Here is a 121,896-nt window from a genome sequence, read left to right as displayed (position 1 = left end):
AATCCACTCTCAAAGAATGACCACCCTGTTTTGAGGAAGTTCCTCAAAGAGAAGGTTGTCAATGGTGGAGCGATTCCTGGGAGCCACCAGCTCCAAGAGAAATACTTTGGTGATGTCTACCTGCAGGAGAAAGAAACTCTCAAGACTAATTTAACCAAAAAGCCTGTTGCAGTCATTTGTGACGAAACTCCAGATGTAGAGGGCAGATGTGTACTGAACATTCTAATTGCACCACTAGAGAAGGATGAGTCTGGAAGAATTTTGGCGTACCTTGCAGACACAGTGTTCCTTGAGCAGTGTAACCACTCCACTGTGTCAATGGCTGTTGTAAAGTGTCTTCAAGAATACAGCATTGATAATGATGATGTTATTGTGTTTAACACGGATAATGCAGCCTATATGAAGAAGGCCTATACTGCTGCGCTGAAGTCCTTATTCCCAAATTCAGTGCTCGTAACATGCATGGCTCATATTATGAACCTTGTCGGAAGTGCTTTTCGGAGACCTTTTGATCAATTGAATTCATTCATGCTGAGTTTCTCGCAAATGTTCTACCATGCTGGCTCACGCAAAAGAAGATATCTTCAATTCATGCCAAAAAATCTACCACCAGGAAGGAAAGCAACCATGGCTCCAAATCCATGTGCAACTCGATGGAACTCATGGTTCACTGCTGTACAGTACCATTCAGAGCACTTCGGACTGTACAAGGAATTTATTGAGAAGGAAATTGATGTAAGTGGCATTCTCTTTGCTCATAATACAGTATTACAAATATATTCAATTCAATTCAGTTTTATTTATACAGCGCCATATTACAAATAAAAAATTCCTCAATTGCGCCTTACAGGCAAATATACATTTCAGTTCCACCAAAGACATACATACCAACACATACACAGAGAAATACACAAAATGTCCAAAATGATGAATTAAATACTATGTATTTTTGTGATTGATTGCCTGAACATAATTTTGACTCATTTGTTTTTTTCTATTCAAAGACCTGTGGAAAAACCACACCCCAGTCAGTGGAGAGATATTTGGAGCTCCAGGATCCAAATATGGCTGAAAGTCTACAGGTCCAGATCAGCATCATGGCAGATAAGTGCAGAGTGTTAATTGGACTTCTGGACATCTTCCAGAGCAGACGTCCTATAGTCACCAAAGCTTTTGACTACCTGGAGGATCTGCATATGAAGTTAGAGGCCAACAAAGATCTCAGCTATGAAACATGCGCAGAATACTTTGAGGGACTTGATCTATCTTTTGCTATCAAAATGCAGATCCTGAACAGAGTGGAACAGGCATACATCAATGCAGAGGACAAACTGAGCAAGTACATTTCTGATGGGCAACCTGCCATTAGTTTCCTGAAAGAGGTCAGGGTCTTTGATCCTCGTCACATTGCATTTATGAGTGATAGCGTGTCCAGCTACGAATCCATCCCAGGCTTCAGTGATGTGCCTAAAAATGAACTGGATGCCTACTTCACACGCCTTGGTCCAGCTGCAGTCCATGCTGCAGCATGTGGAGTTGTAGATCTAGATATATTCTGGAATGGACTTAAAGAGAGACTGCCTATACTCAGTGGCCTGGCCATAAGATACAAATCTGTCATTGTGAACTCAGCAGATGCTGAGCGGAGTAACAGCATCTACAAGCTGGTGTTGTCAAGCCGAAGGAGATCGGTCACAAATGACAACCTCAAAGCCTTGGTCTTTCTGTACCATAACCAGAGGCTTGCCAGTGGAGCGTTTGAGGACAAAGACTTTGAGGAGGACTTTGATGAGTCTTTTGATGAGGCCTAGGTGTTTAACCTTGTCATCTTTGTATGTTGTATTGTGTTGTGTTGTGCTGACACCAGGAATGTATCGACACCTTTTGAATTTGGAGTCAGTGTTTATATACCCTTAAGTTCTCCACAGTGTTACTGAAAGTGTGTTATGTTTACAGTGAAGGACTGTGTGCACTTTACATTGTTTTTTAGATAATTCAAGAAATTAATGGATGCCAAAATTTTATTTTATTTTCCATTGTTTAGGCATCTTCAGCATTAAGCTGTGAGGTTCTGTTCAAATTTTGAACAGAGATTGTTTTTTATTTCTGATATGAATACTGATCCATTTATATTATTAGTTTATTATTATTTTATGTAGTCTTCAGGAGAGACTGCCTGCACACAGTACTAGTACTAATGTTTGTTTTGTTTTACTTATATGAAGGCTGAGACATTCATGTTTTACTTCATGTAGTGCTGTTCTGTGCACTTTAACTTTTGAACCACATTTGGATAAGTAAAGCCTATTTTGCTGCATTTTTGTAATCCTGGTAATCTTTTATTTGCCATATTGGTAAGATTGTTTATAGGTCTTTCTCAGTTCTTTTTCTTTTAATTAATGTTTTTTTCATAATTAATGTTTTTAATAATTTAATATTTAACATATTACTCATTATAATTACAAAAATGGAAAATCGCAACTATCGCTCAACTTCCACTACCTAGGGTTCATTTCCTTCCGCAGTATAATCACAACAAAAACCTAAAAAGCACCGCAACTTTCATCGCAATTTTTTGGAAAAGCTCACGCAACATCAGGCATTTTAGGCCGCAACAATCACAAAAAAGGCCCGCGAAAGGTAAATTGTGACTTTTTATCTCACAATTCTATTTTTTTTTTTTTTTCTTGTAATTGTGAGTTTACATCTTGTTGAATTGTGATATATAGTAAACTATAGGAATTGAGAGAAAAAAAGTAATTGTGAGATAAAAAGTAAGAATTACTTTTTTTTTTTTTTTTCCTTTTCTTTTTTTTTTTAATTCATGGCAGAAATAAGCTTTCATAGGTTCCACATGTGTAAGGGGAAAAAAACATAGAGATGCACAATCCAGCACACAATCTTACTCCTCTCCCATACCTCTTCTCCCTTGTCCTGATCCAACTACTCCTCTCCTCCTTCATCTATTCCTCTCCCTTACATTTTTTTCTCTCTGCTACTCTGTGTTGTTCTGCATCCACATTGAACAAATTTAAAGTGTGGAACATTAGGTCTTCATTTCTGACTTGCTGTGTTTAATTTGTAAATAAGATCAGAATGATCCATGATTTTGGTATGGGGTAAGCTTGTGTGAAAAGAACATTTAAGCATTTTAGAAACATGTTAATTGACTGCATTTTGTATGAAAACAACATGAATTGGTTTAATGGTATGGCCACAACAGACAGATGTTGTGCTAATTGTGTTTAGAGTTTTGAAAATGTGACTACAGATTGAACAAAGGGATGTTAGCAATTGAAAAAAAACTGTAATATACTTTGAGCAATAAACCGTGTTAAGACAGTTGCTTAAAGGGATAGTTCTCCCTATCATCATTTACTGTCCCGCATGTTGTTCCAAACCAGTATGATTTTCTTTCCTCTCTGCAGTGTTGTTCTTGTTAACTGAAACTAAAGCAATTGGAAATCATTTTTGGGAATTGAAATAAAGCTGAAATAAAATAAAATATAAATATTAGATCAGATGGAAAACCTCAATACATAAATAAATAAATAAATAGATAAATAAATGTAACTACCTGAAATAAATAAGCTGAGGTACTAAATTCCTGAAATTGAAAGTAAATAAATGCTAAAAAGACATAAAAAATATAAAAATGTCAAAAGCACATAGAAAATGACTAAATTTAAAATTACAATGAAAACTGAAAAATATACAATGAAAACCTAATTCAAAATATTAATAAATACTATAAAAGTTTATGGTTTATAATGAAGTTTTCACTTTAGTTGACTTTTATCATGTGGGCAAAAAGAGTACACCTTTTTTCTAAATATCTTCTTTTGTGTTCCACAAAAGAAAGAGGTTTGGAATGACATGAGGGTGAATTTTTTGGGTAAATTATCCCTTTAAGCCGACGATGAATGTCCTAAAGCCTGTTTCACATTTGAATTGCATCTAATTAATGGGGGACATAATACCTGTCAAAGAGCTCTCCACCTGTGACCAGCTCTAGGATGAGAAAGATCTCTGTCTCTGTCTCAAAAATTTCCTTCAGACGAATCTGAATCAAAACAAAGTGAGAACAGTCACATCAGAACAAGCCCATCCATATTCTCATGGAAAACAATGAACGGGGAACATAAATATCTTACAATATTTGGATGAGACAGACGCAGCAGGACTCCAATCTCAGTCCTCACAATTTTCTTGTCAATCTGAGTTGATGACACAATGAAAATAACCTCAAACAGTCATTCTGGGATTTCAGGAAATGAAAATGAAAATGAAAATATGCTCCTATAAAATCACCAATCAACTTACAGTTTTCTTCAAGACCTTCACAGCATAAGGTTTCTCAGTCTGCTTCTCTTCACAGCGAAACACAACAGATGTGGCACCCCTGTTGGTTAACACAAAGCAGTATACTTATGTATACTTATATATATATATATATATATATATATATATATACTATATATAATATACTCATAATTTAATAAGGATCTTAAATTTGATAAATGTACATCACAGAAATTACCATACATAAACAAATAGCACAAAGTGACAGATAGGAAGATGCTAATAAAATCCAAATGTGGCCTTCCACTGCTCACCTGATCATGAAGGTTCCTACCTACATTCTACCTCCCCCATCACCACTATATGTCTGTGCATTTCCATGACAACTGAGTCTAAACTGTCAGTCTCCATGAGGACATGAAATCTTAAAGAAGGGAATACACATTTAATGACATCATACTAAACTAAACTGGACCAAAAATTAAATTTGCCTGTACTTCAGACAAGGCTCTTAAAATGCTCACATATACAAATATTCTCCACACTGTATTCTGCCTGATGTACTAGCCTGAACATAATATGTAATGTATTAAATAAATCACCTTCCTTCTCTAGTACATAAGCCCTTACATGGCTGTGTTATGTTATACAATATTTGTGTTATATATAACCATATATGGTCCTCATGTTGCCTCTCAGATCTTGTCTTTGCTTTTCATGGTCATTGAATGACTCAATCAGACGAAGCACTCAAAGAGAAGGCCATAATTTCTCCATCTGCTGCCTTGTTATCCAGCACTTCAATGCATCAGTGTCTGACAAACAATTCCATATAATCAGCAATAGACATCAATCTACTGACGGTAATACAATGTGCAGGAATTGGCGTACATTAAAAACAATTCATTCTTTGAAAACGAGCCCCATAGAAGTCATTCTCTGTGCTGAATTTCATACCATGCCACACGGCTATAATGACAAACTGAAATCAGGTGACAGCATGAGCTGCTCAACATTTTGCATCCCACATCCTGGGAGGTAATGATAACATTTTAAAATACTTGGTGACATTTGCAAAGATTGGGTGTTTGTTTACAACAGGGAGATAAAATTTTAGCTCAATTAGTTTAGAAATAACCTATCACACTCATTAGCAGGACAAAATAAACTTTATTACAACACAAAACCACCTGCTCATATATAGACATAGGTAACACAAATATTAACACTTACATTGCACATATAAATATAACCAACTGCAGTAATAACACTATTATAACAGCTCCACATAGTAAATACATATTAAGTATAATGAAAGACCATTAATTGGTTTGACCAATATTATTTTACCGATATTTTAATCGGCTTATCTTTACTTAAATAGCTGCCATTTATACTAATTTATTCTTTATTCATATTTTTATGTTAGTGGCAGTTTGCCACAATGATAACTTTACAAAAAAAAAAAAAAAAAAAAAAAAAAAATGATCGGTTTCAACATCTAACAATGATACTTACAAATATGTTATAGGTTTTTTGTTGTTGTTGTTGCAGTCTGATGATTACGTATGGTAAAAAGCAGAAATAAAATAAAATAATTAAATATTGGTTCTGCATATGATTACATAATTTGTATCACTATGGTCATAAAAACAATATAGGTCGACAAGTAATATGAACGTATAGGCCTATGTATTTACAATATAATATCAAAATAAATGTAAATTGGATGCAGTAATGTACTTACCTGCCTAATTCTGGGCCCATGTTATAGAAATCCTCCACTGTCGCATCTCGGCGCGATCCATCGACCCAGTATTCCACCGTGCACGCGCCGGACCGAGAGGTGGGCATGATGGACTCTCCGAAGACTGTTCTTCCGTTATAATGAATACAACTAATCCCTAGATCAGGGAAGCCCAGGAAACCTCGATCACTTTTACATCTGAGTGTCAGATTAAGCTATGCTATGGTTGCTAGTCTATGTTTATGAATCTGCTCTTCAAAGTGATCAATGATTTAAAATGTCCAGGTTTCCATTTCCGTCTGAGTGCGCGTATTAAAAGTCAGTCCAGACACTGAGCATCACTGCGGGCTGGAGTTGATCTCCAAATCCGGTCTATTTTAAATGTATCTATATCTATATCCTACGTTAACAAGAAGACATATCTCATAAATTATGTTTTTTTACTCGGTTACTCAAAACAATACAAAGGCTGTTTTCAAAGTGGGTCTTCAGCTTCCAAATGGCCTCATAGATCCCAACCCTTAAATCTCCCACGACACACAACATTCAGGAAAATATCATAATCCTGCGATTCCCGATGTCACAAGCGACAGGATGATGAAATATTCCTTGCTTTGGTCCTCGCCAGAATGAAAAACAACAGATCAGCGTCTTATTTCTTAGATGCTTCTCAAAAAGCTGATGAATATTGTGAATTAGAAGGGTGAAGATGAAGTAAAGTCGTTTCTAATGTAAATATCACACTGCTGTTTGTGCTGGTAAGGGGTGGAGAAAGGGAGGGGGTCTGTCACACGGTAAACCACACACACACACACACAGTCACACAGTCACATACACACGCCCTCTCAGCCTCTCTTCCAATCCCTGGCTTTCACTGTGGGCTGCAAATACCCAGCTAACAAAATTACGTAACTGTTACGTAACTGCAACGTAATTTGGTGACCAAACTTTCGTCGTGGCGACGTAACTAGTTACGTCGTGGCAACCGGAAAAGTGAAAGGTGCCTATACGTCGCCTCAACGTAACTTTGTGACGTTGCCAGTAAGTAACTGCGACGTCGTGGCAACGTCATGGCGACTTCGTGGATCTATAGTCGTGTGTTGGTAACCAGTTAACGTCGTGGCAACCGGAAAAGTGAAAGGTGCCTATACGTCGCCACAACGTAACTTTGTGACGTTGCCAGTAAGTAACTGCGACGTCGTGGCAACCTTATGGCGACCTCGTGGATCTATAATCGTGTGTTGGTAAGCAGTTCGTTATTTTAATTATTTAATCATACTATGGGTTGACGTCCCTATTTAACTTGTCCTCATTTTCCCAAAACTCTTTTAGAGGCATTTTCAAAGACATGAAAGACTCGAATTTGATTAATTCAGTTTGTTTATATATCAGATAAAGCATATAACAAAAACTGTAAACAGGTATAAACATGTAAATGAACAAAGTTTTTTTTTTTTCATTGAACTGATCACTCCACCACATCTACTCCTCCGTCGTCTCCTCCTCCACGACGTGTCCCTAAAACAAGAAAAATGAAAAAGAAAGAACAGGTGAGTGTTTTCACATTTTAACATTAAAATACACAAGGCAGTTATCACTGAAAGAAGCAGCAATTTCTATTCATAGTTCATAGATGTTTGATGGAGAAATTCTCTTTTCATTCACGTGTTCGTGCACGTGTTATGGGCCATTTTCGTTAGGATTTTATTTTATTGATACACTGCTTCTGTTTGGCTTTGCTGCACGATAAATCGCATGTGATTGTCATGCGCATCTTGTCAGTATAAACGGTTCCGTGATTAAATCTCCATCACCACTTTTATCCCTGGTATAAATCTGTTTTACCCATGTACATGCACTTGTTTTTTGTTGTTGTTTTCCCACTGTATACCCTGTTCTATTTCTTCTATTACTGTTGTGAGATGTATATGTACATAATTGCAAATAATTAAAAAAAATGTAAATTTCCATCACGTGCATTCAGAGCGGCAATTAATACGCAGAGCCGTAGATCGCTAGCAATATCCCGTTCATGATCGAATGCGATTCATCTGCGATTATGAACGCGATATTTCGTAGCTTGTCAGCGATCTACGGCTCTGCGTATTAAATGCCGCTCATCTGAATGCACGTGATGGAGATTTAATACGGAACCGGCTTTAATGACGAGATACGCATGACAATCACATGTGCATTAATTACAGAACAGTCTCTGCTTTTCATACCTCAGCACTTTTATTAATGTGCGCCGGCGCATGTTTAAGAGTCTCTGCCATTAAACTTTCGATCTCCTTCTCTCCAAGACCAGCTTTATATTTCATGACGGCATCTGGAATTAAACAGAAGTGACAGCCGTTACAGTATGTAAGTACCAGAACGTTGTTCATGCTTGTTTTCATCAGTGTGTTTAATCATATGTTCATTCGTCTATAAATTATATATAAATGTCAAGTGTATAATTGAAATACAATGTATACACTTATAAATTATTTAATCATACCATTTTGTCATAGAAAATCATACTAATTAAAGTATCTTTATAGAAATCTTTCCTCTGTCAAAAATGTAATGTTTAATTTTAGTAAAAAAAAAGTGTGCCAGAAAATGCAGAAAGGAGAAAGTCAAAACTGTCACGGTTCACTAATCCGCTGTCTCATACTGTTGTCTGTGTGTAGGTTTTGGGATGTGTCACTTGATTGTTCTGTGTGGGCGTCGCCGCTGATTGCTGATCAGCGGCAGCTGTGGATCATTACACCTGCCTATATAACGCCTTGTCTTTCGTCTCATGTTTGTCAGATCGTTTGATGAAGTCCTGGTGTTGTCCCGTTGTTTCTCGTGTTTCTTGTTCCTGGACTGGATTCTCGTCGCTGTTTCCTGTTACCTGTCTGTCTCGTTGGATTACTCGTTCTGGATTTCATTCACGGATACTCACACGGACACACGGACTCACCATTCAGGACCATCATTCATCACGGACACTTCATCGCCCATCGAAGTCCCTGTGTTACCCCTCTCCTGCTGTCTGTGTTGCTGCTGTGTGTTTTGTGGTCTACTTACCTGGCGTGAAGCTCTATTAAAGAGATATTAACTTGCAATTGTATCCAGTCTTCTTTTCCGTGACAGAACGATCTGACCCACCATGGATGCAGCAAGTTCAGCAGCTATCACGGAGTTCATTAACCACAGTATTTCTCGCATGGATCAGCAGCAGGAGAGCATCTCTTCCACCGGACGCGCTGTTCAGGCATTGGTAACACAGGTGTCCGAGCTCTCCCAGCAGCTGCAACAACTTCGCGCTCCCACTGCGCCAGCCCCGCCGCCTGTTCCCCCACCATCACCGGAGCAGAGAGACCTGCCTGAGCCCCGCCTTCCCGTCCCACAGAGCTATGCTGGTGAGCCAGATTTTTGTCGAGCGTTTCTTAACAAGTGTTCTCTTCACTTTGCTCTGCAGCCACGCACCTTCGAGAAGGAAGAATCTAAGGTAGCGTTTGTTCTAACCCTCCTGACCGGAAAGGCGGCACTCTGGGGAACGGCGGTGTGGGAAAATCAAGATCAATGCTGCTCCTCGTTCCCGGCACTCTCCGCCGAGATGAGGAGGGTGTTCGACCGTGCGGTGGCAGGAAAGGAGGCCGCCCGTCAACTCACCGCCCTGAAACAGGGCAACCGCACGGTCGCCGACTATACCATTCAGTTCCGCACCCTCGCGGCGGAGTGCCGGTGGAACGAGGAGGCGCAGTGGGATGTGTTCCTGCATGGGCTGGCCGATCGTATCCACCGTGAAATCTACACACTGGACCTACCTAAGACCTTCAATGGACTGGTTGAACTCGCTCTACGTGTGGACTCTCGTTTAAAGAGGTTAGAGCTTTTAGAAGAATCTGGAGAGAAACACAGCGGAGGCGGCAGTCGTTTTTCCTCCGTGGTGGATACGGTCGGTCCTGTTTCCGATCCTGAGCCCATGCAGGTGGGGAGAGCTCGGCTTTCCCGGGAGGAGAGAGAGAGGCGGAGGTCCCAGGGTCTCTGTCTGTACTGCGGGGCGTCAGGACATATCATCAGGACCTGCCCGGTAAAAGACCAAGCCCGATAGTAAATTCGAGGCTACTATCGGGCGGGATCTCCGCCGAGAAGTCCTCGCCAGCCACCCTCCTCCCGGTAAGACTGAGATGGGCAACGCATAACATCACCTGCGACGCACTTCTGGACTCTGGGGCGGAGGGCAACTTCATGGACATTTCTTTCGCACGACAACACGGTTTACCCACATCACCTCTGACGCACTCCATATCAGTCAACGCTCTCAATGGACAGTCTCTTCCCAGTGTTTCCCATACTACGGACTTCATCACCCTCGTCACATCTGGTAATCACACTGACAAGTCCCAATTTCTGCTCATGGACTCACCTCATGCACCTGTTGTTCTTGGACATCCCTGGCTCACTAAACACAATCCCCGCATCGACTGGCAACAAGGAACCATCACTGAGTGGAGCACCCAGTGTCACAAGTCTTGTCTTTTGTCTGCTTGTCCCACGGTGTCTGTTTCTGTTTTGCAGGAGGAGGCGGAGGATTTGTCTAACGTGCCCATGGAGTACATCGATCTGAAGGAAGTGTTCAGTAAGTCCCGGGCTGCTTCTCTTCCTCCTCATCGTCCCTATGACTGTGCGATAGATTTAGTTCCCGGTAAGTCTCCGCCTAAAGGCAAACTTTACTCTCTGTCTGTTCCCGAGAGGGAGGCCATGGAGAAATATATTTCTGATTCTCTAGCGGCTAAGTTCATCCGCCCTTCCTCATCTCCAGCGGGGGCGGGGTTCTTTTTTGTGGGGAAGAAGGACGGATCTTTGCGACCTTGTATTGATTACCGAGGGCTGAACAACATCACGGTAAAGAATACCTACCCTTTGCCGTTGATGTCTTCAGCCTTCGAGAGGTTGCAAGGAGCGTCCGTTTTCACTAAATTGGACTTAAGGAACGCTTATCATTTGGTCCGCATCAGGAAGGGGGATGAGTGGAAGACCGCTTTTAACACCCCCAGAGGGCACTTTGAATACTTGGTCATGCCCTTCGGGCTGTCCAACTCGCCTGCGGTCTTCCAGGCACTCGTCAATGACGTGTTGAGAGACATGGTTGACCAGTTCATATATGTCTACCTGGACGACATATTGATTTTTTCGTCGTCTCTCCAGGAGCACGTTCAACACGTCAGACGAGTGCTTCAGCGGCTGCTAGAGAATGGGCTTTTTGTCAAGGCGGAGAAATGCGAATTTCATGCACAGTCTGTTTCTTTTCTAGGGTACATCGTCTCGTCTGAGGGAATTCGCATGGATCCTGACAAGGTTAAGGCTGTGGTGGATTGGCCAAACCCAGATTCCCGTAAGGCCCTACAGCGGTTTCTGGGTTTCGCTAATTTTTACCGGCGTTTTATTCGCAATTTCAGCCAACTAGCCGCGCCTCTGACCGCCTTGACCTCCCCCAGAACGACCTTCAGGTGGTCAGATGCAGCCCACGCTGCATTTGCCAAACTGAAGAGCCGCTTCGTTTCGGCTCCCATTTTGATTGCCCCTGATCCTTCGCGTCAGTTCGTGGTGGAGGTCGATGCGTCAGAGGTGGGGGTAGGTGCAGTTCTTTCCCAGCGATCTCCCTCAGACGACAAGATGCATCCATGCGCGTATTTTTCGCATCGTTTATCTCCCGCCGAACGCAATTACGACATTGGTAACAGAGAGTTGTTGGCAGTCAAATTAGCGTTGGAAGAATGGCGTCACTGGTTAGAGGGATCGGGGGTTCCCTTTATTGTTTGGACTGATCACAAGAATTTAGAGTATATACGATCGGCTAAAAGGCTCAACTCTAGGCAGGCTCGGTGGGCACTTTTTTTCGGACGTTTTGACTTTACTCTATCGTACCGCCCGGGCTCCAAAAACATCAAGCCCGATTCTCTTTCTCGTATTTTTGACCCTTCCGAACGCCCGTCCACTCCCGAGTGTATTCTTCCCGAGACGTTAGTGGTCTCCACTCTTACATGGGAGGTCGAATCGAAGGTCCTAGCGGCCTTAGAAGGGGTAACGCCTCCGCCCGTATGCCCACCGAACCGTTTGTTTGTGCCGGAGGGGCTAAGGTCCTGCGTTATCAAGTGGGGTCATTGTTCCAACGTGGCTTGCCATCCAGGGGTTAATCGAACTAGATTTTTGGTCAAGCAACGATTCTGGTGGCCAGCTATGGCTCGTGATATTCGCAGTTTTGTTTTGGCTTGTTCAGTTTGTGCCACTGGTAAGACTTCCAACCGACCTCCAGATGGGTTACTCCAACCTCTGTCTGTCCCTTCGAGACCCTGGTCCCATATCGCACTAGATTTTGTTACCGCCCTCCCACCCTCCCAAGGGTATACGGTTGTTTTGACCGTGGTGGACCGATTCTCGAAGGCGACCCATTTTATACCCTTAGCCAAATTACCCTCTGCTAAGGAGACAGCGGTTGCGGTCATTGATCACATCTTCCGGTTACATGGCCTCCCGGTGGATGTGGTTTCTGACAGGGGTCCCCAATTTGTGTCCAAATTCTGGCAGGAGTTTTGTAAGTTACTGGGGGCGACGGCTAGTCTTTCCTCTGGGTTCCATCCCCAGACCAATGGTCAGACTGAGAGGGCCAACCAAGATTTAGAGCGAATGTTGCGATGTTTGGCGTCCAAGAATCCTTCCTCCTGGAGTCAACAACTCTCTATGATTGAGTATGCTCACAATTCATTGCCAGTGTCTTCTACGGGCCTTTCTCCATTTGAATGTAGTCTAGGTTACCAGCCACCTGTGTTTCCCAGTCTGGAGTCCGAGGTCGCGGTCCCCTCCGCTCACGCCTTCGTCCAGAGGTGCCGCCACACTTGGAACAGAGCCCGCGAGACTCTGCTGCAAGTGAGGGCGCGTACCAAGGCTAAGACCGACCGCCACCGGTCGGAGCCTCCCGTATACGTCGTGGGTCAAAAAGTGTGGCTTTCTACTAAGAACATTCCGCTCCGCTCCGTTGCCAATAAGCTTGCTCCCAAATTCATTGGCCCGTTTACTGTCACTAAAATTATTAGTCCAGTGGCAGTCCGCCTCAAATTGCCTCCGGCGTACAGGAGGATTCATCCCGCCTTTCATGTGTCCAAAATTAAACCTGTTTACCGTTCTCATCTTAATCCGCCTACTCCGGTTCCTCCTCCGCCGCGACTCGTAGACGGGGAACCAACCTATTCGGTTAATCGTATTCTGGACTCTAGGCGGAGGGGACGTGGATTCCAGTACTTGGTGGACTGGGAAGGTTACGGTCCGGAGGAGAGAAGTTGGGTTCCTGCTAGGGACATTCTGGATCACTCCCTTATTGATGATTACAATCAACAGGTAAGGAGTTCTGGGAACGCCGTGAGGCGTTCCTAGGAGGGAGGGTACTGTCACGGTTCACTAATCCGCTGTCTCATACTGTTGTCTGTGTGTAGGTTTTGGGATGTGTCACTTGATTGTTCTGTGTGGGCGTCGCCGCTGATTGCTGATCAGCGGCAGCTGTGGATCATTACACCTGCCTATATAACGCCTTGTCTTTCGTCTCATGTTTGTCAGATCGTTTGTTGAAGTCCTGGTGTTGTCCCGTTGTTTCTCGTGTTTCTTGTTCCTGGACTGGATTCTCGTCGCTGTTTCCTGTTACCTGTCTGTCTCGTTGGATTACTCGTTCTGGATTTCATTCACGGATACTCACACGGACACACGGACTCACCATTCAGGACCATCATTCATCACGGACACTTCATCGCCCATCGAAGTCCCTGTGTTACCCCTCTCCTGCTGTCTGTGTTGCTGCTGTGTGTTTTGTGGTCTACTTACCTGGCGTGAAGCTCTATTAAAGAGATATTAACTTGCAATTGTATCCAGTCTTCTTTTCCGTGACAAAAACAATCTGATGTAATGGCAGCTTTAATATTTCAGTGTCAAATTTGTAGCAAATTTGTCTCTAACTAATCTTTGTGACTCACGTGTGATAACTTTGCATGTTGTTGTTTTAATCAGAGCCAGCTTCTTTCGCTTCCCATGCAGGCTGTAGTGGCACCATACGTTGTTGGTGGCTACTGCCCGCATTACCCTCCTTACACACTCTCCTGGATTGGCCCCACCGATAAGGCTGAGATGGTGTGTCTGGAAGAAAATGTCATTTGTTGACATGCTAGTAACCAAAGGTAATAGTATACTCATTATGCCATAAAATGTTACAACAGTTTAATTATCTGTTATAACATCAATGATGACAGAATTTTCATTTTGGGGTGAACTAACACTTTAAGAGGTAAGATGTAAAATAAATGTATTTCAAACTAGTTTACCTAATGCTAAAAAAAATGAAATTGGTGTTGAAATAAAATCTGCAAAAAGAATGTATAATGATGTTGGAACATTTAGTTTTTTGTTCTCTGAATTAAAGGATTAGTCCACTTTTAAATACACTTTTCCTGATCATTTACTCACCCCCATGTCATCCAAGATGTTCATGTCTTTCTTTCTTCAGTCGAAAAGAAATGAAGGTTTTTGATGAAAACATTCCAGGATTTTTCTCCTTATAGTGCATTTCAATGGCTACCAACAGATTGAAGGTCCAAACTGCAGTTTCAGTGCAGCTTCAAGGGCTTTAAACGATACCATATGAGGAATAAGGGTCTTATCTAGCGAATCGATCGGTCATTTTCGAATAAAATACAACCGTTTATGATTTATAAACAAAATATCGCCTTGAACGTACTTTCCACTTCCGCGTTCTTCATAACGCTTACGCTGAATGTCCTACACCTTCCCTATTCTACTTACGGAAAAAAAAAAAAAAAAACTGGCGCCGCGTTCGTTCCGTAAGTAGAATAGGGAAGGCGTTATGAAGAATGCGGAAGCGGAAAGGTGATATTTTGTTTATAAATCATAAACGGTTGTATTTTTTTGTCTGGTATCGTTTAAAGCCCTTGAAGCTGCACTGAAACTGCAGTTTGGACCTTCAATCTGTTGGTAGCCATTGAAATGCACTATAAGGAGAAAATCCTGGAATGTTTTCATCAAAAACCTTCATTTCTTTTCGACTGAAGAAAGAAAGACATGAACATCTTGGATGACATGGGGGCGAGTAAATGATCAGGAAAAGTGTATTTAAAAGTGAACTAATCCTTTAAGTTGGCACCCACCACTTTCTTTCTAAATTCAGGGTCCTTAAGGTGGTTCTCAAGCTCCTCCAACTCCTCCTTGCACTGAGCTGTCTTGAGATCCAAGATATCGTCCTCCCTTTGACGACCCTGGTTCCTCCGCAGTAGAAGTAAAATTTCTCTCTGGGAGGCTGCCAGGCTGTCTACTTTCTGCAGCAGCGACTGCAGTGTTTCTGCAATAAAGGTTTTTTTTATTTTTATTTTTTTTTTATAATTCAAGTATTAAAAAATGTAACTTTTATGTTATATATGAACAGAATAATAAAAAAAAAAAAAAATAAATAAATAATTTAACCATGTAGGTAAACGCATTTGTTGTACACCTATTTAATCGTATTTAAACACATCTTGTATCTTTTACCTTTGAGGTTGTTCGGCATTGAAACATCTCTAGGAGGCCTTGTCCATGGTTGTCTCTCCACTGAAAAGGTAACATCACAATTCTGTTAGACCATTATGCAGACAATTTAATTCTTGAAGTACAGAATAGGTGAAAAACAGTAAGTTTGGGGGTTAAAAAGCGACAGTTACATTTTGTCCATTGTTGTTACTTAGGGTATGACTCTTTGTACAAAATAAGTTATTTTGGGTATTTTTGGCTTCTAAATAAGCTGTTCTGCATTACAGATGTTTTCATGTAGTCAATACAAAATAATGTTTAAAAAATGACTTGTGTTAAAAGTTCATGAGTTCCTTGTTTTTTTTTCTGAGCGGTCAAACAGAACAGAATAGTCCTGCACCTGCTTTTTTGCTTTTTTGTTTTGTTTTTCAGCATCTTCTGCAAGTTTGAACCCTTTCCAATAGTGATGATACATTAAACTTATGTTTTCTGGGAAGCTTGCATTTTATGTAGCTTAAGAATAACATAACTAATTGAACAAATGAGATTTAAAATGATAGTTCACCTAAAATGAAAATTCTTATTTACTTACTCTTTAGCCATCCTAGGTGTATATGACTTGGCTTTCAGAAAAACACAGTCGTAGTTATATTAAAAAAATAATGTATATAATGGTAGTGAATGGGTGTTGGATGGGCTTCAAAATCCATCACTCCACATGACTCCAGGGGAGTTAATTCAGTTGTTACGTCTGACGTCACGCGGCAGCGCTTCCGGGTCCAAACGCTCTATCTCATACCACAAGAAAACAACAAATGGTGCTAATATACACACGTAATACTACAAAAAAATATACAATTATAACCTTTATCTCCATACCAATATTCCAGATGCCCAGACAATTCATCTTTTATAATTCGTTAAAATATTAATAGCTCTGACGCTGTGAGCATGGAGACTGTTGTGTAGACTGTAAGTATTTAAAATGATTAACTTTTTAAAATGATTGATGTTTAATATGAATAAATAGCGCTCATAAACAGCCGTCGATGGCATTTGCCAGGGAAACGAGTCGAGGCTAGGACCCGGAAACGGCATTCCTTACGTCACGACTTAACAAGTGGATAAAGGCCTTCTGAAGTGAAGTGATGGGTTTTTGTAAGAAATTATCCATATTTAAAACTTTGTAAAACCTTATAAATTAGCTTCCAGCAAACCACTACACAAAGTGAGTTACTGTGGAAGAGTAAACTTTGACCCGATGTATGAAGAAGTAAGTTCCGGTTGGATTTGTCTAAAAATGTTAAAGTTGTATTCACCTAGGATCACATGAGGGTGAGGAAATCATGGGGTAAATTTAATGTTTGAGTGAACTATCCCTTTAAACATAATTTACATATACTGTTCAAGTGTATACACACTCTGACTCTTAATGCATTCAGGTTGCCTTCTAACCCTAAACGTTCTGGATTAGAGATCACAAACCAAAAATTTACCAATCAGCTGTGAGCAAAGTGACAAATCTCTGATGTTAAAATGACACCCCTCCAGTTTCTCTTGTTCCAAATTGAAGGTCACTATACAGTAGCGATCCATTCCAAATTTGTATTCCGTTCACTTGCTAACTTCCCTACACATTGTGGACTGAGGTGTATGTCCTGATTGCACTGCAAAGGTTTAAATGGAATTGCACTAAGCCTCATTAAAAATGCAACATAAAATCAATGGCTGTTAATGGTCAGCATAAGATAGCTACAGATATTATGTGATTATATTTTAAAATAATACACACATTCGTTTGGGGTGGGGGGTAAATTAAGCATGATCTGTTGTGATGTCACAACAAAGGTTATTGAAATTATGAAATTACCTAAATGCTTTTTTGAATACATGTGTCATCACAGATTTAAAGTATGTAATTTATAGATTATTTTGGACAGCACTGTAGGAGCTTGCAGCTATGGACGGGACACTCTTAGCACCTTTTTTGAAATCTTGGCATCTTAACTAAAGTTCAAATAACCAAATGTTAGTTAAAAGTGGGCATTGAAATGGTGCTACTTGACTTGAATTGTAAATAAAATGTAAAAAACAACAACAACCCTCTTATTTTGTTAAAATTAACATCTTGCATGTTCTGCCACTGCTTGAATGAACTACACAATGCACTTGATCTGTAACAAGTTGTGTGTACGTTACAGTAGTGAACTTGCATGTCTTATATGTAGTATAAAAATAACTTTAATACATATGCTACTCTGTTGTTTGCTCTGAACTGATTCTTGACAAATTTATCTACAGATTTCTTTACCATTTGCATGTTCTGTTGCTGCCACTGAGGATCGTCTGGGAGGCTCTTCAACATCTGCAAGCAAGATGAATACACAGTTGTTAAGCTTAAGTTGGAGACCACATATTCTTCAGTCACATTGATTGAAATTCTACCTTCAGGTAAATCTTGTGATGTGGGAACTGAAGGGTCACAGGTGGGATGGTGGGAAGGTTCTGTGAGGGTTTTAGATATTTCAGTTTGTAGAGTAAATTACTAGTATTTGCATACAGTTAGGGGTGTGTGATTGTGTTGTCTATGACAATACTATTATTGTTGTTTTTAACCATGTGTGAGCTTGGATATATTTCAAAAAGCAAGGTGAACTTACCATCAAGAAGAGAGATGTTTTAGTATATGCAATAGTTAGTTAAATGCAAGAAGGGATATGCATGTGTTTGGTGCAGCCTGTCATGATGTTATTAACCGGTATGTTTGTTGTAAATGTTGTCTTGTATGCGTTTTCTTTCTGCAAAACAATTTTACCTGCGGGTACGAAATGAAGATACCTTGACCTAAATTTATTTTGGTTTTATGGGAATTACATGTGTTTTGAACCAAGCTGTGTAAATGAATTAAAGTAAGTTTAAAAAAAAAAAAAAAAAAAAAAAAATTGGTTCCCTGCGCATGCGCAGTTGCGCACACAGTTGGTTTGGCGCCTTTCCAGTCAGCTTACTCGGTATGAGACAAGTTGAACTTGAAGGGTTTCATCTGTTTCATCATTCGACCAATTTGCACAGTAAGTAATATTTCATCTTATGCATTACTATTTATCACAATAACTAGTTTGTTGACTGACTCAAAAGAATATAAAATGCTCGGGTTTAGAACGCATCTATTGGACAAATTTCAGCGACTAATCATACTTGGCGCGACTGCACTAAGGCCTAATTTTACAGATTTTATGTCACGCAACGGAATGTACTTTTAAGATATTTTTTGGAAAGAATGTTGCTTTATAAACGCCAATATGCTGCTTGTTCATAAAGAAAGCTCCTATTTAAAAATTGCTTCAACGGTTCTGAGCTCCAGCCGTCATCGGCCGTTTCCGCCGAGAACAGCTTTAACGTTACCCCCGTTAGTACCAGTAACGTTACAGCTGGGCGTTATTAGCCGAGCGCCTGCCGTATTTAGTGGCTGAAAAACACTGGTGACACACGGCCTACATAAACACGCCAGTTTAGCGTGTGTTTATATAGAAAAACAATTGAATGGACAACGCGTTCTGTGTGAAAGGCCTCTAATCGTTACATCTGCATGTTACCAAAAAAATAAAACTTTAGTTGCGATTTATGGGTTTGAGTGAGGGGGAGATTGAGCTTTCTTTTTTTTGTCAGTCAACGACTGATTATGTGTTTTTGCTCTGTGATATTGTATAAATTGTGGGTAATTTCCACAGATTTCCTATTCACAACACGTTGAAATTCTGAATGTTTTTAGTGATACACGTCAGGGATCCTGTAATTATGATCCTGCAAATATCTTTACTACTGAAACTCTTCATTTTGCTAGCTTTAATAGTGTGGTAAATGTATCCAGAACGAACAATAATCATTGTGTGCTTGCTTTCATTTGAGGTGTTCTCTCTACATGCATGTGACTACAGACAGAGTTCCCAGGTTCACATTTGTAGCCCAGACCCAGAGTTTTGTTCCAACAATTTGCACTGTAAGTAATATTTCAATGTGGAGCATCATTTAATACAGTAAACAATCTATTGACTCAAAATAGTGGTTATGAAGCATATGTTCAATGCTAGGCAAGGGTTGGAGTTAAAATCATCATTTGTGTTTAGGGCTGTGACGGTAGGCATGACAACCGCGCCACCGCGGTGGTGAAGTTGCCACAGCGGTCGTGGAGTGTCACCGGCGGTAGTGTGACGTCATATATAATATAATATAATATATGATATATATTTCAGAGATCGCGATAACTGAAAATTTTCTGTCTTTAATGGAATTTGTTTAGCAGTGACAGGAAAAAATCTGCAGCCCGTCTGTCATTTTGACAGATTATGTAGTTTGTAAGTAAGCTTGTTGTAATTCCCACCCCTGTCCAGTAGGTGGTGTGCGCGCTCCAGTGTGGCAGCAGAGCGCGAGTTCAGTCTCCAGAATAAAATGAAAACGATGTGCTTGATTACACACAGACCAGTTTAAGTAAATTGTATAATGATTGAGGCCCCGTTTACACGTACATGGTTATTTTGAAAAACGGAGACATTTCCCTTCGTTTGCGCCCTTCATTTACACGCAAACGGAGAATTCACCTCTGAAAACGAGTCTTTTTAAAAACTCCGGCCAGAGTGGAGATTTTGAAATTCTTCGTTTGCACGTTTGCATGTAAACTGAGACAAACGGGTGTTTAGGCAGCCAACGTCACAGTATACGATAGAGCTCGCACATATGTCAAAAGTGCGACTTATGTTTACATGTGATCATGGAAGCGTTTAGAGTAGCAGTCGCATTTATGTTGGTGCAAACTCTTCTCGTGTGTTTGCATTCGCAAATACAGCTGCTCTATTATGTCGAGGAGCAGAGACGAACGAGTGCTCGGAAATCAGCATTTTTGCAACAACTTCAAATCACTTCAAGAGGAATTCTGGATTTTTTTCGGGATTCTGATTGGCTTACGTGGGCTTGAACTGCTCGTTACACTCTTGACGTCATACATACACGGGTACGTGTAAATCAAAACTTTTCTGAAAACTGACATGTGTGCACGATGTTATTTTTGAAACCGGAGAGGTTGACGTTTATGAAAATAGCCGCCCATGTGTAAACGTAGCCAAAGTTACTTATGCATTCTTAAGTTTTTTTATTTTTCTTGCTGACTAAGTTTATGGTCAACGAATGGCTTTTCTGATGTATAATGGTACGTGACATTGGCTTAATTGATGTGATACAGATTTCGGTAAGCTACTGTATCTTTCAACATTTTTTTTTTATTTTCATTCATGTTTATTTCATTCTGTACAGGAGAGGAAAGGATGATCGCATTCATTTACAATCTGTAACGAGTTCAATATGAAAACTGAAAGTGACGCAGCTTGTCTTTGATCAACTTTCTTTTCATAGTATAAATAAATGCAAGCCTATGCCTATTTGCTTACCCTGTAAGTTCGTAAGGTCTTATCATTAAAATATAAATTATGATGGATTTTTTTTTTTACGATCCTGTCCATCAAAATGATGGCTAAACGCAAGTCTAACACAACCTCTAATTAATATATATATATATATATATATATATATAACAAACCCGCCCGCCCTTCGGACCCCACCACCGCAACACCGGCGGTTGTTGGCGATTTACCACCGCGGTAGTAAAAATTTGCCACCGTCACAGCCTTATTTGTGTTCTACTGAAGAAACAAAGTCACCTATATCTTGGATGCCCTGGGGGTAAGCAGATAAACATCAAATTTTCATTTTTGGGTGACCCCTTTAATGATGTGTGATCTGACATTATCGAGTTTGTCTCTCACAGCCAGAGAGTAAACGGATACACTACGAGATGTAGTCTAAAAGGTTAGACTAGTGCTCATATGCATTTATAGTGCTCATTTTCACTTTGTGATTTAATAATAATCAAATTTATAATATTTACAGACAAGTGATGTCCATATAAAGAGAGAGGCTATCCTCAGAGCTCAAACTGAAATTTGCTACACGTATGCTTCCATAGAAAACTAGCATGTTAGTTACTTATGCATTTAAAAGTGCCGGTTGTCTCAGTGCTGCACGAGCTCTCTCTCATCTTCACGAACGCGCGCGCGCACATGATCATTGTAAAATGAAAATTGTCGTGCTTGGTTTAAAATTTGTTCTTGCTTGTGTTATTTTTTTTGTCAGAAAACATTTTTAATTATCCACCCGTGTTTTTAAGATTCGGTAAATGACGTACGCTTTAGTTAACACAACCCCTCGTTATATGTCGGACTAACTTCTTGATATTCTTGAATACTCGATTCGTTTTGCTCTTATTGGTCCTTTCTATTAATTGTCAACTGTTTTCTATAAATATGTTTGGCAAACCTTTAGTCAGCGAATGTTTGTCTTGTTTATAATTCAAAGACAGCATGTTACAAATAGAAACCCCTTTTTTTTTCTTTGGGATTTAAAAAAAATTCTCATAATATGACTATGCAATGTTTTTTGATTACTTTATACATTTTATGTAGTATTTCTTGTGCTTGAAGTTTTTAGGTAGGTCTTTCGTCTGTCTTTGTTCTTTTGTGGTTTGTTTTCTTTACTCTTTTTTGGTTTGTTTTCTTTGCTCTTTTTTTATCAATGTTTATATGTCTTCAGTTTGAGGGTTTAAGCCTAGTATTAGTTTTTTTTTTTTTTATCTGTATAATATTGAATATTGAAATTGGTGATAAGAATTATGAAATGTAAATGGAAATAAAAATATATATCAATCTTATTTAAAGCAAAAATAACTATATCATTATCATGATATAAAATTACTCATATCGTGATAAAAGATTTTGGTCATCGCCCACCCCTACTTGTCAAACAGTTATGAATCACAAACAATGTTTAATAACAATGTCTAATAACAGTTTCTTTTTATCTAAATATAGGACAGTCAAAGAGAAGACTTCTTGAGAGACACGACAAACATTGCTATGGGCACGTGCGTGATTAAAAATGATTAAAAACGGACATTATGAAGATTTTGGAATTGTTGTTCGAGTAATTCTTTAGCAGATCAAATCTGTTGCACAGGCCTGTGTATTGATGCTGGGTGTAATATATGTTCTTAAAGGATTAGTTCACTTTCAAATAAAATTTGGTTGAATTTCGGTTGAAGGTCAAAATGATAGTTTTAGTGCAGCTTCAAAGAGCTTTAAGCAATACCTTACGCTGGTATGTCCTACACCTTCCCTATTGTACTTGTGGAACAACCGCCGCCAGTTCTGTTTTTTCTGTAGGTAGAATAGGGAAGGAGTAGGACATATAACGTAAGCTTTTTGAAGAATGCAGAAATTCGGTTTTGGCGGAAGCATGTGCAAGGCGTTCATTTGTTTATATAAATCATATACAGTTGTTTTTTTTTTTTTTTTTTTAGAAAATGACCGCTTGTTTTTTCTAGATAAGACCTTTATTCCTTGTCTGATATCGTATCGTACACTTTGAAGCTGCACTGAAACTGTAATTTTGACCTTCAACTGTTTGGAGGCCATTGAAGTCCACTATATGGAGAAAAATCCTGTAATGTTTTCTTCAAAAACCTTAATTTCTTTTCGACTGAAGAAAGAAAGACATGGACATCTTGGATGACATGGGGGTGAGTAAATTATCAGGAAAATTTTATTTGAAAGTGAACTAATCCTTTAATTTGGCATACCCAAAAGAACTCAAATCCTGGATCATCAGAAAATCTTAGATTTGTAAAGTACCGCAGCAGTCTCTGAGGGGTTAAATATTTTTTACTAGCTGAAATGAATTAAATTAAATTTCTGATATCAAGAATTTGATTTCTTTGAGTAATGATGTCATTGTAAGTCGCTTTGAATAAAAATGTCTGCTAAATGAGTAAATGTAATTAGTATGTTATGATGAAACCTCATAACAAATCAGAGATGCTGGATGCTAGTTTATTTATTTATATGCTCATTTACTTAAAAATAAATAAATATATTAATAAGAACCAACCCCCTTAATGTCTTAAGATATTACTAACATGCTGCATGATGTTGCTTTAATTGATCTAAACTCAAATACTGAGTTATTTGACAGTCAGTCAAAATGTGTACTTACAAAGCCAAAGACGCTCTCGTGATGTGGCTCTTAAAAGAGCCTTTGGGTCTATGTAGCTGCTGAAGACACAAGCGAAAGAAAAAGAAAAGAAAGAGGACTGAATATGAGTCTTATGTCTGTACAAATGAAAATGTTTTCAGTTTCATTGGTGATTATTGAGAAATTAGTATGTTATGATGAAACTGGCAAATCAGAGATGCTGGATGCTAGTTTATTTATTTATATGCTCATTTACTTAAAAATAAATAAATATATTAATAAGAACCAACCCCCTTAATGTCTTAAGATATTACTAACATGCTGCATGATGTTGCTTTAATTGATCTAAGCTCAAATACTGAGTTATTTGACAGTCAGTCAAAATGTATACTTACAAAGCCAAAGACGCTCTCGTAATGTGGCTCTTAAAAGAGCCTTTGGGTCTATGTAGCTGCTGAAGACACAAGCGAAAGAAAAAAGAAAGAGGACTGAATATGAGTCTTATGTCTGTACAAATTAAAATGTTTTCAGTTTCATCGGTGATTATTGAGGAATTAGTATGTTATGATGAAACTGGCAAATCAGAGATGCTGGATGCTAGTTTATTTATTTATATGCTCATTTACTTAAAAATAAATAAATATATTAATAAGAACCAACCCCCTTAATGTCTTAAGATATTACTAACATGCTGCATGATGTTGCTTTAATTGATCTAAGCTCAAATACTGAGTTATTTGACAGTCAGTCAAAATGTATACTTACAAAGCCAAAGACGCTCTCGTGATGTGGCTCTTAAAAGAGCCTTTGGGTCTATGTAGCTGCTGAAGACACAAGCGAAAGAAAGAAAAAGAAAAGAAAGAGGACTGAATATGAGTCTTATGTCTTTAAAAATAAAAATGTTTTCGGTGATTATTGAGGAATTAGTATGTTATGATGAAACTGGCAAATCAGAGATGTAGGTTGGCTTCTACTATTTTCACTTACAACAATCAGAGGGCAATCAACACTGAAAAAAAAGAGAGAAGAGAATAATTATTTTCATTGTATAAATTCCCAACGTTTTTAAAGGCTCTGATGAATTGTGTAAAATCTGATAATATCAAAATGAGCAGAATACAGAGCAATGTATTTGATGAGACCTTACAGCCCACTACAAATAAGCCACATTAAAATGCTTTTTCATTTTTGAGAATAACATTATTATCATTATTAATAATAATATGTTCTATTATATTTTTTGTTGTTACAAAATGAGGAATAAAAGATTTCACACAGGTGTAAAGGCTTATGAGTCTCTTATGTCTCTTCCCTCTTTAGGTGCACGCGCCAGCTTGTGAGAGAGAGAGAGAGAGAGAGAGACGGAGCTCACGCGCTCGCTGTCAAACCTGTGACAACGCACTACTTTCCATACAAATATGAATAACGAAGACATTATTAAGAATAATTGGTTAAAAAAAATACTCTTATACTCTTTTTAAGTAACGTTAACAGTAGATAACTGAAACGAAAGAGCGTCTCTCAAACGGAGCGGATTGGCTCCATAAGCGGTGACGTCACCTTGCTGTAACGGCATTTAACGGCGAAAGTCGTTGTCTGTGTGTCTTTTTCGGTAAATATACTACACATTTTCCCAAAAAGACAGTCCCTTTTTTATTACAATTTAATGGGTTTCATGAATGAAAACGGCCGCTATTTATTTTAGTGAAGGTTTCCCTCAGAAAAACGAACTATTCCCTCAGACTGTTTATTATAATAACTTATTATAATTACATTTTATTACTTTTTTTCTGAATAGTTTTAAATATCATTTACTTTTATTGTCGGCCTTATACAAAGTAATTTAACTAAATTGGTTAAGTAATAAAGTAATTTACCTCAGTAAAACGCACTGATGGTGATGTCCACTCAAAGGGCAGTCAGGCTGTGCGCGCGGTGGGCACAGACCCCGGCTTATATATGCCCGCTGCCCGGTTTCGCGGGCTTAGCACGCGAGTAAGAATTTAAGTATTAAGAGAAAAGTTTATATATTTTCATTTTTAAAAAAAATTATATACATTTATATAATGACTCATTGCATTAACTTAGCAATAAACGTCAAAAAAGATGTTTTTTTATATAATGCCGGGTTTGTATTTTACTATACTATATTTAAAGCAATGGTGTTATCAAAAATATAACAGTCATATATATATATATAAAAATATATACTATGTTTTCTTCCCAGTTTGAGAGTCCCCCTTTGTTAAATATAACTGAGCAACCCTATAGGTGGCGATGTACGCCCGCGAGTCGCCAATAAGCCAATGGATGAAGAAGAGCCAGTCACGCTGACCGTGAGTCTCTTGTATGCTTGAGAGGTAAGCATAGTATAATATGTGGAAATGTAGGCCTATGGTTTTATGATAGTATGTTTTTCATTGGTGGGATTGTAACATTTTTAAAAGTGAACTAATTTTGATCAGTTCTACCCGACCATATGTTGTAGCTCAGTTTACCAACCAACCGCGGTGCATAGCCTACAGTTAGCAACAGATACATTTTAAAAAATATATATATATAAAAAAAAAAAAAAAATATATATATATATATATATATATATATATATATATATGCAGATGCAGAATATGCAATTTATTTCGTTTTATAATAAATTTATAATTCTTATAAAGAAATTTAAATGTATGCAATTAAATTCATTAGATTACAAACTCATGTGCAATATAGAGAATATTATTCAGAATAATGCCTTTTGATATAATAAGGATATTTTCTTGAATATTTCACTATTAGTGCGTCATAATGTCATATTAAATTGCTTTGATTTATAGGGATTACACTAATAAATAATTATTATTAATTTTACCATTTGTTTTATTAATGTTTATTTACAGTGCAATTTATTCTGCTTACCTGACTCATGCAGAATTTGTCCTGATGTTTGGCTGTGGTCCCTCCATCATCCAGACACTTTTTGGCAACTGGTCTGTGTATGGAGGCCCCCATGATCTATATAGATCCAGTGTTCTTTTCTCCCACAAACTCCACTTTCAGGTATGTTTTTTGCTCTTTCTCCTCTGTTAAAACGTACTGAACTGTCATATCTCATAGCTGATGTTGTGTTGTTCCGCCATACAGTTAACCAGATTAACCTTACCAATATTACTTCTCTGTCATGTAAATGTTGATTTTAGGAGCTCCTGTAAGCTGGTGGCCATATTGGTGAATGAGAATAGAGGGGATTTGCAGACCACCATTGAGATGTTTCTCTTCTTTCGTAGGTATAAAAAGGTATAACTGTATTAGGGGTGTAATGGTTTGAATTATGGTTTGGTTTGTATCATGTTTTTAGGGTTGCAATTTCGGCACAGTTTGATATGTGCTATTCTCAGGGAAAAAGGACTAATGTCAAATAAAAATAAAGAAAAAAAGAACAAATATACAAACTACAAGCAATAGCACACATAAACATTCGAGCAAGGATGGAAATTAAACAGTGCGTTTAGGTATTTCAGGTAATCAAATGTAAAATAACACTGCATATAATCTTCACCTAATAAATTAAATAAAAAGTAATCCTTAAGTTACAAATGTTATTCAGTTTATAGCAGCTTCTTTTTTGTTTAACATTAAAAACAGACAGAAGTCTAATATCCATGCTACTGTCATTTTAAGACCTAATTCATAGACTCAGTATACTAATATTTCAAATAAATTCAGTGATGCTCGACTCTGTATTAAGCTACAAATAAATTACAAAGTTTCAAAGAATGCCTAAAAAAGTAGTGTTTATATACACATAATGGCTAGCCAGGGAAACAAATACATTTATGCTCTTCCAAAGAATCATCTACTGTCAGAGATTGAAACTGAATTTTCATTAGCACATCTTTTTTTTTTTTTTTCTTTTTTTTTTTCTGACCATTATATATCATAATGTGATATACATTTGCAAATTTAATTTAATAAATTTAATATAATTTATTTATTTGTTGGCCATGAAAATAGCCACAGAAGCTGATATGGCATTAAACACAAATAAACAAACAAACCATCATTTTATAGTTTAGGATGTTGATATAAACACTGATCTACCCCCACTGTTATATTAATTATATTTGTGCAGGTTGTAAAAATTAAAATTCTGTCATTTGCACACCTCAAAAGTTGTTTTAAACAATACTCTTGTATTTTCAGAGCAAAGTTTCTTTGCTCTGTTGACTTCCATAGTATGAAAAAAGAGAGAGCCATGCTAAACTGTAGCACACCAACAGGAAATGTGATGTCAACACATTTATAAACTAACATTTGTTCATGTGAAATGAATGTGGAGCACATACATTGACAGAAACGTACATTAGTGAAACTGCTTTGCTGAACAGTGGTTGGGGATTTATTTTTTATTTATTTATTTTTTAACGGAGAACTATTACACCTCTAATGTGTACAATGACATTAAAAACAAAAGTGTGCAGTGACTGAAATATATAATTGTGTAAAAGTAAGGGATTATCCATGGCTAGCTGTGCATAAATGATTTTTAATGCATGACATGAAGGCAAAGAACCAACCAACATGAAAAAGAGGCTGGTTCCCTCTGCAGAGTGCATCCAAATCATTAAAGGGATAGATCACCCAAAAATAATAAAGCAAGTCATCATTTACTCACCCTGGTGTTATAACAGTTATCTTATGGACCATGACCAAAGGCCAATATCAGGACTTTCATTAAATGCATAAAATTTCATATCCAGCAGATTTTTTTTTTAATTCTCTTTTTGTGGTCCATAAAAGAAAGAAAGGGATAGGGGATTTAAACAGTATATTAAATTGCTTTTCATTTTAAGATAGATTTCCTTTAATGCACAGCTAGCCATGGATTATTCCTGCTTACGCCTTGGTCAGTTGTCAGCAATGACAACTTAAAGCTATTATTGATGTTTGCAGCACCATTTTTATTTATTTAGTCAATTATGGCTCATTAGATCTACATTTCTGTCTACTTTGAATGAGACAGAGAATACAGTAGTGTGTATTATTATTATTATTTTAATGAATAAATGAATTATAACATTTATTTGAAATAATTATCGAGTGAGAAAAAGATATAAATAAATAAACTTACTTTAAGATGTGCTTAAATGGTACAGTGTCACAAAATGCATGCAAACTAGTCAACACAAGCTAACCCTGAATGGAAAAAACAAATTACACACTGTGTAGCACCATTATATAATGGGTGTCTGCTGATGTTTGATAAAAAAAAAATTGTAGAGGCATGTCACCTTTACCATGAGGGCACAGTAAAAAAAAAAAAAAACTCATCAGGGATGGGAGACCATTAAAGGTGCCATCGAACGTTTTTTTACAAGATGTAATATAAGTCTAAGGTGTCCCCTGAATGTGTCTGTGAAGTTTCAGCTCAAAATACCCTATAGATTTTTTTAAATTAATTTTTTTAACTGTCTATTTTGGGGCATCATTAACTGTGCACCGATTCAGGGGCTACTGGCCCTTTAAATCTTGTGCTCCCTGCCCATCGAGCTCGCAACTCTATAATACAGTGCATTTACAAAGTTCACACAGCTAATATAACCCTCAAATGGATCTTTACAAGATGTTTGTCATGCATACTGCATGCATGCTTCGGGTCATGTGAGTATAGTATTTATTTGGGTGTTTATATTTGATTCTGAATGAGTTTGATAGTGCTCCGTGGCTAAAGCTAAAATTACACACTGTTGGAGAGATTTATAAAGAATGAAGTTTTTTATGAATTATACAGACTGCAAGTGTTTAAAATGAAAATAGCGACGGCTCTTGTCTCCGTGAATACAGTAATAAACGATGGTAACTTTAACCACATTTAACAGTACATTAGCAACATGCTAACGAAACATTTAGAAAGACAATTCACAAATATCACTAAAAATATCATGTTATCATGGATCATGTCAGTTATTATCGCTCCATCTGCCATTTTTCGCTGTTGTTCTTGCTTGCTTACCTAGTCTAATGATTCAGCTGTGCACAGATCCAGACGTTAATACTGGCTGCCCTTGTGTAATGCCTTGAACATGGGCTGGCATATGCAAATATTGGGGTGTACACCCCGACTGTTACGTAACAGTCGGTGTTATGTTGAGATTCGCCTGTTCTTTGGAGGTCTTTTAAACAAATGAGATTTATATAAGGAGGAGGAAGCAATGGAGTTTGAGACTCACTGTATGTCATTTCCATGTACTGAACTCTTGTTATTCAACTATGTCCAGGTAAATTCAGTTTTTAATTCTAGGTCACCTTTAAGAATTTTAAAACACTTCTTTGTATAAATATTTATGTTTTACTTCTTTAAAAAAAAAAAAAAAAAAAAAAATATATATATATATATATATATATATATATATATATATATATATATATATATATATTCCATGGAATGTCTGGATATTGAATTCTGATTGGCTGGCAGGTATGCAGTAAAACCGTTTAATGCACAAGTAGTTCCAATTCAGTTTAATCACCGTTCTATATTAATACGCTGCTTTAATTGATGCACACTAGAGAGAGAGAGAGGTCGGAGATCGCATTGCGCTGTACACATACATAATCTTGTTGTCAGCGCTTCCGTGATTCTTATTAATAAAATAACCATGCAGGTCCTAAAGTTGAGTAGCAAATATGGTAAAGTCAACAGAGCTCTCACAAAAGTTATAGAGAAGAAATAGTTTCATTATATTAGAAAGTTTAAGGTTACATTTTAAGGCTTCTAAGCACTTCCAAGCAACGTTTATTGGTGGCTTTAAAGAATAAAAGCTTCTGCACCAAATTTTACTTTTAGGGGTTGAATAATTTTGAACATGAACATTTAGAGCCATTTTGATTTCATTATTCATCAACTGCGTTCTCAAAATTACTCAAATGTGTATTAGAAATGTGTACTGATGCCTTTGTTGGATTGGTTTCACAAAATTTTGTTCTCTGCAGCAAAATATCTTGCAGGTCAAGGAGGTTGAATAATTTTGATTGCAACTGTATGAAAAACACAAACTTAGATTTTTCCAAACCCCCACCATCTAATATACATGTTAATTAAAGAAGAAATTTGTTAAGAGAGCAATCCTGTATATTTCTTTTTTTTTTTCTAAATAAGAAATAAAATTGAACTCAATATTGAAATGCATCAAGATCAACACGAAAGTCATTTAAACATACACAGTCTTATTTCTGTGCATTAAACTGAGTAACTAAACTAAATATTCCAGCCTGTCAAGCAAAACATACTTACTTGTCTCCTTTTTTCTTTTTCAGTGCTCTGATTACAGATGTTTCACTGCTGTCATTGGCATGCTTGTCATCTGACAAGGATTTTGTGAATAATTGAATAATAATAAATGGATAATTTCTATTCTTGTGCCATGATTGTCCTTTAAATATTTGTATTCATTTGTTCTAGTTGTGTTTTTCACCAGTGTCCTTTTTTAATACATATTAGTTAATAATTTTCTATACTGCTGTAGTATTTAGACATTTTGAGCATTGCATATCACAAATCAGTGACTTTGTTTTGTTTTGTTTAAATGTTTAATGGGTTTGAAACCATAGATATAATTATGTGATTACTTGTAGATAATACATAAGGACAGTTATGCACTTGTTTTGTCTTAATTGTAATTTATGATACTGCATTTTACAAATGGGAGAAAACTCTTTGTTCTTTGACCAGCAGTGCTTGGACACTTACCTGTGATTATCATAAATAACTTAAAAATAATATAGATAATAAGGGATTGAGTAAGTCTGAGCTTTTTTGCAAAGCACAACACAACTGTTGCAGGTGGGTTAAGAATATAGTGAAAGCTTGGATGTCTGATACATAAAAGTGTGTTTTGTCTTTATCCTATTTTGCACATAGCAAATTTATGGAATTAACGGAGATGTCTCCCTCTTAGGGAGGATTTTTGTCTCCCAGAAATGAATTTTATTAAAAGTCAAAATAATTAATTGTTTATAGCAAACGGATGAATTTTTGTTCCTTTTTGTAAAATTATATTTTCTCACAAACGTACCACGAAGCAATAACATCTTTTAAAGAAATGCAGTTTGTTAATTAAATTATGAGGTATGACGTCGCAGACTAAAAACGCACGGAACACACTAGGACATGTAGCCTACTGGTAATGAAATTACGGGCCAGTGACGTTGTAGCTACGTTGCCAGTAAGTCATGAAATTACCAAGTTATTACGAATAGAGTACCTATCTGGGACGTTGTTGGTTATCTTGTTACGTTAGGAGGACGTACTGACGACGTTGTGAGTTGGTGATGGGATGGTAATGGAATTACGAGCACATGACGTCGTGGTTACGTTGTCTGTTGGTAAGTCACGAAATTACCAAAAAGTACGAATACGTTACGTAACGGTTACGTCGTGTGTTAGCAGGGAAGTGGAGCCCTTTTTCCTAAACCGAAACTAATAAAAACCTGCCCGAGAAGGACAGACTTTCCTAACTTATGATTCTCAGTAGCCTATTGAGAGCAAGCGAGCACGACAGATGGACATTGTGCGCACAAAAATGCTAGGAGAAAGGGGCGTTTGGGTATTTGTTAAAGGCAAAATGCTTCATTGCATTCCTTCTCAAGAGAATACTTATCTTCCTCCTCCTACTTCTCCGCCTCAAAAACATTAAAGAAGTCTTATTTCAAACTTTTGATCGCCAGTCTGTAAAATAATGCGTGTGAACTATTAGAAAATTATATGTTTTACACTTTACGGGACATAGGTTATATGAAAGCTGCTGGTTTTGCCATGCAGTTTAAGTTTGAGAATATTTCGAGTTTTATGATTGTGAAATTACTGAAGAAATCCTGACAACAGACACACATTCACTTTTATCTGACATGCTGAACACTATAGGTTACGTTAATGTTTCTATATCCAATGTGTGAAGAATAACAATCCGAAAAGGTCAGAAGTGCGTCCTAGAAATGAATCCCCGTCGTTTAACAGTTTATTATTATTATTTATCGTAAACAGTTGGCAAACATTGCTGTAGGCTATATTGTTTTGTTCAGCTGCTTATGTTATCTCGGCTCGCATTCTACAAGCATTAAATAGTGCAGCGCTGTTCGGTTTCCGTGGACAGTAAATCCCGCCTCCTTTGATTTGATTGGTTATCTCAAACATTTTGACATTGATAAGCGCTTTTATACAGACTGAGCACACTGATTAGTGTCTTTGTGGGCCGCGCCCGCGCGAACAATTCGTCTGTGCTGACGGAAAGATGGGCCTATGGACTATTTACTACAATTCATTCATACATTTACATTGCAAAGGGCCGGCCCACAGGGAAAACTCCCGGTACTGCCGATAGCCTTGTCCGCCCCTGGGGGAAATAATGGGCGTCCAGTGCCACAAAACAAGATCACTTACCTTGTAATTATTATTGCTATAGCATCCCGATCGTCTGTTTGAGCCAATCGAGTACACTCCCGAAATGCCCTATTGCAGTCTGTAAGAAACTCTCTCCGCGCCATGTCCTGCTGCTGATGATACTACTACTACTACTTTCTTCCTCGCCGCCAAAAGTTTTTGGTTAAAAGGAAGTTGCGCCAGACTTGAGCACATCGTAACCATTACGTAAGTGCTAGTTCACAATCTCATTAATAATAAAACGATCTGAATCGTGCGTATCACCATATTAATTAGTCATGAGAAGGATTACAAACAGTTACGACAGGCAATGTCAACGTGACACAACACCTTTATTTATTTAAATTATTCATGATATAGTGACCCAAGCACTACACTGAGCTTACCTCATCAATCATCAAAAGTCAACAACATTGACGAAAGGGTGACGCACACACACGGAAGAGCCACTTTTGCAGGAAACCGAATAGATAAATTTGGAATTAGGTGAACATTATGTTTTGTTGACAGCACTGGGCGTAATGACAGAAATCAGAGTTGACAATTAAATGGTACTTTCGATGAAAGGAGATAATTACTGAAATGTAATTTCTTACAGATGAGGGAATCGTGAATTGCTGGACAGACGGATGGCTGAAGCACACTGGCTGACTATAGAGATACACACAGGAAAACAATGGGGAACAGACTATGGAGAATATCGTTGGAATACATTCTTGAGTTGTTTCCTATACATACATGCTTATTCCGTCTTCTATTTGTTTATATTATTGTAAATAATTTTGTTTTACATTTGTAAATACATTTGTAATACATTTTATTTATCTACACACCACACGTTGTATGTGTTTATTACAAATTCAAACAGTAAAACTGTCACAAAACTAACAGATCTATAAGAACCAATTCTTTTCTTGTATACACACACACCAGCACATGAAAGCAGTATTAAAAATCAGGTAAACAAGAGCAAACCTTTACCAGAAACATGAATATAGTTTACTACAAAAAAAGAGTAAAAAAAAAACAACAACAATGAAGGAGGCCTGCAGATGTTGAGAAGAACCATGGATTCAACATTCATAATGATTTTTCCCTCCATAATGCATAAGAATGTTCTATGATGTAGATGAAATTCTCTAGGCAGATTTAAATTCGTGAGTAAACATTTGTGATTGCAGTACTGTACAACATTTGCTGGATGTTTGTGTAGGCTATGTAATTTTTGGGGGAAGTGGGAAAAGATTATAACAAAACCACTCATTAAAAAACAATAATAAGCATGTACTTTCATTAGTGTATGTCTATAGATGAATATGTTATAAAATCAATAGTGAACACACCTGTAGTTATGATGATATAATTTAGTTTTTAATAAACGTATTACTAGAATAAACTGCAGTGCAGTGAATAATGAAATTTCATCAACATAAGAGTGTTTACTGTGCTGTGTTAATTGTTTTGAGAGCAACAACATTCATTCATTTGAAGACATGTGTTAGGATTAAAATAAATACAAATAAAAAATGTATGCTATAATTATTATGTGTAGCCATAGTTGTAGCCTATTTATGCTCACTGTTCATTTTTAAAGATTTATTTTAGACAAAATCCTGCCATTTGCAATCCTAATCTGCTTGTGCAAGTACACCACACCACCAGGTGGTGGTAAAGTCCCACGTTTTTTATTTCGCAAATGACGTGTTAACACGTAATTACGCGTTAACACGTCATTTGCGCGTTAACACGTAATTACGCGTTAACACGTCATTTGCGCGTTAACACGTAATTACGTGTTAAGACGTCGGTTTCACACGTTTTGGCCCTTTTGGCCTTCCATATGCATGTTGCAACGTTATGAGGGGTGAATTCAACAAAATTTGATGATTGCTTATGAGGGGTGACTTCAACAAAATGTGATGATTGATAAGCAAACTGAGAGGAGAACTAACGTGTATACGCACGCCAGCCGTCTGGCCAAAATCCCATAGTATTCAGGCGTCAGACGTCAGATATGAGACGTTAAACGTCACGGTCACGTGTTGGAGCTTCGCTCAAAGTGCGCGGCGGCGATGGCGGCGACGTAGTTGAGAAAGTATATTTTTTACTTTGCGTCTGGATAACGTACGTGTGGATAAACGCCTGGATAACGTACGTGTGGATAAACGCCTGGATAACTATAGCCTCTGGATAATGTGTGAATAACATTGATAATAATATTTTAGCTTTATTCTTATTTTGTCCAAAGGAAGCTTTAATTAAGGTGTAAATGTTCATAATTGTAGGAAGCATTACAAATCTGTCTCTCTGAATGAAGCTTGGCCATTCCTCCAGCCACCTCTGTTGCGCAAGCACTGCATTTGCTGACTTTTCTCCGTTTAAAGGACACACCGGCCATTCCAGCTGAACTAAAGCTTTCACCTCTTAATATGGAAAATAATAATAATAGGCTAATAATAATAATAATAATAATAATAATAATAATAATAATAATAATAATAACAAGCCCAAAAATGCATATAAGTGGCCATGGTAACACTGCAAGTGCGCGCTTGGCTTGAAGCAGCTAAACAAATAAAACAGCAGAGACAAGCTCAAAGGTCAAACATGTTTTTGTTTTTGTTTTTTTTTGTTTTTTAAGCGCATGTTTACTTAGAAAAATAATGTAAAAGTGCTGCAATGGCATAAAAAACATTAAGGTTAGCACAACGAAATAAACAAATATATTGCATGGTTATACACGCTCGTTTGAGATGTGTTGCGTTAATTATTATTAGTAGGCCTAGACTTATTTATTTGTTCTCATGTGCTTGCATTCAATTTGTCTAATGCAATAAATTGAATTATTATATTTAAGCTTTAGTTATATTTTAGGTGATGTTGCTGGGTAAGTGAATTAAGAACAGTGCTCAGTCATAAAAAAATAAATAATGTTGTGTGTGCGTGAGGCGCCGACGCGATCACTTACATTTTCTTATAAAAGCGGGAAAAAAATAAAATACTCAGACATTTATGGTCACATTTATGTAACATTTCGAAATAACTTACTTGTCGCAGTTTGTTCCTTTCATTTTGTTAATATGTTTATTATTTAGGTGAAATAAATTTCGCGCATAGGTTAGGATTTCTCCATTCAGAAGCGCTGCTGCCCGATGATGATGAATCCTCATGTTCTGTTGTTTATTCTGCTATTTGTTCATGTAGGCTAAAACTAATTAAACCCCTGGGATTTTATTAATGGGTCACAGACACGTATTCATTGTAATTTCGTTTAATTCTAATTTTATTTTACCTTGTCGGTTAATGAAAAGATAATGATCTCGTCGGTTGAAAGTCAGGGGAGGAAACGAAATGGCATCGACAAGGCAACATTTAGTTTTAGTTTAGTTTAAGTTTTTTTTTAACTAATATATATATTTTTTTCTTATATTCAGGTTTATTTCGATTAGCATAAATGTTTTAATAGCTAGTTTTATTTTTTCTTAGTTAAGTATAATAACCCTGCCTGGGAAAAACATCCACAACTGCAGTACAGTCAATTTTCCAGCTGTTTAAGCCATGAATATTTACAAATTTACGAACTATTTATTGCCGTCTGGGACACAATCTCAGGCCGGGAGTCTCAGACTCATCGAAGCCAAATACAGTTATTGATGCTCGGGAAGCTAACAGCAATTTCTTAACGATCAGCATTTCATCTGAAAGAGGTTCGCCTGAAAATGTTGTCCAATAGAGGGAGCCACAGGATAAGGAATATTTTAAGCTTATTTTCCTTATTTTTAAGCTTATCTGTTTCCATACTTATACTTTTGAACTATAACCATTAAATTTCTTTAACCATGTTCTGACAATATAGTTTTACTGTACATTGACATATGAGAAATGCTTATCCCAAGAATAATTATTTTTATATGCTGTCTTAACTAATAGCCTATGACAGTTTGTTCTGCATGTGCATTTCTTTTTTCCGGTATATAGGCTATAGCTTACAATATTATAATTTCTATTAAAATACATGATTAAAGTGTTTGATAATAGGCCATAGCTTGCACTCTGAATTAATCTTTTAATTTCGAATTTGGTCTTTTAATTTAACTGTCTTTAATGCATCATGCATTTTTTTGTTTTGTTTTGTTTTATAAAGGATTTCTATGGGAGACAAAACTCTGTAACAATATGTTTACTTGGATAATGCTGTCATTATCTTAGCAGTAGTGTTTATGACAGGAGAAATGTGTTGATTAGTTGTCTCTGGTTGTCATTTTAGGACATTAAGCCCAGGCATTTTCAAGTTAAGCAATAGCACATCTTTTAATGTCAGTTGATTGGCTAATAGTGTATGTTAGGTCATGTTTTCGTCAACATATTTAACGTACGTGTGGATAAACGCCTGGATAACGTACGTGTGGACTAGCGTCTGGATAATGTATGTGTGAATAACATTGATAATAATATTTTAGCTTTATTCCTATTTTGCCCAAAGGAAGCTTTAAGGTGTAAATGTTCATAAGTTGGAGGAAGCATTACAAATCTGTCTCCCCGATTGAAGCTTGGCCATTCCTCCGGCCACCTCTGTTGAGCAAGCACCGAATTAACAGCTGACTTTTCTCCGTTTAAAGGACACACCGGCCATTCCAGCTGAACTAAGGCCTTCACCTCTTAATATGGAAAATAATAATAACAAGCCCAGAAATGCATATAAGTGGCCATGGTAACACTGCAAGTGCGCGCTTGGCTTGAAGCAGCTAAACAAATAAAACACAACAGAGTCGAGCTCGACGGTCAAACGTGTTTATTTTTTTTATTTTTTTTAAGCGCATGTTTACTTAGAAAAATAATGGAAAAGTGCTGCAATGGCATAAACAACCTTAAGGTTAGAACAACGAAATAAACAAATATATTGCATGGTTATACACGCTCGTTTGAGATGTGTTGCATTAATTATTATTAAAAGACTTATTTATTTGTTCTCATGTGCTTGTATTCGATTTGTCTAATAAATTGAATTACTATATTTAAGCTTTAGTTATATTTTAGGTGATGTTGCTGGGCAAGTGAATTAAGAACAGTGCTCAGTCATAAAAAAATAATGTGTGTGCGTGTGAGGCGCCGGCGCGATCACTTATATTTTCTTATAAAAGCGGGAAAAAAATAAAATACTCAGACATTTATGGTCACCTTTATGTAACACATTTCGAATCTGTGAAGGGTTAAATAGGCCTATTATTTTTGTACACTCACAATAAAAATAAAAAATTGCCTGTAAAACAAAGAATATAAAAATAATTATATTTTGTTAATATGTTTATTAGGTAAAATAAATTTGCGCATAGGTTATTTATTCCTTTAGGATTTAATCCTGTTTTTCTCCATTCAGAAGCGCTGCAGGTGCCTGAAGATGATGATGATGATGATGATGAATCCTCACATTCTGTTGTTTATTCTGCTATTCCTTCATGTAGGCTAAAACGAATTAAACCCCTGGGATTTTATTAATAGGTTACAGACACGTATCCATTGTAATTTCGTTGAATTCTAATTTTATTTTACTTTGTCGGTTAATGAAAAGATAATGATCTCGTCGGTTGAAAGTCAGAGGGGAAAAACGAAATGACATCCACAAGGCAACATTTCTAGTTTTCGTTTAGTTTAAGTTTGTTTTACTAATATATATATATATATATATATATATTTATATATATATATATATATATATATATATATATATATATATATATATATTTTTTTTTTTTTTTTTCTTATATTCAGGTTTATTTCGATTAGCATAAATGTTTTAATAGTTTTAGTTTTTGTTAGTTTATAACCCTGCCTGGGAAAAAACATCCACAGAACTGCAGTCAATTTTCCAGCTGTTTAAGCCATGAATATTTACAAATATTCACGAACTAATTATTGCCGTCTGGGACACAATCTCAGGCCGGGAGTCTCAGACTCGTCGAAGCCAAATACAGTTATTGATGCTTGGGAAGCTAACCGCAATTTCTTAACGATCAGCATTTTATCTGAAAGAGGTTCACCTGAAAATGTTGTCCAGTAGAGGGAGCCACAGGATAAGGAATATTTTAAGCTTATATTCCTTATTTTTAAGCTTATTTGTTTCCATACTTTTGAATGTATAACCATTAAATTTCTTTAACCATGTTCTGACAATATAGTTTTACTGTACATTTAAATATGTGAAATGCTTATCCCATGAATAATTATTTTTATTTATTCTAATATGCTGCCTTAACTAATATGACAGTTTGTTCTGCATGTGTATTTATTTTTTCCAGTATTATATAGGCTATAGCTTAAATTAAAACTTCTATTAAAATATTACATGATTGAAGTGTTTGATAATAGGCCATAGCTTGCTCTCTGAATTAATCTTTTAATTTCGAATTTGGTCTTTTAATTTAACTGTCTTTAATGCTTCATGCATTTTTTTTATAAAGGATTTCTATGGGGGACAAAACTCTGAAACAACATGTTTTACTTAGATAATGCAGTAATGTCATTATCTTAGCAGTAGTGTTTATGACAGGAGAAATGTGTTGATTAGTTGTCTCTGGTTGTCATTGACATTAAGCGCAGGCATTTTCAAGTTAAGCAATAGCACATCTTTTAATGTCAGTTATTGATTGGCTAATAGTGTCGGTCATGTTTTCGTCAACATATTTAAACAAAGTTAGGAATGGAGAAATATTCAGTGATTTTGAGGTGCTTAAATGTTAAATGTGTTTTTTTCTTTTTTCTCAAAACAAACCAAATAATTTACAGAACTTCAGACAATTTACAAAATAACAACTGGCAAAAGTTACTTCAGACGTCACGGCGCAGCAAGACAGTTAGCTTCTCACGCGGCTTCTCAGGCGAGAAAGGGGGCGACGAAAGTGTCACGTTCCTTATCACACGTCATTGGTCGCGGCTTCTGCTCACGGCAAGGTACGCGACGATCGACACGACTGATTGCTTAGTTAGTATCGTAAATAGCAAAACTATGGCGTTCCGAATATAGGGTGTCGTTTTGCTATTTACGATGCTAACTAAGCAATCAGTCGTGTCGATCGTCGCGTACCTTGCCGTGAGCAGAAGCCGCGACCAATGACGTGTGATAAGTAACGTGACACTTTCGTCGCCCCCTTTCTCGCCTGAGAAGCCGCGTGAGAAGCTACGTGACGTCTGCGCCGTGACGTCTGAAGTAACTTTTGCCAGTTGTTATTTTGTAAATTGTCTGAAGTTCTGTAAATTAGTGTTTTTGGTTTGTTTTGAGAAAAAAGAAAAAAACACATTTAACATTTAAGCACCTCAAAATCACTGAATATTTCTCCATTCCTAATTTTGTTTAAATATGTTGACGAAAACATGACCGACACTATTAGCCAATCAATAACTGACATTAAAAGATGTGCTATTGCTTAACTTGAAAATGCCCGCGCTTAATGTCAATGACAACCAGAGACAACTAATCAACACATTTCTCCTGTCATAAACACTACTGCTAAGATAATGACATTACTGCATTATCTAAGTAAAACATGTTGTTTCAGAGTTTTGTCCCCCATAGAAATCCTTTATAAAAAAATGCATGAAGCATTAAAGACAGTTAAATTAAAAGACCAAATTCGAAATTAAAAGATTAATTCAGAGAGCAAGCTATGGCCTATTATCAAACACTTCAATCATGTAATATTTTAATAGAAGTTTTAATTTAAGCTATAGCCTATATAATACTGGAAAAAATAAATACACATGCAGAACAAACTGTCATATTAGTTAAGGCAGCATATTAGAATAAATAAAAATAATTATTCATGGGATAAGCATTTCACATATGTAAATGAACAGTAAAACTATATTGTCAGAACATGGTTAAAGAAATTTAATGGTTATACATTCAAAAGTATGGAAACAAATAAGCTTAAAAATAAGGAATATAAGCTTAAAATATTCCTTATCCTGTGGCTCCCTCTATTGGACAACATTTTCAGGTGAACCTCTTTCAGATAAAATGCTGATCGTTAAGAAATTGCGGTTAGCTTCCCAAGCATCAATAACTGTATTTGGCTTCGACAAGTCTGAGACTCCCGGCCTGAGATTGTGTCCCAGACGGCAATAAATCGTTCGTGAATATTTGTAAATATTCATGGCTTAAACAGCTGGAAAATTGACTGCAGTTCTGTGGATGTTTTTTTCCCCAGGCAGGGTTATAAACTAACAAAAACTAAAACTATTAAAACATTTATGCTAATCGAAATAAACCTGAATATAAGAAAAAAATATAGGCCTATATATATTAGTAAAACAAACTTAAACTAAACGAAAACTAGAAATGTTGCCTTGTGGATGTCATTTCGTTTTTCCCCTCTGACTTTCAACCGACGAGATCATTATCTTTTCATTAACCGACAAAGTAAAATAAAATTAGAATTCAACGAAATTACAATGGATACCTGTCTGTGACCCATTAATAAAATCCCAGGGGTTTAATTCGTTTTAGCCTACATGAAGGAATAGCAGAATAAACAACAGAATGTGAGGATTCATCATCATCATCATCATCATCATCATCTTCAGGCACCTGCAGCGCTTCTGAATGGAGAAAAACAGGATTAAATCCTAAAGGAATAAATAACCTATGCGCAAATTTATTTTACCTAATAAACATATTAACAAAATATAATTCTTTTTATATTCTTTGTTTTACAGGCAATTTTTTATTTTTATTGTGAGTGTACAAAAATAATAGGCCCATTTAACCCTTCACAGATTCGAAATGTGTTACATAAAGGTGACCATAAATGTCTGAGTATTTTATTTTTTTCCCGCTTTTATAAGAAAATATAAGTGATCGCGCCGGCGCCTCACACGCACACACATTATTTTTTTTTTTATGACTGAGCACTGTTCTTAATTCACTTGCCCAGCAACATCACCTAAAATATAACTAAAGCTTAAATATAGTAATTCAATTTATTAGACAAATCGAATACAAGCACATGAGAACAAATAAATAAGTCTTCTAATAATAATTAATGCAACACATCTCAAACGAGCGTGTATAACCATGCAATCTATATTTGTTTATTTCGTTGTTCTAACCTTAAGGTTGTTTATGCCATTGCAGCACTTTTCCATTATTTTTCTAAGTAAACATGCGCTTTAAAAAAAATAAAATAAACACGTTTGACCGTCGAGCTCGACTCTGTTGTGTTTTATTTGTTTGGCTGCTTCAAGCCAAGCGCACTTGCAGTGTTACCATGGCCACTTATATACATTTTTGGGCTTGTTATTATTATTTTCCATATTAAGAGGTGAATGCCTTAGTTCAGCTGGAATGGCCGGTGTGTCCTTTGAACGGAGAAAAGTCAGCTGTTATTTCGGTGCTTGCTCAACAGAGGTGGCCGGAGGAATGGCCAAGCTTCAATCAGGGAGACAGATTTAATGCTTCCTCCAAGTTATGAACATTTACACCTTAAAGCTTCCTTTGGGCAAAATAGGAATAAAGCTAAAATATCATTAGTGTTATCCACACATACAAATCCAGACGTTAGTCCACACGTACGTTGTCCAGACGTTTATCCACACGTACGTTATCCAGGCGTTTATCCACACGTACGTTATCCAGGCGTTTATCCACACGTACGTTATCCAGACGCAAAGTAAAAAAATATACTTTCTCAACTACGTCGCCGCCATCGCCGCAGCGCACTTTGAGCGCAGCTCCAACACGTGACCGTGACGTCTAACGTCTCATATCTTACGTCTGACGCCTGAATACTATGGGATTTTGGCCAGACGGCTGGCGTGCGTATACACGTTAGTTCTCCTCTCAGTTTGCTTAGCAATCATCAAATTTTGTTGAATTCACCCCTCATAGTCACCCCTCATACCTGCACTTCATTCACTGCTCTCAATGGACGTGACATCTCCGTCTGACTTGTAACGTGACGTCTGCGTCTGACTTTTTTTTTTTTTTTTTTTTGTCAGTTTTTAGTGCAACTTTTTCCCGGCAAACTCAATATACATTAATTATGTGCATATTAAATATACATATATTAATATATAACATTAATATATTTTTTACTTTTTTAAATTGTAAAAGTATAAAGATAACATAAAAAGTATAAGGCCTAAAAGCAATGTTTTAGCGAAGTTTGTGTTGCTTATAGGTATACTCATGTCGTTTAGTTTTATGAAATCCGTTTTGAAAATTTTTACATTTGGGGGTTATTGTTTTTTTTTAAAATCTTTTTACATTTTTAATGTAGCCTACATGCTTGATGGCCAACCCATCGATCGCAATCAGCTGCTAGATCTGAGACTGTTGCTGTAAAATAATAATAAAATACATGGAAAAATGCATTATGCCTGATTAATTTTCAGTTTTTCAAGCACCTCTCTTCTTATATTTTACATTTAAAATATAAATTAGGATTCTAATACTATTCTTTTTATCTTTTATAAAAAGAAAATGTTAACTTTTATTCAGCAATAGCCTAATGTTAAATTGATAAGATTTCTATATTTTGAATAATAATCTGCCAGTATTCATCAATCAATCCTGTAAAAATATCACAGAAAAATATTAAGCAGCACGATTTTTTCCGACGTTGACATTGAAGGATCATGCGTCAAAGAAGACTGGAGTAATGATGCTGAGAACTCAGCTTTGCATCTCAGAAATAAATATAAAGTATATTAAAATAGAAAACCATTATTTTAAATTGTAACAATATTATAATAACAATATTAACCAGACCCCGCCCCTTCTATATATAAATAAATAAAACCTTATATAAATGATTCACCAATTTTATTTGTTTGTTTATTCATTTATTTGTCGTGTCCTCGATCCTTATCGTTGCGTGAAATGAATCATTAATGGATGCGTGAAATGAAAATAGAGCTAAACAACGACGCTGGCACTCGCTCACCAATAGATGGCGTCGTTGGCCCATGTTTAATTCATTTTATCCGACAACAAAAATAAATGATTGGGTGCTTATACAAGTATGTAAATAAATAAATAGTTTCAGTAGCCACAAGAAGAAAAGAAAATAGATAAGTTAACAAAGAAGTCATGAATAGAAGTAAAAACTACTGGCAAGAATTCTAGCAGCTGCATTATGGACTAACTTTAACTTGTTTATTGAAGATGCAGGACAACCAGATATCGTTGAGAAAACCTAAGATAGGTTTTTTTAAGCTTTATGATCAGTGGATTGTGTACCAAACAAGCAAAGATTAATTAAATAGGCTATATAAAGGTGTGCGATAGAGACAAAAATGATATCTCGATATTTTCTGGGATTTTTAGCCATAACCATAATCAGACTATATTTTAGCTGAGTCTGTCTTTCTCTCTCCCAAACATAGCTGATGTGCAGCCATTAAAATATTTCAGTTTTGTTTTTTAATGGTAAGGTGGTCAATTTCTTTTCGTTTCTTTAGTTAATTTAGAAATATTTTGGGAACATTCTATGTTTGTTAAAATCAAGTTTTGTTTTTTTTAAGGAACAACCGAGCGGCCAGCCGCAGGAAGCGCAATGAGCATATGTTTGATCAATTTAGCCTTCTTCACTTTAATAAACTTCTTCCATCAACACGACTTGCATAAAATAATATTTATGGATGAGGAAAAAAAAAAAAAAAAAAAAAAAACATGTCATGAATTTTACCATACTAATTTAAAAAAAAAATGCCCTAGATAAATGTGCGCTATTCATTAAAATAAATAAATAAATAAATATTAAAAAAAACAAACAGAATGCGCATTTCGCGTCTCTGGCTTAAGAAGGAAGGCTTCACAAAAATGAACCGAGACTAAGTGAATAGTTGCCTCATAGATGATAAAAATATTTATAAAATGCTTTAAATTACTACTTTAAAACGAAATAATTCAAATCGAAAACAAACTCTTATTAGCCTATGTAATCCGTAAAGAAGCATTTTTATCTAAAGGGCGTCCAGTTGAGGAGATGAGTCAAGATCGTCAAATAGCATCTTTGTGACAATCAGAAAACACTAGTTTATTAACAAATAATTCAAATATCCCCTCACAATTTTTTTTATTATTTATTTTTTTTTATTCATTTTTTTCTTTTGGCCGCTGTGCGAAAATTGTTTTCATTCAGTACGAATATCACACAGCGGCATTAGTACCACGTTTTTTGAAACCGACTGATCAATTGCACGAGACAGTGGTTCTTATTAAATTGTTCTAATTTTTTTAACATGCATTCAAATATTCATGTTTATTTCTTGCTGCAAATATTAGAGGAAAACGTCATTGATTCATCCTGGCGAATTGTCTCAAATTAAAGAGCGTAAAAACACTTTTATTCTAGGCCTATATATTTTATCATAAAATTGAAAGTAGGCACTTTGTAGTAACAAAGCTGCATGGGTGGCTTGCATGCGAAAAAAAATTAATGGCCTTGAAAACGTTAAATATTATTTCCAATGAGGATAAGTGTAAACAATAATAGAGAATGAATAGGTATAATAAAGCCCAAATTAGTGTATGGAATGTGCTAAGGGAAACCCTTGCAGCAACGTCTGAAGCGTCTGACTTCAAAATGTTCAAGCGTCCAACTAGACACGTCTGCGCGAATTTGACGCCCCAGACGCGTTCGGTGTGAACGCAGCATAACGATGCGTAGCCTCGGGGACGCGTATGCGTACAGATGCGTTGACTATGAAACGGCCCTTAGGGTCTATTTTCAGAATTAAAGGAAAATAAACTATTTTGAAATGCAAATAACACTGATATATCAAAGCGAAAATAGGCTGCAAAAATATAAAGGCACTTAAAATATAGTATTCTTTGTTTATTGAACGTGTCATCAGCTCAACTTGAAGGACCGTGTGGTTTCTCTTTTCACGCTTTTTATTCTATATTATCTATTTTTAGAAAAAAAAAAAAAACTATTCTGAAATGTAAATAACACCGAAATATCAGTGAAAATTACTGTAAAATTACAAAGGTATGCTATATAAAAAAAACAATTACATCATTATTTTTGCACGTCATCATTTGAATGCATTAATGAATTAACTGAATAAAAAAATTAATTCAAGCAAATATCACAGATTTCAATGTCACAAGGTAACTAGAGACTATCAGCTCCAGCTCCAGCTCCAGATTGGATCCAGCCTGTTATGAAGACTTCAGATGAAGGACTCCAGAACATCAAACATGGATGATTAAACAAAATGATTTTGTTTTGCATGCACACTACTTTTGCTTCAAAGAAGTAATATCTTATAACTGTACGTTCTGATATCATCTCATAAAAGAAGAATATTCTGTTTTTGCTACAAGTGAATGTGAAATAAATTACCTTTGAGGGTGCTTTAAAAGTTGCACTGGGGCCTTATTCCCAATGTACTTGACTGTCACCATGCACATTTTCAGACATTTTTACTGTAGCATTTTAAAGTTATGGACCCATGAATTTGACAAATGTGACAATACAGTTACAGGAGAAATTGCACTATTGACAGACAAGTACATTGGGAATAAGGCTCTAGTGCAACTTTTAACGCACCCTCAAAGGTAATTTAATTCACATTCACTTGTATAGCGCTTTTCACTATACATTTCAAAAGAAGCTTTACAGCAAATTTATGTTTCTATGTGACAAAAACACAACAGTCTTCTTTTATGAGATGATATCAGAACGTACAGATGTAAGATATACAAATTGTAGTATTTACTTCTTTTAAGCAAAAGTAGTGTGCATGCAAAGCAATGATAACATGATCATTTTGTATAATCATCCATGTTTGATGTTCTGGAGTCCTTCATCTGAAGTCTTCATAACAGGCTGGATCCAAGCTGGAGCTGGAGCTCTCTACCTTGTGATATTGAAATCTGTAATATTTGCTTGAATTATTTTTTATTCAATTGATTCATTAATGCTTTTAAATGATGACGTGCAAAAAGAATGATGTAATTGTTTTTTATATACCTTTGTAATAATACAGTATTTTTCACAGATATCTCGGTGTTATTTACATTTCAGAATAGTTTATTATTTTTTTTCTGAAAATAGACAATAATAGCATAAAATGCGTGAATAAGAGAAAAACTACATGGTCCTTCAAGTTGAGCTGATGACACGTTCAATAAACAAAGAATACTAATTATATTTTATGTGCCTTTATATTTTTGCAGCCTATTTTCGCTGATATATCAGTGTTATTTGCATTTCAAAATAGTTTCTGAAAATAGACACAAAAAGCAACACAATACCTCAAAAAAGCGCGAAAAAGAGAAAAACCGCACTGTCCCTAAATTGAGCGTGAATAAGAAGCTACAAACGCGGAAGCGTCGCGTCTTTTAAGGTGGACCGGATAGCATCAATAAGAAGCTGCGAATAAGAAGCTGGATTCAGCCTCGTTAATTATGGCGGGCCGGAAGGTCCAAAAATATGGCTACCGACTTGTCGCGGGAATTCACTATACAATTGCCAGTAGCCACTGAATTTACCACTGATAGGCCGGCGAACGACTCACTTTCCTCACGCAGCTGACCACTGACTCTCCTCAGCTGGCGACTCACTTTCCTCACGCAGTGAACGACTCACTTTCCTCACGCAGCTGACCACTGACTCTCCTCAGCTGGCGACTCACTTTCCTCACGCAGTGAACGACTCACTTTCCTCACGCAGCTGACCACTGACTCTCCTCAGCTAGCGACTCACTTTCCTCACGCAGCGAACGACTCATTTTCCTCACGCAGTGAACGACTCACTTTCCTCAGCTGGCGACTCACTTTCCTCACGCAGCCGGCGACTCACTTTCCTCACGCAGCCGGTGACTCGCTTTCCGCAGCCGGTGACTCCTCACGCAGCAATTGACTCTCCTCACGTTTCTTTTCAAATACTGTGATGGTGCAATAACTAACTGCATCTAGTAAAGTTTATCATTTTTTGTGTTGTAATTGTAATTTATTCTGAAGCAATATTCCCATCAGTGTTCTGTAAACTGTTAGGCTACTGTTAAGATGTAAACTGTAAATCATCAGATTTGTATACGCTCCCTTAAAGGGATAGGTCAATCAAAAATAAAAAAAAGTCTAGTCTAGTTGTTCCGAACCTGTATGAGTTTCTTTCTTCTGTTCAACTAAAAATATATTTTGAATGTCAGTAAACAGACAGCTGACTGTAGCGAGTGACTTTCATAGTAGGAAAAAAAATACTATGGAAGTCACTGGTTACCGTCAACTGGTTACTGACATTCTTCAAAATATTATTATTTTTAGTTCAACAGAAGAAAGAAACTCATATAGGTTTGGAACAACTAGAGTTAAGTCAATGATGACAGAATTATAGGTTTAACTATCCCTTGAAATTGATTGTCATGGCATTTTTTTTTTTTTTTTTACCTTTATAAAAAAGGTAATTTTCCCCTAACCTTGGCTATCAATTTCATGTTAGGCTAATTAGAATAACTCACTGTAGGGCTTTTACCATTATTTTTTCCACGGCAGAGGAAATCTGCATCAGAAGTGGCATTTAGATGCATGTATAAAATTGAATATGAATGTGCAAAACAAGCATGAATAACGCTGTTTAACAACTTTACAATAAAGATCTATAAAGCTTTTGTGGATTTTACAAATTATCTTTAATATACAATATTCTGAAAAAGTGACATTTCCCTTTTTGCAAAGTTCAAATGTTGATAAAATATATAACTTTAACTAAAGATACATTAAACTAATGTGTTACAAAAACAATGCAATTTTGAAATGTCAAAAAATCTGCAGAACCAGTGTTTAAGCGTGACAACTGCAAATCAAAAATGTATCTTTAGTATCTAAAAATAATGGTAAAAGCCCTACAGTGAGTTATTCTAATTAACATGAAATTGATAGCCAAGGTTAGGGGAAATTACCTTTTTTATAAAAGTAAAAAATAAATAAATAAATAAATAAATGCCATGACAATCAATTTCAAGGGATAGTTAAACCTAAATGATAATTCTGTCATCATTTACTTACACTCTAGTTGTTCCAAACCTATATGAGTTTCTTTCTTCTGTTGAACTAAAAAGGATGATATTTTGAAGACAGTTGACGCTACAGTCAGCTGTCTGTTTACTGACATTCAAAATATATTTTGATTTCAACAGAAGAAAGAAACTCATACAGGTTCGGAACAACTAGAAGGTAAGGCAAGGATGACAGAATTTTTATTTTTGATTGACCTATCCCTTTAAGGGAGCGTATACAGATCTGATTATTTACAGTTTACATCTTAACAACAGTTTACAGAACACTGATGGGAATATTGCTTCAGAATAAATTACAATTACAACACAAAAAATTATAAACTTTACTAGATGTAGTTAGTTATTGCACCATCATAGTATTTGAAATTAGATTAGCATGTGCTCTGCTAACGTTTATGTTCCTTATGTGATCTGTAACATAACAGTTGTAATGTTTTTATAATTGATTTATATAAATCAATTGTTTGAGTTGACTTGGATTTTCAAATACATTGCACAAATAACTTCTAGTTGGTGGAATTATTTAGCAAAATATGGAAAATATAAATGGATATGAATATAAATTATGTACAATTCATTTTACAGGATTGTGATAATCAAATAATTTCAATATCCTGTTTCTGACATTTTTTTTTCTGCCGCAGAAAGATCTATAGAAGAATTAATGAAATATAGAAGAATTAAAGAAGAATTCATAGCAGTTATCAAGACAAGTTAACTTCAGGTGGCCTGGGATGTTCAGTAAGTCTCAGGTAAGGATGTTTGTTAGTTTCATTTTTTTCTGTCAAGAACTGTTGTTCGTCTCATTTGTTTAATTAAAATTGGTTTCAAACCTTATAATCGCTGACTATAATTGAGAAAATTGTGTTTTTTTCCTTTTACTGATTTACTAGATCAAAGAGGAATTCCGACGTATAACAACAGGCTCCTTGGAGAAGACATTTATGCTGAATCTTGATGGGTACACACCCCGTCTTTCTGCAGTTGATGCATGCCAAAGGAGGAGCATTTGGTGCCAAGATGCATCCTCTCCTGAGCACTGTAAATGAGGTATCTTTCTGTTTTATCTCATTTCACAAAAAATAAAAATTAAAACCCTCAACACACTGAACGTATGTTCAAAATAGACAAAAGCATAGTAAATAGACAAAAGCATAGTTCACTGAATCTGATTAGACCTTTAGGATCTAAGAGTTTCGATATTTTTCCTATTTAAAACTTGACTCTTCTGTAGTTACATCATGTATTAAGACTGACGAAAAATTAAAAGTTGTGATTTTCAGGTCAAAGATCATGTAAACTTGCTTAACATAGAACTAACAGTCACATGATTAGCTCAGATCATTAAAAAACAATCACAGTGAAAATACTTGACATTGATTTTTACTCACAGATTTAGATGCATAAATTTAATGTAGACTTTTAATCTCATATACACATTGATTAACAAACCTAGAGAAGTTCAAACTTACTTCCTTGACACACAAGAATAAACCTCATTGGTTTTTTACAGAGGCTCAAACATGCTGTGAGACAAGAAAATTAACTTCATTAGGTGTAACGTGTCAAGCAAGCATGCTTCAAGGCATAGTTCACCCAAAAATGAAAATTTGATGTTTATCTGCTTACCCCCAGCACATCCAAGATGTAGGTGACTTTGTTTCTTCAGTAGAACACAAATGATGATTTGTAACTGCAACCGTTGCAGTCTGTCAGTCAAATAATGGGAGTGAATGGGAACACCAACAATAAGAGTCAAATAAATACGTACAGACAAATCCAAATTAAACCCTGTGGCTCGTGACGATCACGCTCTGACAACAGCATTAATGTCTGACACTCATTGAAGTATATGGGCGAGACATCACTGTCGTTGTCAGAGCATGATCAGACCTCACTAACCGAGTGCTGAACGCAGTTGGACATAGTGATGTTTTAGAGGTAAGAAATTATATAAATACTGTTCGGTTTCTCGCACAAACCGATCGTTTCATGTCTTAGGACATCAATGTGTTGTCACGAGCCACAGGGTTTAATTTGGTTCCCTTTCGATATTTCACTCGTACTGCGTATGGGGGAAAAGTCTCCCTTTTTCCCCGCTACTGAAGCCTTTTCAATAATGCAGTGTAACTGCACCGTCATTGGTTCACTCATAGACAAGTTGTTGAACCAATGGCGGCGTGGCTCAGCTGCGCGGCCTATGGGAAGAGAGCGTGCGAACATTCCCGCCAAAAGGGGTGGGGTAATGTGCTATATAAGCGAGCGTTTCGCCATAGGCCATCAGTCCTTTCTCCTTCAGCGACGACTGAAACTTCTCTTCGCTGATCCTCGCAGAAGCCTGCTCGCCGAGAAAGAAGCTCGCCACCTTCGAAGAAGCTCTGCCGCCGTCGAAGAGGCCCCGCAGCGGACCCAGCTGACGTGCTTGCCGGCGGCTCATGCCCACACTGTGAACGCATGAGCTTAGCGTCTCTGCGCTCGCGGGCCGCCTTCTTCTCTGAGAGCGACCCCCCCCTGTTCATGCCCTCCCGTCTCCCGCGCCTGCCAGGAAAAGACCGCGGGGCAGAACAGTTCAGCGCATGGAAACGGGCGAGCACACGTCGGCCCAACGCCCGCGTGCCTCACCCTCTCCCCACAGAGAGCAGACCCCTGTCTCATTATCCCGCCCAGACCAGCGTCCCTCGGTAGATGCGAGCGACCTCGTCTCCTTCGGTGGATCGGATGAAGAGCCGCTCTTCGACTCTTTATCCATGGCAGCCTCTGAGCATGAAGCGTGGGCTGGCGAGCCGGACGACCCCGCCCCCCTGCCTTCATTGGAGCCTATTGAACACGGCACCAGCATGGACGCCGAGTTATTCCGCATCCTGTCTAAGGCCATAGAGGAACTGGACCTCGACTGGGCTCCGCCAGAGGAGCCATCGCGGAGCCGCTTGGACGAGTGGTTTCTTCCAGGCCGCCGCCAGGCCCCTCGCCAGCGCTCCGCCCTGTTCTTCCCTGAAGTCCACGAGGAGCTGACAAAGTCGTGGCGCGCCCCTTACTCTGCCCACCATACACACGACCCACCGCTCAGCCCTCACCGCAGTGGACGGCGCGGAGGAAAAAGGATACGAACACCTGCCACCCCTGGACGAAACAGTGGCCGCTCATCTCTGTCCTCCCGCGGCCGTGGGATGGAAAGCCAAGAGAGCCCTCCCGTCCAAACCCTGCAGGACCACCTCCGTCCTAGCAGGAAGAGCCTACGCCTCAGCGGGCCAGGCCGCCTCAGCACTTCACTCTATGGCCATCTTTCAGGTTTTTCAAGCCAAACTCTTCCGGTCTCTGGACGAGTCCGGTATTGATGCGCCTGCCTTTAAGGACCTCCGCAGCGCTACTGACTTAGCCCTGCGGGCCACGAAGGCCACGGCCCAGGCCATTGGCAGGTCAATGGCCAGCCTTGTTGTGCTGGAGCGCCAACTATGACTGAATCTGACGGAGATCAAGGAGCAGGACAAGACGGCCTTCTTAGATGCCCCCGTGTCCCCGTCAGGACTCTTTGGACCCGTGGTGGAGGGTTTCACAGAGCGCTTTACTGCGGCGCAGAAGTCCTCTCAGGCTATGAGACACTTTTTGCCGAAACGCTCTAGCTCCGCGTCTGCCTCTAGCCACCCCAGGCCTGCGCCGGCTCAGCAGACCAAGCCCGCCCCCTCTGCTTCCCAAGCAGCACCGCCCAAGGAGCAGCGCTCGCGCCCTTCTAAGCGCTCCTTCTTCCCCAGGCGCCAGGGACCCCGGCCCAGGATTGTGCTGGAACCTGTAACCCCTAAGTCATCCTAGTCTGAGAGGGAAGAGGATTGGGGCAAGTCCCGCCGCGGCCGGACCCCTCAAAAACGCTCCCGTGCAAACTCCCCTCCGAAACAGAAATAGTCCCCTTCCCAGAGAGCGAGTCGGGCTTCTACAGCCATTACTTCTTGGTGCCGAAGAAAGACGGCGGTCTCGGACCCATTCTGGACCTCAGGTTACTGAACCTTTCCCTCATGAAGCGAAAGTTCAAAGTCCTGACGCTGAAGCAAATCCTCGCGCAGATTTGCCACGAGGACTGGTTCTGTTCACTGGATCTGAAGGACGCTTACTTTCACATCCAGATAGCCCCCCATCACAGGCGATTCTTGAGATTCGCGTTCGAGGGTGTGGCTTACCAATATACGGTCCTCCCCTTCGGGCTCTCCCTGGCTCCTCGCACTTTTACGAAGTGCATGAACGCGGCCCTTTCCCCTCTGAGACAGATGGGAATACGCGTTTTAAACTACCTCGACGACTGGCTCATTTTAGCCAGCTCGCGCACAGAACTAGAGCACCACAGATCCGTACTTCTCAGCCACTTACAGTGCCTGGGTCTCAGGGTCAACCCAGCCAAGAGCTCGCTGCTTCCCACTCAACGCATCTCATTCCTGGGCGCAGTTTTCGACTCTGTCCGTATGACGGCAGTAGTCTCGCCAGAGCGCGCTCTGGCCATTCAGCAGCTCGCGGCCTCCATCAGGAACAAAGCCTACCTCCCTCTGAAGCTGTTCCAGAGGTTGCCAGGGCTCATGGCTTCCGCCTCCCCAGTTCTTCAGCTTGGCCTACTTCGCATGCGGCATCTGCAGTACTGGTTGAAGGTTCGGGTACCTCCCTACGCTTGGCACCACGGTCGCCTGCGCCTCAAGGTCAATCAGGCCTGTCTGACAGCCCTGAAGCCCTGGATGAACCCCACTTGGTTCACACACGGAGTACCCCTTCAGGCGGTATCACGAAGAACGGTACTTTCGACAGACGCGTCCAACTCGGGTTGGGGCGCTCTGTGCGAGGGCAGTCCGGTCTTCGGCTCGTGGACACACGAGGAAAGCCATCTACATATCAACTGTCTTGAAATGCTGGCAGTGGCACGAGCCCTCCATGCCTTTCGGGCTTATCTGACGGATCGCCACGTCTTAGTCCAGTCGGACAGTATGACAGTGGTCTCTTATATAAATCGCCAGGGGGGTCTTTCGTCCAGCCGCTTATGCGCTCTGGCAAAAAGCCTTCTGGAATGGGCATCCCCAAGGGTTCGGTCGCTCAGAGCGACTCATATACCCGGAAAGAACAATCTGGGAGCAGATATGCTGTCTCGGAACAAGACGGTTCTCACTATATGGGAGCTCTTCGGGAGAGTGGAAGTGGACCTCTTCGCCTCAGAAGACAACTCTCATTGCCCAACCTATTATTCGAAGGAGGACGATGCATTGGCCCACACATGGCCCAATACCCTTCTTTATGCCTTTCCTCCGATCGCCCTGATCCCTCAGGTTATCAGGCGAATCAAAGAGGACGAGCACAGAGTTCTGTTAGTGGCCCCACTCTGGAGGAGCCAGATTTGGACCTCGGAGCTGTTTCGGCTTTTCAACAAAAGCCCCATGGCCAATCCCCCTGAGACGGGACCTCCTCTCTCAGGCGAACAGAACAATCTGGCACCCGCAGCCGGAGCTTTGGGCTCTACATCTGTGGATTCTCAACGGGAACCATCTGACCTTCCGAAGGAAGTGCTAGATACCATTTCACAGGCGAGAGCCCCGTCTACAAGACGCCTCTACGCCCAGAAGTGGTCGGTCTTTGTTAGCTGGTGTTCCACACGATGTGATGTTTCTTCCATCCTAACCTTCCTCCAGGAGCGTTTAGAGTTGGGGCGAGCCCCCTCTACGCTTAAGGTCTACGTAGCAGCCATTGCAGCGTTTCACTTGCCCATTGCTGGACAATCAGTAGGGCGGAACGATTTGGTCATTAAGTTCCTGAGGGGTTCTAGGCGATTGCATCCTCCTCGTCCCTTCACTGTTCCCCCCTGGGACCTCTCCGTGGTCCTCAGAGCTCTTAAAGGTCCTCCTTTTGAGCCACTGCGTCTAGCGGGCCTCAGACCCTTAACGCTCAAAACTGCCTTACTACTTGCTTTGGCATCAGTAAAGCGAGTTGGCGATCTGCAGGCACTCTCGGTGAGCCCTGCATGCCTTGAGTTCGGTCCAAACGACTCCATGGTCGTTCTGAAACCAAAAATTGGCTACGTTCCCAAAGTGCTCTCAACCCCGTTCAGAGCACAAGTGATTTCACTCTCTGCGCTTCCCCGTTCATCGGACGAGCCAGAGCTGGAATCTTTATGCCCCGTTAGGGCTTTACGCGTCTACATCGAGCGATCACAGCCTTTCCAGCAGTCTGATCAGATATTCGTTTGTTTCGGTGGCCGCACCAAAGGGTCCCCGGTCTCGAAACAACGTCTATCACGATGGATCGTTGACGCTATAGCTCTTTCATACTCCTCTGTGGGCGCCTCTTGCCCCATTGGAGTTAGGGCCCATTCCACTAGAGGCATGGCTTCATCGTGGGCCTGGTCCAGTGGAGTCTCAATCAAAGACATTTGTGAAGCGGCCGGCTGGTCTTCGCCGTCCACCTTTGTCAGATTCTACCAGTTGGACGTTCCGACCTTACATGCTCGGGTCCTTTCAGTGTAAATTTGCGGCCCTCAAGGTGTTCCGCTTTTTGCACAAACCCAGGAGTTCTCTCCTTTGTAGTGTAACAGGGTAACGGCGGCTTCGGCCTTCACTTGTCCTTGGTCCCCCCTTATGGTGTCCGGTCAAGTTCTGTCATTCCCCAGCCGTGGCACAGCGCGGTTGAATTCGTTCCCCCATACGCAGTACGAGTGAAATATCGAAAGGGAACGTACATTCCCTGAGATATGGAACGAGTACTGCGTTACTTGCCATGCCACGAGGCTGCGGCTTAGGTCGTTGCTTCAGTCGATATGGCCTGATGGCCTATGGCGAAACGCTCGCTTATATAGCACATTACCCCGCCCCTTTTGGCGGGAATGTTCGCACGCTCTCTTCCCATAGGCCGCGCAGCTGAGCCGCGCCGCCATTGGTTCAACAACTTGTCTATGAGTGAACCAATGACAGTGCAGTTACACTGCGTTATTGAAAAGGCTTCAGTAGCGGGGAAAAAGGGAGACTTTTCCCCCATACGCAGTACTCTTTTATCGTTGATGTTCCCATTCACTCGCATTATTTGACTGACAGACGGCAACGGTTGGAGTTAAAAATCATCATTTGTGTTCTACTGAAGAAACAAAGTCACCTACATCTTGGATGCGCTGGGGCTAAGCAGATAAACATTAAATTTTCATTTTTGGGTGAACTATCCTTTTCAGCTTCCGTTTGTCTAAATTGGATGCTGCAAACATTGTTTATTTAATTAATTAAACATTGTTAAATTAATAATTGTTTTTTATTATGGGATACTCGGGTGAAGAATTTGAGTTTTGATTTTTATTTGTTACCCATTTATATTGAAGTGCTGATTAATACAGAAATCCTGCTTGTGATCGAACAATTGGCATCAACCAAGAAAACAACTGTAATCAAACAGCATGCTAATTTGCTTGAACTAACATAAAAACGTATTTTTTTTTTGTTTGTTTTTTCAACAGGAGGATGAACTTGAAGACCAAACAAATTAAATAATGAAGTTGGTGGTTATTCACAATCCCGCAGTTGAGTAGGACCCAGTAGATGTTTGTGTTGTGATAGAGGGCATCAAAGTGGTGAATGGTTGTGGAAACAGAACCACATCGTGCATACTGTTGATGGGATTGATATATGGCCGTGAATATCCAGAAAAACTGAAGTACACCTTTGAAGTCTTCCAGAAACTTTTTTTGAAAATTGACAGAGCAAAACTGATGAAGAAGGTCCAAAGCGTAAACTAATGGAATGAGCTGTGTGTACTTTTTTGCACTTAAAGAGTTAGTTCACCCAAAAATGAAAATTCTGTCATTTATTACTTACCCTCATGTCACTCCACACCCATAAGACCTTCATTAATCTTCAGAAAAACAAATTAAGATATTTTAGTTGAAATCTGATGGCTCCGTGAGGCCTTCATAGGGAACAATGACACTTCCTCTCTCAAGATCCATTAATGTCAATAGGGTCTGGATGCAGACGTGCACTTGCACTGTCAGACTTGCACTCTCTGACACCTGCACTTCCGCAAGTGACGTCACTGCTTGCACTCTCAGACTTGCACTGTCAGACACCTGCACTTCCGCAAGTGACGTCACTTGCAGTCGACACCGACACCTGCACTTCCGCAAGTGACGTCACTTGCAGTCGACACCTGCAGTCTTCGGTACCTGTGCCATGTGCAATCGGGCTGCGTATAGTGGAACCTGTTGGATTAAGACTTCCGAAGTCGTTCAAGAATCATTGATGTAAGTGCATATATGTATCTCTGTGTGTTTATTATACGTTTTATTAGAGGTTTAATCTCTGATATACAAAATTGTTTGTCAACGTATTCGCTGCTCATTTGTTTAAAAAGTTGCATTGACTGTATAGCCTAACTAGCCGGCCATGGAACCGTCACTGTCTTAAATACAGCTAAACTACTGAACGGAATGATATATGCTGTCGTAAGCTAATTATATGGCTTATAGGTAAACTAATGTATAGTGGAAGTGATTGTGGTGTTACTGATTTTCTAACTGAAATTAATGACACAGTTAAATGTCGTGTTTAATTAGCAAAATAGGTAGTGTGAAACGTATTGTAAAACACCTGTCCTGCTCCTACCCTGTTTCTCAGATCAGATTATTACATTTGAGTGACATTTCCTATATTTCTTCTATCCTGCTCTTACAGATGCATCAATCAATATTATTAGTTTCAGAAAATCCCCTTTTGCCACAGTGCACTTCATGTTGCACTATGTATCACTGCAGTTTATGCCCTGCCCTGAAGCCAACCACCCTGAAAAAAATCAAGCAACACTGGGAAGTCCATTTAAAAAAGGCAATTGTTTTCCAAGGTAAGTTTGTTACTCTATTTTATTGTAGCTGTAGCTTACTTATAGAGGCTCAAACACGAGATAATTATCCTTAAAATAAATATTACAGTGTGCTGCTCTGTAACAATTTGTGCTGTGTAAACCACTATTTAAATAAAGACTTCAAAGTTAGTGTACCTAATTATGTCATCGCTTTGCTTTTTCAAAATTTATTGAATATCGATTTCTAATGATGCTTTGGTATTGTTTTTCCTGATTTTTATACTGTGCTTTATCTACAGACAAAAGATTATGTCGTTGCCATTTGCCCTGCAGAACTGAGGCTCATTACCATTGCCCCAAATGCAGCAACACTGTTCTCAGGAGATATGTTATGGAAGCTCACCTTCAGATATGCTCATCCTTAGATGTATCCCGCCCCTCTTTGGCTTCACAACCCTCTAAAACACCACCTGCACCGGTTTCTGTGTCCACAACGACACCTGCACCGGTTTCTGTGTCCACAACGACACCTGCTCCGGTTCCATTTTCCACAATGACACCTGCACCGGTTCCTCTGTCTGCAAAAACAGGTTCACAGTCATCAAAAAACAAAAATGTGATTAAATGCCCACATTGTTCAGTCACTGTGCTAAAAAAGAACTTGGTAATCCACATTAACCGAAAACATACTGACCATTCGAAAGATATTACAATGAAATCACATCTTTCTAGTCAAGTCAAGTCAAGTCAAATTTATTTATATAGCGCTTTTACAATTGGTAATTGTTTCAAAGCAGCTTTACATATTAGAAGCACAGAAAAAAGGGAAGTGGTTAAAAATAAGCTGTACAAACAAGCGTGGTAATATGTAACATATACAAGATGGTGCTACATTAAGCCAATGTCGGCTGACTCCCAGGGGTGGAAAAAAACCCCTAGGAGAAAAACCCAGCGTGCTAACACTGGGAAAAAAGTCCTAGGAGGGAAAAAACCCCTTGGAAGATATATATAATATATGTAAATGGATATGGAGATCAAAATCTGAATTATACATTTTTATTATAGAGATTAAAAATAGATTATATATAAATATATGTAAGCGGATACGGGGATTAAAAATCTGAATTATAGATGCAGCCAGAACTGGATCTGTAGGCCCATTGTCTCCTGGGCTACGTTGTAGTCAGGTCCAGACACAGGTTCTCCATCTGATCTGGATACGGCCTGGATCCAGCACCCGGAAAACCTCAGGATAAGCAGAGAGACAGATATTAGCGTAGATGCCATTCTTATTCTGATGTACAGGTATATCTAGTGTTATAGAAAATGTTCTCGGTTCCGGCCGACCTAATTATTGCAGCGTAACAATCCTTTAACGGATTTGAAAAATGTTAATGTATTGATAATGTGTTATGTGTATGCAAGAGCAAAGAGATGTGTTTTTAGTCTAGATTTAAACTGACAGAGTGTGTATGCTTCCCGAACAATGCTAGGAAGATTGTTCCAGAGTTTAGGTGCTAAATAGGAAAAGGATCTGCCGCCTTCAGTTGATTTTGATATTCTGGGTATTATCAACTGGCCTGAATTCTGAGATCGCAATAAACGTGAAGGACTATAATGCATTAAGAGCTCACTTAGGTACTGGGGAGCTAAACCATTTAGAGCTTTATAAGTAAGTAGCAAGATTTTAAAATCTATACGATGTTTAATAGGGAGCCAATGTAATGTTGACAGAACTGGGCTAATATGGTCATACTTTCTGGTTCTAGTAAGAACTCTAGCTGCCGCATTTTGGACCAACTGTAGTCTGTTTAAAAGCCGAGCAGAACAACCACCCAGTAGAGCGTTACAATAATCTAGTCTTGAGGTCATGAATGCATGAACCAACTGTTCCACATTTGTCATTGAGAGCATATGTCGTAATTTAGATATATTTTTTAGATGGAAGAAGGCGGTTTTACAGATACTAGAAACATGACTTTCAAATGAAAGATTGGTATCGAAGAGCACACCCAAGTTCCTAACTGAGGACGAAGGTTTAATGGAGCACCCGTCAAGTGTTAGAGAGTATTCAAGGTTTTTTCGTGAGGAAGTTTTTGGTCCAAAGATTAGGATATCAGTTTTTTCTGAATTTAATAATAAGAAATTTCTTGTCATCCAGTTTTTAATGTCAGCTATGCATTCTGTTAGTTTTGTGAATTTGTAGGTTTTGTCAGGGCGCGAGGAAATATAGAGCTGAGTATCGTCAGCGTAGCAGTGAAAACTAACACCATGCTTCCTAATTATCTCTCCTAAGGGCAGCATGTACAGAGTGAAAAGCAACGGTCCAAGTACTGAGCCTTGTGGTACTCCATATTGAACCTGTGATCGATACGACATCTCTTCATTAACTACTACAGACTGATAACGGTCAGATAAGTACGATTTGAACCATGCCAAAGCAATTCCACTAATGCCAATATAGTTTTCAAGTCTTTTTAAAAGAATGTTGTGATCGATAGTGTCAAAAGCAGCACTAAGATCTAATAACACTAATAGAGAAATACAGCCACGATCGGATGATAGGAGTAGATCGTTTGTAACTCTAACGAGAGCAGTCTCAGTACTATGGTATGGTCTAAATCCTGACTGGAAATCCTCACAGATTCCATTTCTTTCTAAAAAGGAGCACAGTTGTGTTGAAACTGCCTTTTCTAGTATCTTTGACAGAAAAGGTAGATTCGAGATTGGCCTGTAATTTACTAAATCTCTCTGATCTAGTTGAGGTTTTTTAATAAGAGGTTTAATAATAGCCTGCTTAAAGGTTTTTGGCACGTATCCTAGTGTTAAGGATGAATTAATTATATCAAGAAGTGGACCTACAACCTCTGGAAGCATTTCTTTCAGTAGTTTAGTCGGCATTGGGTCTAACATACATGTCGTTGATTTTGATGATTTGATAAGTTTAGATAATTCTTCCTCTCCTATAGCGGCGAATGATTCTAGTTTTACCTCAGGGACACTACAGTGCACTGTCTGAAGCGAAACTGTAGACGGTTGCATGTTTTTAATTTTCTCTCTAATATTATCAATCTTGCAAGTAAAGAAGTTCATAAAGTCATTACTGCTGTGCTCTATGGAAACGTCAGCAGTTGAATCTCTGTTTCTAGTTAATTTAGCCACTGTGTCAAATAAATACCTAGGATTATGTTTGTTTTCTATTAAGAGATTTGAAAAATAAGTAGATCTAGCATTTCTTATAGCCGTTCTGTACTCAATCATTTTTTCTTTCTTTCTTAAAATCACCAACAACAAGGACTTTATCCGCAGCCAGTACTAACTCTGATATAAAATCAGCAAATTCTTTGATAAAGTCATTATGGTGCCCTGGTGGCCTGTATACAGTAGCCAGCACAAATGTCAACTTACATAATGTTACATAAAGCACCATCACTTCAAAGGAATTATATTTGAAATTCTTTTGAATGATTCTGAATATATTACTATAAATTACAGCAACACCTCCCCCTTTGCCTTTCTGTCGAGGATTGTGCCGATAATCATAACCTTGAGGACTAGATTCATTTAAAGTAATGTAATCGTCTGGTTTTAGCCAGGTTTCTGTCAAACACAGCAAGTCTAGTTTATTGTCTGTGATAATTTCATTTACAATAAGTGCTTTTGAAGAAATAGATCTAATATTCAGTAACCCAAGCTTTATCATTTGTTTATCTGATTTATCTGTGATTTTCATTTTTTGAACATCAATTAAATTTTTACCCTTAAAAGGTTTCGGAAGTTTTTTGTATTTACTAGTTCGAGGTACAGACACAGTCTCTATGTGATAATATCTAGGTGAAAGAGTTTCTATGTGCTGTGAATTATTTGAGTTCTGTGACGCGAGGCGGCTAGCAGACGGTCGGTTTAGCCAGTTTGTCTGCGTCCTGATCTGGGCCCTGGTTTGTCATGTTTCAGCTCTAAGACTATTTGCCAAATTTCTAGATAGAAGAGCAGCACCATCCCGGGAGGGATGAATACCATCTCTTTTCAACAGATCAGGTCTGCCCCAAAAGCTTTTCCAATTGTCTATGAAACCTATATTATTCTGCGGACACCACTTAGACAGCCAGCCATTGAGTGATGATAACCTGCTAACTATCTCATCACTCCGACGAACAGGAAGAGGGCCAGAACAAATTACTTCTGCTGACATTGAATTTGCGAGTTCACACACCTCTTTAATGTTAATTTTAGTGATCTCCGACTGGCGAAGTCGAACATCATTTGTGCCGACGTGGATAAGGATTTTAGAATATTTACGTTTAGCATTAGCCAGCACTTTTAAATTTGCTTTGATGTCAGGTGCTCTGGCCCCCGGCAAACATGTGACTATGGTGGCTGGTGTCTCTATTTTCACGTTCCGTGTAATAGAATCGCCAATAACTAGGGCACTTTCAACAGGATTCTCAGTGGGTGCGTCACTGAGTGGGGAGAACCTGTTTGATGTTCTAATCGGAACGGAAGAGTGGTGTTTGTTCTTGCCATTATGCCGCCTCACAGTCACCCAGTTAGCCTGCTGCGTGGCTTCTACAACCGGAACCGAATGTGCAGTGTTGACTAGGCTAGTCGCATCCAAAGCAGTATCTAAAGCCCTTTCATTCTCACTATCCTCAATTAAAGTTTGGATGCGTGTCTCTAATTCTGAGATTCTCTCTGTCAGCCTGACAATATCCCTGCATTTATCACATGTGTAAGGCTCACTGCTGACAGAAAGAGCTAAGCTGTACATGTTGCATTTAATACACATGATAATCGTCGGACATGACTGACCGTGTGTTTGATGAACGCCGTCCGAAAAACTGCAACGCACACGGGACTCCACAGCTTCCCGATCTGGCGAGGACAGATCAGAATAACATACATCTGATAAATCCGCCATTAAATCGACAAGGAAGGTTGGTTTAGAGGAAAAAAGAAAGTAGACGGTAGCTAGCAGGCTATGGCTAACACTAGGTGATTACGCTGGTGGATTGCTAGTAATAAATCGTTCCGTTTAGTAATACTATGCAATAGGTTAAGTAATCTAGTGAAAAATAAGAAAGTTATATTATGTGAATAGGAATAAAGAGAAGGATTTAGGATAAACTCCACGAAGCTCCGAGCGTAGGTCAGACAGCAGGCAGGCAGCAGCGTTGAGCAGCGTTGAACCTAGTGTGTGTATTGACTCATCAAATGGACTGTCAGCAGTTCAAAGAAGTGGTCATGGTTTCTCTGTACCAGTTCATGTACAGAGAAAGACGTGGGGCAAAGCTCATTATGTTAGGTGTGACTTGGAGGAATGTCGCCAATACCAGCTACTTGCTCACCGGAGTGGACACACGTTTAGTCTCTGTGAACACCTTCGTTCACTGGATTATTGTTGTGAGAGAGCATTTGAGGAGTTCTTGGAATCAAGTGTCCTTGATGAGATGGTGAAGCTCAGATTCATAGGAGAAGCAAAGAAGGCAGTTTGTTTGAAAAGGCAAAAATCAGCACAGGCAGCTCATGTCCCATTTTCAGTGTTGGTGGCATTAGGTAAATCTCAAGAGCAAATCACCTTCTCCATACATGAGCCTTCTATTCATCAGTACAGTCGCCTTGGGAGAGTAATGGTCACATACAATTCCTCTGCTGGTACTTGGCACTGCCCATGTGCAAAGCCCAGAATGTCTTGCCCTCACAAAAACATTGCCAAATGGCACTTGTTCCAAACAAATAAAAGCTTATTCACAACAGAGAAAGCTACAAAATTGAGTGACACCTCGTGTCCACCGCACTTAGATGAGCACATCGACACTCCCCCAATTGACCTTCAAAACACTGTGGAATATATATATATAACAAAAAGAAAATTCCAGGTAATCTCCAAGAAGCAGCGGCCAAATCAAAGACATTTCCATCAAAGTATATTCCAGTGGAGACGACTTGTATGATCTGCGATGGTGAAATTGCACTTGATGAGCCTGCACTGATTACTGCAAAAGCTAAAATTGTAACCATGGAAAGTGTCATTGATGGTAAGTTCAATATTCAAATATATTCATTCATTATTCAAATGAAAAGAAACGGCTCAGAACTAAGCAAAGCATTTGTTTATGTTTCTGCTTTATAAAAGGTTGTATCATAATCATTATGAATGTTATTTCTTTTTTACTATTTTTAGACATCTCCACTTACACCAGAAGATGCCTAGGGTGTAATATGATATATAGGTACCAGGAATGGCAGGATGGTCTCCACAATTTTGATGATCATGTGCTTCTGAGTCTCGAGCTTTGTCTATATCTAAGACACAGTTTACAGGTTTGTCTTTATTACATAGTGTTTTATAACTAATGTTCCCATCCAGTAAAGAAGCCATTCAGAGAATTTAATTAACCCATTGTCATTATGTCTATTCCAGAACCACGTATCAGTTTCCAGGGCTACAGACACTTTGGAGGGCCTCCGGGGAGTAAAATACCCCAACAGAGACACCATACTCCATGGGTACTGTCATTTCGAGGCCTTGACAGATACTGACTACATATATTCTTGTGTTAACTGCGGTTACCATCCCCCTGTGGTTATTATGGATTTGCACAAGAAGGGAGTTTTTAGCATGTCAGGTAAGAGTTTGTTTGCAATAATATGATAATCAAAGTAACAAAGTAAATGTACTTTAAATAAATGTAGCCTTGGTGAGCAGACGAAACTTCTTTTAAAAACATTAAAAATCTTAGTGGTTCCAAACTTTTGGACTGTACTGTATATATTTATAGAATTTTTTTTTTTCTTAGTGAGTGACCTCAAAGAGCCTCCACCTGAGTTTAGAGGGGAAGTTGACATTGAGGATTTCTGGAAATCAGTCAATCTTGAGATGATTGGTCGAGGATTTGTTCCCAGTAAGTGTTTTCTCTTTTAACCCACAAGAAAATTGCACTTTGTCTCAGTGTTTATATAATGTAGACTTCTAAATATGTGCATTTGTCTCAGGCCGGACCAAAAATCCATTTGCTGTGCAACCTAGTTATTCAAGGTGGGCTCCATGGATAGGACACAAAACTAGGATGGATCACACTGTACTGAACACAGAATTTGCAAAAGTTGCAACAGCAAAGGTCACGTCAGCTGAAGCGCAAATGATGAATGTGTCAGAAGACCGTCTCGTGGATGAGCTGATGAAGCAGAAGGTATACATTTTGAGAAAATTCAACTAATTGCTACAGTTGAATCATGTTCCCTTTATTAAAAGAATTGTTCTGACTATGTTCTTACTTTATATAACAGGTTGGTGTTGTCAGAAAACTCTGCAAGGCCTGCAATATTGACTCTAAATGTTCTCGCATGGATCTCATTTCAAGATTGCAAGCAGAGATGCAGAACAGACAGTCCTATGACAAAATGTTCCAGAAAATTTGGGGAGCGTCAGGTGGGAATAATGATATTTTTCTTTCATGAGATAACTATTGAAAAATTTCAATTTTTACATGTCCTTATTCAATTTTGTATTGTGGCTTATCCAGGTGGTTGGTCAGTCATCCTATGCCCACATGGTGTGGTGTATAGCATAAAGTTTAATTTGAGAGCAGAGAGTCCCAGAGATTTTGCGGACCTGTTGTTGTCATGGAAGCATATTCCTAATGTTAGTATATATGATTTTGCACGAGGCTTGGCCAGTGTTGGGCACATTACTTTAAAAAAGTAATTAGTTATAGTTACTAGTTCCTTCTCACAAATAGTAACGGAGTTAGTAACTGAGTTACATCATTATAAAAGTAATTAATTACCAGGGAAAGTAACTATTGCGTTACTTAAAAAAAAAAAAAAAAAAAAATGCCAAATAAATTGAATGCCCCAAATATTACATATAAGTCTAAGAATAAATTATTCTTGATGCGACTCCTGACTCATGATCTGCTCTTGCTCACGACATGAAATTTCTCTGTACTGTGTTGGTAGCCATTAAAGAAAACGTAGTTTCATATTTATGTTTAAATAGTCCTATGTTATGTTTTAAATCCATTTATTCGATTATGAAAAGTGAACAGCATGAGTAAGATGCATCATAAGATGCGCAAATATATCGGGAGACATGGAGTGGGTCAGATATGATTTTGTCCACTTCATTAAGTTTTGCTTTGTAGAAAGCCTTTCTTTAAAGTGAATTTCGTTTTGTAAAAATTGTATCTTAATTTTAATCAATGTTTCATCAACCAATTGCTTTGATTTAATATATAACAAGCAAATATAGCAGACAATAAAATCATGACATGGAGGTGCGGGCGCGATCACTGGCGCGTGAACTGGAGCGCGTCTTATAGGCTAAATGAACCGAAACTCAGAGGCTGCTTGCCTCACAGACATGAGAAATATATCTATAGAATGCTTGAAATATCTACTTTAACGAAAATGAAGTAATTAAAAACGAAAAGAAAGAGGCTACTCTGATTATGTAGCCTAATCCGAATGAAATGTGCATTATCTCTCTAGGCGCGTCCATATGAGCAGATGATCAGCAATGAGAATCAGCAATGTCAACTTCATCTTTGCAGCCGACACTGATTCAGAAAACATTACTTTATTAATAAACAATTCAAATGTCTCTTTGCTGTTTTTGTCACATTCATAATCATTACTTTTTCCGGTTCTTTATGGCAATTATGCATGCCTTTGAGTGCTATATAGCCTATATTATGTAAACGCTCCTTATTATGGTTTATTCTCTCCAGTATTTAAGAAATTAAATTAATATAAATGTGATTAGTCAACTAATAGTTTAAATGAACAACTACTAGTCGACTAGAAAAAAACTCATTTCACATATTTTCGATCAAGCATCAAAAAGGGTATTCTGGTTTGAGCTCTGCTGGCATGCTCTGACAGACACACACACAGCGCATCGTACATTATTATCAGTTTAAAATTATATTTGTGTATGACTAACCGCAGCACACACCAGAGAAAAAAACTTTGCAGGTCCTATGGCTGAGAGAGAGCTTACTCGGATGAAAACCGCTTAAGTGAGCTCAATTATAGTAACGCGGCATTTTTTTGTCAGTAACGGTAACGGCGTTGTAACGGGAGAAAAAGTAATTCGTTTGATTACTCGTTACTGAAAAAAGTAACGGCGTTAGTAACGCCGTTTATTTATAACTCCGTTATTCCCATCACTGGGCTTGGCCACGCATGGCAATTTGCGTGTACCTACAGATATCCCGTTTCATCCACACGAAGGGAGACTTGCTGAGCCAACACCAGAAAGCATCAGTTCAGCAAAGCAGGGAAAACTGAAGGTGTCTCTTCCTTGGCTGTTTGAGAAAACAGACAATTCAAATTCCAAAGGCCATCCCATAACTGAATCATCTGAGCACTACGTGTTGTATGACAAATTACATGAATCAAACACGAAAGACCCCCAGGATGTACTCAAAATAATTAGCCTGGTCCCAGAGCTACAGGGTTGGCTGAATAGCCAAATTGCAGAGCAGTTTTTTGCAAGCTTGCGAAAAAACAACTATTTCCTCAACAACATGGCACCTTCAACGCACATCTTCATTATGCACAACATTGTTCATCACAAGAACACTTCCACAAACCAAAAGCTTCTGGAAGTACAGCTGCAACGTGGTCACAGACCTCATGGTCTTGAAAATATCACCCTTTCTGACTTAGGACAAGCAATTCTAGGTTAGTAGCCAAAACCTATGCTGCACTGCTTTCTGTTATAAATTGCAGTAGTAAACTTGTTATACCCTTTCTTTCTCAGCCCAACAAGCCAGTGACAGAGAAACTGTTCAGCACCATCCACATCAGTTCAACCAGAAAGACTTTGGTGACTTTTTTCTTGTAACTTTCAATGTTTTTTTTTTTTCTTTATGCTTATACTTTTGTCTTAATATATACAGAAAACTGTGGACCTCAATGTGAAGTATTCACTAAGTGTGAAAATATTGCTGCTTGTCGAGCGTCATGGACTTTGGGAAGTCATCCAGCTCAAAAATAACTAGTTAGTTTCAATAATTAATACAACAGTTTAATTTAATTCTGTGGTACTTTTTGGATGTTGAAAGCTGTTGTTATTGTTTATAGCTCAACTATATACTGGACATTGAGAGACCAAGAAATGAGCTGATTGTCCGAACCGCGAAGACAGTCTTAACCCGTGCTGACTTTTGGACATTGGGCTTGAACAGAGACATGGAGTCCACAGTAAGATCATGGCTGTTTTACATTGCTTTATATGTTTATTTTTACATTAAGTCCTAATACACATTGTAATTATATACTTTTTTTCAGATTGGAAATAGTTGTTTTCAGTTGATTGAAAGCATTGCACAGTCAAAGGTATTTTGAGTATATATTTTGATACTAAGAAATACATGTTGGTACAGTGTACATATTATAAAAAATTACAATACTTGAGTACTTACAGTACATATTTTGAATTCTGCCTTGTATACACAATATCCTGCAGGGCAAGAACATTTACATAGCTGACCTTTATGTTGTAACAACATGGCTGCCACCAAACGAAAGTGATCCATTTTTGACTCTGCCTGTAAGTACAGTATATGCTGTTATATTCCCTGTTATTCTCAGTTATATGTTTACTTAAACTTTCTGTATCATGTCAGGATGATGCTCACTTAAAAGACGCACTTGTGATTCCACTTTGGACACCAGGACACTACCAGTTGTGTGTACGTATTCACACTGCATTTGAGTGATTAAAAAAATTGTTTTCCGTTTATGACCATAGTGCTTTGATTTCAGTGTATGCAAAACTGCAGTAAGTACCAAATAGATGTAAATGTACACATTTTAAAATAACTTTTCATGTGTTTTAAATTTTGTTGTTTTTTTTTTTGTTTTTTTTTTTTTGTCAAATGTGAAAATAGAAAATGGCAGATTGTGTTGTTTTTAATGTAATTAAGAACAATCAATACTGTACATTTTCTTTAGGTTTTGAAGCCAGTCCAGAAAGAAACTTTCTTTTTAGACTCTAAATGCTATGAGACACCATTTGGATTTGGTGCCCAGAGATGCAAAGCTCTGTTGAGGTCTTCTGATGAATTTATATAAAATGCGCGTTGCGCTTTTGTTCAGAAATGGACATGTTCATTTTTTTTTGTCAAATGTGAAAATAGAAAATGGCAGATTGTGTTGTTTTTAATGTAATTAAGAACAATATTTACTGTACATTTTCTTTAGGTTTTGAAGCCAGTCCAGAAAGAAACTTTCTTTTTAGACTCTAAATGCTATGAGACACCATTTGGATTTGGTGCCCAGAGATGCAAAGCTCTGTTGAGGTCTTCTGATGAATTTATATAAAATGCGCGTTGCGCTTTTGTTCAGAAATGGACATGTTCATATGAACTGTCTCTATGTGGCAAGATCATCTTATTTCAGAGATTGTTCAGTTGTTGCTGTTTTCTTAATTGCATGAAGGTTTGTACTTGTTCTAATATATTTCAGGTTTTTCAGACCTTTTTTGCATCCGGAATGACCTTTTAGATTTAAACACCTTGTGTCATTCTGAAGATTATGATCTGAGAAATCTGTATGAACTGAGAATGCTTGTATGCTCAGTTGTTTGATTATGGTCACAGTTTTGTGACTTATTTCATGAATTTCATAGTATTGCATGCATTGTTCAGATGTTGTTTTCTTATATGCATGAAGGTTTGTACTTGGGTTGTAGAACAGGCTTCTCAGAGGTTACTGAAAGTACTATATGGTCCCTATATGACTTGTGCTCTTGTTTGTAATCAATATTATGTTAATGTTATGTACATGGTTGCAAGCCATATTTAAACTATTTTGGAATCCCTAGCTCTTTTAAGAACCTCAGTTTGAGAAACAGTTCTACAGATTTAAATGTGCATGAAGGTTTTTATACAGCGGAAAATTTAAATTATAATTTATTATTATTTTTTGTAATCAACAGGGATATTGCAAACAGGATAATGCCTGGAAAATGGACTGAAAAGACAGGTCTTGACTTACAGGTAAATTCCATGATCTCTCGAAGTATTACTTTTTGAAATATTTAATTCACTCATCTCTCTTTTGTTTTATTAAAGGGGTTTCCAGGTCAACCTTATGGCAATGACTGTGGTGTCTTTATGTTAATGGTAAGATTGTTTGTTGTTGTTGTTGTTGTTGTTGTTTATCCTCTGGCTGTTTTTAATCCTTTTTGCCTCAATGATTTTTCCTGATTAGTCTGCATTTTACATGGTGATGGATTCCTCATTTGACTACACAATTGTGAGTAGTACTTTACAATAATGTTGAGTCAGAGTGATTTAAATATTCAAAGGGGTTAACTTGCATGTTATGAGCAGCTGGACATGCCAGAACTGCGGAAATGGTGGTGTGTGATGTTAATGGAGAACTATGGGCTGGATAGGTACAGTATTTCTTTTAATTAAAAAAATGATAATAATTTCATGGATTTAAACAAATTATGGAACAATGTGTTATATTGTCACTTTTTACAGCCACGGAAAGGTTTTTGCACACTTCACTGAGGAGTCTAAAGCCTTACTAAGCGGTGATTGGCAGCCTGCTTTTAGACTAAGGAAAAGGAAGCTAGAGGACACCTGTCAGGTAAAAGCATTTGCTTGAGAAAATGACACTAATAATGTCATGGTACCTTGTGAATGTTTGCTTATTCTGTGGTGTTTCACTAACAGGAAGAGCCACAACATTTGGTTCAGGAATCATCATCACAGGTATATAGCCTATACTGTGTAGTGGGTCAGACACAATAGAAATTCTCTTTAAATATGCAGTTTTAAAATTAGCACACACTTAAGTGTAATATTCATCTGATTGTATTTCATAAATTGTTAGGCAGATGATGCAAGTATAAATGTACTGCATCCTGTGATGGAGGATGCACTACTTGAATCATCACAAGAGGTACACTGTTTTGTTACAGGATTAGCAACAAAATCAAAGTAACTGTTTCTTTTTGTTTTTTTAACAATTCTGAATTAATGCTTTTGGTTTCTTACAATGGTATCTCCCTTGTTCTTTTGTGTTATTTTACAGAACCAATTGATGAGAGATTTAAAGGAAGCCAGCAAGTGGTGTTCAGAACAGTCAAGTGTGCTGCTTGGTTCTGTTCAGCTGCCCAAAGTACTCTATATGGAGGATGAAGATTTTGATGAGGCCATGGACAAATTACAGAAAGCTCCATTTTCAGAGGACAGAATTGATGCTCTGGAACCTTTCTGCTTTATTTTTACTGAGAAGGAGGACATGATCTTTTTCCTTGATCATGTAGTTGATGTCATGAATCTGAAAGTATTCTGTCAAACTGAAACAAAAGAAAATACATAATGTGCTTCTTTTCAGAAACAAAAGAAAATGCATAATGTGCCTCTTTGCATTCCTTCTGTTTTTATTTTATGGAAGTGTTCTAAAGTTTTATTCATTTTTATATTGTACTATTTTATAAAACTATTGTCAGTTTATCCAATAATAAAAATAGTTAATACATTAGTTGTAAATGGACTGCCTCCTTGTGACAGGTTTAAAAAATAAAATTAAAAAAATTGCATCAACCTAATGTTTTTTTTTTTAATCCATAATTTTGGAGTATAATTTTGTGTTGCTATTTAAAACTTTTAGTTCTCTTTTATCTTTGATAATGATTAGCTTGTAGCGTGGCCACACAATATAAAGTTTCTGTTCGTTCGGGCGCCAGACAGTTAAATAACTGTCGTAAAGACTATACAATTTTTTATATAAGACTATATAAAAAATAAAATAAATAAATAATGACCTCACTCAGCGCTTAATTCAGAGAAAAGGACTCTCCACAAAAGTTTCAAAATCAGGAGAATTATTATTTCACTTCATTTTGGCATTCAGATAACAAAAGAAATACTTTGGGCATTCATGGAAACCAATTTACATGTGCACAAATGCTTTGAAGCACAATCTCACACCCAAGAATAATAATAACAATGAAAAAATAAAAAGGAAAAATATATATATACAGTTGGCCTCTTTTATGTAGGATTGTGAGATCTATGGAAGGTTTGAAAGCGTGGAAATGGGGGACTGTTTGATCTCTTCTTTTTTTTCTTCAAAGATTCCAAAAAGGACTCAGCAGTCGAGTTTAAAAAGGAATAGAATTAAAATTCCCAAACCCGTTTGTTGTGCCGATATATTTCCTCAACTCGTCCTTGTGCAGTGTAGGCTACACTTCAAAGATACGAACGCAATCCTCCGGTTGTACTCCCCAAGGATTAATCTCCAGCGATCTTGGTTAGTTGGCTATACACCAAAGATGATCACAGTATCCAGTGCAAACACGCACGCAACAGTTTCGCCGTTTCCACCTGGCTCTCACTTCCGCGACTCGTCCTCCTTCCTTTCCCCTACCGGTTCTTACGGTCTCCTTTTTCCGACCACACCCTTTTTTCATCATTATCTTTTATGATTTTCGTTCAGATAAATAAACAACAACAATTATCATCATCAATTGATTCCAAAATTTGTTATTTATTTTGCATATTCGTTACTTAAAAGGCGATAATGTGAATGAAAACTGACAACGTCAAAGTGTAATGATCCGTTACACTCTCTTCCCCCCTTGGGAATTCAACCCATGGTTGGCATCAAATCCAAGGAAATCCTCCTCATCTGAGGATTCCAGAAATAGTTCTAGAATTTTCTGTTTTTCTTTTCTTTCCAGATCTTCAGCGGTAGGGTAGCAAGGTTTTAAATTACACACGTGAACATTTCTGACATCTTCACCAGTGCTTTCTAAGACCACCTGATAATTCACAGGTCCCAGTTTACGCACAATTCTGTAAGGTCCTTTCCACTTCTTTGCCAGTTTAGCGGTAAAATGATGTAGTGCACTTGATTGTGGAAAGTTTCTTACCCAGACTCGATCTTGGAATTTATAGGACACTTCTCTTCGATTTTTATCATAGTTTCTAAGCTGACGAAGGCGTGCTTTCTTAGAACTGATTTCAGCATTCTTCTGAAATTGTTTCAGTCGGTGGACAGTTTCATAGGAAGGAGTGTCTGGAAGAACGGCAATATCTGCCTGAAGTATTCTATCCATAGGACTCTGAAGTTTCCTTCCAATGTGCAATTCTGCAGGTGTCAGGCCGATGGTTTCTTGTACAGCAGAGTTCAATGCAAATCTGAGTTCTGGAAGATAGACATCCCATTTTTTGTGATTCTCTTCAACATAAGCTGCCATCATGCATTTCAAAGTTCGATTGACCCTCTCGGTCATATTAGTTTGGGGATGATACGAGGTGGTGAGTTTTGGAGTGACTGTCCACTGTCTACAGAGTTCTTGAAACACAGCTGAAACAAACTGGGAACCACGATCTGAGAGGATGTAGGTTGGGACTCCCCATCGTGTCAATATTTCTGTTCTGAGGATACGTGCAATGGTTGGAGATGTTGCAGCACGCATGGGAACAATCTCTACCCATCGGGTATGATAGTCCACAGTCACTAACACATACTCATTCTGTTGAGAGCTGCGAGGGAAAGGACCCATAATATCAACTCCTAACATCTCATTAGGACTGTTAACTATATTTTGTTGCATTTTTCCTGCAGGTTTTTTGTTGTCATGTTTCAGGACCTGGCATTTTTCACAACTTTTGATGAATTTTTTCACATCCGACCACATTCCTGGCCAGAACGCAACAGCATGGAGTCTTTTGTAGGTCTTGAATATTCCCAGATGACCACTAAGAGGATTCTTGTGGTAAGCTTCAAACACCTGGAAGGTAAGAGAGGATGGAATGTATATGCGGTAGTGCAAATGTTGATCAGTCACCTGTGTCCTTCTGTACAGTTTATCCTCCAAGACTGTATATTTTTCCTCAGCTTCTTTATCTCCCTCTGCCACTGCCTTAAACAATTTCTCAATATCAGGATCCTTATGTTGCTCTTCCCAAATGAGTTCGGCAGTAAAAGGAAGATCATCCTTCTCTTTCTTCGAAGAGAACAGAACACACCCAGGGGTGGTAGGAATCCGTGAGAGAGCGTCAGGAATGACGTTGAGCTTACCCTTACGGTACTCTACTATGAAATCAAATTTCTGTAACCTTAGGGCCCATCTTAACAGACGACTTGTGGTTTTTTGGGAAGTCAGGACCCATTGCAAGGCAGAATGATCTGTAACCACGGTGAATAAATTTTGTTCCAAATAGTGTTGCCACTTTTCTAGGGCCCATACAACAGCGAGACACTCTTTTTCTGTAGCAGAATAGTTTGTTTCTGATTTAGTTAAGGTTCTGCTAGCATATGCTATCACTTGTTCAGTGTCAGGCCCCGTTTTCTGTGCAAGAACTGCTCCAAGACCTGTCTCGCTCGCATCGGTGTAGACAGTGAATGGAAGATTTTGTTTGGGATGGCCAAGAACTGGGTGTGAAGTCAAACATGTCTTAAGTTGATCAAAAGCCTGTTGACATTCAGAAGACCAAATGAAAGTATGCCCCTTCTTCTTCAAATCATTCAGGGGTTCTGCAACTTTGGAGAACCCTGGAACAAAACGATGGTACCATCCAGACATACCAAGAAACCTTTGTACCTCTTTGAGATTTTTGGGAACTGGATAAGACTGAATGCTCTGTACTTTTTCGGGATCTGCAGTGACACCTTTGGTACTCACAATGTGTCCCAGAAACTTTATTTCCTCCAAGCAGAACTTGCTTTTTTTCATGTTGATTGTGAGACCTGCTTGATGTAATTTGTTAAACACCTCTTGGATGTCTAAAAAATGTTGTGACACAGAAGCGGAGTAGATGACAATGTCATCCAAGTAGACAAGACAACAGTGACCTCGTAAGTTTCTGTTTAAAATATTTGTACGTTGGGTTTAAAATGAAGACAAGACCAACTCCATCAGCCTCTGGAAACTAGCTGGAGCATTTTTTAATCCAAAGGGCATCACATTAAAGTGATAGAGGCCAGATGGGGTTATGAAGGCAGTTCTGGACTTGCTTTTTAAGAGGAGTAAAATGGACTCTGTAAAACCTATTAAAACTCTGGGCCATGGCCACTTGCCAATACCCACTGTTTAAGTCAATTGTTGTAAAAATGACTGAACCAGCAAGAGACTCTAGAATCTCTGCAATTGAAGGAAGTGGGTAAGCATCATTTTCAGTGAAGGAGTTAAGCTTCCTGTAGTCCACACAAAATCTATGTCCGCCACCTTTTTTAGGAACTAATACCACAGGAGAAGACCAACCAGAATGTGATGGTTCAATAATACCTGCGGACAACATCTCCTCAAGCTGTTCCTTGATTATGGCCTGTTTGATTGGAGACATCCGATAGGGTTTTTGTTTTATTGGGACATTGACTGTGGAGTATATTTTATGTTGAAGTACACTTGTTCTGCCAGTTGTGTGAGTACATACCTCAGGATTTGATTGCAGAAGTTCTCGCAGTTGTGGCTTTACAGATTCAGGTAGTTGAGCAGAAAAAAACAGCCTGATCTATATAATCTTGTACATTTAGTCTAACCACATCCAAAGAACACATAGGCGGTGGAATAGAGCTAATAAGACCAAGCTGATGTTTTTGTTCATAACTTCTTTTGTTATTTTTATTTCCAGATCCTTTCCATCCAGACACACAGGCATTACCAGGTTGGAAGGGATGAACAACAGAAGGTGTATTTTTGAACCCATACACTTGATCTGCTACATTTATTTGCAATTGGCTGCAAAAAATGAAGTCAAGGCCTAGGACAATTCCATATGCAAGGGCTTTGGCTGGAAGCACAGCTGCAGGGATGTTGATAACATTTCCATGTAGATCAATTTCTAAAACAGTCCAACCAAGAGGTGATTCTGATTCACCATTGGCCAAATACAAAAGTCCATGAGTCCAAGGCTTAAGACCTTCTTTTGAACTATTCAGTTCAGCCCAGAGATTTTCATGTAGTAAAGTATAGCTGGCTCCTGTATCAAGAATAGCCTTTCCATACCAAGACTTGATACGTATGGGCACAAGAAGTTGTGGTGGAGCAGCCATTGAATCAAAAGGAGAAGTGTGTGAAGATGTCAGAATTTCTTTCCTATGAGCTTGCTTGGAAGTCATCGCTGATGCTGAGGATGTACCAGAATGTGTACTGTTTTTTGAATTGTCAGATCTTTGCTTATTGGTTTGATTGAAAAATTTAGAAGAGGCAGAAGTATATTGAGGACATGAACCAGGAGAATGCAAACCCTTGCAGCGCCAACACAGAGGGGACTTTTCACCTTGCTGATTTGCAGGGTATGATCCCTTCTGCATTGGATTTACTTTTCTCACATGCAGGTTACGTTCATACTCAAGCTGTTGATCATGGTCTCTCTCCAATTGATGACCAAGACGCACAAGCTCATCCACATCATTTACCCTTCCACGGAGCTGACTGGCGAGGTAAGGTTTAATGTGTTTCAAAATTAACTTCACAATGTCTAACTCAGTGAGATCAGGATTCCATCTTGTGCAGAGAGCTCTATATGAATATGCAAAATCTCTGATGGATTCATTTTCACCCTGTTTTTTAGTCCGGACACGTTCAGCAAGTTCGTCTTCATAATCTTCAGCCAGAAATGCTGACACAAAAGAGGTTTTGAATTCTTCCCAAGATCTTACTTTGGTGCGAGTTATCTCCCACCAATCTCGAGCTGTGCCATGGAGAACAGTTCTGAAGGTAGCAAGAATGTCAGTGTCTGATAAGGGATGTAAAGCAAGAAAATCCTCACACTTGGATAAATAAAGTAATGGATCAGGATCATCGCCAGGTCTACCATATGTAGGGAAAGTTAATCTGATGTGATCAGTTTTGGAAATTGGAGTAAAACCAGTAGCAGCAGACATTACTGTTGAACTGCTTTGTGGAAAGGAGGCTGCTGGCAGAGTTATTTGTGTGAGTCTGTCTTGTATTCCTTCTATTTCACTCTTGTGAGTTGCAGCGATTGAATTCACTTTCCCACTTACCTCATCCATTTTTGTAGACAAAGTTCTTAACATTGAGGAACAGTCACCCAAGCATTTGACCAGTTCATCATTCTTTTTTTCAAAAAACTTCTGTGTATCTTGTAGTTCATCTTGAAATTCAATTTGCATCTGTTTAATCATAAATCCAAGCTCAGACACAATAGAAACTTTGGCTATATCCACTTCAGTTGAAATCACAGCTTTATTGGCTTTCATGATGGTATCCATTTCATGGTCAAACTTGTCTTTACTAGATGACACAATTGTATGAAGATTTCGGAGACTTTGTTCAGTTTGCTCAGTGAATTTATTCAATTTTGATTCAAGATGAAATCGGCTACGTTGTACTTGTTTCGTCAGCTCATTGAAAACTTTATCCTGTTTCTGTTGCAGTTTGTCTAAATGGTCATGGGCCTGATCAGTTAACCGACCCAACTCCCTTCCAGGGGTAGGAAGCACAAACGGAAGTTCACATTGAGCAGAGTCCGTAGAGGCACCTTCGCGGGTAGAGAGCACCTCCGGAGCTTCATTTTGGTCCTCCCAACTTGGTTTTGCAGACTCAGGGGATACAAGATCCATTTCCAAAGACTGTGGAAAGGAGGAATTTTGGGAATGATCATGACTTATAATCCGGGAGGGGGGCAAAGTGGGCACATATACAGGAGTAGAAATGTCAGGGGGAAAATGTTCTAAGTCTAATGAGGCAGAGAAGGCTGGGGGACGTATAGGGGTAGACATGGCCAGGGGGAAAAATAAAAAAATAAAGAAATAAAGAATAATACAATATAAAGCAGCAAAAACAGCAGTTTGTTCAGAGGACAGAATGCATGCACATAATCAACAACATCAACCAGCATGTATCCCAACATGTACAGAGAAAATTTTTTTTTTTTCTTTTTTTTTTTTCAAAATCACCAACTTTTGGATATAGTGTTCAGGCAGTTTCTCCTCTGTTAGTTCAACCGAAAACACAGCTCAAAATGTCTAGTTCAAGTCCCTGTTCGGGCGCCACTCTGTAGCGTGGCCACACAATATAAAGTTTCTGTTCGTTCGGGCGCCAGACAGTTAAATAACTGTCGTAAAGACAAAAAATAAAATAAATAAATAATGACCTCACTCAGCGCTTAATTCAGAGAAAAGGACTCTCCACAAAAGTTTCAAAATCAGGAGAATTATTATTTCACTTCATTTTGGCATTCAGATAACAAAAGAAATACTTTGGGCATTCATGGAAACCAATTTACATGTGCACAAATGCTTTGAAGCACAATCTCACACCCAAGAATAATAATAACAATGAAAAAATAAAAAGGAAAAATATATATATACAGTTGGCCTCTTTTATGTAGGATTGTGAGATCTATGGAAGGTTTGAAAGCGTGGAAATGGGGGACTGTTTGATCTCTTCTTTTTTTTCTTCAAAGATTCCAAAAAGGACTCAGCAGTCGAGTTTAAAAAGGAATAGAATTAAAATTCCCAAACCCGTTTGTTGTGCCGATATATTTCCTCAACTCGTCCTTGTGCAGTGTAGGCTACACTTCAAAGATACGAACGCAATCCTCCGGTTGTACTCCCCAAGGATTAATCTCCAGCGATCTTGGTTAGTTGGCTATACACCAAAGATGATCACAGTATCCAGTGCAAACACGCACGCAACAGTTTCGCCGTTTCCACCTGGCTCTCACTTCCGCGACTCGTCCTCCTTCCTTTCCCCTACCGGTTCTTACGGTCTCCTTTTTCCGACCACACCCTTTTTTCATCATTATCTTTTATGATTTTCGTTCAGATAAATAAACAACAACAATTATCATCATCAATTGATTCCAAAATTTGTTATTTATTTTGCATATTCGTTACTTAAAAGGCGATAATGTGAATGAAAACTGACAACGTCAAAGTGTAATGATCCGTTACAAGCTTTGCTGGTATAAATGTTAAAAAGTCGCAGCTTACTTTAATGGCAAAGTAACGTTACAACATTATAATCATACAATAAACAAGCAACAAAAAATAAGTTTCTGTCTCGTTATAGAACTAAAGTACTTTAAATCGTCTCTATTGGCAACGCGAACAAACGAACGGCTGGAAACTTATTTCCGGTTTATTTGTGTCGATTGCAAGTGACGTGGCAGGAGACTGCAGGTGTCGACTGTAAGTGACGTCACTTGCAGAGGAAGTGCAGGTGTCAGAGAGTGCAGGGCTGCATTCCACTCCAGTTTTAGACACGCACTCGCGAACTTCCCTACACACTTCCCCTCGGGGGAATCCCTGCCGCCATTTTGAAGTGCGTTCCACTTCGTGAAGTGGACAAGGGAAGTTTACATGGACAGACCCTCGCTCCCTCGATTTTAACCGAGTCTACTTCACATGTTCACTTCAGGCAGATCCATAACCCACAATGCAACACGGTTATGACGTCAGCGCATATTGCGTTTAATTTACCCTACCACAAACAATTATATGATATGTTAATTATTTTTTTAAACATTTAAAATACACATATATACATATAGAATGCTGTATTAAACAAATTTGTAAGGGGAAAAAATAAATAATAAATCAGCTCCATTGCGGATTCCAAGTGATCAAGGGCTTAGGACGTTCCAGTTCAGCCCATTGCAAAGGTTCCGCCAGAAGTGGGCACTCGTGCAATGTAAGCAATGACGTACATCCGAGTCAACGAGACCGAGGGAAGTTAGCGAGGGAAGGGCATTTAAAAACCGAACTGGAACGCAGCCCTGGGGGGTATTCCAGAAAGCAGGTTATGTGACATACCTGGGTATGTTTAAGAGTAAGCGGATAACCTCAACTTTCGATTCCAAAAACGGAGGTAACTTTTAGTGTATGTAAGTAACCATAGCAAATTGCTCTCTGAACATAACCTGCTCCGGAGCAGGTTATGTTCAAGGGTTAGTTAGCTTAAGAGGAATTTAGATGTGTGTTATATTATCAATATGGTTATATTAATGTATCTAAATTTGTTATATAGTTACAGTTATATACACAATGTTATATTATACAATATATAAATGTTTATTCAATTCTAATATATGAATTTTATTGTCATAGCACACATGGATCTACTTCTTAATCTTTATAACAGGACATTTTCTATGCTATAATTTCTATAATAAAATACATATCATATATGTGATATTTTATTAAATAATTAGCATCAAACAAACAATATTAAGATTAAAAATTATTGCACAACCACCCAATAGGTGGTGATGTGCACCAAGTAGGTTATGTAAATCGCCATTAAACAAAAGAAGAAGAATGAAGTAGAATGGCGCGCTTTTTCTTAGCATCTGTTTCCATGGTGAATCATCGATTCGTCGCTCTGTTGAGAATGTCTTGTGTGTTAACCGGGAACATACTCTGGGTTGGCTGAACTTATTCCCGGATGCATTTTTGGAACCAGCATACCTCGAGTAAGCAAGGTTTGGGTTAATCAACCGAGAGTTCAGGGTATATGTGACAGTAAGTTAACCCTGCTTTCTGGAATACACCCCAGGTCTGACAGTGCAAGTGCAAGTCTGCATCCAGACCCTTCTCATTAATGTACTAAAAACATATTTAAATCAGTTCATGTGAGTACAGTGGTTCAATATTAATATTATAAAGCGGTGAGAATATTTTTGGTGCGCCAAAAAAAAACTAAATAACGACTTATATAGTGATGGCCGATTTCAAAACACTGCTTCAGGAAGCTTCAGAGCGTTATGAATCAATGTATCGAATCATGAATCGGATCGCTTTGACACACTGATTCACAATGCTCTGATGCTTTCTGAATCAGTGTGTCAAAGTCACTTGATTTCAGCCGTTTGGCGGGTTTGACTTGCGATCCGATTCATGATTCGATACACTGATTCATAACGCTCTGAAGCTTCCTGAAGCAGTGTTTTGAAATCGGCCAACACTAAATAAGTCGTTATTTTGTTTTTTGACAGAATTTTCATTTTTGGGTGAACTAACCCTTTAATTAGTTTTAAATTAAGTTTAAATGTTTGTATCAATATAGAATGCTAGTCTTTTGAGGTAAATGAGATCAGTTTCTCCTCTCATTTCAGTCTCCTTTTATTTTCTAGTTGCAAGTATTGTAGCCACACATTAAATCTAAACACATATTGTTTGAAATGATAACGTGAAGAAACATTATTGAGTATTTAGGAGTCTTGCTTCTAATGTATGTTTTGACATCTCATTTTTGAATGGAATATGTTCAAAAAGCTTTATGCCACATTATGTTGTTGTATTTCACTTTAAATTTATTGTAAGGGATATTTTGTACTTTAATTAGTTTTAAATGTTTAAAAATACAAAATGTTATTTGATCAATAAAAAAAGCAATTGATGCACTCTCCTGCGTCTGACCATTTTTATATAAATTCAACCTTCCCTGAATAAGTAATGTGTAATTTTTCCTTTTGGCTAATCATTATTAATAATAATTTAGTAGATGAACTGTTGCTTACTTACAACAGGATTAATATTACTCACATTTTGTAAGTAATTAGTTATGTGATGTAATGAGAAATATTAGGTAGACCTTACCTCATTTTTTTTGTTTACCATAGCTGTTAAATTTAGGTATACTTTACTCAAATATATAAGATAGAATCTACCCAAACAAAGTGAGTGCAAATTGTTACCTCAATTTTATTGAGTAGATTCTATAGGTTGTTTTTTACAGTGCTGTTACGTCGTACCTGCAGACAGAACTAATCATCATTCTATTACACTACCAGATATAGAAATAGTTTTATTTTTTAAGGAAAGTTTTATGCAAATTGTAAACAAACATGCCCTTTAAGGAAATGCAGAGTGAAGGGGCGAGAAAGTCCCTGGTTTTCACCAGAACTGGCAGATACCATACATGAGCATAACAGAGCATGGTCAAGGCAAGAAAAACATATTCTTTTACTGATTGGTCTGTTTTCAAACGGCTTATAAATAAATACACTTCTTTTATTAAAAAGGCCAAATCTGAATACTTTTTGTCTGTTACCACTGAGAACCTCAATGATCCACAGAAATTCTGGAAAGTGATTAAGTCTCTTTCTGTGAATAAAATTTCTCAGGTTCTTCCTACATTTGTTTTTAAAGATTCAGTCCCAGTTTATGATAGAAGTGAAGTCTTAAATTGTTTTAATGAACACTTTTTATCATCTGGTTCCTTGTTTGACACTGCAGGAACTTCCTCGATGAATCCTTGCACAGAATCCCCAATGTTTTCTGGAGACCCTTTTAAATTTGCACCTTTTACTGTCCATGAAGTGCATAAGGCTCTGGATCACATGAAAACCCCCTGGACCAGACTTGATGGAGCCTTACTTTGGCAGCAGATTTTATATAGCAGAGCCACTTTCAATTCTTTTTAATCTTTCAATCAAATCCAAAGAAATTCCATCAGTTTGGAAATCAGCTTTTGTTCTACCTTTATTAAAAGGAGGTGATCCAGCAGTTCTGTCTAATTATAGGCCAATATCAAATTTATGTGTTTTATCGAAAATTCTGGAATCTCTAGTTTGTGATCAGCTGAAAGAGTTCCTGTATTCAAATGACATCCTCTCTAAATTTCAATCAGGCTTCAGAAAAAAGCACAGTACTATCACCGCAACTATGAAGGTGATAAATGATATTATTGTGGCACTTGATAAGAAACTGTTCTGTGCTTCACTTTTTTTAGATCTGTCAAAAGCTTTTGACACTGTCGACCATGCTGTTTTAAAGAACAGATTAATTTGCTCAGGATTGTCAGAGCATGCAGTTGCATGGTTCTCAAATTATCTGAATAGCAGGACTCAATGCATTAAATATGAGGGTCTCTGTTCTGATTTTATTGTTGTCTGCAAGGGGGTGCCACAGTGCTCAGTTTTGGGGCCCCTCCTATTTATCTTGTATATCAATGACTTGGGTCAAAATGTTTCTGATGCTAATATGCATTTTTATGCAGATGATACAGTCATTTACTGCTATGGATCATCCCTTGCTCAGGCCATTGAAACCCTGCAGAAAGCTTTTGTTGCTGTCCAGCATTAACTTCTTCAATTAAAACTAGTCCTTAATGCTGACAAAACTAAGCTAATGTTGTTTTCAAATTTTACGATGGTGCCTCAGACTGTTCCAGTAGTGTCCACTCTTGAAGGGAATGTCATGGAGGTGGTTCATGAATATAAATACCTTTGTGTCTTGATTGATGACTCCCTCACTTTTAAACCAAACATAGAAAAACTTGTGAAGAAATTAAACTTAAACTGGGGTTTTTCTTCCGTAATAAATTGTGTTTTTCTTTTGAAGTAAAAAAGCGCCTTGTCACTGCAACTTTTTTATCTGTGCTAGATTATGGTGATCTTTTTTATATAAATGCTTCTTCTTCATGTCTTCATATGGTGGACACGGTTTATCATGCTTCTCTGAGGTTCATTACTAACTGTAGAGCCATGACGCATCACTGTGATTTGTATTCACGAGTGGGATGGCCTTCTCTGGCCACTAGGAGGCAGGGACATTGGTACACTTTTATTTTCAAGGCTATGCTTGGATTACTGCCTCCATACATTTGTACTTTAATCACACAGAGAAGTGTTGACTCTTACTCCCTGCGATCAAACGATCAGCTGTTGCTCTCTGTTCCTTTTGCCCGCACTGAGTTGGGGAAGAAAGCCTTTGACCCCTCGGCTCCTTTTGCTTGGAACATGTTGCAGAAGGACTGGAAACTGACCGAGCTCTTGTCCTTAAATGCTTTTAAAACTAAGCTGAAAGCAATAGAGACTGCCTCAATAATGTGCAATTGTTTTTCATAACCTGTGTTATTTTAATGTTTCTTTGTATGTTTATAATTGTGTAAATGTTGTTGCCTCTTGGCCAGGACTCCCTTGAAAAAGAGGTTTTTAATCTCAATGGGACTCTCCTGGTTAAATAAAGGTTAAATAAATTAAAACATATTGAAATTAAATGAAAGCATGCTTTTGGTGCATAAGACTGATGCACAAACAATAGCTCAGGGAGGTCAAAAAACCCTAGAAGAGAAGTTTTAGGATAATACAACATCAGCAATCACACACAATTCGCATTAAGACTGGATTATATTTCTCAGAGTACTGTTGAATTTGCGCAAATAACAGTACGTAATTTGCTCTGGAATTTTTATAGAGGTTTTTATGAGATCTCTCGGCTCGATTTTCTCACAAATGTGTCCAGGAAGATTTTCTCATAAATGTGTCCAGGCAGATTTTCTCACAAATGTAGTTGAGCAACTTCCTCTTACAAAACAGCAGATGGTGCTATGCTAGCGGATCAATTTAGCGCTAGAGCACCATCTGCTGTCGCCTTTGGCTTGCTTAGTTGGGGACACTCGACATTGATATTCAATAGTATTCTTGACATTTATTCAACAGTGCTTCTGATCTGCCTGCATTGACACTATTATTTAAGAGCTGCTGTGCAGCCAAATTATGTACCAGCTATCAATGTAAAGCTGCTTTGACACAATCTGCATTGTAAAAAGCACTATATAAATAAAGGTGACTTGACTTGACTTGACTAGAGAGCAAGAGCAAATCCTGGCAGCGGCAGGTCGCAGCGCCACTACCGGTGGCGCATCCAATGGAGTAGTTTTTTTTTTTTTTTTTTTAAATAAAAGATTTGATGATGCATATTATATACCAGCAAGCAGATGCAACCAGAATATGGACCCAATAAGCTAAATTGCATAAGCATTTTTCTATAAAAGAACACACACACACACACAAAAGGAGTGTCTAGCAGCCAATAGGCACTGTATACGCACGCACGCAAACACACAAACCTTATTTATTTATTTATTTGCTTATTTATTTATTTATTTAATGTAATCTCACATTTTCCCATTTTCATTTTTGTAGCTATTACAAAACTTTTCTATATTTCATTGAACTGCCAAATTTACATTCATCACTTTATTAATTTATGTGCATTAAGTAAATGTAAAATAACCAGCCAAAACTTACATAACTTCAAAGCCACAAGGATCATAATTTAAGATTAATGAATTTCTGATGTTTGTATGTTGTACGGCTTCTGCCATCAGTTGTTGCCTGCCATCAGTCAAGGCAAGGGAGGCAGAGTCTCTTTAGAGAAAACACTGGATGAGAAAATTATCGATATTACAAAAATAAAACAACGCAAGTATTACAAAATGTGACATTAAAAATTGTAAAAGTCAGTAGTTTTCATATAGTAACTCTGTCCAACAGTGACACCCGCTGGTAAAGTTAAAAAGAACAGCTGAACATCAGTTAACAAATAAAATATATTGTTTGTATTGTTACTGCCTTTTGTTATTATTTTGGAATAAATGTAAAAATATGTAAAAACACTAACTTGATGAGATTTATTGGTTTTAATAAACAGAATATTACATAGTGTAAAAATACAAAATATAATTGTATTTAGCCTTTTTTATGTAATGTTTTTTTACCAGGAATATGTGACAACATTAAGTGTAACAGGGACATCAATTAAAAAAACAAAAAAACAAAAAAAAACATTGATACATAAAAAAAAGTCTAATAATAATAATACACGTGTTTGCCTCATTATTTTAAAAACCCACCGCACACCACTGAGAACAGTGTAGTTTTTACCGAGCAAACAGCAGAAACTTAGACAAACCCCGAGAAAGACCGTGGCAGCTGTCACAAACTCTGGCAGCTGCCAGAGGAAATCTGTGGCATCTAGGGATGCCACCGGAAGTGGCTTTGAGGTTATGTAAATTTTGGCAGGTTATTTTACATTAATTTAATGCACGTAAATTAATAATGTGATGAATGGAAATTTGGCAGTTCAACGAAGTATGGAACATTTTTGTAGCTACAAAAATGAAAATGGGCAAATGTGAGATCACATTGAATAAATAAATAAGCAAATAAACAAACAAACAAATAAATAAATAAATAATGGTTGCTTGTTTGCATGCGTATATACAGTGCCTATAGGCCGCTGGGCACTCCTTTTTTGTGTGTATGTTCCTTTATGCAATTTAGCTTATTGGGTTCATATTCTGGTCGCATCTGCTTGCTGGTATATAATATGCATCATCAAATCTTTTATTTAAAAAACAAACAAACAAACAAACAAACAAACAAACAGAAAACTACTCCACCGATGCCACCGGAAGTGGCGCTGCGACCTGCCGCTGCCAGGATTAGCGTTTGCTCCCTAGCGCTAAATTGATCCCCTAACATAGCGACATCTGCTGTTTTGTAAGAAACTGCATTTGTGAGAAAATCTTCCTGGACACATTTTTGAGAAAATCGAGCCGAGAGATCTCATAAAAAAGGCAAGTGTCTCACAATCGTATCAGACAGGAAAACATTTATATGCTATAGGTTTGGTATTTGTTCACAGGGTGTATGCAATTTGTAGGATGGTTTGTATTTGTGAAATATTTAATATTTGTAAAACACAATACAGTTGTTACTCCTCTGCGTTCCCGCTCAAACAGGCCTTTGTATTTGCACATTGCTTTTTGTTTGTTTGCAAGTCGAGTTTTCCCTTTGCAAAGCAGATTGAGTTCGTTTGCAAAATGCTGGATTTGTTTGTTTAATTATGGCACTTAAAATACACTTGATACATTAGCTGTAGAAAACTGCCCACATAGCAAAACTGGTTTGGCCCAGTGATGGGCCACACAACCCACTTTCACTTGGCCTAAATACAGCATTGAATTACGGTACATGACTGTACCAGGTCTGGTTGCCAGAACTCGGGCCACATATGGCCCATGGCATAGCCATATCTCATAACTATAGCTGGCCCTATTCTTGTACTATTCAGGACCAAACATTTGGTTCCACATTTCAGCCTCAACAAAACCTTGATCTAGCCACTTTACACACACCCTTGGCCCAAATGAAAAATGCCTGAACAACAACAGTATTCTGAAAAAATATTTATTGTTTCACATTTAAACAAAACAACAAAAAACAATGCTTGAATGTCAATGCCATGCTTCACACAGCTCTTGAACATCTATGTTTCAGTTCATGAACAAGTGGCACTGTGCACACGACAACTCTTCAACATCTGATTCAGTTCATGAACAAGTGGCACTGTGCACACAACTCTTGAACATCCAAACAAGTCACAAGTTCGTTAACCTGTTGTTCTCTCCTGATGCTCTTTTCTCTTCATCCTCACTCTCCTGCCACCATCCCTATCCGGGGCCAGATATAGCCATCTTTTGATGGTGGAATCAATGTCCTTTTCTGTGGCTGCAGACGTCAGACAGTTACGCCTCACAGCCGCTGAAACATACATGTAAAAAGTTAATGTGTCTATAGAATTTTAAAGGACAAATACATTAAAACTGAACCCAGAACCTATTTACAGACATTCAGTAACATCTACACATAGAGACTGTAAATTGATGCAGATCAGTTTAGTAATAAGCTGGCACCATCCTCCTACCAGGTTCCAATATGGCTCCAGGAGAAAACTAGTCTAAGCAGTTGCTTTTCACAGAGCCATGTGAAATTCAATAAGATATACAACAGCACTTTTTTAAAAAAATCTTGGCCTTAGTGCAATGATATGTCTGTTAGAAAAGATGAGCATTTTGATGTAATTTTGTCTGTATGTTCATCAAAGCACAAAAAGAAGCAGAAGAGAACTCAATTCAGTATTTGCATCTGAGATGTGGCTGTCTGTGTGTGAGCACTTTGGATGTGTGCGCACATAAAAGCGGCTTTACTGTCCCTACATTTAAGAGGGTAAGTGTCACCACAAATAGAGTGCAAGTCTGTGGAAAACACTGAAGCTAGTCACCTCAGTTTTAGGAAATGTGATGATTTGCCAACATACCAACTGTTTCTGGAGGTCAGGATTACTATGCAGTTGTTCCTCTATTTCATGAAGAGAACTGACATCTTTAAGTGGCAACAAATTTCGATCCAGGACTGTCTCTGACTCATCAGCCGATTTCATATTCGGCAGGGTCTTGAAGATGATTCGCAGTTGGTCCATCATCATTTCCTGTTTTGTTAATATATTACGCAGGAGGGCTAGGAAGAAAACAAGAAAGACAAATATTAGTTTTCAGTCACTTTAATTAGGTAAACACTGACCATTTGCTGGTATTGTTACTATTTCTTACTACAACTGTATTCCAATGCAAGTCATATTTGCAAGGTAACATGCCAAACGACTAAAATTGTGGATTAATCACCATCAGGACTATTCTGTATCATCACAAATAACAACATCTCAACAAAACATTCTTGAGATATGAATTTTTGGAAGTTGTTGGCACAAACATACGTACATCTAAGTTTTAACTTTTAGTCATTTTTTGTATAAGAAAGAGTGTAAAAAACAATATGAAGTCCAAATAGTAATTTGCCAGAGAAAAAAATACTAAAAACAAACATGGCTATAATAAACATTAATATACTCACATGTTTGCAAACTAGATGTCTGCTCCCTGGTGTGGCTCAGTATGCTTTGATGGGACTAGAGAAGGTGCAGCGTGGCTTGGTCTACGGATCTCAGAGCTGGCATGACTTGATCTGCGAATTTCACTGCTGGCATGACTTGGTCTACCCATCTCAGTGCTGGTGTTGCTTGATGTGTGGATCTCACTGCTGGCATGCCTTAATGGACAAATCTCAGAGCTGATGTGCCTCGACTTACAGCGCTCAGTGATAATTTGTCTGCTATGGTCTCTTGGGTTGAGCTCAGGACTGCTATGGCATCTTGGGTAGAGGTCAGGAGTGCCTCCAAGAAAGAAAAAAAAAAAAGGAAAAAAAAAAAGATTTTTACTTTATTTTCCTTTTTTGGTTCACAGGTTAAAAACGTGAACCAAAAAAAATCAAGCAGAAATCTTTTTTTTTTTTTTTTTTTTTTTGAACAAACAGAAAAAATAATAAAGGTGTTGTTGTTTTTTCATTTCTGCTTATTTCATTTAAAATTGAAAGACAAACGATCAAAACACACAAACCCATTTGCTCTCGTTAAATAATTTGTCAAACAACACCATTGTATTATTAAATCTACACAACTTGAATATTACAACATGGCAACATTTACTTGCTAAAAATACAGTTATTTATTTATTTTATTTTTTTTGCTAATCCATCTGTGTATGTCACTTAACTTTAAATAAATAAACGTCTGTGAAATAAAATAAAGATGTCTGATGTCATCTGAATGTAATCGACGAACATTTAACATTAGTGAACTAACATTACATTTTAATATAGGCCTAACAGCTACGATTCATTGTTAGCCACATCTTTAACTTTATAACTTTCCAATGTTAACTCATACTAACTCTACAATCCAAAAAAAAGCAACGTCAAATCAAATATATTTAATATGTTCTAATATTCACTTACCAAACTTCGCTCGCTTTGCTCGAGTTGAGAAGTCCACGACCGTTAGAGAAGTGCCGCCTCAAGTGCATTCAGCCCGCCCAATTCTTCAATAGCGCTGATTCCGGGAGTAGTTTTTCTTTTTTTCTTTTCTTTTTTTTTTTTTTTTAATCTTGGTTAAAGCGTTCTAAACCATTAACCAACCCAGCTAAATCACAAGATTACACACTTTCAACTGAAGAAAAAAAATATTCCAAAATCGAACAAAAGGACAAAGGTACAAGATTGAGTGTGTAATGACTACAATGAGGTTAAAACTGCAAACCCAAGAAGCATTGCGCTTTTCTAGATGCGACTTGATTTCCAGATTTTTAAAAAAAAAAATTAAAAATTTCCCCCATAATAGGACATTTTCAGAGAGAAGAAATATGTGTGAAATTGGCTTTGTCTTATGCATGAATTAAGATAATCAAACAATTAAAGTTCTATCTGCTTCTAATTTAAAAAGCTTGCTTCCTTCTAACATTTATATGTAGTGTTAGTGTATATATATATATATATATATATATTGTGCTTTTGTTGGTTTGCTTACTTCTGTTATCCTCTATTGTAAATCTCTTTGGATAAAAGATTTTGCTGAATGATTAAATGTAGCCTAAATGTAGGCTAATGTAAATTTAAAGTTTATGGTGTTTCTTAATTATTGATGAAACCTTGTTGATAGACAGCAATAAACCCATGTTGCAAACAGGAATAGGGGAAACAGCTGTGTGTATGAAATATTATCATTTATGAAATATCTGTGGGAAATTTCTATGTTTTACATGTGGGCTACATTTACATGCAGTTCTATGTTTTACATGTGGGCTAAATAATACACTTAACAATTGGCCCATATTTTGTTTGCCATCTTAAAGACAGTTCCATCTCCACCATACCCGGGCCATGTTCAGTTCACATGCCTTATGCCAGTGCCGACTGAATGCCAGCTGTGCCGGCTTCATGCCAAATCAGGGCCAAATGTCTTTGCAACTTGGGTGATAGTGCACCTTACATACTGAAAACCATTGTAATTATTACTTAAGTTTATGGAAATTTTGGGGTTTTTAAGAATTCACTAACAGTGGCCCCTTCACAAAGTTTTCCTTAGGGCCCCCAGAAGTGTAGGATCGGCACTGGACAGGTGGAGGACCCTGTATAAACCTCCAGTACAGAAGCAAAAAGGATTATTCACAGGGTGGTAGCTACAGCACCTGAATCCAGTAGTGGGCATGGATGTAGGTTTTGTGCAAAGGAAGAGAATTTAGAGCATTTGTTTTTAAAATGTAATATATTGTACGGTCTTTTTAATCTTCTAAATAGATGGTTTCAACCATTTGATTAGGATTTTTTATTGGGGGCGTGAATAGATTTTGAATAAGAAATAAAACGTGTCTGTCAAATTATTTGATAGGAACAGAAAAAATAAATGACCAGTTGTAAGCCAAGGATTTTAAATCGTAATTTTGGCCACCACTGAGTAATAGCCTACCATTAACATTACCTGGACAGTTGAGTTATATACGCTAGAAAACAAGGAGGGTGCATTTATTTTATAGACGTGCGGTAGCAAACGGTAGCATTTTATTTAAGATAAAAATTATATTAAGAATCATTGATGCAGTGTTATGTTTATTAAATGTTCGGTAAACATAAATAGTTATTAATGGTGCGTTTCAATCACCCGTATAGATATTACAGTTTTTAATCAGTGAATGAGTGGCTCGCCAAAAGGCTTTTCCATGACATCTTCAACAACCCCTTCTTTTTCCCTCTCTAACACCCAAGGGCGCTATGCACTATGTTATTCAGCTTTGATTTCAGATTATCTCTTCTGCGACTAAAGAGCAGACCATCTAGCGATAAGATCAATATCAGTCACTGGGCGATAGGTCAATTGACCGCTGTCTTCACTGATCCTGTAAGGTCGTGCCTCTGTCCACTGGTGAATTTTATCAAATAAAACTCTGCAAATTGCAATCAGATGAATAAAGCAGTAATTGTGTATAAGCACAAAATAACTAAGGTATATTTTTATAGAAAATTTGATTGATTTTTATTATATATCAAATAAAAAAGAAAAATAACGTAAATCCTCTCCCACAAGTAAATTATGTATTTTATACCGTTACGCATAAAGTTGTATATACCTAGGCCGAATGATTTACATTTCAATAAATCATTTCAATTTACAATTAGCATTTCATGAACAGACAACAGTAACACTCTAATTACCACTTAAAGCTCGGACTGGCATGTTCATGTTAAGTGCTTTTTTGGGACACGCACGTATAAAACGTAGGCTACTAAAGATCGTAGCGTCGCGCGGGAAACGAGGCCAAGAGCACTAGTAGGACGAACAAAAAAATGAACGTCATATACGACGATTTTCCAAGTACTACTTAGTATAACGGGCTGTTTTCCAAGTGCGTCATAATTCGTACGATTGCACTGGAACAAATGGTAACCTAAAATGTTAACATTTTATTTAATATCAAAAATATTATTTAATATCGCTGAACCTAAATACATTAGTTTATACCAAAAAAAACAAAACAAACAAACAAACAAACAAACAAAAATATTATTATTAATTTGTATTATTAAATGTAGATATTAGTAGTCAATAATTTATTATTCTGTTATGATAAAAATATATCTTTGTAGTCATTATACTAAAAGTTGTGTGTCAATAATGCACTTGCCCTGAGAAACATTCACTGAGAAAAAAGTGTGACAGCTCTGGGGTGCGTTTCCCAAAAGCATCGTAAGCAAGTTGATCGTAGCTCCATTAGTGGCAATGGAGCTACGATCAACTTAGGCTTACAATGCTTTTGGGAAATGCTGCCCTGCTCTGTTCATGTGTGGCCACTATCATGTGAACATCCATGGGAATCTCTACGAGTTCAGCTCATGGTCACGGCCACGCACTAATAGTTGATGCGTGTGTGCGCTCGTGCGGGGGTCAACATTGTGTCCGCTGGGGACTCCTGTAAGATCTCCAGATGCTCTGCCAATACTGCCAACCGTTTATTTCCCCATTTTAGCCGGATATAATTTTTAAAACAAATAAATAAGCAAAACCTCGAATTAGAACAAAAAAAGAGAAAAAGTTTTAAAGTCTCATGTCCTACAAGATAACCTTTTCGAAAAAGAAAATTTATTCTCTTGTTCTTGTCTAACCCGGAAACCAATACACTGATATGAGGTACACAATGTTTTTGACAAGAAAATTGATCTTTTCTAAACCTAAGGAATATTTTATTTTTTAATATTGACCCGAATGTCTTATCCATGTATTTTTAAATTTATCTAAACAATTCCATGATGATTTTGTCTTATTCGATATTGTACAAGACTAGTTAAACTGACCGGATCGACTCTTATATAGCAAAACTAGAAAATTAGATTTAATATGAAAAACGTTTGTTTCTTTAATATCTGAGTATATGTATTGCTTTATTGTAAATTTACACTGTGACTATTAACATAATATTACATCGTTTTTTTCATTATGAATGTCAAATCACCTTATTATTATGAAAGATTATTATTCTGTATAGAAAATAAAACAACTTTTAATAAAATTAACTTGCTATTTTTTTCTGTATGATATGAATTTTTTTTATAGAATATATTTGCATTACACTGGAATTAGTGTTCTCATAATATTTCATTTTAAGCTATACTAGTGGACACTATTTTGAAAAAATACCTTGGTTTTGTACGTATATTTGGTTTATTAAATGTGAGTAAACTTTATGCGGTCAACTTCTCCCTAGGAATAAAATCAATCATGAAGAATGTGGCACAAAATAATAACTGTCTGTAACATCTGTATAAATAATAACAACAACAACAATATAGTTGTTATTGCTGGCACTAAAATTTAAGCAATATTATTGTAGTTATTTCCCATTATTTTGTATTTTTTTTATCTGGCATTACATATTGGCCTATACGTCTTTAAATTCTACATTCAGCTTAATTACTGGTTCGATGAATAATGCAGAAATTTAGTCCACAAACCTATACAATTCAAATTCAGAAAACATATTATATCTTGTTTAGAAAAGTCATATTTTAAACAGATATTGCAAACTCCATGCCATTACTTTAATTTTCAATTGAACTAAAGGATTACATCAACTAATATTTAAATTCATTGAAAAGAAATCCTACTAAAAGATGTCTTACACCATGTACAGTTTATACAGTGTTTGAGAAATAAGACGTGTCAATATATGTATGTATTTACAACTAAATAAACAATCAAAATAACTAACAGTGCTTATATTTAACCTTAATGTTACATTGGGCAAATATTGCCAATAAAGCGGTCAATACTGTGGCTATAACTGTAGCCTAAAAATAACCATTTTAATAGAATAAATAAGTTGCGCGTTATGGTTTAAAAGTGCCTCCATTTCGCGTGCTTATGGTTTTCATCATTTAAAGCGAAATGAAAATGATTGTAGATAAAACGTTTATCCAAACAATACAAACTCGTCTTTAAGAATAACAGTATATCAACATTGAAGCGTTTCACTCATCTTTGCATCTCCGAGTGTGGTAGTCATCCGCCAGCAGAGTTAGTACCGAGCTGTTGGAAACGAGATACTGTGACTTTTAGTTTGGTCTCGATCTTATTATTCGCAGAGATCTGAAGCTGAAGAGTTTTCCATTTTGAATTCTCTCTAAGTGGAGAATCGGACTTTTTGAAGTGTTCCTTTGAGTTTGTAATTTTCAAACAGTGCGTTTCTATTGCCAAGTTCTGATTAGTAATAAACGGCATTTTTTTTTTTTTAATTCCATGTATATATCCAAAAGAGCCACTTGTAGACCTCCATGGTTCCATTTGGGTCAGTTTACTCTGTTGCTTGCCGTTGCATTAAGTCTTCTTTGTAAAAATGCTGTCACATCACACAGGGTTTGATGTCCTGATATGAGACCTGCTGATGGTGGTAGTACGAGCTGCTCCCTGGTGAATGCATCGATGAAGAGGTCATGGCGTTAAAAGAGAAGACAAATTCTTTCCTGTCACACATGCTGGGAGACTGGGAATGGTAGCGCGGCATACCTGCATAGACACAAAATATGGCACATTGTTAAAAAATTGGCTAATGTTCTTGTAGTGTTCTTGACATTTTAAACATCAAACTATTACTACTACTACTACTACTACTACTACTACTATACTACTACTATTGCTATTACTAACACTACTACTACTACTGCTACATGTAAAAACTGTTTATGAATTACACATTTGCCTGTGACATTCAGTCGTCCATTCAACGTGAAAATATTTCTTTATCTTTTAAAAATTTCTAATCGTAAAGAAGGCCTATATCAAACTCAAATTGCAAAACCACAATTGTTTTTGTTTGTTTGGACATTTAGCGACTGTTGTCAAACGCCGTGCAGTAGTATTTGTTGACCTTCGTTTATCTATCTATTTATATATATATATATATATATATATATATATATACAAATTTTAATGATATCTCTAATGTAGACAAAATGATCTTTTAAGCATTATATAATATTGTTTATTATAAATTAAATGTATAGGCCTATTAAAAATCGTCACCATACCATTATGGCCTATCAACACATTTTAAGCGTCATTATTAAGTTTCATATGTTTTAAAAATAGCTTTTGATTACAGTAAGTTGTTTCTGATAATGCATTGGAGTGCTGTGTGAGACCTGGATGTCTTAAGATCTGGGTGGGATTGTTTTTATACGACTGCTTGCACGCGATTCCCCACGGACACATTGCTTCTGGGCTCGTGGCGTGGTTCTTCTTGCTCTTGCCCCAGTGGAGATTACAGCAATCAGGCAGACATCACTTCTAACTGTGCATGTGCAGAATGGTGTCGATATGTGTGCTAGAGGCTTACTGTGCTAAAGACTCCCGTGAAATGAACAAGAAAACAAAGCCATGGATAAACTTTTTTATGTTTTGCTAAAGATAAATTTTGATCACACTTTGCATTATTGTGTCCATATTACGCGAATTAAATGCAGTGATTCTGAAGATTGAACAGCATATTAATTAAATAAAAGATAATTGTATGGACTGTTGGCAATGCATTAACTTCAGATGTGTTGTTTTAAAAATAATTCAGTTATACCTCTCGCCTATTCATGAAATTGAACACATATATCGAGATAAAATATTTCTGTTAAACATGTCTGTCGATGTCAAATCATCTTGAAAACTTTACCTTGAAGGTCGGCGGTGCCGTGGCCGTTCTGGTGCAGGTAGGACTGTTCCAGAGAGTGTGTGGGTAAACTGGGCTGCAGTGGATTGGCTCCCGGGTTGCACGGAGAGAGCGGTTGCTGTTTGATGTAAGACGCCCCATTATTTAGAGAGGCCGGGGGCGCTGGAGGCCAGGCTGAGGCCGTGCTAGAATACACAGCATGCGGCTCCATCACTCCCCCGCTGGTGAGAAGCGGCGATGCGGAATTGTCGTGGTGGGGGTACTCACTCCCTGAGGATCCCGTGCAACTGCTCATGTAGGAATGTCCACTATTCGCTGATAGATGGGACATGGAGTGTCCTGCCAAGCCCATTCCTTCCATATTGCTGGCCAAATGTCCATTCATCATCCCAATCCCGCTCTCCAAAGATAAACTGTTTGGAGGACAAGACAGGCCCCCTCCGCCCCCCTGAAAGTTATAGGACTCGGGTATGTGATTGAATCCCAGCCCGTTCATCATGCTGTACATGGAAGGTTTGAGCGCCTGACATTTGCGCCTGAATCCCCGCGGCCTCCTGCGGAAAGATCCCTCCTCGAACATGAACTCACTGGCCGGGTCGATGGTCCAGTAGTGACCCTTACCAGGTCTTCCCAGACCCTTGGGCAGCTTGATAAAGCACTCGTTCAGAGACAGATTGTGACGCACCGAATTTTTCCAGCCTTGATACGAACCTCTGAAAAACGGGAAGCGGCTCTGTAGGAACTGATAAATTTCGCTCAGAGTGAGTCGTTTGGTTGGAGAGCTCTGGATGGCCATGACAATGAGAGCGATGTAAGAGTACGGGGGCTTTTCAGGACGACGAATTCCAGCGTTCGTCTTTTTAGTTTTGGTGCTGGAGGAGGAAGAGGAGGTTTCCATCACAGGCGTCTGTCCGTGCGGTTTCTCCGACATGGGGCTACTGTGAGCAGAGGTCTGCACTGAGGGCTGCTGGACCTCAGCCGTCATTCTTCAAGCACTCGTCAAAATCCACGTTCAAAAAGTCTGCGATTTTACGCTGCTTTTTATTAATAACGGAATGCAATGCTGGAATAATCTCTATTTTTCCCTGGTTATGCGTAATTGCGCACTACCCTTGTAATACTACCCACCATAAAACTGAAAACTGCAGGGAAAAGAGATTCTTTCGGCTTCAGATCCTGTCTTCTTGTTCTTCCTTTAGGAGTTGGGCTTTTACTTATCTGTTTCCATCAGCTCCTCTCAGGCTCTTGAACATGGGCACGTCAGAGTCGCTCAGGGTCCGCCCAGTTTCCCTCCCACTGTCAGCTTTGCTGGGGTGGGCTTACCAACATCTGCACAACTAGCACTATTAAATGAAGCGCGTTTATAGTCTTTAGTTATTGTAAATAAAATAGCATATTCAGTCCACATTAGTAGCGAGACAATTTTCGGACAATACAAAATTATTTTAAACTAATAATAAATTCAACGTTTAATAGCATAATACAGATGGATGATCACAGTGTTTTGGGTCTTTTTGATAACATTAACGAGTATACGATCAATTAATTAATTATTTAATGAGCACTTTCAAAACTGTACTTCAAAGCATTCGCAAATTAATAAATAAAAATGATAGCGGATTTTGGGGAAGTTTAGAAGCTGCAAAAGGGCGTATAATAGATTATTTTTTAAAGAAATAACACCAAATAAAATCATGAAAAATGAAAAGCATGTTTCTTTTCTTTCTTTTTTTTTCTCAGGCAGGAACAGGAGGAGGATGTTTATACTGCAGAATGTAAACATTTTCGCTGAGCTTCTTTAAATCAAAAATCAAGCAAAAAGCGTCTCTAGTGCAGCTAATCCACATAGCCACGTCACCATTCTGAATTTTACACGTACATTTAAAGATTTTTGAGCTGATTAAGAACGGAAGAATGGAGGTTTTGGGGTCGTATCGGGTTCATGGAAACTCGCTTGAAGACTGCAGTCAACATTCTGCTGTGTCACTTAATCAAGGCAAGTTCACACGACACATTTCTATTCACACACTGTAGCCTATCGCTTGAGTTTTTGCTTTGCTGAAGTCAAATCAAACGACTGAAATACAATTATTGTTTAATTGTGAACGTTATGGACACGACAGTAAATTAACTGTTAATCAGGACTATTGCTGCAGAAATGCTTTCTCTCTTTCTTTTCTTTCTTTCTTTCTTTCTTTCTTTCTTTCTTTCTTTCTTTCTTTCTTTCTTTCTTTCTTTCATTCAGAAATCTTGGTTATTTGCTTTGTTATTTTAAATATCTAATATCTACATTTAAGTCTCGCTGTAATTTAGCTACTGTGATTTGTATGTTTTATCTCTGTGCAACACTCATGCTTTGAGAGTGAAGTGCACTTTTTATATAAAATACGATATAATAACGAATTCACTTTCAGACCATTTCTGTTGAAATGTGTACATATATGTGTATGTAATTCTTGCCGTCATGGCGCAAGAAATGCGAGCTATCATCATTCAGGAGTATATCTCCGTTATCAGCTAATACCCTGAAGGTTTTGGACCATGGTGCTGCTCAGTGCAGGAATGCACATTGATAGAGGTATTGTTTTAAGGCTTGGAAAGGGGCCCGTACATTTATCAAGTGCTATGGACCACCCAGTTTGGTCTCGCCCTCTGCATTTAATTAAGGTTGATGTGTTTGTTAAGTGCATTTAGTTTTAATGTCACTCTAGGCCTACTGATATCCCCTTTAAATCTCACATTAACCCTTAAAAACCCAGTATCCACAGAAAATGCACCCTTAAATGTGTTTAGAATAGTTGTTTCATTGATTTGTGACGTAAAGCATGCCAAAGTTCTTCAACGTCATCGCAAACTCATGTGTGATTGATGCAGTAGCCTAGGAGTTCACTCTCTCGGTATGTGCAAACAAATAGTAGCCTAGTTGGTTTTAAGCTCTCTTATTATTATTATTATTATTAGTAGTAGTAGTGGTAATAGAAGTATGATTATAATTAACAACAATAGCAACAACATTAATCATCATCATCATAATAATTTTTAACAGAGACTAATTCGTTCTCCTGTCTCAGTTAATATTCATATTTTCCATGACGTCTTCCAATAAAATATTTGACACATTGCCAGTCTGAAATTCATGGCCACTTAAAAAGAGGAAAGCCACATTGTTCGACTAGTCACGTTAGCGTGACATAACTCAGTTTTGCAAAATTCAAATTAGAACACTGGCGTCATAGCTGTAGTGCACTATTCGCAATATACATCAGTGTTTATTGTTAAATGTTAGAGAATACTTTTTACAGTAAAACGTTTAAAATTACGAATGTGTAAAAAGTACCAAAACACATCTAATAAACGCATGGATTATTCATTTTACTTCTCGTTTAATGTTAATTTTCATGTTACTGCCCGGATTGCTAAAAACTTAAAAAGTCACGTTATTGTAGCTATAGATCTCATTAATAAAAAATAAATGGAACAAATGATTTTAAATATATCATATCTACAAAAGAGTCACTGTTACACATATGTAATGAAACAGCCTATACATTTATTAAGAAGACTTGAATTCAGATTTAAAAACAGTCCGTATATGACGACTATTTTTACTTTTTTTCTGCTAGGAAAACAGAGCTAATTCTGGAGCACAGTGAACTCTGAACTTAACTGGACATGAATTGTTTGAAAGGAAGCGCGACAGACGGATCAGTCAAGGGTTCCACAAGTTCACTGCCGTGTGACACCTCCACAATCACATTTACCGCTTATGGAGAGTAATATTGTAGTGCCCTGAAAAAATATTTTTTAAAACTGTCTGACAGTCTATGTTTTAATGTTAATTGTAAGTTCGGACAGTATCTCTAACCAAGATTTCTCCTTCGTTCAAATTACATGTTTGTAGCCTACTGTATTTTTTAACACTAAATAAAAGCTGCGTCGTTTGTAGACATTAAGATTGTATTTTGTAATCTTGTAATCTGTAAATACATTGTTATTGGCTGCCACGATTTTTTTTTTCAACATTATATGTGAATTTAAAAAAAATGGAATGTTTAGTCGTAAAATAACTAGACACTGTGCTAAGATCTCTTTTGTGCTGAAGATTTCTTTTTCATTTATGCATTTCATTTCACTATTATTGCTTTATAGATAAGTCTAGCTGTTGAGGGTTTGTTTCACGCGTCACTTCCTTAGGTGGGTGCGTATATTTTTGTTAAAATGCTGTGTATGTGAATGGGAAAGGATGGGATTAAACACACACAACTCCGATTGTGTTCGTTGATTTGAGGCGCAGATTTGCCGCTGTAATCAACACAATCATGGCAGATGGCTTTTTAATTTACTTGGCAATGACTGATCGGAGCATTTGAGGCAAAGATAGTTTTGAAGTGTGTCGCTGTTTATATAGGCGTATGCAAAATAATAATAATAATAGCCTAATAATAATAAAATAAGATAAAATTAAATAAATACAAAAATGCAACGTTTGTCCGAGTACAACTACGCAATATGCTTACAAAATCTTTAAAACGTTTTTATTAATAATTTTCATAGGCCATCATTTAGCAGACACATTTATCCAAAGCGACTTACAAATGAGGAATACAACAAGCGATCATCATAAAGAGGCAATAAACACGAGAAGTGCAGGTTATATAAAGTTTCTGACATCGTTTTATACACCAATGTAGCCTATATTTGCAATTTTGGATGTGAAGTCTTTTGTCTTTTGACAGAGACTGAAGAGTAGACATGATCGGCTTTACACACACACACACACACACACACACACACACACACACACACACACACACACACACACACACACACACACACACACAGTCAATTAAATACACACATTTACAACTGTGTCTAAATAATGGGGTGAAAGTATTATCAAAGGGTCAATAAATCATAGGATTTTTTTTTTTTTTTTTACATTTTGGATGTTTTAGCCGTTTGGTAATTCTATTAATTTAATTAAAATAAGTGGTCTCTCCTCGCACATAATATAGTTTTACACCATACATGTAGATGAGGTTGACTTAAAATTGCGAAACTTTGCTCGGTCCCTTGTGAAGTTAACTATCCCTACTAACTATCTTTTTTTCTCATTAAAGGAGATTGAATATATAATACCATTATTATTAACAGCTTATTAATAAAATATTGACGGTTTACAGTCACATTAACACATTAATATAAATGTTAAATGAAATGTTAAATTTTTGTTAGAACAAGGATAGAAGTAATGTAAAGAAAAGTAGTATTGATTTCATTTCATGTTTATTTGTTTATTGGCAGTTGTATAAAAATTATATAATGAGAATAATAATGAGAATAAGTTACCTTTATTTACTGTTGCAAATCTTGAGTTAATGTGTTTATCCCTTTCTAACATGCATTATAAAGCATAAAATATGAAAAAAAGAGCTGTGGTTGCCAGAAATTTACCATAAAAAACAGACTATGGTAACAACATTTTAGGTTTTACAGATTTAACTTAAATTTACAGTAAAAAAAAAAAGCATTTCATTAACTGATATAATGTTAATATACCAACCTATTGAAGTACTTATGTTTGTTTTGTACCCTTGTAATACACTGACAACCACCAAAAACAGGTGATGATGAGAAAGTAAAATGATGAATCAAAGGTTATCACAAGCAGCTTTTCCACAAACTGAGAAAGTGAAAACTAATATGCACAGTCATTCACACAAACAAACACAAAATACCATAATGGTAACACACATGACACTAAAGTAATGCAATAAACATTAATTTAACAACATTAGATGTAACATAAAACCCTAATGTACATAACTAATAAGAAATAAATTAAGAAAAATAGTTATTTCAACAAAAATACCTCAATGTGAAGTGTCACACAGGGAATTCTGGGAATGTCAAATTACATTTTTTCACTGTAAAAACTATACAGTTATTCACTATATAAGGATATCATTCAAATTATAATTTTGTACAGCCTATTACAGTGGCCTATGGTTGCTCTTCTCCACCCTAATGATAACTGGGTGCCATGGAAAGAAATAAAAAAGAAAATAAAAAGAAAAAGAAAAATGTAACTATCGTTGCAATCTATCTTCTGGATAGAATACCAGAGGACCACTATAAAATTGACATTTTCTACCTCTGCTGAGGGCCAGTGTTGGGCAGAGGTGGGCTGCTGTGGACCAGACATCTGTGGAGCTGAACACATGGCTGCCGGCAGTGTTGCGACTCACTCTGGCATTTGTTCTCTCAAAGGCTCCTGGAATAAAACATTGCACTATCCCTGACTGCACACTGCACGTCATTTAGGAAACATCACAGACGTGCATCTGACCAGACAGAGAAGACTTTAAAAAGAAGAGAGAGAGGCCCACCCAGCATTCTGGTGCAGGTTGGACTCGTTTATCAAGTCAAGTCACCTTTATTTTTATAGTGCTTTTTACAATGCAGATTGTGTCAAAGCAGCTCTTTTCCAGGAGTCAAGGAGTGATTTGAGTTTGATGAGGGCATGAAACCAGTTTGCATGCATTTTATATTTATACAATCTGGTGGCTTGTCCTCTTTCCCTCTTTTCTTTCTGTTGAGAGAGGGATTTTCTTATGTAAGAGTGTGCTTGTTTGAGGACTAGTTCCAAGTGAACAATTAAAAATTCATAAACAATTCCTAAACCAACTTCAATGCAGCTATTCAGAGAATTAAACCACCTGTACAGACCAAACACAATAGAACATAATGCCATTATTAAAGAGACTGTTTTAATTGTGCTGTGATTTTCTATTCTTTCTATAATTTGTATTGTGGTGTGGATCTTTCTTTCTTTCTTTCTTTCTTTCTTTCCTACAAGTACATTTGGCATCTTACAACATGATAGCCAATAAGACTCCACACAAATAATTTTGAATCCAAGGGTACATCCCCATGCTCTGTGGGAACTGATAGTTGAGTAGCGGTTGGGAATGAGGAGTTGTGGAATGCCTCAGAAGGGTAAGGCAACCCAGTCCATAATGCCATGCTCTGGGGTGAAAGACCACAGTGGGAAAAAGAGCTTTAAGCATTTCCTGCTTAGAGGGGGTCCCAGCGATGCATCTTTGAAAATAGGTATCATGTGACACATTGCTTGCCAAGAGTGAGACATCAAGGACAAGGTCCGGAACACATTTGATTGGCCCAGTTAATGCAGGTTAGAAAAACATTAGAAGAACTGTAGAGCATGTCACTAGCAATACCAATGTCATGGATTAGATTTCCAGGGAATGCATGAACTGATACTGATAAACTGTATCCCTTCAATGCAATGTAAGTTGCTTCAGATAAAAATGTTTGCTAAATGCATACATGTAATTTTAAGAACATAGGCTGCCAAGGACTCCAAATACTAGAAGACTTTCAGGATACAGCCTCAACGTGCATGTCTGGAAAATGTCCTAAATTGTCTTTTTTTCAGCAGTTGACAGTCATCCTTTTGGCAATTTGATTTTCTGAACCTCTCACCTCAAATTCTCATACTGACAGTGTTTATGCTACATAACAGAACTGCAGCTCTATACAGAACATAACATTATTTCTAGGTTGCTGGGTATGAATTTTAAACCCCAAAGTAGTATAAAATATATTCAGTGACAGTTAAAAAAAACAAAAACAAAGTGCTGTTTGTGTGTAACTTACATCAAGCTCAACAGTCATCTTTTTTCAAAATTATGGGTAATTCACTATTTTATGCTACTTCATCAAACCCTATATTGCATTTTGTGAATTACAGTACAGTATGTTGCAATTCTGTCTTGATTCTGTCTGTCATTTAAATGTATATGTCATTCTACAGTGGTTTTGAACATCATCTTTTGCTTGTACTAAAGCAGTGGTCCCCAGCCCTCGTCCTGCAGTACCCCCAACACAGCACATTGTGGGTGTCTCTCTTATCTCATGTACCCATGATGTCTTGGAGTCTTCACTAATAAGCTGATGGGTAGAATCAGGTGTGTTTGATTAGGGAGACATCTAAACTGTGCAGAGCTGGAGGTACTCAGCCAGTTTTCAAGAATCTTTAAATGTGACTTAACAGATCATTTTCTTTAGCAACTATAACCAGTGAATCAGAGTGGCATAGGTCTGTAATTAAAATGCAATGACCTTGCATCAATGTAATTGCAAATGTATTAAATTACGGCCTTTGTTAGTTTTACCAAATCAAGGAAGGAATTTACAATTCATCTTCATTTTTATTTCACAAGGAAGTGCCGTTAGTCATCAGTGAGCAGTGAAATGGCTCATCACCTTACACATTCTTCTGCAGTGCTCCATTTTGACTGAATTCCTGCATTGTGCGCTCTGTTAACTTGTTTGATTAATCAACCAAAAAAAGTGTACACTAGGTAGCTGTCATGAATTCTATTCTGAAATTTAACTTAAATTAAAGGCTCTAAAAAATATGTTCTGAGAGAATTTGTATTATGTAAAATAATTAATACATATGAAAAGTACGTACTACTTAATTTCTAGTGGATATGGTTTTGGCGTAGGTGACGCGTTCTCCGTTATGCTTACAGAGCTGTCAGAATAAGACGCATTTTACACCTGTGTAACATCTCTGAGTGCAGGACAAAAGTTATTGATGAAGTAATTTTATTTCCTGACTGAGAACTAAGTCGCAGGTGTTGTGCAATCTTTATGATTATTAGTTCGTCATGTGAAATGCATGTGAAAGTGCCACTAGTATCGCGGCTTATATTACTAATATTGACCATACCTCGTTAACTATGTTTGTGATTCTGTATAATATTTGTTATACTTCAATTTCATAATGAGGATGCTGTATAATGTACCTTAAGTTGTTTATATGCTGTAGCGATTTCGTACATTTACTAATTAATTTATGAGTTAGATATATGAATATAATAAAGCTTTATGATTTATTATTATGCATATATCGACCCAAGGGGGAATTAAACATATATTGTGAATTAATTACAACGAATTATAATCAATTACATATATGATTAGTTCTGGTTTAATAATTATTTAGAGAAACTGTCAGTTTTTCCAGCAAACCTTTAGTTCCTCACAGAATATCATCAGAAGGGTTTTTTTTTTTCTCTGGCCACGAGAAAGACCTCCTCTACTAGCATCCAAACGTAAAGCAAGGATATAGGATCGAAACGTTAAAGTGACCTGGTTTTTGTTGGAGCACAAGAACAATCGAGCATGAATAATGTGTTTAATATATTCAAACTACGACTACAGAGGTTATACGGCTATACACAGGATATACACATATATACAAAAGTGAAAATAGAGAAAAGGAAAGAGAGAAGGCAAGCAGCAAAACTTACAAACAGTCCTTGAGGCCAGCACGGAAATCAGTTTCATTATCTAAGATTGAGAAACGGTAGTACTTGCATTAATCTTGCGTGTCGAGTTTCAGTTTAGCGCTGGTGCAGTTCGTTGGCTTCTTCCGTTCGGCGGGAAGGTTTGGACTGAGGACATGAAAGCTAGCTTCGCCGGAAGATGGTGGTCCCGAGAGATGAGCGCGATGGCAGCGTGGTCGCCGTAACGTCCGGGAGTGACGTGCATGAGTGGGCGATGGATGATTCAGGGCAATCGGGAGAACACACAGGAGAATCCTGGTGTTCCTCTTTTATGACAGATAAGCCGACACACCTCCTTGAGGTGGAATAGCCAATGACATAGGTGCAAAGTTGGCGGGCAAACTTTGTCCTTTGTCTTGTCTTGTAACTTAATTTGCATAATTTACCTCATTCTGCTCGGGGTTGGCGCGTAGTAGGATGACAGAGTCGGAGAGGTGGGCTGGAACAGTCTTGGTGGGTCTGCCAGTAACACAGTCCCGCACAGTTTGTATGGGGTACTGAGGAATCCCATTCATAGCCACGCTCTCCATAGAGAAGCTAACTTCTTGCAGCAGGTCTGTTATCAGAGCTATAACCGGTTGACGTTGAGCAACACAGTCATTTTGGGAGACTGTAAGCAGTTGCTTCACTGAGTCAGGCATTCTCTTCAGCAGGAAGCCGTGAGTACAGAGAACCACTACAATACCTTCCCAGGATTTGCTGATGGTTTGCAGGGTGTGGCTCTGTGTTGCAAGTTGTTCTCTCAGCTGTGGGCGGAGCTCATCGAAGTGCTGGTGAGTGGAGCAGGCTGTGATGGTGGAGTCTCCTGGTTGGGACAGGTGCAACGGCAGCGTCACCTGCCGTGACGTCATTGACTCCTGTATGGTGTCTGTGATGGCCATGAGCCTCAGAGGAAGTTCTACAGTCCAATCTTTATGGTTGACTGACCATGGAAACGTGACTCCTCTGGGTTGCAGTGGAGCTCTGTGATTTGGATTTGCAGTTTGGACTTGACAGCAAACCTGACATCCTCTGACATACTCTGCCACATCTTGCTGCATGCTGGGCCAGTACGCCACTTGTTTTAACCCTCAGGGGTCTGAGGATTTTTGGGGCCCTGGAGAAGTTTTGACATGCCCTGACATTTGTGCTTTTTTCAGTTGTTCATAAACATATTAATGACAAAAGTGTAATTACACTGTATTCAGCACAAACTAGGCTATAATAATATGTGAGGAACATGTATGTACATGTTTGTGTTTTTGAAGGAATAATGTTTATGCGTGGTTATTGAAAAAACAAAAAACTTAAGTCACTGAAATAAGGCCAAAAAATATATATTAAAACTGTGTTCACAAGGATTCTGGGTATTGGAGGTTGTAGACTAGAGTTTTTGCTTCAGAATGAAGTAAAAATTATCCTTCCTACTCCTTCATATAAAACAATAGAGAGATTTAAATTTCCGAAGACACTTTTGGTCAAGAAACACAGTATGCATGGAGGCGTGAATCCTCATGTATAATGGGTGATTCTCACCTGAGAAGACAAAAGAATTGAATAATAATGACCTGAAATGACTTGCATATTAATGAGGCCTTTCAGTCAGGTAGGCTGTGAAAAAAACCTCTGTGATCATGCTGATAACAGGATTAAAGTCCACTCAGGACAAAAAAAAAAAACATGATTTTTGTGATCTCATGCATGCACGTATTATTGCACATGATATGAAGAAAATTTTGTATAGGCCTATGTTAAATTACAGTACCAGTCAAAAGATTGAACACATTGCCATTATAATGTTTTTAAAAGAAGTCTCAAGTCTCTAACCAAATAATGGTTTTCTATTTTAATATACTTTAAAATATAATGTATTTCTGTGATGCAAAGCGTCTGAACATTCCTACCTCTAGGGCATTTCATATAGGCTACTATATTTGTTATATTATAGAGCCTAAATGTTGATGTGCAGTTGACAAACTATACATCATTAAAAAGATCTAAGACTCAAGCTTATTGCGTCTGAAAAGCGCTGGCTCCGTGGGCGTGGCCGCATTAGCGGATAATGAGCTGAATCACAGACTTCTGACATGGCTCTCTTTTCATACAGATTACATAAACACAGAAGGTTTGTTTTCGATTTGACTTATATGTTTTAAAACCTGACATCTTAACGTTTTTTTAGACATAAGTGTAATTTTTTTGTCATTAGTATTCACTAAGTTACAGTTCATTTTCTAAGAACTATCAGATTGGACATTTCAGAGGGAGACGAGAGATCACACATTATGTTAGTTTTCTTTATTTTACAAAAAGCACAACATTTTGTTTTTACTCTGAGTATACACAAATGAAAGAAGATATTCCACAGATTAAAATGGTGTATAACTCTTAATTGTATGTGCAACATTGACGGAGTATTTTGAGTCTCTTTCACACTGATAAGAAAAAAACCACGGTGGTATCGCCGACGATACCTCAGAGTGTTAATGTCTCATCCGTAGTTCTGGTACCATGGTGTTTGGCACATGGTGTGTCGTGGGCGTATATCAGTTCACCCCCCTTTTGGCCCTGTGGCATTACGAGGTTTGGTGCTGTGAGGTCATCAGGGACATGTTTTAGGATGTTCAGTCCCACACGCAGCATGTGGTTGATCCCATGCAGCCGTTTGTGGCTAGGGGCCGCCGTGGGACCAGATGCCGTGATCGGGAGGTTGGAGGGGTTTGAGTGGTGGTTTAAAAGTGTTCGTATGAAAGGGTTGCGAAGTGTGGTTGTCAGTGAAAGTGGCAGTGAGGCGGGAACTGTTGCAGGAACAGTACGCCGTCTGCGGGTTGTTGCTGCCACACTGAGGGTGGGTGACTGGGGTGGGGGTGACGGTAGGTTGCCATGTAGTGTGCCAGTTTTTGCCAAGACATTAGCTCGGTCGTTCACACCTTTGCAACGCCTTAGCTGTTCTGAATGTCTTTTCACCTTTTCTCCGTAAACGATCATGTCGTGTGTTTGGAACAGGTGTTGATGTTTCACCGATGTGTTGTATTCAGTCTTGAAACCAGTTTGTTTCCAGTCCAGAAGATGGCATGTGAAACGAGGTCTGGCATAGTGTGAGTCTGTGCTAATGAGTTCTCTGATGTTATGGGCTGAGGCGACTTGAAGGGTTGTGAGGGTAGCTGCTACGCCAACATACTGACACGACTGGGGACCCCACCTAAAGTTCTGTGGTGGGCAGGGTTGGTTGTTTAACCATCGCACCCCTGCACTTGCCTGTAGAATGCCCTCATGGATGTAGAAACGTCCGACGTAGGCCGTGGGCATTCCTTGGCACGCATTCTCTTTGAGGTACCTGTGACAGGTTGGTTGCTGTTGTTGGGGTACCTTTATCTCAAGTGTCAAAGCTGGTGTGCTGTTATAGCAGTTTTGGCAGGCAGCTGAATCTCTTCCCCGTGCAGACTTGTGATATCTGGCATGTCGTGACAGTGGCATTTGCTGGTTCAACTTCCTGAAGTTGATGGTGGGTCGCCACTTGTCGTCTGTTTTGACAACGGGCCAGATGGGGGTGGAATAGGTGCTGTTGCATGGGCAGCTAACACCTTTTTCTTCCATGAAACAAATAGTTTCCTAGACTGGTTCATGTGAGGTGATGTGACTTTTGTACTGCCTGACAAAGGTGGGAGGAGCATTTGGGTGTTTTGCACTGTGCACCGTGTGGAGTTTAGTGAAGTCTTTGGCAAATGTCACTTTGAATTTGTTCAAGACCTGTCAGAGTTTTTGACAGTCTGCATCATTCTTTGGGGCATTTGCATCTTTCTGAATCTGTTGGCCTTTAGACTCAAACCTTGGGAATGGCTCCTCCGTTGTGGTGTCAGCTGTCAGATTGGCTATCAGAGGTGCAGCGCTTTCCTGAGTTTCACAGGCAGGTTGGTCAGCAACTGTGGGTGCTATAAGGTGTTGGTCCTCCATCAGCTCCATTCTGCACACCTGTTCTGTGGGTACCAGCTTGATGGAAGTGATGGAGTTGATCTTGAAGGATCTTGTGTTGTCTCGGCTTCCTTTTGGGACCATTGCAACTGGTATTGAGCCGATGACTGTTAACCAGAGTTCAAAGTCATGGGAGTTGTGGTTCAATATCCATCCCAGCTGATAGGCTTTGGGACTGCTGATGTCTGTGACCATGCATTCGTTGGGCCAACTGTGAACTACATAGGGTGACACTTCAGTGCGGGGTGTGGCTTTTAGAGTGAGTCCAAGTTCCACACCTTCAGGTGAAAGTTGGAAGGAGCCCAGAGTGTGGTTTAGGGTTTGACCACATTGCCTGTTGAGCCAAACAGCACCCCCCTTTGGTGTAAGGTGGTACTACAGTTTCCTGTATGTGGAGCCAAACAGCACCCCCTTTGGTGTACGGTGGTACTACAGTTTCCTGTATGTGGATCAGGATGCAGACCTCTTGGATGGTCTGGGCTGACAGGAAGTTGGCAGTGTTGACAGGAACAACAGGGAGCTGTACAGTCATTGGGGCCCACACCAACTCATTAGCAGTGTCCATATGAACTTTAGTGTGCATCAGGAGGTCTGGAAGGACCAGGAAGTGATGGGTTAAACGCCGGTTGTTCCATTTCAAGTTCAAAACGCGGATGTCCTTGGCAGTCGTCGTGGTTGACAGACGAAAGTCCAATGGGAAGCGTTTGCATGTTGACAAATGGGAGGTCCGGTGTTCCTTCAATGAGAGCACTTAACAGCGTGTGGCTGAAGGCTGAGTTGTCTGCCCACAGTGTGCGAATAATGTCTGTTGTAGTCACACAATTCAGCTGTGAGTCTGTGATGACCTTGGAGCAGAAAGAGTTAAAGTCTATGGTGAGTTGAAGTGTGCATGGTAGCGACTTTGAACTTTGCCCTGAGACGGGGTTCCCGCGGCTAGCTGTGAGGTTTCCCGTGACCTCTGTGACCTGACCGTCTGGCTCAGGTGGTCTGGGTGACTGGAAAGGCAGAAGTTCACACACTTGAGCCCAGATTTTCAGCGGTCTGGCGTTCAATAAGGGCTCAAAGCAGTCTAGCAGGTCTTTGTGGATTAAACGGGGAAACGTGTCCATTTGTGCTACGCACACAGGAGGTACCAGGCTCACTCGACCAATTGTGTGGTGCATGGGAGCTATGTGTTCAAGGTGGACCTCATTTTGACTGTGCGACTGCACATTCAGCTCACATCTTTGTGACTTGAGAGTCTGATTTTGTCTCTTAGCTCCAATTCTCAGTCTTTCAAAACGGTAAGGGCAGGTTTCTGGGCAGTGATCAGAGACTGGATAACCGGTTGGAATTTCTACAGTCTTTTCAGATGCAGTCCTTTGCTGGGCGCGAGCTTCATCGACCAAGTCTCGCAGCTGCTGAGTAGACAGGCTGCGTGAGCAGGCCAAGGCTGCCAGATGATTACTCACCACAGGGTGCAACTCTCGGAGAAACAGAGTTTTGAAGATGAAATCTTCCTCCATTGCTGGCTGGTTACGTGCTCCGTGGTAGACCCTTTGCATTCGGCTGTAGCAAGCATGTGGGTTTTTCAGTCTTCCCCGTTTAAGGTTCATAGCAGCAGGGAGCCCTTGATCTGATGCAGGGTCAGAAAGCTTTTGGGTAAAAGCCTGTCGCAGTTGCTGGCAGTTGGATTTGACAGCTGCTGGCAAAGGTTGTTGGCTGCTGGACGTTTTGGGCAGTGGACTTTTAACCCCCTTTTTCACTAGGGATTCTTGACTGGTTAGGGGAAACTCTGTGACGTGTGTTTCCCCTCCCATGCCACTTTTCAGTTCTCTGTAACCAGTGTCAAGTCCATCTTTTAAATAGTCTCTTTGTGATTTCGGAGCAATGATTTCTTTCCAGGCCAGTTTAAGATGATTTTCACAGGCCCTAGCTTTGGCATGTCTTTCTTTCAGCTCAGTCTCTGCTTTGGCTAGGAGAGCTTCGCCGTGTTGGAGTTTTCCAGTTAGTTCTTTTCTGGATTTCTTTTCCAACAGTTCTCTACGCTCCACCTCCAGGTGGAGCTCGGCAAGGGCTTTTTGAAGACTTTGCAGCTCCTCCTGTAGTTCAGGTTTGGATTCATCCGCTGTCCCACGCTGGTCCTGGGTCTCGATGAGTCATTGATCAAGGCGATGTCGAGTCTGGGCCTGATTCCTCCGGGCATCCTTGGCCTGGAGCTTGAGGTTGTGGGCGATGGCTCAGATGACTTTCGCCCATTCTTTGTAGCTCGGCGTCGGATCGCGGGCCATCAGTCGATTCAGGTTGTCGTCCAGCTGCTCGTTGCTTAGGTGCTGGGGATCCACAGCGGCGTTGGGCAGGAACTTGCTGGTCAGGGCGCCCAACCCGGTCTCGAGTCGGTCCCACTGGGTTCCGGGGCTGGATGATCTGGACATGTTGGCTTGCTGTTGGCGAGAGAAAGACAGCACAAACAGAACCAATGCAAGCACGCGCAAGGGCTAACGAATTATGATAATGCATTATTATATAATTCTTTGGTTTGATTCCCGTTAACTGGTGCACACAGTTAGTGGAATGTAGGCTAGACACTTAATTGTTGATAGCCAAAAGGACCAGGTGGGTCAATTTGTGTGGGTGAGTGCCGGATTTAAATAAAGATTTTGACAGGCGGTAGCTCTAAGAGTCCTTTGATGACTCTCGCTGCTCAGTCGTCTATTATTCAGTTTTCCGTGATGGCTCTCACAGGCTCTGCCTTTACATGAACTGAAAAAAACAAACACAGCAGAAAAGCAAACAGAACAGAATAGGATGGCTGCAATTAAATGAGAAATAGAGCAGTAAACAAATAGGAAGGTATAAAAATAGAATAGCAATAAAATAAAACAAGAAGGGCTAGAGGGGAGAAGTGAAACTTAAGCTTCCTACCACATGGGGGTTTATGACGAGGCCAGGCGAGCGCACTGTTGCGTCGTAAAACCTAGAGGGATGGTATGGCTTAAGAGTATAAGGGTTGGCCCGCACCTGAATGATCAAAGAATATGTAATATTCTGTGGTTTTCAATTAGGTGAAGTGACTGTATGTCATTAATTTAGGCCTGAAGTGAATTGTGAGTGCCCAGGTGAGAACTCAGTGACGGGGCAGCCTCTCCTAGACGTTCCCACACTCGACTGTGGTGTCCGCGGACGCCCTGTCCCCCTTGCACCACGAAACAGCCTCTCAAACAGGGACTCTCAGCACAATTGCGTTGTCAAGCGAGGTATTAACGCCAACGGCCAGATTGACAGGTCAAAATTGAATTTTTCCCAACTCTGAGTCTGACCCCGCAGGCAGTTTCTGTCGAGCAGAAACAGGGAAATTAAACAAAATTGCCTTGGTTATCAATCCGGGCTCGTTGCCTCCCTGCACCTGACACACCCAACCTGCTGGTGTCTCTGTGTGTTGCCCGTGGTACGAGGCCAGAAACGTCCTGCGATTCACACACAGCTACGTGCAAGATCCGCCAGGCCAGGCAACTCCACTTCACTGGAACTCACTGGAGCAACCGCCAACTCACCACCGGCGCTAAAGGGCCTTGTCTGCAAGTACACGGATGTTCACGCAAACACCGCTTAATTGTAAATTTAAATCTCAATTTAAATCTTGTTTAAACTGAATTTAAATAATCAAGTGTGTAGGACAAAAGAAAAGGAGTCTAACATGACAGTCAGAATGAACTAGCTAAACTAGAACAGAAATGAGCAGAAGGGGTAAAGTAAAAACAAAATAATTCAGATGCACTTGATTCAAATTTGAATTAAACTCTGTTTAATTGAATTTAAACAAATGCATAGAATAACAGGATGGGAAAAGGGGAGAAAAAGAAGACAATCCAGAGGCACTTGATTCAAATTGGAATTAAACTTTGTTCAATTGAATTTAAATAAGTGCATAGAATAACAGCATGGGACAAAGAAAGGAGAAAGCCTTCCCTATTTGTGAGTTTCCCTAAAGAGAATTGCTCCTTGATGAGTAAAATGCCAACTGATTGACACTAATTAATTTTAAATTTCAATTAAATGTTATTTAATTAAATTTAAAATAAGTGTATAAAATAAGGGAGGCTTGGGTGTGCGTGTGAATGTTATTGTCAGACAATAACAAACAGGACACAGAACTAAGAGTGAATAAAATAAAACATTAAGTAATAAAAGGGAATGAATTTCCAAAGTAAAAATAAAAATAACTCGAGAGAAAGAGAGAGAAAAGACAAAAGGGAATAAATTAAATAAAATCAAGTAGAATAAAAAAAAAAATGAAATAAAATAGAATAGAGTAAATCCGTGAAGACAGGGAAAAAGGAGGAAAGGGAAGAACACACAGAGAAGGGAACCGACTTATCTGGGAGTGTCCACCAGGGGAGCACTTGCAGAAAGTGAATTCTCTTGTTGGAAGGGAAACTTTAAAGATTTATTTAAATTAAAGATTTAAACATGTTTAAATTAAATTTAAATCAGTAAACCACATTCCAAAAACGATTGGCAAGGATAACTATCAAAACAAATTACTTTTTACAACTCCAAGCAGGTTAGAGCAGCAAAAGATAATCTGGAAACAATTCAGATCAACATATGGAGAGCAGCATTAACTCAGAACGTCCACACGATGGCGTCAATGAGTCCACACACAAATAAGTAGGGAGGGGTGCCACACCTGAACAGACTGCCCTCTGGCATCTGGTCAGAGTTACTGCATCCACCTTCTTAAATTCGTGATATTAAATGAGCACGTCCGTAGGGATCTGACCCTTTACGGCTTATTTAACTGCACGATCACGATTACAACTATAAAACCTCAGCGGATTCTTTGGTGCCAATTTACTGGACACAACTATGCAACATTTAATCATGAGTACACAATTTTGGAATCTCGGTAGATTCTTTTGGTGCCCCTTTAACACGGGTACACACTTTCTAGGGATCAGTCCCTCTGTGTGCAAACTTAGTGCACACGAACATGTAACGCTTGCGGGATTTCTTTGCCGCGGTTACTAGTCAACATTGGATCAGGATGTCGATATAAGCTCCAAATTTTTACACATCAATTGATAAATCAGATAAACTGTTTTCCGACTAGATCTGTAACGGTCACGTGGTTGGGTAGCTAAGCCAATGACGTCACCAAGGAGCATACACGCTATTTTGAATTATTGGACGACACAAGTAATTCAAATTTAATAGCGGTAAATAAGGCCTTTTGAGAGATTAGTAGGAATCTCGCTACAAAATCTCGTTTCAGAACAAGCTTAATGACGATTCAATTCGTTTCATTCAAGCGGAAATTAATATTAACAGTACTGTAAAAAGATTGTCGCTTTTGCAGATACAGAGTTTGAAATATTAATTTGACTGCAGTTTTTCATGGTCAACAACTGACTACAGTGTTTTCAGACACGAATAGCATCTTGTTAATCGTTTCTTCAAAGTGAGGACACGTGCGTCTTGTCTCACTGAATAAAGCGCGCATAAATCACACACAAATTATTCTAGATTGCTGTTCACCAAAAACCAAGTTTAAAACGTTGCCAGCATTACTCCACCAAAAATATATATGTAGCGATTTCGTACAGTTACTAATTAATTTATGAGTTAGATATATGAATATAATAATGCTTTATGATTTATTATTATGCATACATCGACCCAAGGGGGAATTAAACATATATTGTGAATTAATTACAACGAATTATAATCAATGAAATATATGATTAGTTCTGGTTTAATAATTATTTAGAGAAACCGTCAGTTTGTCCAGCAAACCTTTAGTTCCTCACAGAATATCATCAGAAGGGAGGTTTTTTTCTCTGGCCACGAGAAAGATCTCCTCTACTAGCATCCAAACGTAAAGCAAGGATATAGGATCGAAACGTTAAAGTGACCTGGTTTTTGTTGAATGAGCACAAGAACAATCGAGCATGAATAATGTGTTTAAAGGTGCCCTAGAATTAAAAATTGAATTTATCTCAGCATAGTTAAATAACAAGTGTTCAGTACATGGAAATGACATACAGTGAGTCTCAAACTCCATTGTTTCCTCCTTCTTATATAAATCTCATTTGTTTAAGACCTCCGAAGAACAGGCGAATCTCAACATAACACCGACTGTTACGTAACAGTCGGGGTGTACGCCCCCAATATTTGCATATGCCAGCCCATGTTCCCAACATTATGAAAGGCATTAGACAAGGGCAGCCAGTAACATCTGGAGCAGTAAAGCCGAATCATCAGACTTTATGCAGGTAAGCAAGCAAGAACAATAGCGAAAAATGGCAGATGGAGCGATAATAACTGACATGATCCATGATAACATGATATTTTTAGTGATATTTGTAAATGGTCTTTCTAAATGTTTCGTTAGCATGTTGCTAATGTACTGTTAAATGTGGTTAAAGTTAGAGCCCTGCACGTGCCACAAATCCTGGCCCGAGACGCTCAGGCCCTAGCCCGGCCCGTGTCCGTCAGCTTGTCAGAATTTTCGGCCCGAGCCCGACTGGAGCCCGTTTTTTTTTTTTTTTTTTAAATCCTCTCCATAACGCAGCCTTTGTTGCAGCCATTAAAATGTTCAGTTTTGTTTTTAATTGCAAAGTAGTTGTAATCCTTGTCATTTCTTTATTAAGTTAATTTAGAAAAATGTTTGGAGCACTTCTTTGTTTATTAAATTGAAGTTTGTTTCTTAAAGTGACGACCAAAGTGGTCGACAGTGAGTTGAGCACGTTTGATCGATTTAGACTCTCAAATCAACACTTGTTCAATAAAAGCCATAGATATAAAACACTAATATAAACATATCACAATGTTAGTTTAAACATTTATTAGCACTACCACAGTAAAAAGCTACTTTTTTACAAGCTGAGGCGGGCTGCTCTGCTGCTCGTAACAGCGTGCGGAAAAACAAAAAACAAAAACAAAACTGGCTTAAAAACAAACTTACAGGTTGTCTTACCTTACACCACAGCTGTGCATCAAAATCAAAGCTTCACCACTGAAAATGGTCATTTTATTTTCAAATGAAAAGCAAGACAACATGCTACAGCCAGAAGAACACTCTCATAGAGAAAGAGAATCGTGAGAGAAAAAGCACGGCATCCGCATTGGAAAGTTTTAATTAGGTATGCTCATAATTGACTAGTTAACTGTTAACCAAGAAGTTGGACCAATTAATACTATCGGTTAGACGGTTTAAATAGAAAACAAACTATAAACATATAGCTATAGACAACAAATCCTATAAACGGTAACCTATTCAGAACAGAACCATAACGAAAAATAAAAGAACATGTCGCCTACCTCTCCAATTCGGCACAAATCAAAATATTTCCATATTTGTGAAGTACTTGAATGCTAAACTATTATGTATTATGTAAATTATAGGCTTTGTACTTCGCTCGCGCTCCAACAATACATCTTTCACATGTGCTTTTTAAGTGTGTCTATAGCGCTGAATGCCACAGATTGTACAGACTAGCCTATACATTGAGCAGTGTAACTTTGATTGACTGTATTTTATTTTGATAATAAACAGGCTGTGATGTCAAGTTAAAAATGTGATAACTGATAGGCTATGTTGTGTAGGCTTATGTGCGCAAGGCGCCGGCACGATTTCTCCATTCAAGAGCTGTGGGTGCGTGATGTGTGAATACTCATATTCTGTTGTTTTATATGCCGTATTTGCACATGTATAAAACTAAAGCCTTGAAAATAACATTTTGGTATTTTTAATGGGTCACACCGAAATGAACATCGCTAATTTTAATCCACTTCTCACTCTTCCAGCTGCTGCGCTGAAGGTGCACTCTCTGCTACACTAAACATGAGGACGCGCACATGCAGCCTCAGAAATGAGACGCAGCTGAGAATTCAAAACAAATGAGCTCTGTTCACACAAAGAAACTCCGTTATCATGTTGCAATAAAAATTCAATGGGGTTTAGCTTGCTATTTACAACATATGATAAAGTTAAGCATCACACGACCGACAGAATTCCTGAATATCACCTCGATTGAAATTGACACTAATTTCATACAACAGTTCAATAAACAAGTAGTTAATATCAATCACTTACGTTTTAGATGCAATATGCCTGTTTTTTGTTCTATTGTAGCAGCGAAAATAGTTCCAAACAAAGCAGAAGCAGCGCATCTCGCAGCTGCGCCGTTTTGAATGATTCAGCATTTTGAACGAATCGGTTGAGTGAAGATTCAATCGCCCATTCATAAACAACTGCTTCATTGTTGATTCAGAGTGAATCGTTTGAATAAATGACTCAGTGGCTCACTCATTAAGACGGTCACTTGCCGCCATCTACTGGCGGTTTAATTTCATGTTTAAAAGTATAAATTTCCCACCAGCATTTCTTATTTGTTTATTCAAAAATATTTAAAGAATCTTATAACATTATTAAACGCAGTTGTACTTTTTCAGTGTAAATTATTTAATTTGGTAACAGCCCTATAGTGTCCTACGATTTTAATTTATCAAATGTAAGAATATGAAATAAAAGATAAAAGATTTGAATAATAATAAATATTTTTTTTTTTCCAGACAAGCTACTTTTTTTACTCTGACAAGTAAATGATTTAGTTGTCCAAAGGACAAGCACAAAACCAGGCTTAATGTCGAGCACTGTATTTTGTATTTATATTCTGTCCTTAATGGTAGCATCAATGGTAGCACAGGCCTACAAAAATATTTTATTGTCATCAGATGTAGCTTTGCACACTACCAGCATCTATAGAATGATTTTGATCAGCATTTTATTGTTCATAGCAGAGGGCTCTCTCAACTTGTTGTATTTTACAGTTTGTCATATGATACGATTTTGTAGTCTTTGCATACACATGCACCCCTCGAAAGCCTGAAACCACAGAGCCCCCCCACATAACAAAACCCAATTTAACCCCTGTATACACATATATACAAAAGTGAAAGTAGAGAAAAGGAAAGAGAGAAGGCAAGCAGCAAAACTTACAAACAGTCCTTGAGGCCAGCACGGAAATCAGTTTCATTATCTAAGATTGAGAAACGGTAGTACTTGCATTAGTCTTGCATGTCGAGTTTCAGTTTAGCGCTGGTGCAGTTCGTTGGCTTCTTCCGTTCCGTGGGAAGGTTTGAACTGAGGACTTAAAAGCTAGTTTCGCCGGAAGATGGTGGTCCCGAGAGATGAGCGCGATGGCAGCGCGGTTGCCGTGATGTCCGGGAGAGATGTGCGTGAGTGGACGATGGATGATTCAGGGCAATCGGGAGAACACACAGGAGAATCCTGGTGTTCCTCTTTTATGACAGATAAGCCGACACACCTCCTTGAGGTGGAATAGCCAATGACATAGGTGCAAAGTTGGCGGGCAAACTTTGTCCTTTGTCTTGTCTTGTAACTTAATTTGCATAATTTATGAATATCAGATCGGATTTCGAGATAGAGTACTTTCTTCACAGTATCATTAAACAAATAGAACAATGCATTTGACAGCCATGTGATATACATAGGTGAATGAGGCGTGGAAATCGCTTTAAAACAAATCCAAACTTGACAGATAAAAAAAAAAAAAAAAAACATATAAAGGAAGTTATGGTTTACAGACAAATTTATCATTAAAACTAAAAACTAACTCAACTATAGTTATTTAAACTAAGTCTAAACACTAGGAAGCATACATGCAATAAGCACTACAATGGCAGATATATTCATATTTGCAGGTACAATCATATTTGTGCATACAGTCTTTATGCAGGTCTTTGAGTGTGTGTCTGCGGGTGCGTGTGTTTGTTTTCTCTTTTATTGCTGTTTGGAATGCGGGCCTGTCTCGTAGTAACCCGATCCATGGTGTCTGCATCCCCTTTGAAGTCACGAAGGAGATGCTCAGGAATCTATCAAAGCAGTCATAAACGGAGTCACATGATCCGTTGGTGTGCGCCAGGCCGGAGCCAATGTGAAATTTATGGACCAAAGTTTCTTGAATTGAGGCTTAAACACAGTTTATGGGGGGGATCTGCTCATTTTCGACACTGTGCAGATGCTACAATGCTATTTTATATTCTGTTTACTTCTTTGTTTCTTATTCTGCTAATCAAACTTTAAGAGGGTTGTTTATATTGTTTAATTTATAGTTAAATAAAAGGTGATGACTCCTACTCCCTGATCAGAGTGCTGAGGTGGTTAAGACCATTAAAGAACTGACATTCAACCCCAACACATAGTCTAGTAATTCCCAAATCTGTTCCAGGAGTACACCCAGGGCAAATTCCAAACTGCATTTTTTGCACCCTTGAAGGGCACTTTGAGAAGGGGACACCATTTGTAGGGGTGTTCCAAACAAAAGTGAACAACTGAATCCCTTCACAAAGGGCCCTTCCACAAGGCCGTTAATGAAGGGTACATGCGATGGTCACTTTGAGGAAGTAATTTTATTATTTATGGTCATGTGACCCAGCGAATACTCGTGATTCATTCATTTTCAAGCTAGTTGGCGGGAGAATTCGAGTTAACAAACATAGCAATTCAAGCTGATTTTTTCGTGATATATTTCACACAGTTTTGTCATGATATGTTTAAATAAGTTTCATAGGTTAGAAATGTGTTGAGTAATGCATTTTCCAAAGATAAGATGGTTAAGTTTTAAAGTTGAGAACTGAGAAATACACTTACACACACATATATAACATTTTAAAATATATATATAAATGTATTTTTATTTGCAACAGCTATGTTAACAGCAATAATAAGACATTTCTGTCATGAGAACAGCTAATTGGCTGATGGACACCGTGCTGCATTGTCATGGGAACATCCCTGCTGAAGATAATGAAGAAATTACGTTGCTCCCTTCGCCAAGTGCATTCCAAACGGCTACATAATGGCACGCAAGTGCCCTGCTCCCTCAAAGTCCCTTCGAAGGGAATAGGGCATAGGGATGCTCCCTTCCATTTAGAATTTGCCCCCAGTACTGCATATTTTGTATGTCTCCCTAATCAAACACACCTGACTGAACTCATCAGCTCATTAGAGAGCTGAAATGGGTGTGAGTCGATCCATACACATACTATTGAGGGTACTCCAGGGTCAGGGTTGACACAAACAAGTATATTTCCCAAAAGCATTGTTTGCCAACTATGTTTGCAAATTCTTTTGTTACCAACATAGTTCAGCAATTTGCCATTTCCCAAAACCAATGAATGTTTGCAAACAGCATCGCAAACTTTGTGGTTGGAACTACAGCTCTTGTGGGTATTCCAGAAAGCAAGGTTAACTTACTGTCACATATACTCTGAACTCTCATTTGACACAAAAACAAACATTGCTTACTCTAGATATGCTATTTCCAAAAAGGAGTCTGGGAGTTAGTTCAGCCAACCCAGAGTATGTTCCCTGTTAACACACAAGACATTCTCAACAGAGCAATGAATCAATGATTTACCATGGAAACAGAAGCTAAGAAAAAACATAGCATTCTACTTCCTCCTCCTCCTTTTTTTTTAATGCTGATTTACATAACCTACTTAGTGCACATCACCACCTATTTGGTGGTTGTGCAATCATTTTTTAGTAATCTTTATTCATAATTATATTGTTTGATGCTAATTATTTAATAAGATATCACATATGTATTTTATTATAGAAATTATAGCATAGAAAACGTCCTGTAGGAAAGAAAAGCAGATCCATGTGTTAGATGACAATAAAATAAATACATAAACATTACCGCTTTATAATAGTGCTTTATAATATACAGTGGGTACGGAAAGTATTCAGACCCCCTTAAATTTTTCACTCTTTGTTATATTGCAGAATATTGCTAAAATCATTTAAGTTAATTTTTTTTTCCTCATTAATGTACACACAGCACCCCATATTGACAGGAAAACATAGAATTGTTGACATTTTTGCAGATTTATTAAAAAAGAAAAACTGAAATATCACATGGTCCTAAGTATTCAGACCCTTTGCTCAGTATTTAGTAGAAGCACCCTTTTGATCTAATACAGCCATGAGTCTTTTTGGGAAAGATGCAACAAGTTTTTCACACCTGGATTTGGGGATCCTCTGCCATTCCTCCTTGCTGATCTTCTCCAGTTCTGTCAGGTTGGATGGTAAACGTTGGTGGACAGCCATTTTTAGGTATCTCCAGAGATGCTCAATTTGGTTTAAGTCAGGGCTCTGGCTGGGCCATTCAAGAACAGTCACGGAGTTGTTGTGAAGCCACTCCTTCGTTATTTTAGCTGTGTGCTTAGGGTCGTTGTCTTGTTGGAAGGTAAACCTTCGGCCCAGTCTGAGGTCCTGAGCACTCTGGAGAAGGTTTTCATCCAGGATATCCCTGTACTTGGCCGTATTCATCTTTCCCTCGATTGCAACCAGTCGTCCTGTCCCTGCAGCTGAAAAACACCCCCACAGCATGATGCTGCCACCACCATGCTTCACTGTTGGGAGTGTATTGGACAGGTGATGAGCAGTGCCTGGTTTTCTCCACACATACCGCTTAGAATTAAGGCCAAAAAGTTCTATCTTGGTCTCATCAGACCAGAGAATTTTATTTCTCACCATCTTGGCACACTCCATGCAGGCTTTCATGTGTCTTGCACTGAGGAGAGGCTTCCGTTGGGCCACTCTGCCATAAAGCCCCGACTGGTGGAGGGGCTGCAGTGATGGTTGACTTTCTACAACTTTCTCCCATCTCCCGACTGCATCTCTGGAGCTCAGCCACAGTGATCTTTGGGTTCTTCTTTACCTCTCTCACCAAGGCTCTTCTCCCCCGATAGCTCAGTTTGGCTGGACGGCCAGCTCTAGGAAGGGTTCTGGTCGCCCCAGACGTCTTCCATTTAAGGATTATGGAGGCCACTGTGCTCTTAGGAACCTTAAGTGCAGCAGAAATTTTTTTGTAACCTTGGTCAGATCTGTGCCTTGCCACAATTCTGTCTCTGAGCTCTTCAGGCAGTTCATTTGACCTCATGATTCTCATTTGCTCTGACATGCACTGTGAGCTGTAAGGTCTTATATAGACAGGTGAGTGGCTTTCCTAATCAA

At 38.2% G+C, this 121,896-nt stretch overlaps 4 protein-coding genes and 3 long non-coding RNA genes across 10 annotated transcripts; 4 read left to right on the top strand and 3 right to left on the bottom strand.

The window, feature by feature from the left end:
* Positions 1-3,920: 3,920 nt before the first annotated feature.
* On the bottom strand, positions 3,921-6,831 carry LOC125249575 (calcium/calmodulin-dependent protein kinase type IV-like). Its single transcript, XM_048161893.1, has 4 exons — positions 6,050-6,831; positions 4,324-4,402; positions 4,155-4,217; positions 3,921-4,063 (listed from the first exon to the last, which is right to left on the bottom strand). The coding sequence occupies exons 1-4, from the start codon at positions 6,154-6,156 to the stop codon at positions 3,962-3,964; spliced, it is 351 nt and encodes a 116-aa protein (XP_048017850.1). The 5' UTR covers positions 6,157-6,831; the 3' UTR covers positions 3,921-3,961.
* Positions 6,832-23,443: 16,612 nt separating this feature from the next.
* LOC125265028 lies at positions 23,444-25,586 on the bottom strand. Its single transcript, XR_007184191.1, has 5 exons — positions 25,540-25,586; positions 24,650-24,671; positions 24,428-24,486; positions 24,058-24,116; positions 23,444-23,742 (listed from the first exon to the last, which is right to left on the bottom strand). It is a non-coding gene; the product is annotated as an uncharacterized LOC125265028 (long non-coding RNA).
* A 283-nt stretch (positions 25,587-25,869) lies between these two features.
* On the top strand, positions 25,870-31,070 carry LOC125265017. Of its 3 annotated transcripts, none has more exons than XR_007184190.1 (4): positions 25,870-26,022; positions 26,589-26,716; positions 26,857-26,943; positions 30,974-31,070. It is a non-coding gene; the product is annotated as an uncharacterized LOC125265017 (long non-coding RNA). The 3 variants fall into 3 exon arrangements; XR_007184189.1 differs by having other exon boundaries at positions 26,857-26,953; XR_007184187.1 differs by having other exon boundaries at positions 25,884-26,022; positions 26,557-26,716; positions 26,857-26,953.
* A 25,738-nt stretch (positions 31,071-56,808) lies between these two features.
* On the top strand, positions 56,809-58,724 carry LOC125265007. The gene is made up of 3 exons (XR_007184184.1): positions 56,809-57,363; positions 57,794-57,959; positions 58,220-58,724. It is a non-coding gene; the product is annotated as an uncharacterized LOC125265007 (long non-coding RNA).
* Positions 58,725-63,805: 5,081 nt separating this feature from the next.
* Positions 63,806-65,667, top strand: LOC125265000 (HMG domain-containing protein 3-like). Its single transcript, XM_048184885.1, has 7 exons — positions 63,806-63,955; positions 64,102-64,241; positions 64,342-64,546; positions 64,718-64,822; positions 64,914-65,110; positions 65,208-65,349; positions 65,444-65,667. Exons 1-7 carry the CDS (start codon positions 63,868-63,870, stop codon positions 65,623-65,625), a joined length of 1,059 nt encoding a protein of 352 aa, XP_048040842.1. The 5' UTR covers positions 63,806-63,867; the 3' UTR covers positions 65,626-65,667.
* A 1,326-nt stretch (positions 65,668-66,993) lies between these two features.
* LOC125253701 lies at positions 66,994-71,267 on the top strand. Its single transcript, XM_048168143.1, has 15 exons — positions 66,994-67,607; positions 67,687-67,752; positions 67,826-67,926; positions 68,010-68,129; positions 68,217-68,264; positions 68,395-68,478; positions 68,555-68,620; positions 69,868-69,928; positions 70,004-70,054; positions 70,143-70,187; positions 70,265-70,329; positions 70,421-70,529; positions 70,616-70,654; positions 70,776-70,844; positions 70,977-71,267. The coding sequence occupies exons 8-15, from the start codon at positions 69,887-69,889 to the stop codon at positions 71,265-71,267; spliced, it is 711 nt and encodes a 236-aa protein (XP_048024100.1). The 5' UTR covers positions 66,994-67,607; positions 67,687-67,752; positions 67,826-67,926; positions 68,010-68,129; positions 68,217-68,264; positions 68,395-68,478; positions 68,555-68,620; positions 69,868-69,886.
* Positions 71,268-86,831: 15,564 nt separating this feature from the next.
* Positions 86,832-96,756, bottom strand: foxf1 (forkhead box F1). 2 transcript variants are annotated; one of them, XM_048184872.1, is made up of 5 exons: positions 95,539-96,756; positions 89,288-94,382; positions 88,349-88,667; positions 87,756-87,955; positions 86,832-87,199 (listed from the first exon to the last, which is right to left on the bottom strand). In XM_048184872.1, the coding sequence occupies exons 1-2, from the start codon at positions 96,518-96,520 to the stop codon at positions 94,219-94,221; spliced, it is 1,146 nt and encodes a 381-aa protein (XP_048040829.1). In that variant the 5' UTR covers positions 96,521-96,756; the 3' UTR covers positions 86,832-87,199; positions 87,756-87,955; positions 88,349-88,667; positions 89,288-94,218. The 2 variants fall into 2 exon arrangements, with proteins under 2 accessions (XP_048040829.1, XP_048040821.1); XM_048184864.1 differs by having other exon boundaries at positions 88,349-94,382.
* Positions 96,757-121,896: the final 25,140 nt, after the last annotated feature.

The sequence above is a fragment of the Megalobrama amblycephala genome, linkage group LG1, assembly GCF_018812025.1.
Source record: "Megalobrama amblycephala isolate DHTTF-2021 linkage group LG1, ASM1881202v1, whole genome shotgun sequence".
NCBI classification, from domain to species: Eukaryota; Metazoa; Chordata; class Actinopteri; order Cypriniformes; family Xenocyprididae; genus Megalobrama; species Megalobrama amblycephala.
Note: the sequence above shows the minus strand (reverse complement) of the source record. Positions and strands in the feature narration are given on the sequence as shown.

What these genes read in the sequence shown, in the direction of transcription:
- foxf1 (XM_048184864.1), bottom strand. Translation starts at nt 96,520, where the DNA reads ATGACGGCTGAGGTCCAGCAGCCCTCAGTGCAGACCTCTGCTCACAGT. An exon ending in CGGCACCGCCGACCTTCAAG is followed by an intron (nt 94,383 to 95,538) that starts GTAAAGTTTTCA and finishes GTGTCTATGCAG; the next exon opens with GTATGCCGCGCTACCATTCC.
- LOC125265000 (XM_048184885.1), top strand. Translation starts at nt 63,868, where the DNA reads ATGATCTGCGATGGTGAAATTGCACTTGATGAGCCTGCACTGATTACT. An exon ending in CATGGAAAGTGTCATTGATG is followed by an intron (nt 63,956 to 64,101) that starts GTAAGTTCAATA and finishes TACTATTTTTAG; the next exon opens with ACATCTCCACTTACACCAGA. An exon ending in ATCTAAGACACAGTTTACAG is followed by an intron (nt 64,242 to 64,341) that starts GTTTGTCTTTAT and finishes TGTCTATTCCAG; the next exon opens with AACCACGTATCAGTTTCCAG.
- LOC125249575 (XM_048161893.1), bottom strand. Translation starts at nt 6,156, where the DNA reads ATGCCCACCTCTCGGTCCGGCGCGTGCACGGTGGAATACTGGGTCGAT. An exon ending in TGAAGGTCTTGAAGAAAACT is followed by an intron (nt 4,218 to 4,323) that starts GTAAGTTGATTG and finishes TCATCAACTCAG; the next exon opens with ATTGACAAGAAAATTGTGAG. An exon ending in GTCTGTCTCATCCAAATATT is followed by an intron (nt 4,064 to 4,154) that starts GTAAGATATTTA and finishes GTTTTGATTCAG; the next exon opens with ATTCGTCTGAAGGAAATTTT.
- LOC125253701 (XM_048168143.1), top strand. Translation starts at nt 69,887, where the DNA reads ATGCCTGGAAAATGGACTGAAAAGACAGGTCTTGACTTACAG. An exon ending in GTGGTGTCTTTATGTTAATG is followed by an intron (nt 70,055 to 70,142) that starts GTAAGATTGTTT and finishes TTTCCTGATTAG; the next exon opens with TCTGCATTTTACATGGTGAT. An exon ending in CCTCATTTGACTACACAATT is followed by an intron (nt 70,188 to 70,264) that starts GTGAGTAGTACT and finishes TGTTATGAGCAG; the next exon opens with CTGGACATGCCAGAACTGCG.